This window comes from Equus asinus, chromosome 30 (assembly GCF_041296235.1).
Source record: "Equus asinus isolate D_3611 breed Donkey chromosome 30, EquAss-T2T_v2, whole genome shotgun sequence".
Taxonomy (NCBI): Eukaryota; Metazoa; Chordata; class Mammalia; order Perissodactyla; family Equidae; genus Equus; species Equus asinus.
The window spans coordinates 21,355,969-21,498,327 of NC_091819.1; the positions used below are offsets into that span (position 1 = coordinate 21,355,969).

At 49.5% G+C, this 142,359-nt stretch overlaps 1 protein-coding gene across 4 annotated transcripts; it reads left to right on the forward strand.

Annotated features, from left to right (window-relative positions):
• Positions 1-4,072: 4,072 nt before the first annotated feature.
• Positions 4,073-116,500, forward strand: CNIH3 (cornichon family AMPA receptor auxiliary protein 3). 4 transcript variants are annotated; one of them, XM_070501370.1, is made up of 6 exons: positions 4,073-6,262; positions 55,183-55,251; positions 60,596-60,643; positions 103,364-103,476; positions 107,634-107,777; positions 112,242-113,089. In XM_070501370.1, the coding sequence occupies exons 1-6, from the start codon at positions 6,053-6,055 to the stop codon at positions 112,267-112,269; spliced, it is 612 nt and encodes a 203-aa protein (XP_070357471.1). In that variant the 5' UTR covers positions 4,073-6,052; the 3' UTR covers positions 112,270-113,089. The 4 variants fall into 4 exon arrangements, with proteins under 4 accessions (XP_070357471.1, XP_070357472.1, XP_014717848.1 ...); XM_014862362.3 differs by lacking the exon at positions 4,073-6,262 and adding an exon at positions 6,549-7,487 and having other exon boundaries at positions 112,242-116,500; XM_070501371.1 differs by lacking the exon at positions 60,596-60,643.
• The last annotated feature ends 25,859 nt before the right edge of the window (positions 116,501-142,359 follow it).

The following is a 142,359-nucleotide window of genomic DNA, read 5'->3' on the forward strand; positions in this document are numbered from 1 at the left end:
GATTCTTGCACACGTAAAAGATGTTCAGGTTGTCTGGATTTCTGTGTGGTAACAGAAGGTGCTCTAGGCTGCTCATCATTATTAATATCACTGCTTGTTCTCTGCAGACTCCAAAGATTGAGGCGGATGATATTTAAATGGGACATTAATAAGTGGATCCACACTTGGTGGTCTCTATTCTGCGAGCTCGTTTTTAACATTTCATTTATAAATTCTTACGTTTATCAATATTGAAACACTACCTTTACCACTTACACAAGAATTACAATGCACAAATACAACTAAAGCAACAACTATTTAGGATCAGTGGCAGCCACATGATTTCAGTATGGTGATAAACCGGGGTGTAAATTGCACAGTATGCTTTGTGGGAGAGGCTCGTTTATCGATGGTCCTTGTGACATCCAATGACGATCAGCCTGAATGAATGAGTTTAATTTAGAATTTTAAATTATTTATTAATTTTACTGTTTGCTGCAATAACTATTGTAGTATTTGCCAATCAGAAATCTTTCGATATTATTATCACGATCACTGCAGTTATACTCATGAATATTGGCTAAATAAATGGAGAGGTGGAAAGTAGATCTTTGAAGTTAAAGCTTCTTTCTGGTTTTGGAGAGATTCTGGGAGATGCCCCTGAGACTGAGAGAGGAGAGAAAATGGCTTTGCCAACAGCAGGAGGGAAGCAGGGAGCAATTTCCTGCAGACTGGAAAGAGGCTGAAGTTGGGGTTCTGGAGGGAGGGGACCCCTACACTGCTTCGTGCCAGCGACTCGTGGGGGAGGCAAGACCTCAGAGACATGGCCCTGTGGTGCCCAGGGAGGCTGCAGGCAGACAGAGGGGTTCCCAGGCAGTCCAGCTAGAGAGGGCAGAAGACCGGAGTTGGACGGACCCAGGACCATCCAGCACGTCTCAGCAGGAACCAGTATGGACCGATGACCAACGGCAGAGCGGGGAGCTGCAGGGTGCTTCAGCGCTCTGTAAGCCCCCCAGAAGCTCTGCCTGATCTCACGGGGAGCCCCCTTAAAGGCTGATACTGAATTTCTTGCTAGTCCTACAAGCACGAAGAGGGCACAAGTCAGATTTAAGTGATTTTAAAGCAAATGAAGAGGTGATTTATCCAGCACTTGTGAGTCTACAGTTCACGGCGAGCTTCTCCACACACGTGAATGTGTGGCGGGCAAGCAAACATATTCCCAAGGCAGACGACACCAGCTTAGACATAGGAGGGCACACAGAGCGACAAACACTGGCCACCAGTGAAAGAAGTCGCTGTGCTCAGCACAGAGCCGTCAATGGCAGGCATTCAACTTAAAAAAAAAAAATTATTGAATAAATTATATGCAAGAAAAAGGTTACAATGTCTTGAGGCATGAGGACTGAAGGGAGAATCTGCAGATCCCGGTTTGAACAAACCAGCTGTAAAATACCATTTGGGGACACAGGAAGCATGCATGGCGAAATGGAAACAGTGGCTGAATCTGGGTGATTCTTCGATGAATGTGCACGATACTCTTTCCTCTACTGTTCTATCTGCTTGAAAATTTTATAATACACAGTCATTTAAAAACCCCCACTTCTCAGGACATTCTAATTTCCAAATCCACCAAAGAGAGAGAGAAACAGAGAGTCTCCGGGGAGGTGGACTGGCTGGACATAGTCTCTTTCTGGCAGGATTTGCGGGAGCGTTTGGATGGTGGTGAGGGCAGACTCGGTGGACTGGCTTTACCCTGGAGGACGGGGAAAGCCTGCCAGGATTCCGACACACTTGGCTGGGAAGCAAGGGAGGGACTGGACCCACCATGTGGCACTGAAAAGCTCACGGAGTTCGTTTATGGGGGAGAGTGCCAGTGACGAGCTGCTCCTGAATTCTGTGCTAAATAAACGAAGCGTCTGGTCAGATTCTGCCGTGGGTGGGACGGGGCTGGGGGTGGGCTGGAAGGAGCGCACGGCCCGCTTCACCACCCTTCCCAAGGTTCATGGGTGCCGTTCCATGGGCACCATGCCAGGTGCCTGCGGGCCAGGTGGGGACGGGGTGGAAGGAGAGGGCGGAAGCAGGACAGCGGGGAAGAAGCTTCCTGAGGATCCAAGTCTTGAGTTGGGTGGGACCCCTTATTTGCCTTCATCTTTGATAAACTGTGGTGTTACTATACGTAAGATAGGAGAGGGCAGAACGTCAACACTCACCTGTGCAGGTGTGTCAACTTGGGAGGAGGCGAATGTGGCAGGAGAACATGGAACCATCAGATTTGCTTAAGAGCAGAGAGAGAACTTGATGGAATTTGCCTAAAGTTGTCACCTTGTCTATGACCCCCACCCCTGCACCCCAATCACACCACCCCCAAAGCTGTCCCTTGTCTTATACAGCGCTGTCAGCACCACTGTGACACCCGGAAACTGTCTCAGGCTGCTGGGAACAGGAAACCCCACTACAGCTGTATGGAAGAAACGTGGATATTCAAAGCCACTCAAAACCCTTTTCTCTTTGCCTTCCTATTTTATAAAGGCCAGGATGAGAAAAGATTCATCTCCTCAGACTCACTTTCAATGAGGTAGAGGTGACCAAGTGTCAGAGTTCAGGCCAGTGAGATGCACAACATCCATGGTGAGGGCTTCCTTTACTCTCCCCAAAAGACATGCTGAAACCTTTTGGCTCTTTTCTTTCTTCCTGCCTGCAACATGGACATGATGCCTGGAGGTGCAGCAGCCTTCTTGTGACCGTGAGAACTAAATCCACATGGAAAGGATAGCAAGCCAGGAAGGTAAAGAGCTGGGGACAGTCATGGTGACATGGAGCTGCTACACCAGCCTGAATATCCCCATTTCATGTCATATCAGGAAAACAGCCCCCACCCCCCCCCATTAAACCATATTATCAGTTAAGAATTGTGTTCACCTGTAAGTAACAGAATTCCTTACTTTCATGGCTTAAAAAAGTGGGAAGTTTTTTGGTCTCATTCAATAAGAAGTCAGGGAATAGGAAGTTCAGGGCCAGTGGGGTGGCTCAATTATGTTGTCAATGGTTCTTGCTCTCTCTTTTTAGTTTTTTCATTCTTAATGTTTGATTTCCTTCTCATTGTCACAAAATGGCTGCTGTACCTCCAGGTATCAGGTCTGCATTTCAGGCAAAAAGAAGTATATATCTCATGGGTTCAAACTGTGTCACATGGCCACTCCTAGCTGCATGGTGGCTAGGAAAAATCAAGTAATTGGCTTTTCAATGTCTATAGTAGGTGAAACAATGTAGGTTGGTCTCTCAACATGCATTCTTTTTTTTCTTTTGGTGAGGAAGATTGGCTCTAAGCTAACATCTGTTGCCAATCTTCCTCTTTTTTGCTTGAGGAAGATTGTCGCTGAGCTAACATCTGTGTCAATATTCCTCTTATTTTTTTAAATTTTATTTTTTTAATTATTTATTTTTTACAAAGATTAACCCTGAACTAACATCTGCCACCAATTCTCCTCTTTTTGCTGAGGAAGACTGGGCCTGAGCTTACATCCATGTGCATCTTCTTCTCTTTTATGTGGGATGTTGCCACAGCATGGCTTGATGAGTGGTGTGTAGGTCTGTACCTGGGATCTAAACCCATAAACCCTGGGCTGCCGAAGCAGAGCACATGAACTCAATCACTATGCCACCAGGCTGGCCCCTCAACATCCATTCTTAATCACTTTCTCCCTTGCCTTCCTCTACTGTGTCACAGGCTCTTTTTTTTTTTAAACACTGCCTTGTGAAGATCTTTGTTACCTCCCTAATTAGACCCGGAACCTTGTGGATCTCTGACAGTGTACACCACATATAGGTACTAAGTAATGTTTGTTAAAGGAATAAACAATGACTGTTTGGGGTCCTTATTTTCTGAAACTCTATTATTGCAGTCACCTTTACTGAGATACCATTCTGTACCTGATAAAACAAGATAAGGCGGGGTGGGGCAAGGGAAGCCATTTTTCTGTGATATGGGTAGAGACTTGAAAGTCAGAGTGGCGGATGATGGATTCGTTTTTTTCCTATGAAATTTTCTTCTGATGTAGAGACTCCTGATTCTGGTAACACTGGGCTAGATAATTCAGATCAATTCTCCCACTGAAAACAATTTAAAAAGCTGAATGAAATATACAAACATCTTCCTAAAGGCATCAAAGACTTAAGAGAGTAAGCAATTATTGGGGCCAACTTCTGATGGTGTTTGGGAACCCAGAGAGGTCAGCCTAGCTTGGGGCCGATTGTACTCTAGGGCCATGTGCTAGTCTGGAGGAGGTGGCTGAGAGGCTCAGTTGAGGTTTTCCTGTGTTGTAGGGCTGGGAGCAAAAGTCAGAGTCCAGGGACCACCAGGGCGTGGGACTTCATGACCTGCCTGCTTTGGCCTGGGATCCACAAGGATTGTTCCATGTGAATGAGGGGGAACCTGAAACAAACCAGCCTTCTTACAGACCAGAGTCATCTGGTTAGCCCAGAAAATCTCACCCTGAATACGGATCAAGGTAATTCTTGAGTGCTGGTTTCCCCCAGACAACTGGCAAAAGAAGTAGAAAATCCTCCTTGGAGAAACATAACATCATCTTAGACGTCAAATTCCTGCAAAGAACTTTTCAAAACAATGTTTGACATACACTAAAAAATTACTAGACACACGAGGAGCTAGGACTCCATGAACAAAACCCAGCAGAAACAAAAGACAGCAGATCAGCCCTAAAGGGCCTTGAAATATTTGAATTATCAAATTTTCCTTGATATTATCTCATTGTTTTGGTGTCACAAAAATTTATACAGTATAATTAACAACTATTACAAGAAATGATTGACGTGAAATAAAAAGCAAAAAACAGAGATAGAAGGAAATATTACCACTATTGTGCTGGCTGGCAGTGTCTGAGAATGGCACACTATGGTGTTTGTTTCATCTTATTCATTTCTGCATTTTCCAAATTTTCTTCAATGAGAATTTAAATTAGAAGGCATACTTAAGTAAAAGAGAAAGTGATAAAGAAAATAACAGAGCACAGCTGGATTCACAGGTGTGCAACCTCTGCAGTTGCCCAGGGTCCTGTGGTCAGGAGGCCCTCATGCTTGGTTTAATGCTCTGCTGTTGCTATTTTGAAATTCTTAATAATTTTTTAACAAGAAGCCCCACATTTTCATTTTACACTTGGCCCTGCAAAGTATGCAGCCAGTCCTGACCCAGAGGCAGCTAAATGCTGATCTGTTGACCACTCCGTCAACAGCCACTGGACTTGCTCTAGTTTCCCCACTTCCCATCAAAAGGCTTCCAGATTGGAGGTGCAGCCAAACCTCTGCAAGAATGTTGGGGTGTAGTGGAAAAAGCGCCGGATTAGAGTCTGCAGACCTGATTCTAGTTCCATCACTGGCTAGTTGTATGACTAGCTCTCTGTAACTCCTTTCTTCCAGCTCTAAAGCCTTTGCAATCACATTTGTTTACAGGGCAGCTAGCCCACCAGGGTTAGAATACCCCGACAGTTATTTATTCAGCACCCACTCTGTGCAAGATACCAGGTGCTCTGAGACTCACTCCAAACCATGATGTGGATCTGCCAATCATTTTTCAGGATATTTCACCTTGCTTTCTGGACTCACTGCCTTATCCGAAACCCAAGTTCTATCTGGAATGATTGGCGCCTCCTTCACAGCTGTATCAGAAATCCCTTACGAAGGAAGGCATTGTGCTTCCAAGACGCTGGGCCACTGGGGCCAAGTGTGCACATAACATTCCCTACCCTTTACTGAATGTGCACCAAGTGCCAGGCTTTCGGCTACGTTCTTTATTTATGTTCCCACTTAATCCCCTAAAATGGATCGGTAGTACTCTTATTCCTATTTTTCAGATAAAGAAACCAAGGTTTAAAGAGGTTAAGAAACTTGCAGCTTCTAAGGGGTCTGACTCCAAAAGCACACGCTCTCGACAGTTCCATTAGACCCACACCAATTGCACAGGGCCATTGCGGCCGCCTCTTCAGCCCAGAACAGACCACAAAGTCTAGTTCCCAGTCCCAAGGTCAGACGGTGGGGGAGGGTGCAGGAGGCGAGGGAAATGGAGAATTTCGCAGGGGCTGGGAGCAGCGCCGCAAACACAGCTCGGAGCCTTCAGGGCACTACAAGTTGGGAAGCGCCCCCCGCCAAGCAATCCCGGGGGCCAAGGGCTTGTCTGTATCCGCAACCATCACAGCACTCAGCCCCCACGGCTCCCACTCAGCTGGAGAAACTGCCAGAACCGGAGGGGCGGCTGCCGCCCTCGCGCGAGGTACACGCCATACCCTTCCGCGGCGTCCCACCTCCTCCCGACGCACGTGTTTAAAGAGTCCCCGCTCCGCCCCGCGCGCCCCGCTCCGCTCCGCGCGCCCCGCTCGCCGCGGCCGCAAGTTTCCTGCGAGCGGCCGGCGCGCCCACGGCCGCCGCGGCGCCTCGCCGCCCGCCCGTCCCCGGCCCCCGCCGCCGCAGCTCCGCCCGCCCGCCCGCCGGAGCCGGGGGCGCCGGGAGGGAGGGGGCGGCGGGAGGGAGGGGACCCCGGGCGCGCCGCTCCCGTGCTCGCAGCGCCAGACGCGGCGGCAGCAGCAGCAGCAGCAGCAGGTGGAGCGCGCTTGGCAGCGAGCAGCTCTTGGCCTGAAACCCGCCGCTCCTGCCGCCCGGGCGGGAGCGGGCCCGCGGGGCTGGAGGCCGGGCCCACCCCGCGCCCATCCCTAGGCTCCGGGGAACTTGGATTACCGAGGCCGGGGCCCGGCGCGCACAGGAGCGCACAGCAGCCCTGGAAGCCGCGTCCGGGGCGCAGGACCACGGGGACCTGGTCCTTCCCGGCCACCTAAAGATCTGTTCCCCCGGGAAGGCGCCGGCGGCGGCTCTGGGATTCGGGAGGAGCTCGCCGTCCGCCCGGGCCCCGCGCTGGGCGCTCTCCGTTTGCGCCCCGGCGGCGCATGGGGTCCTGAGCGGCGCGCTCGCCTCTGCTCTTGGGCTGGGGCGCGGAGAGCGGAGGGCTCTTCCCTGGGGTTCCGGGGGCCCGGAGCTGCTCACGCGGTCCTCCCTGGAGTCCTCGCGCCCCTCGCCGTGCTGGTCTCGAGAGGCTCGCTGGCGTGCAGTCATCTGAGGAGTTCTCCACTGCTTTGGTTTCTTCTCCGATTTGGGGACAGTTCCCGCCAACGACGCTTGACGCGCTTTTTCCTTTTTTCGCGGGCGGGCTGTCATCCCGGGTCGCCGGAGCCTGCGGGAATCCTGTCTCTGTTCGCTGACCCTTAAGGCTCTCTCCGCTTGGCGTGCCTCCTCCTAGCCACTCGCCTCGAGGGCAGGGTGCAGGCGTGGCTCCTTTTTGCCCCTCTTTTGAGGGAGTGCGGTCGCCGAGGGGGACACCAGCCTCCTAGGGGCTCTTTGTGCGTGGCGGGATCGGACCACCGGCCATGGCCTTCACTTTCGCTGCTTTCTGCTACATGCTGTCCCTGGTGCTGTGCGCTGCGCTCATCTTCTTCGCTATCTGGCACGTGAGTAACTGGCCCAGCCGCTTCTAACTCTTTTCTTTGCCCCAAAAGCGCCCCTGTCCACCTCCTTCCCCAGTTCCACTAAAATGCCACCTCACTTTCTCCGCATTGCGAGCGTGGGCGCACCGGGAGGCCAGCCGCGGCGCCTCCTGGGGTTGGCCCCCCTGGGCTTGCCCCCCGGCCGCTCCCGTGTCCCGGGCAGGAGACGGTGCGCGGCATCCAGAGGCCCGGCGTGCCTTCCGTGCCCAGGCTGCAGGCTGGAGGCGGAGGGACCGCCGGTTCCCAGGCAAGGCACCCTTGCCAGGGCCTAGCCTTGAGTCCCGGGCCCCGAGGAGTGGCGGCTACAGCCCCGTACCCCCCACCTCCCCTGCCCCCTTCTCTCATGCTCGCCGGAGGCGAGGGAGAAGCGCCGCTGTCGGGCCCGGCAATTAGTCAAGTAACTATAACAACTAAACATTTAAAATGTCAAAATCTGTGGTGGGTTGCGGTTAGACATATTGGAGACAAAGTGGAAACACGACAGGAGCGCCTTGTAAGAGGAAGTGGGGAGAGGCCCGGGGAGGGGAGCGGAGGGGACCCAGGTGATGGGGGTTGACTTGGGAGATGCGGAACGGCAAGGGAGAGAGAGAAGCGAGAAGACGAGGGGGCCGGGGCAAAGCCGGGGATGAATGGGGCCTTGGAGGAAAGTCGAGGAGAGCGAGTTTCGTCCTTTGCTCTCCTGGGGCCCCAGCTGTCCCACTCCTGAAAGACTCCGGGGCGGCAGGTGGCAGACCTCCCTTCCCAGGCCCTCAGCATCCCCAGCGGGCACAAGCTTTCCTGCCCCCTTCCCAGGGCGACGCCAGGTGGAGGGCAGCGTGGTGGGTCCCAGTTCTGCAGGTGTGGTGTGGGAATGGGGGAGCGAATGCTTCTGAATAGAAGTAGGAAGAAAGGGAGGGAGCCGGCCGCGGGAAGGCTCGTCTTCTCGTAGAGAGCGTGCCCGATGTGGGAGTCGATTGTACTGGAATTCCTCCTCTGAGGTTGTTTAGGTTCACTCCCCTCACCGTCAGAGGGCTGGCAGGGAGAATGTGTAAGGTCAAGCCTTTGAGAAGGAGCTCGGTAGTGCGTAGTCTCCCCCCATTAACAGCCTTGCCCTGCCGGGCAAGTCCGGGTGACTGGCAACTGCCCTGAGATGCATTCCTGGAGGCGTGGTCCGGGCGCCCCTTCGAGAGCGGAGCGCCCTGGGAGAGGACCCCGAATAAAGCCCGAAGGAAACTGCAGGGCGGGTGAGATGCAGGTGTTTTGTATAAGTGGTTACTGGAGTGAGAGGGTTTATCTTAAAATAGAACTAAGCAGCTAGAGCTGCTCCTGTGACAAGGCTCTCTGGCAGGGAGGACAGGGAGCCCCCCACCCCCACCCCAGGAGCGCTTTTAATTATGTCACCTTAGGAAAGTCGCTAGCTGGGCTTCCTTCCACATCTCCCAAGTGAGGAGGTGGACCCGGATGATCTCCAAGCTTCCCCTTCTGTCTAACATGGTGTGAAGTCCGGGAATCAGTTGATTTCGGCATCTGGGGGTGAGACAGAAGGAATTCAGACACAGGGCTCTTGGAACTGTTCAGAAATCCTGTGGGTGAGAAGCGGTGGGATTTCACAGCCTCTCCTCCTCTGCCCTGGAAGGCTGGGTCTCATCTGTGGTAGGGAGTTGAGCCTTGAAGTTGTCGACAGTTGTTAAGGGAAAAGGAAACTTTACCTAATTTAGAACAAAAAAGGATGCAGAACACATCACGCCCAGACAGTGCCGCTGACCCCTGCTAATGTGTTTTAGAGGAGTTTTTCTCTGCTTTTTTGGATTTGGGGAGTTGTTTGCATTCTAGAAGGCTGACTACTCCCTTTTTCCAGAAATACTTCATTTGCTGTTTCCGTATGTTTTTGCCTTGACCAGAGGGTGGCAGGGACCAGAGCTCCCTCAAACTGTCAGCCTTGGAGTTCTCTGAACCAGCCCCTTAAGCAGAGCAGGTAACCAGAAAGAGTGATTTTTCTCTCCCTCAGGGGTAGATGATAAATAATTCAGGAGCAGTTAATTAAATGGACAGTTGGTGCCGCTGGATGACTAATAGATGTTTGCATCACAACCAGGCATTGCTCTGATCCCGTATTGGCCTCCACTCTCCGGGGTCCCAGTGCTTACCCCCTTGTGCAGGGGAGCTAAATGCCATCAGATTCCTAGTCTGGCTCAGGTCCTGACCTGAATCCCAGTGGCAATGGCAAGATTCCAGTTTCTAGTAATAAAAGGATTTGTACTCTTTGAATTCAAGTTACGATAACAGTTCCCCAGTCTCAGCCCTCTTCCTTTCCATGTCTTTTCCTCCTCCCATTTTCCAGAAAAAAACCACCCAAAACCCCACCACGTTGATTAGGTTCCGAAGCATCGAAAGGGGAAATCTGAGACCGTGGATTGCAGCGCACACATTGTATGTGTGGGGGTTGAGTATATGGTGGTAATTATTTCAACCAAAACTTAGGACAGTTAGTTTTATATTAGATTCTGTGTTTGCTTGCTTTCCAGCTTTGTATATTCCTCATCTGTTTCTTGATATGACGAGCCATATTGATTGCGTAGATATAATGACGCCCCAAATAATGAATTGGGCACTTAACACACAGCGGTTAGAAAGCCAGCCCCATCGCCATCCCCAGGCTGAGAGATGCGAAGAGGGCGTGTTTTCCTTATTTAATTGTGCATTCCTACTCAGGGGTAAGGATAGGAGCTACTGCTCGGTGAGTGTCTACGGTAGGCCAGTTGTTGCCACTATGGACGCCCTCTCAGGTGTTCCTCCAATTGTTTACCTCTTTCTTCCCACTGGAGGCCTGGGAGCGGGGATGCATGTGGCCAGCCATAGGCACATTTCTTGCAAGTCTTGTTTTTTACTTTGAATGTGTATCTCCATTTGTTTTCAAATGAAAATGTTTCGAATTACCAATTTGTTTTATATCAGCCCCTGTCTTTGAGTACATTTGTCACCTTTGGAGGATGCAGAATAAAACTGAGGGGTTTTTGTGGCTTTGCATACCTTCGGCCACGGGGCTTCTTACTGCCCAGGAAGCCATTTAGTCCTCGCAACTGACACTTTACAGATGACGAAACTGTGGATCAGAGAGGTTATGAAATTTGCCTGGGGTTACACAGCTGGTATGTATTGGAGCTGGGATTTGAGCCGAGTCTGAGACTCTTATGCCCATGACTTTTTTCTAACCCTAGTTACTGTGTTTGGCTTAACTTTGATGAGAGTGGATAACGTTTCTATCCAAGGAATTACGTTCCTCTGTTATAAATAAAATACTCAGGGTTGGAATTTCTGATGGAACAAGAAGACACCAAACACACTATTGTATCCTTTTTAAAAAGAGGAAATTCTACTTCATTTTTTTAAAAATTAGTTTTTCTGTTTATAAAATGATGCAGGTTCATTGCCAAAAATTTTGAAAATACAGGGACATGTAATGGAACAAAATCACCACTAATCTTATCATCCAGAGCAGATTTGGGTGTGTCTTCTTCCAATCATTGTGTATGTGTGTATTTTTAAAAGTTGCGTATGGATGTTTAGAAGGAAAAAAAAATGCTCTGTGGGGTTTCACATGGGAAGTGATATCTCTTTGCAGCCTGTATAAAATGAACCATGTTTTCTCACAAGAGCCCTCTCGGCTCCAGCTTGGTTGAGCCTGTTTGCAGACGGTCTCATTTATATAAACACAGACAAAACCACTCTTTGAAAAGATTAAACATTCGTTACTAGTTATTTCAGGTTTTTAGCTTTTAAAATTTCTTCTATCTAGGGTTATTTTTAAAAACTGTGAGTTTTGACAACATACAAATGAAGTTAATTCTTAATAATATTTTTTTGGATTCGTAGCAGCAGTTGCTATTGGAGAGTTTTAATGGGCCCTAACAGATGATAACAAATACAAATTTACGGCGAGGCAGTTTTACTAGGCGAAATGTCTTGATGGCTGAACGTTTTAGCCAGTTCCACCGGCACAGACTCAGCCACTGGGAACCGAGTAAACTTTGCAGTTTCTCAAATTATCCATCTGGAAACAAGAAGTGGGTTTATGTAAAGTGGTCGGATGCTTGGGGTTGACAGTGGCCTGCCCTTTGAAGACCCTCCTTGCGCTACCCAGGTGGGTCTGACGAGCTCTTAGCCGTGCCTAACCTGTCTCCACTTTTGATTCTGTCTGGGACGTCTCCGTCCCCTCTGGTCTCTCCCTTTTGGATGTGATGTCTGCACCTCCAGCCCCCCTGCTCCCTCCTCTCTCGTCCCCACCTCGTTCTCCGTTGCCTCCTGGCTAGCCTAGAAGGAAGCTGCCTGAGAGCATGTTCCCTTTGTTTCTCGAGGCTAGAACAGTGCCTGGCATGTAGGAGGGGCTCGGTCATAGAATAATTTCTTGTTCCCTTCTGGCTGATGCGGTAACTCACTTCTGGTCTGGCTTCTGGCTGCTTCTCAGTGACTGCTCCCCAGGCAGTATGGACATGTGCATTTTCTGCTGAACCCCGTCACTTGAAACCTTGGAAGCTGTAGTTGTTACAAAAGAAGACTGGCCGTCACTGGGGTGCCGTCTTGAGGACAGTGGAGCTAGTTACCCCACAGCGGATGGCGTGGGAGCGGTGCCAGCCGTGCCTGGAGAGCGCGCCTCCCTTAGGTGTGATGTCTGTGCTAACTCGTGCCGCTCACCCTTGCTGGCCTTGAGGCGGTGGCTGGCGATTTTCGGTAACTACCCCTGGAAGAGAAGGCTTACGCATCATTGTATTTCTGCCACAGTCAGCTGGAGAGAGAGGAGAGGAGGATGCTGAATTCAGAGACCAGCTAAAAGGAGCGGCCACTGGCCCGTCACCCCTCCTGGGGAGGTTCAGGGTGGGGCTGGGGTCAGCTGTTGCAGGGGCACTGGAACCTTTGACTTTGACGTTACAGTTGCTGAACAAGCCTTAAAGGCAGTGGCTGTTGCCAGGTCTCTGCCAGGTGCTTGGGGTGTGCGCCTCTGTTGGCCCTGAGGCCATGCCTGGGCGGAGTTCCCTCCTGAATCGTGAGGTCTGATGACTTCACTTGGCTCATCCAGGCCCTTTGCCCTTTGGCCAGCTGGCCCGTTCTCTCCTTGCATACACGTGGCTCTGTGCTGTCTCCTCTGGGCTTGTGCTCTGTTGCCGCTCTCCCAGCCGCAGAAAGTCTGCAAACACATTCCTCTCCTGTAGACGGCTGTCTGGGGAGAGCCCTCGCCAGGCTTCCTGGTCGCCATCATGTGTCTCCTGTCGGCCGTTCCTCCAGGGATCCAACAAAGAACTGGCATCTGGTCACAGTCATGTCCGCATCCTGCGTCACCCGTTGGGTGCTGTCAGTGATCTGACCTCACCTCCAATCGCCGCTGGTCACTTCCAGTGACCACTTCCATCCCTTCAGCCGCACACCCTGGCTCTGCCTGTCCAGGGCGAGCCCTGGGCTCTCTCGCTCCCAGCCGTTTCCTCTCGCCCTCTCCGCGGTCCCCCCGTCGTTGAGGAGGAGAGGGTTCAGTTCCTGCTCTGTGCCATCCGACCTCATCATCCTCCACCTGGCTCTTACGCTGCTCTCAGCTGCTGTGTCCTGTGTCCCATCGCTCCCACCTGGAAGCCCTTGGTCTCCGAGGAATCCACTCATTTCCCCCTCTGCTCTCACCCGGGTGCCTGGGGGCTGCTGGGGCTGACATCACTATTGCCTCAGAAGTCATCAGCGTCATCCCGGTGCGTTCTCTCAGCTCCGACAATACTGTTCTAGATCTTTGGCATTTTCTCAGAGCCCCATGAAGCTCCCCAAAGCCCCCCTACCATCTCCTCTCAGCAGATGACGTCACCTCCAACTCACAGAGAAGATGGAGGTCATCAGACAGGGACACCTCCATTCCTGCCTGGCCCCCGAGCTGCTCTGATTCTGCCCCTGCGATTTCTCCTTCCTTCCCAGACTCCGAAGGAGCAGAGTCTTTCCTTCTGTCTGAGGCCGATGCCCCCCTGCCTGCTCCCCAGGGACGTTGCTCCATCCCTTATCCCCGCTTCCTGTGTCCTCGGCCACTGCCCCTTGCTGGTCCTCACCCCTGGCAGATGTGGCGTCTCTGAGCTTGCAGACAAGCCTCTTTGTCCCCTCGTCAGGCCACCCAGCCTCTCTTCCCTCGCAGACAGCTTTTGTCTCCCCACGTCCTGCCTCCCGTTCCCTCTTTTTATTCTTACATCAAACATACAGAAAAGTAGAGACTCATGAAACCTTCTTCTGCATCCTCCACCAAGAATTAGCAGATGTTAGCATTTTGCCACTTTTGCTTCCTTTCTGTCTTTTTAAGGCATTCGTTTCCTCCTTGGCCACTGCCTTGTGTCCCCACCTCTTCTCAGCCCTGCTCTTGGCAGTGGCAGCACTGGTCTCCCACTGGCCAGTCTCTGAGTACCATTTAGTGCTTATTGGAACCTCTCTGGTTCTGACACGGTCCACGACCTCCTTGTGGCTCTCTCTGCACGCTGCATCTGTGTTCTTCCCCTTCGCCTGACCATTTCTCCCCGTCTCCTCTCTGGGCTCCTTCTCCTCTGCCTTCATTTACCTGTTGGTGGTTCTCCGCCCCAAGATACCGATGCTTCCCGGACCTGTCCTCCGACGCAGACTGTCTCTCGGGCTGCCTACCCGGTGTCCCCCAGTCGGTTCCAAACTGAATGCATCCACGTGCCCTCCTGAGCCCTCACGGCCTCAGTGGACCCAGTACTCACCACTGCCTCGCCACTCCTGTCCATTCTTTCTTCGCTTCCTGGTCATATCCATCCCTGTTCTCCCTGCATGTGGCTCTGCCTTGGTTCAGGCTCTCGTCTGCTGCTTCTCAGAGCGTTGTGGTCCCTTCCAAAATGGCCTCCTTGGTTAAACTCTCACCTGAATGAACTCACCCCACCGCTGCCGAGAGTGGTCTTTCTTGGCAGGATCTCTTCCATACTAACCACTTCTCTGGCTTCTTTCGCCTGCTAGATCTGGCTGTTTGACTGTCGCCAACCCAAGCTTGACAAACTCTTGCTCAGGGAATGGTTTCCCAGATGCACCTGGTTATAGCAGTCATTGGGTGCCTGTTAAAAACACACGTTCCTGGGCTCTGCTGGAGGCCCGGAGTCCCAGGTGCGGTGGGAGGATGCCGGAGCCCAGTCCAGCATTGCTGGGTTGAGGGGAGACCCCAGATGACACAGGTCAGGCTGGTTGAAGGTGCGGAGGGCTCTGCTGGGCTGAGGTGCTGAACAGTAGGCGTCAGAGAGGAAGTGCTGTCCTTGAAATGGGCTGTCAGACAGTGACCACAGCCCACGTGGTTGTCCCAGGGCAGAGATTGATGTCCGGGCTGGCTCAGGCTGTGTTGATTTTCTGCTTCAAGGTAATGGCCCCACGGTATCTTGTGGCTCCCATTTTTGATTGAGGATGATTATGAAATACACCATTCTCCCATCCTTTGATGACCAGGTGTAGATAGTCCCCTCGTAGCTTAGATAAGGCAGATATTAAATTCCAGGCTGATGTGTTTGCCCGTCGTCTTGTTTCCTCTTCTTGTAGATAGAGAGTCCTAAGAAACAAAATGCCCTGTTAGTTTAGAGAAGAGGCGTTAAGTGAGTCCTGTACAAACACTGAGGTCGTGCACGTGACGACAGACTCCACGCTGAGGGGTGGATGAAGGAGTGCTCCAGGAGTGACTGGGACTTCCCCGCCCTGCTTCTGATGGCACTCGGAATCTGACTAATTCCCACAAAGGTCACCGAAAGCTCCAAGTGCACGATTAAATCCTGAATTGGTCTCTGAATACCAGTCTAGAACTTAATGATGAGTCTGGCAAATATTTTTCGTTTGGCATGGAAAGTGAGGCAAACATGAGACAGTCTTATGCTAAAATAAAGCCAAAATATAAAACACTAAGAAAGATACCTAAATCAAGATCAAGCTGGTAGGCCATAACGGAGCCACCCACATCTCTGTGTGCACAGGCATTAAGGCTGCAGAATCTTGGTTGGGACAGTCCCTGCTACAGGACATGGGGACTGAAGACAGGGATCTCATAGGATAAAGTCTACATATGTTTGGCGTTGGAGGCCTATTACAATGAGTGTCTCCCTGCCTTTGCAGGCAATCTCCCACTCGCCCACTTCTCACTCCCCCAACTCCACAGGTAGACTTTTTTTTTTTTGCTGAGGAAGATTCACCCTGAGCCAAGATGCCCTGCCAATCTTCCCCCTTTTTTTTTGTATGTGAGCCACCACCACAGCAGGGCTACCAACAGACAAGGGGTGTAGGTCTGTGGCTGGGAACCGAACCCAGGCTTCCGAAGCAGAGTGTGCCGAACTTAACCACTAGGCCACCAGGGCTGGCCCACACAGGTAGACGTTACTGCCTGCTAGATATGTGTATTTATTCTTCTTCCCACGAGGAAAGACTTTCTCCCTCTTGCATCTAAATTCTGCACATTGTTTCACTGTCTGGCTCAAGTGCTGCCATTATCAACTCTGCTCCCTCCCGCCTACCACAGATTCCTAAAAGCTCGTGTGGCTCGTTTGCTCCTGTGCACATATGGCCTTGTGGCAGTACACACTTTCTCTTGTGTCTGCCAGCTCTCTAAGTGAAGTAGAAGCTGATGGCAGGCAGGGCCCGTGCTGTCCACGTCTTGCATTCATAGAACTTAGGAGGACACACGAACCCGTGTGGAGCCCATGGCTGGTGGTTGTGACTCTCAGACTGGTGGCGAGAGGAATGCGAGTCACCTCTTAGGCAGTCTTGTGTGACTCGTGAACCCAGAAGCTTGCAAGTCTCATCTCTTAAAAGAAAAGCAGGAGCCTGTGGCTTTGGGGACAGTGGTGGCCGGCTGGGGGGCAGCGCCCAGGTTTCAGCCCTGCCATGGTGGGCTGTCTGGCAGTGTGCCGGGGCTGCTGTCCACCTGGGCAGAACTCCCAGGTACGAGAGCTGCTCCTGCCGTCTGCCCTGGGCCTGGGCTCCGCAGGGAGAGTCAGCGCAGTGCGGTCTCCAGGACCCACCCGTCAGTGCGGGTTGGGCACCGTTGTTAGAGGGGACCGCCTCACCCTCCAGGGGTGCCCTGCGCCACCGGCCTTGGTACTGCTGTCTGTGACGGGGCTCCGAGAACAGAACCTTCCATCACCACCTGACTCTGAGGCCATTGTCGTAAGTGAACAGTTACTCAATTACTCCAGCTGAAGGATTGATAAGGGCCTCAGTTATGCACAGGCATGTGGAGGGCCGGGGCTCGCTCTTAACCTCTGTCTCAGCAGGGCTGTGTAGACACTAATTATGTGTGTGTTCAATTGGACCGGGAGAGAGAGAGAGAGAGAGAGAGAGAGAGAGAGAGAGAGAGAGAGAAGGGGATCTCACGTAGCCCTGCAGTTTCTACTTTGGGCTCTGTCTGGCTCCTGTAACTTTTTGATTTTATCTTTTTGTTGTGGAAAAATATACATAACAAAATTTACTATTTTTAACCATTTTTAAGTGTGTAGTTCAGTGGCATTAAGTACGTTCACATTGTTGTGCAACCATCACCACCATCCATCTCCAGAACTTTCTTGTCTTCCCAAACTGAAGCTCCATACCCATTAAATACTGACTCCGGTTCCCCCTCCCCCAGCCTCTGGCAACCACCACTCTGCTTACTGTCTCTGTGAGTTGGTCTCTTCTGTGTACCTTATATGAGTGGAATCATACAATATTTGTCCTTCTGTTTCTGGCTTATTTCAGTAGCGTAATGTCCTCAGTGTTCATCCATGTTGTAGCATGTGTCAGAATTCATTATTTTTTAAGGATGAAGAATATTCTAGTGTATGTCTAGCCCACGTTTTGTTTATCCATTCTTCTGCTGGGTCCACCTTTTGGCTATCATTGTCAATAGTGCTGACACAAATGTGGGTGTACAAATATCTCTTCGATACCCTGTTGTGCATTCTTTGGTGTATATACCCAAACGTGGAAATGCAGGGTCACACGGTATTTCTACATTTAATTTTTTGTGGCTCCTCTAATGTTACAAGCAGAAACTCTCTTGCTCCTTAGTCCTTGGTGCACCAACCCTCTGACTTTTCGTGACCCTCTGGCTCCTGTTGGTTGCCTCCCTCTTGGATGGACCAATGGCAATGCCCCACACATCCCAGGTCTACTTGTTCGCCCAAATATCTGGTCCGTTTTATTACATTACTCTGGAATGCTCAAGTCTTTTAGGTGAATAAAATAGTGATAGCATCTTTCTTCAAGTCTTAGCATTGCCTCCTATTTGTCAGGAGTTATAAATGCTCCTTAAACAGATTTTACTGGAGGCAACGCTTGGGCTCTGCCAGGCAGATGGCCCCATGACCACAGTGGTTCCTTCCAGGGGTTTTCATCAGGAAGAGACATCAGTGTTTCCGGAGATTTTAGGCCTGAGAAGGTTTTGTGTGTGTGAGAGAACTGAGAAACGCACCTGATGTTAAGAACAAAGGGATCTTGTGAAAAATTTTGTTGTTGTCGTTCATTAAAACTTTATTTGCATTTTTGTAAGTGCAGATATTCATGGTGGCTGCATGGGGTGGATGGGCAGCCTCACGCGGGCTGCAGAGGAGCCGAACACCCTCTGTTTGTTCCTGCCCCTCTGCTGGGGACTGCTGGGGCCCGGAAGTGAAGCAGGCTGTCAGCGCGCTGGGAAATGCCTGGAGCATGACTTCATTTTCTCGTTTCTTTAAGCTGCTTTCAGTCACAAAAGTGGTTTAAAAAAACAAACTAGATTTGTCAAAATGTAATTTTACACACACGTACACATGCAGTTACCACCACAACAAAAAATATTTCTCAGCATTGCAGATCCCAGCCTTTCCTGGCCATAAGTTTTGGGAGGGTGGGATTTGCTTTTCTCCGTCCTCCTGGGTAAGAGTGGGTGGTGGGCTGGTGCAGGAGCTAGGGAATGGCTACCTGTATGGTCCAGCCTTGAGTGCCACGGACACCTGGAACTGCGCGTGGGGGGTTGGGTTTCTGTGATGCTGTCTGACCAGAACGTCGCTATAACTTCTGGTCCTTTGCAGTGTCTGTAAAAGCTGCAGATGTGTGCCCAGGACACGTTTCTGAGTGAATGACACACTGATTTCGTTTCTCTGGACACCCTTCCTCCTAGCGAGGGAGGAGCCGCAGGGCAGGCCACGGGGAATCCATGGTACGTCTGCTCTCCATTCCTCAGCTTTTCCATTCACGTTCTTTGGTTTCCCACTTTTATTGTTTCCTCTCTCTGGCCAGTGCTGTACCCAGAGCTCAGCTCCCCAGCCCTGCCCAGCAGGTAGACCTGCTGCCTGGCTGGTTCAGGAGAAGTCTGTGGTTGTTGAGTCTCTGACATTGCAGACTCCCAGGCCTTGACTGCTCTCTCTCTCTCCTTTCTTCTCGTCTGTCTCTATTACCTCCTTTTATTCCTTCTCCTGTGCATCTATCTTAGATCTGCCAGAGGCTGCACAATGTTACTTAGCCCAGCTGGAAGGCCCAGGGGCTGGGAAGTTAGTTGACACCCCTCCCTTCCCCAAGGCATCTAGAACCATGGGCTGACATTTCCAGATACCATCCTCCTTAGGTGTCTTTTCTGCTTTTGTGTTCCCATGGTCCGTTTTGACTACGGGATACGGTTCTCCTGCTGGGAAAAAATGCAGGGGAGGAAAGCAGAGTCTTGGAGCTGACTTCCTTTTTTTTTTCTTATGGCAGCTGATTCATGAACCCTAAAAAAAGAGTTGAGAGCACATAGCCAGCTAGCTGTAGCAGCCCAGATGGCCCCCTATATAATAGAGACATTTGTACCTTCGATAAAAAATATTTAGGTGTGTGCTGTGAACCTTATTGAGAGAAGGAGTTAGCACCTGCATTCGAGGGGTGTGGGTATGGAACTAGCCAGATGATTCTAGTCACCCAGAGCACAAAGATTAGGAAACAGGAGTTGGGAGGTCTGAGGCCCAGATATGGGGGAATCCTGTGAGGGGAGGTGGATTCTGAGGGCACTGACCTGCTCTGTCCACAGGCCTGAGGTGTCCCATTCTCGGGTGTGTCACAGGCAGAGGCAGAGGGGTCCGGCCTGGATGTGTGTACCTGTGGAGATGGACTGCGTGTCCGGCTTGTGTGTCCACCGGAGGTCCTGCTGGCTGGGGAGGCGTCACGGCAGCTGTAGGCAGACCAGGGCCAAAGAGAACAAATTTGTGCCAACTATTTCTAAATTCCACACTGAATAGATGCCCAGATCATCCTGTTTCCCTTCTCCTTCCTTTTTCTGTTCATTGGGAAAGGGTACCGGCCCAGCGAATCCCATGGGCCTGCCTGAAGTCTTTATAGGACTTGTTCTCATTGTCGTATATCCTAAGTGGGCCATTGGGTGGGGCTTGGAAGTCTGTCTGAGAGGGATTCTGAATTGAGGTGGCATCAAGCTGACGCTGGCCACTTTGCGAGGATGGAGGGGGAGGTGACGCTGGGAAAAGAGGAGTGACAGCCCCCCCGAGCTGGAGCAGTTTGGGGGAGAGATGGCCCCTGAGGGCATGTGGAGTCATCTGGAGTTGGGAATCGGAACCAGATGCAGCAGAACTTGAAGTCACTTCATCATTACTGGACCGTGACTTATCCTGGAATCATTTTTCTTGGAGGTTCTGGAGAGTGATGAGGGACCTGGGCCGAGGCCAGCAAAGCATATGTGCTGACTGTAGAAAAATGACTGGAGGAAAATGTGTTCGGTCTTGACATCCTTTTCTCTCATTGGTTGGCAGTTTTAGAACTCAAAGTGATGCCCTGGAAAGGGGCTGGCAGCTAATGGGGCTGCTGCTGCTGCTGAGTGGTGCTCTCAGCAGGCTGCTCTGTGGCTTTAGACACATCCCGGCATCTCCCTGGGCGTTTTGTTTTTTGTGGGTATAAAATGAAGGAGCGGGGGCCGGCCCTGTGGCCGAGTGGTTAAGTTAGCGCCTCTGCTGCGGCGGCCCAGGGTTTCACTGTTTCAGATCCTGGGCGCGGACATGGCACCACTCATCAGGCCACGGTGAGGTGGTCTCCCACATGCCACAGCTAGAAGGACCCACAACTGAAAATACACAACTGTGTGCTGGGGGATTTGGGGAGAAAAAAGCAGAAAAAAACAAAGGAGCGGAACAAAGCCACCTCTGAGCTCCTGTCCAGCTCCAGGATTCTGTGGTTCTGCTGCTCGCTACATGCCTCTCGTTCTTTTTCCTGTCTCCTGTCGTGGTTTTTCTTTTCTGATGGTCTTCCCAGCATTCAGTGTCAGCTTTCTGTGAAGGGAATGTATTAGTTAAGGTTCTTAGAAATCAGTTCTGGCCGCCTTAATCAAAAAAGGAATTGATGGAAGTGGAATTGGAGTGTGCATAGAATGGATGGAAAGTCCAGAAATCAAGACTTGAAGCAACAGAATAACCTAGACTTAAAGGGCACTCCCTCTGCTGTCCTTGGTGTGCCTTCTAAGGATGGAGTCTTGTAGGCTGAGCTTGCGTTGGTGCCCCCTGCTGGCCGTACTGAGTGGTGTGTAGAAGGATGACAGTGATCCCCAGGGGACCCTTTGGTCTCCCCAGTGGAAGGGCGGGCACGTGGATTTACCCTCCCACCGGGAATACACTCAAAGGGAGAGAGGCAATTCCTCAGAGGAAATCAGACCCGTGTAGGAAGTGGGCAGAGGTGGTGGGTGACCCCAAAATGGCAGGTGTTCTCTATCTGAGCTCCTCAGTTTAGCTGTCACCTCACCTGTATTCAGAGAAGGCAAAATTTTTCCTAAAGGTTGACTTCTTGCTGTCACAGCCCCTGTGATGTGTTAGCCCGTGTGAGCTACAGAAAAAGATCTTATTTCTCTTCATCCTCAGCTTGATGAGGAGCAGCTGTGCTCTGGCCAGGAGGATGGTCTGACTGGGCTGGTGGCCCTGAACCTGTTTCTCTGAGTGATGACTGCCCACTTAGTCAAGTCTCCATCGTCTCGTTGTTAAAACGTTCCGTGGAGCAGTGTGACGTGCTTCCGTGGACAGGTCTTTCTTTCCGAGCCTGCAGCTTTTACAGAGTCCACGCGGATGCCAGCTTTGCAGGAATTTAGCAAAGCACATGCTCACCAGTTGTGTGAATAAGAAAAACAATGTCTTGCCTGTTTGGTGTCTCCCAGCCTGTTTAGCCCCAAATTCTAGAGGAAAGAGGTAAAAATGAAACCCAGCTCTTCCTTTTCCTGTTGCAAAATCTACCCCTCACCCCCAGATTCCCTCCCCTTCCTGAGAAATTCCCCATTGCCCCACATCCAGACTCTTCTGAGCAGATGTGCCCAATTTCAGTTCCAGGAGCCTCCCCCCAAAGCCCTGTCTGTACCACTTAATATGCCCCCCGCTGGCTTCCCACCAGGAGCCACTCTCTTCTAATGAGCAAAGTTGGCAACTTCTGCCACTGTACAGAGTAAGTTATCTTGCTCTGTAAATGGGAGGCAGCATCAGTGGTGCCCCGAGGAGAGGGACGATGTTAAGGCTCAGAGCTGTGCTGTGTGCTGGCACCTCCATTAAAATTAGTCCCTCCACCATTCTAGGATGGTCCTCAAGGAGCCAAGTAAGGTTTGCTGTGGCAAGATTACTAAAGCCATAGGCAGCAGTGGCTCTAAGAACAGGGTGGCATCTTCAGGAAGTCAGTCCCACCCAGGCAGGAGGAGGCAAGCCCAGTGCGGGGCCTGGGACAGGGACACTGACCGCAGAGGGGGAGGTGGCTGCAGCACCACGCAGAGAATTTGGTTGCTGGGAGCTACTTCTTAGTCCACGGACTCTCTCTTCACTTTTTCCTTTCTTATCTCAAATTACCAAGGGCAACACTTTATTCAAGAAAAAAACCCAATGAAACAGACCAAAACCCAACCAGGAAAGGGTTTGGGGTCAAGAGCTCCCCCAGTGATGTCAGAGAGGGTGTGGTTGCTCCACATCGGCACACGGGGACTTCTGCACTTAGCTGACAGTGCCCTCCTCCTGGAAACGGGGCAGAGTGGGTGGGTTTGGTTTTCTGTTTGTTGATTTTTCTTTTTCTTTTTTCCCAAAGCCCCCCAGTACGTAGTTGTATATTTTAGCTGTAGGTTCCTCTAGTTGTGCTACGTGGGACGCCGCCTCAACACGGCCTCATGAGCAGTGCAGGGTCCGGACCCGGGATTCGAACCAGTGAAACCCTGGGCTGCCGAAGCAGAGTGCGCAAACTTAACCACTTGGCCCCCGGGCCAGTCCCTGATTTGTTTTCTTTTAATTTTGACTTACATTGATGAAAGGGGATAGATAGTCTCATATAAACATCCAGTCCTTGAATCCCGCCACCTAAAGGGACCGCGATCATCTAGTTTGTCTTCTCCTTTGGAAATGAGGATACTTCAAACCCTGAGTTTTCATCAGGCAACCTACTGTGTTTTGTAGCAGCTGAAATAAAGAATAAAGAGTGTCTCCTTGATCTTTACAGTTGTGCAGACTGCGTATTCATACTTCTTCCACAAGTCATAATCGGATTTTGTGACGTTTTGCTGTTTTCTAAATAGGGCGAAAGAGATTATTGATTGAATTAAGAAAAGAGGGATAGATGTAATATTCCTCCAATCTCCATATTTAAGATATTGTGTAGCCCTGAGGAAGATGTAAAAAAATTAGAGGGTGGTTTTACCATTTTTATTTATTTACTTCGCTGTCTCTGAGAGGTGCATTCTCTCCTTGTGAACAGAGATTTCCGTCCAAGAGGCCTGGCACACACATGCGCTCCTAATTCAGAGGACTGAGCCAGAATGGGCGTTGCCCCGGGGCCAGCCCCAAACCACCCCTCATAGGTCCATTCACCTGTCTCTGGGTTACACTCTGTTTAATTGTCAAACAAGGGGTCTTCTGTTTCTCCTGGTGTTCTGAATTGGGGGTCACCCTCTCTGCTGCATCAGCACAGCTTTCATAACGTTCAAAACCTTATGGTCCTGCATTCTCAGGAGTGGTTTGGTTTAGCACTGGCCCCCTCCTTGCCTTTAGAAGGTCTCTAAACCATCAGCGAAGCCACATCCTTTCTCCCTTTGTCATGGTGTCTGTCCTCTGAGTCAGTACAGTCTTAAAGGACACGAGGTCATGAGCAAGGTAATGGCTGTCATGTCACCAAGTGGCCAGTTGAGGTCTAGTTGCTGTCAATGAATATGAGGCATAAACTGCAAGGGAAGCGAAAAGTTTATGTGGAGTCTCAAGAATTGCAATTCTGGGAGCACAGATCCAGGTAGAAACCTAAGTAGTGTCCTGTAGGGAATAAAAGTCAGGGGCTTTTAAAGGCAAAGAAGGGAGGTTGCATTACAAAGAATTTTCATTGGAGTTGGAGGCAGAAGCTCGTCTTGGCTAACTGTTGATTGGCTATTGATTCCATCTTCAGAAAGTCCACAGTCCTCAGTCTTTGTGATCAGGATGTCTATTCTCCAGCTGACTTCTCAAACAATTGCTTGTAAAACAGTTGCTGTTTGGGCCCAGTCCAAAGGTTTCGCCCCGTCCAAGGTTCAAGACAGCAAGGCAGGTTCTCTGGAAAGGCAGCTCTGACTCCATTTTAAAATGGCTTCACTAAAGCCACTTGTGACATTGCTCACACTGTGGTGGTCTTGCTCACCACCAACCTCTCCACTGGGGGGAGACAGCACTGTGGTGGTGCATGCTTGGGGGCCCCCCTCCCAGGCCCTTCGCTGTAGCTTTTCAGTCGATCCCTTTGGCCAGTTGACACCTTCCACCTGCACCCCCACCCCTTGTCCCTCCCTTGGGCTGCCCTCCCTGCCACTGGCTGTGAGACTCTTGCCTTGCAGAGGTCAGTCAGGTTTCCATGTGGCTTCAGTGCTTTTCAGATGGATGAATAAGAAAGAAACAAAAACAAAGCAAGTGCATTTCCTGTTTATGATGTTTCCAACACAGAAACTCTGCTTTTGAGTATAACCTAAGTATTGCCTGCCTGAACCATAAAGGAAATAGAAGCTTATGTAGTGAGATGGGAAGAATGCTTTGCAGCTGTGCCTGTGAACGTGCCAACACACTGGTAGACTCAGCCGGGCCGACCTGCACCTTAGACTCCAGACAAATGTCGGCCCCACCTCTGTGAGGCTTTACATCTGTCCCCGTGATGCTGAACTGCCTGGGAGAGGGCAGGTAGTGTCTGCAGAGGATGCAGGCGAAGAGATGAAAGCCACGGGGAGATTCTCTAGGGGCAGGGTATGGGGACAAGGCTTCAGCACAGCCCCTGCCTCCAGGCTGGTCAGGCTCAGCCTTTTTTGGAATCTCCAGGAGGCTTTGCAGCCCCCCTCTGAGCCCCACCCACCAGGATGCTCATCCTAACAGCCAGGCGGATTCTCTTCCGCCCCTTGTGGACCATTTTTCCCTTGTCGTGTCAGCCTGACCTTCCGAAGTTGGGCTCTAGAACTCTCCTTCTGTCTGCCTTTCCTGGTTTTACCAACCTCGTTCCACTGCTCTGGGCCTCAGTTTCCTGCTCTGTAAAGGAGGGGGGTGGCAGAGTTAGTGGTTCCCTTAGCTGCCTCACTCCTAGATGTTATTTTAACTCAAGAGATCTCTGTGACGTTCTAGACTCTTGACTCTTATTCCCTCATGATTCCTTCCCAGGACCCCACATTAAGTAAAGTTCATCACCTTGTCCTTTCTTTACACTCAGTTTGGTCCCACATGTGTACCTCCAGCATGTAATTCTTTCCTTTATTTGCAGCCCTTTTTTCCTACCAATCCATATTTCCAATTTCCTTCCTTTGGAAGGTTTCCCATGGGTTGCTTCCTACCTGCTGGTTTCTCTTTTGACCGAGGGCTCCCTTCCATCCTCAAGGTGATGTGTATACCGCACAACAGGGAGCAGTCCTTACTGTTTTGCTCAGGAAATGTATTTCTTGGTGGTTTAGTCTGTGAATTTTCTTTCCCCCATGAGAAGGAAAACTGACCGTCCTCCCCTCCTAGCAAGGAGCCGGTAGTCGAAGGCTCAGTGACCACTGTTGATCTTTGACCTTTGTCTTCATTGAGAAATTCGCAACCGCTGCCTAGCACTCTCCTTGAAGCAGACTTTCATATACAGGAAGCCCCATTATCTGATACTTTGTGTTTCAGACATTGATGGGGTCCCCTTGTCTCCCCTCCTCCCCAAGGCCTACTGGCTGTCTTGTACCCTGTGGCTTCCTCTGGTGCTTCATCGTTGTGTGAGAGCAGGCTGGAACCCCCCTCTGCTCTGTGACACACGTGTGTGTGTGTGTGTGTGTGTGCTGGCTCACATCAACTTGCCTTCCCTACCTCACTGGCCTCAGCCCCGCTCTCTGGGCCGTCGTTTTCCCATCTGCAAATCGAGGGGGTAGACACGGTGACAGCTGAAGCTCCTTTCAGCTCTTTGCTGAAGAGAGGCCCCGGCTCCCCCGTATGCCTCACTGTGCTGCGCCCTGAAGCAACAGGTGCCCTGAGAGGCGAGTGCTGCTTAGAAAAGCTCTTTCTTTGCAAAGGATGTTGGTGTCCGGTTTGTCTGGGGAAGCCACGTCTGTCCTCTGGTGATTCAGACTCTTGGAGCCTTTGTGACTCCCAGTTCCTGTGGTCCTCTGAATAATTTATTTACCCCTCAGCATCCCCACTGCATTTTGCAGTAATTCTCTGCTCATTAGTGCCTGTGCCCTGAGTGGGCAGGGGCTGGAGGAACAAGGGAAGTGATCCCTTCACACCCCGCCCACTGTGGTGTGATTGGTGGTTCACAGCCCCGTCCACTGTGGTGTGATTGGTGGTTCACGCCCCACCCACTGCAGTGTGATTGGTGGTTCATGGCCCCACCCACTGTGCTGTGATTGGTGGTTCACAGCCCCGCCCACTGTATTGTGATTGATGGGGTGGGAGCAGCGTGAGCCGGGGGACCAGAGGTTTGGGTGATGGTGGAGGACCTCAGCCACCATCTGCCAAGATGCTGTTTGTGTGTGTCATCACCTAAGGGATGGCTGAGTGGTTGTTAAGGGGTAGGGGCTGTTTGGGATGGGCTGAAGGCCACTGCTTGTCATTTCCTAAGCAGCAGATCCAAAGGTGAAGGAAGAGGATCCTTGGATTGTGAGGAAATGTGGCGGTGACACGTTTCTCGTGAAATAAGTGACATTTGGCAAGGATTATTTTACTTTGTGCTCTGTTTGCTTCCTTGATCAGGCAAGTGCGATTCCCCAGGCCCTCTGAGGCTCGTTTTCAGTGTAATTGGGACACGAAGACACTGCTGATAAGAGTCTTCGAGGCGCAGCATGAGCTGAGCCTCCCGGGCAGACCCTGGCACCACCCCACAGCTGCCCTGAACTGCGGCCCCTGCTCATGGCAGGATAGGCCTGCAGGAGGAAGGAGGAGAGGGGACTAGAAGGTTCCCTGCCGGGGGAATGTGCCTCCTTGCCCACCAGTCATTTCCTGGAATAGTGCCCAAGCACGACCATGTGCGACCCAGCTGGGCACTCTCCGTTCCGTCCTTCCCTGGCTGGCCTCTCTAGAGTCCCCACGTTTATACAACGGTGCTCTTTCCAAGCACCCAGCCCTGGAGGCACCCCCGGAGGACTCTTCCTTGCCTCTCCCTCCCCCAATCCCATCTGTGGAGAGGCATGGCTTTATCTATAGCTACTGGCCTTTGCTTCCTCTTCCAGCCCATTAGGACCCTGATTTTTCAGGCCCCGAAGGAAGCCAGGAACCACCAGCCCTGTGACTAATCAATATCATGACGTCTGAGTGGAAAACGTTGCTAAGAGCACAGTTTGCACAGGCGTGGCCTCTGCTCAGGCAACTCTAGCTGGATTCCAGGGTCTATTTTGAGCACTGGTGTATTTCTCACTGAAGGACAGCCAACTCTCAGAGGCTACGGGCCTCTCCCCACAACACACTTCCTTTGTCCTCTGTCATGTTGTCTTCATCATGTGCTAGCATCTCTCTCATGGGATGGGGATCTTGGCCTGTCCCCACCTCCAAGAGTTCTTGAGGCTGCCAGGCCCCCACTTCCTTTCCTCAGTAGTTAATGGAAAATAAATGGGTTGTTGGTGTGAGAGTCCCAGGGCAATACTTTCTGATTTGTCTAGAAAGTTGAAGAAGCGGGCACACGGAATCACCTGTCCGTCACCTGAGGTTAGGACGGTGAGCCATCCCGTCTGCTGTCTCTCTTCTCCCTGCTCTGCCTCCTTCTCTGATGACGGATAACTGATGAGAGATGGAAAGTGGAGTTGTCTTTGTAAAACCAGCGACAGCTCCAGGTTTCATTCCTCCTGCATCTTGCTGTAGTTTCATTTGGGGTGTTCCTTACCAGTGTTCTGGACCAGCGGTTCTCAAACTTCAGTGGGCACGTGAATCGCTAGGAAACATTCACAAAATTCAGATTAATTCCTGCCCTTGGGGATTCTGGTTTGGGCGGGGGGGCTGCTGTGCTCAGTTTGCACATAGGGATTTGTTAGATAATGATATTCTACCTACATCGCTATTTTGTGGAAGGGAGTGAAGTGTAGGAATCACTATAATAATAGCTAATATTGATTGAATACTTACTCTGCCAGACACTGTTCTAACTGTAGCAACTCATTCAATCCTCACAGGGTCCTATTATCCGGATCCTATCACTATCTCTATTTTTCAGATGGAGAAGTGGAGGCACAGAATGTTTGCCTATGGTCACATGGGTAGTACATGGCCAAGCCCGGATTGATGCCAGGCAGGCTGACCCAGAGCAGGCTCTGTACGCTGTGCTGGCCCACCTCTGCTCTGCTATACCTTTTGGGTAACTGTTTCAAGCTCTCTGTGCTTGGTGGGTAGAGGTTTTTTTTTTTAAAAAATGAGAATGATTGGTATTTCTGATTTTTCCTCATCCTAGAATTGCACATAGCTATGTGTAGCTGTGGTGAAAGAAAACTCGAAGATGGTTGGGTCCTCCATCTCATGAGAGAAAGCCTGACCCTAGGAGGTAAGAGGCTGCGGGTTAGGCAGGAGGAGAGGTTGGGACGCTGAACGGATGCTGCTCTGAGCAGCCAGCTCTCCTAAGAGAGCTCTGAAGGGAGACTTGTCAATGCAGGTGAACATACAAGTCAAGACGCAGCCCTCCTCCGAGGCTCCGGAAGGGTTCCTGATTCCTATCAGTGTCAGCCAGCCATGACCTGGCAGCTTGGATGCATCTGCAGGCCTTCTGTGGTCTTGGGGTGGTGTCTGTAGGTATGCACTTGGAGAGCGTGCATTTTGATTTTAGCTCTTATATTGCTGTCCTCAAATGCGTTTACTCATTCCACAATTATCAAATACCTATCAAGGATCCTGGGCCTTGAGAATATAGGGAGGACCAAAGCAAGGGCTGCTCTGAAGACGGCAGTCCACTGGCGGAAATGCATGTAAGACAAGCAGTTGCACCCTAGTGTGGTGGCTGCTACATCCACAGAGCATCTTATTTGCAGTGTCTTTTGGAGATTGGTTGCAGCCACGTCTGCGTGGAGTCTCATCCATGCTTAGGGAAACTAGAGAAAACACAGTCGATGTTAAATGTAACCACAGTGGTCCTGCTCTGGCTCCTGCAGGCCAGTCAGCTTGATGGCAGTGACCCAGGCAGGATAGTGAGTCATGGAAGCAAGACCAAGTGAGGCAGGTTGGTGAATGAGGGGGAGCCCTGCCTTACTGAAGGCCAGGCAGCCCCCTCACTGTGGCCCAGATGCTTGAGCACCTAGGGAGAAAACTCAGCCCGGCTAGGGCAACTCCGGTGTCTCCAAAGCTGGGAAGTGGGTGTTGGCACAACTCTGGTGAATCCAGTGGGATGTTTGAATTGTGGTACAGGCTGAGTCACCCCGGGGACCTCTTAGACTGACAGCTCCATGAAGGTAGGGCCGAGGTCTGCCTCGTTTTTAGCCATTGCCTAGCACCTAGCCTGGGGCCTGCACACAGCAGGCAGTCAACATGTCCTTGGCCACTGAATATGTGGAAGAGATTGTAAATATCTCTGCTGGATAATTTCACATCCAAGGTGGTAGCTCTGGAGATAGATGACAGAATATCAGAGAGGGTAGGGTTGCACTAGATGAAGTCTGGGGGACCTTTCGGCTCTAACATTCTGCCTGGCATAAGGGCAAGATGTCTTTGCTGAATTGCAAAAAATTCTGCAATTCTAGGGAGGGAAAAAGCATCTCTATAACCCTTACCCATATCTTTGATCTCATCTGTTCTTAGTTAAGTTTCTCCTGGCTGCTGCAAGTGGACGACCGTCCGTTATCCCATAGACACTTGAGTGTTCTAAACAGCCTTGTCGTCAATTTGAGACCCATTTTTTTTCTCTACCAAGCTGTAATGCTCATCCAGTGTCACTAGAGGGCTGAGATTTTGCACAACAACTAGGAGCCTTCCAGTTGAAGGGGCTGAGAAATCTGGAGAACAGGCAGATGCTAGTCCTGAAACCTTGCTGAAGCAATAGATGCGTGAGCAGCCAGGTGCTTGCACATCTGAGCTGGGGGTGCAGGAGAATGACGGTTACACCTGTGCTAACAGACCTGGTGTGGGCAGTGGCTGAGGTCTCTGACTGGCTGACCGAGGGAAATGGGACGGTGGTAGATCCTGTGTGAGGAGTGCTTATGACAGGTGGCAGTGGCTGTCTCACCACTTTGACCAGTGAACAGTGAAACTGCCCTCTATTTCTGTGTGTCCTTGCCTTCTTTTATTTTAAGGGAGCAGAATACTCAGAGGGCGTGGTCTTTACCAAGGAAAACTGTTTTCTCTCTAGGTCTCTCTACCATGTTTGAGCCCTTTCTCTTTCTCCTGTCTCCCCACCTCGCCCTCTGCCCCGCTTCTCCTTTGCTGCTTTTGTCCCCTCCCCCATCCTCTCTCCTGTGTTACTTTCTGGGGTTTTGCCTTGTTTGGTGTCTGGTCATGGCTGGGTGCTGCTATGGGTACTCAGGTCCCAAAAGGTGGTGGCTGACCCAGCTGTGGAAGGAAAATCCGAAAAGAAGTGACAAAGAGACTGGGTGTGGCCTCATTGCCCTTGCTCCTTTTCTCAGCACTGTGCTGGATTACATGCCTGTTCCGGAATTTGCCATGGAGGATGCAAAGCCAGCAGTCTCCAGCGTTTTCAAGCTGCTCTGAAGTCAGGGCTGTGCAGCTCACCCATAAACATGTGTGTGACACGGTCTCTGGGCTCCAAAGTATACATTTCCAAAGTCTAGGGGCTAGTGAGGTTTAGGCCCCGGTCCAGTTGAGGTTGTTGACATGTGAAACAGCCCCTGTCTGGAAGACTCTATTATGGCAGCGTGTGGCCACTGTGGCCAGTGGATATTTACATCTGTTGTAGCCTAAAAATCTAAAGAAAAGCGCATCTCGAGTCCGGTTTATCTGCACCATTTCCTACCACCCTCCCCCCAAATGGAGGAATTTGTGTTGTGGTATATTCTGTTTCCGGCCATCTTTCCCTGAAGGAGTTAATAAGGACCAAAATGGCCAACGGGCAGGAAACAATGGGGAGATGCAAAAGAGAAGCATGGACCATGTTTAATTCATAAATCAGATAATCTCTTGCTCCTGGCAATGTACAGGATATTTTTAGCCCTGTGCTGGGTGGCCCTTTTGGGAAACCAGTTGTGTTTCATTCTGTTCATATTTATTGAGCACTCGTTCGTCAGTCACTGTGTTTGAACTTAGAGGAGATAGGAAGAGGAAGATAAAGGCCCGGTCCTCAGGGATCTGACAGTCTAAGATAATAACTGTAGCATAAGGCAGCTGAGGTCCACGTGGACGTTCAAATCAAGGTCACGTCTGATCAGGGGCATCACAGCGAGGTGGCGTCTGCATGGGCCTGAGCATTTTGACAGATGGAGATGAGGAGAAAGATAGAGAGATGAGTCCACATGGTCGGGATTTATTTGGGAGAACTCTGAAGTAGTCTGGTTTGGCTTGTCCATGGAGTGTGAACTTTGAGTAGGGAATGTTGACGTGAAAGAGGAAGTGTCTGACACCCCCCTGCCTGGACGAGGGGTGGGCTGAGTTGACTAAGCTGTCCCTGGCGGGGGCTGGGTTCTGTGTGCCCAAGGCTGCGGCAGGAAGTTCTCAACCGAGACTGAGGGTTGTGACGAGAACCAAAGCAGCGAGCTGGGTCAGAACCACAAGGAGAAAGTGAAGCTCAAAACCTGGGAGAACTTACAAGAAATGAGCTATCAAGCCATGGAAAGACATGGAGGAAGCTTAGATGCATATTACTAAGTGAAGGAAGCCAATCTGAAAAGGCTACAGTGTACTGTGTGATTGTCACTATGTGACATTCTGGAAAAGGTAAACTATGGAGAGATAAAAACATCAGTGGTTGCCAAGGCTGAGTGGGGAGGGAGGGTGAACAGGTGGAGCACAGAGGATTTTTATCTTTTTAATTTTTTTCAGCAAAATAGCTTTATTTTTTCAGCGGTTTTTAATTTATTTTTTCAGCAAAATTATTTTTTAGCAAAATAATTTTTGTTTTTCAGAAAAATTATTTTATTTTCACAAAAATAAGTTTATTTTTCAGCCAAATAATTTTATTGAAAAAAACTTTTTTTTCAGCAAAATAATTTTATTTTATTTTATTTTTTATTGTTTTTTTTTTTTTTTCTACAGAAGATTTTTAGGAGAGAGAAACTATTCTGTATGAGACTATAATGGTGGGTACATGTCATTAAACATTTATCTGAACCCAGAGAACAAAAAAAGTGAACCCTAATGTAAACTTTGGACTTTGCGTGATTATGATGTATAGATGTATCAGCTGTAACCAATGTGCCACTGTGGTGGGGGATGTTGATAGTGGGGGAGGCTGTGCATGTGGGGGACAGGGGTACGTGGGAAATCTCTGTACCTTCCACTCAATTTAACTGTGAACCTAGAACTGCTCTAAAAATTAGTCTGTTAAAAATAACAACTTGGGATAATATGTGTTACCCCCAATTCTGGAGAAGACAGAGGCTGGGATGGAGGCTGAAGCCCCCAGAGCCAAGAATTTGTGCCTGGGTGGCAGAGAGGTCAAAGAGAAGGCAGGATGGAAGCAAGCAGTGTGGTGGCGAGAGGAAGGAAATATCCTCTAGAGTAGAGATGTCAGAGCACCGTCTGGTGTTCCCAGATCGGTGTAATGAGCCTGCAGGTACAGGGTCTGGGTGCATCAGGCTGGCTTAGGGATCAGTAGCAGGTGGATGAGAAAAGAGTTAAGAGTTAAGAAAAAGAGTTTTGAAGCTCGCTATCAGAGGGGTGCCAGTTACAGAAATGGGCAGGAGCTTTTGGGGAGGTATGTTGGTAAGTTCTTCTCTGGGCACGTTGAGTTTGAAGTTTTAGAGGAGCTTGGGGCAGAAGCTTTGGGTCTGGAGCTGGCGAGAGAGTGCAGCTGTTCAGCCAGAAGTTGTCAGTCTAGAAAGGATAACAGAACCTGTGGGAGGGATAAGTTCACCAAAGGCAAGAGCATAGGGAGGATATTTTCCTGTTAGTTTCCTCATCCATCAAATGTCCGTTTAATACCGCTACTGTCATGGGCAGGGCTCATTCTCGAGAGTCCTTTAGGAGCAAAAGCACTGTTTGGACTTGGGGAGAAGTTTCCTTTAAGATGATGTTAGACCAGCGATGCAGGAATATCTGAATTTTCCATCACTTGTCCTGGGGATGTTTCTGGAGGAGATACAGATATAAGGAACACTAGCACAGTGGGAAACGAGGACAGACTCCATGCTGGCTTAGGCCAGCGCTCAAGACTCCCCAGTGCAGAGGGCTCCAGCTCAGCTGCTCTGAGCCCGAGGCTTATGTTTAATGCCCAAGTGGGAGTCGCTACCTCCTCTAAGCTCAAATTCCAACTTTATCACCGGCTGGCCTCCACGCCCAAAGGGTGGAAGGGAGAGCCGAGTAAGATGGCAGGGTCTGGCCTGGGAGAGAGGACCAACACGGGAGGACTTTCTGAGCTTTCAGTGCCCGGTGCCCCTGCCCACCAGTAAGCAGGGCCTAGTCAGGTTCTGCAGTCAGATTAGTAATGGTTCCTTCCCGGGGAGGAGCAGGGCGGGTCTCAGCCCCTCTCCAAGGGCGAGCTCCCACACCCACCCCAAATGCCCTTTACTGGAGAGGGGAGGGGGAGGCCGGAGAGGCCTGGGGTCCTGAGCTACGATTTATCCTGAGCTGTGAATGACCCATGTCCCTTGTTCCCAGAGTTTTTTCCTTTGCGAATCCCTGGCCTTAGCAGCCAGCCCGTAAGTGCTGGGGCTCCCCTCATTTATTGTGCTCACCAATTGTGAGCAGACTAATGCCCCAAAGATGTCTGCGCCCTAGTCCCTGGAAGCTGTGACTATGTCACCTTACAAAGCAGCGGGGACTTTGCAGGTATGATGAAATTAAGGATAGTGAGTTGGGGGGATTATGTGGGTGGGGTGAATATAATCAAAGATTTTTAAGAGGGAAGAAGCATCATCACCGTCAGAGAAGGGGATGTGATAACAGAGCAGGTCAGGGTGGTATGGCGGCTGCAGGCTGAGGGCCACAGCGGGGCTGCAGGCCGCTTCTAGCAGCTGAGATGGACAAGGAAGGGGATTCTCGCCTGGAGCCTCCGGAAGGAGCACGGCCCTCTTGACGCTTGATCTTAGCCCCGTGCGACCCATTTCAGAATTCTGACCTCCAGGACTGTGAAATAATAAACGTGTTGTTTTAAGTCACTAAATTTGTGGTAATTTGATGTACCCGCTAAAGGAAACGAATACACTAATAAATACCTAGACTCCTTGTACATAATAGCTGCTCAGTTTAATTTGTGGGATGAATAATGAATTCCTTATTAACTCACACCCCCAGGGTGGGGTGCTTTATGGTGCTTTTTGAAATCCACTTGGCTTCCTTTGGGTGGGTAGAAACGTGGGGGAGACTTTGCCCAAGGAAGGGAGTCCCCAGCGGCTTCTCCTCTGTTAATTGCAGGATGATCCGTCCTCCAGCCCTGGCCGCCAGATGCAGCGTCTGCCTGGGCAGTGTTTGCACTGGGAGGGCGGAATTGATCGCCTCCACTCTAGCTTGCCCTTCACCGCTTTTAAACTCCCGCCATTGCAAATCGAAACCGAGGAGATTCCTCCAAGCTGAGAGAGCCAGGTGGAATGATGACCGCACATCAACTTTGTCTTTAATGGAAGCTTTGAGGTCTTTGAATCAGCAGAAATTTTGAGTAAGCAGGGTGTGGTTCCTGCTCTCACGGTGCTCACACACACAGAGCGGGAGGTGTTCTGTGTAATTCATTATCTACAAAGGCGCTCTGCTATGGGCATGAAGTGTTGAGGGGCAACAGCTGATGCTCTGCTTTGCATGCAACCTCAGTGTCCTGAAAGAGACAGTTCCCCGACACCGCACTGGCCACGCGCTCAGCCGGCTTCTGAGGCTGGATAAGCTATCCCATCCGATGGGGAACCTCCCGGTAAAGACCCTCAGGAGCGTGGGCCAGCACACTCCCTGCCTAAATAGCACTTTTCAGAGGGACAGAGGTGTTCGTGGATGCTGACCAAGCTGGAGGCTAATTGGATACATACTTCCAAGAAGTTGCACAAACTAACCAATTTGATTTTAAATACTTGGAATTAGGCCTCTGGAGACCAACATGTAAATTTATGTAAAATCATATGTGAATAAGCCCCAGAGCCGAGCGGCCTGGCCCTGCTCTGTTCTCGGCTGCTCCGACTCTGCTGCCCCTGTGCTCAGTTCTGCTTTTGGCTCTGGGACTCTGGGGCTGTTGTGTTGGCAAAACGTGCGTGGGGGTGGGCCGTGGAAGGAAGGACTGTTCCAGTTTAAACAGCCACAACAACAAAAATTCTTTTAGCAAACTGGCACACTGTTCATAAACAGCTTTCCATTCACATGGGGTTTTAGAACCTTATAAACTCTTCTCGGGAGTAAGAGGTTAGGAAAAGATTTGTCAGAAGCCAACTCCTGAGATGGTAATGGAGGAGGAGAGTCCTTGGCTCTCTAGTGGAGCCCCGGTTATTCCCGCCGGCACTCAGGCAGGGCCCCCCCACAAGCCCGGTTTAAGAGCTGGGCTCTTTGGGCAAAGATGAGGGGATAGGTATGGAGCCTGTGTTTTCAGTATAGACGTTGGCTCGATGGGTCTTCTGGCACGAGTCCTCAATATTCCATTTGCTTGTTCAGATGGCAGTGGGCTGGAGGAAGAGAGGGAGAGAGAGAGAGAGAGACCACACACACACACACACACACACACACACACACATATCAGAACTAATGAACACTGAGCTCAGTGCAGGGGGCAGCTGCCTCTATGATGTGGTTTATTTGGTTGGAAGTAGTGACTTTGGCATGACAATAGAGGTAGAAAATCAGGTGAATAAAAATTAACAGTAAAATAGCTTTGGGGGGTGTGTTTTCCTAATTATAAGAATAATTCATACTTATTGTAAAAATGCAGACAATACAGGAATGCTGTAAGGAAGTCGCCTAGTGCTTACCTCTCTAGGCATTCTGGTGACTATACTTTCATGTATCTTTTATGGACACACATTTGCATAATTTTACATAAATGGAATTACATCATACTTTTTTTTTTTACCACCACTTTAAAAAGTTGTGGTTTTTGTTGCTGTTCTTGCGTAACTGTTCCCTCCACCCACAGGGACCCGCCTTCCCTCCCAACCAGTGTCACCTCCCAACCAGTGTCACCTCCCACACTCAGAGTCACCAGTGTTAACAGCCTGGTGTACGGCCTTCATATATTTCTTCATGGTCATGAAATCATATGCAGACACAAATACTTCTTTAACATGTGTCTTGGTTTTAAATTTGTCTGCATCTTGCTTTTCTCACTAAGTAACAGCTCGAGGAAGCCCCTCTGAGTTCACTGGTATGGATCATATGCCGTGGATGGGGTGCATCGCCACTTACTCCGTCCTTCTCTTATTGATGGACATTTACTGTGTTTCCGGTTTTTTGCCATCTCCAACAGTGCTTCCACATCCTTTCTTACCTAGTGGTGCATTTATTTCAACGAGCTACATCCCCAGGAGGGGCATTGCTGGGTGAAGGGTGCGTATGTTTTCATTGGCAATAGGATCCTCGGATCACTTTCCCAAGGCTGTACCAGTTCACATTTTCAACGGCAGTGAGTGAGGGTTCCTTTTTCTCTGATTCCCCCACAGCAATTTACTTATCACAATTAAATTTCTTTTTCCGTCTGAAAGGTGTAAAATAATATCTCAGTGTTACCTTCATCTGCATTCCTTAGCCTATGAGTGAGTTTGAGAAACTTTTATAACTTTATTGACCCGTTGGCTCTTCTTGTAAAGCAGGAAGATTGGCCTGGAAGTTTGACCTGTAATTTCTGGGTAACTGGCCTGTCACTTCACCTAGGTCTTTCTTCTCTGTGTGCTGCCTAAGGCCAGAGGCTGGACCAGATGCGAGTGAGCAGATGGTGCCTGTATTGGAGCAGATCAATGGGGAGGATCGGGGTAACTTTAACATGCCTGGACTGGGACTGGACATAGGGTGGGGGGAAAGAATCTGGCTCCAGTCCCTGGTTGGTCTGTGCACAAGAGCCAGCAGGTTTGATGCGTTATCATGCAGGACCCAGCAGTAGGGAGATGCTACTGAAGGTGAAGCTGGTACAGGTATCCGTTCCAGGTAATCAATCAGCTTGCAGTCGACTGGACTCCAGCCAGTTGCTTGGTGCAGGAGGAAAGGGGATGGGGTAAGGGGAATGGACTCAGGGCCCCAGGAGAGGAGTAGACATGCGCTAAGCAGGTATGTTCTCGTTACGGCAAGCAAGTCCCTTACAGGGCAGGGTGGCTGAGGAAGGAGCCTGGTCGCCTGGTCGCATAAACCACGTCAACAAGGAAGGAGCAGGAAAGACAGCAGAGATGCCCCATGGGGGTTCTGTCTGGATTTCCAGAAATCAAACCCAGGGAAGCTAAATAAATCCAGCTTGCACCAACTGGGGGGCCTGGGCTGCTAATGTGCTTCCTGTCCATGGTGAGGATGGCACAGGCCCTTGGGCTTCTGTTCTCTGCTTGAGCCCCCCTGGGCAGGGGCTTATAGCTCTAGCTGTGCCAGAGTTGAGAGGACAAAGGTGATGGAGACGAGGCAGACGCACGACTCACCAGAAACCTCCTTATGCACTAATGGTGAAGGCCAGCTCGAGGAAAGAGAACATGTCGTGCCAGCCCGGTTGAGTGACTAGCCATGTTTTGATAGCTAAAGTGAATTATCGACTAGCTTACATTTTCCTTCTAAATCATTTTTTTGGGCAATCCCATTTCAGACTGGAAGGATGTCCTCATTAAAAGCAACTGTAGCGTATGAGACATTTCGTCTACATTTCCTGTTTTTCTTCCTTAAATTGTGGGTCTGCATTTCTCAACCAGTATTTGACATGAGGAGCAACTGGATTTTAGGCATTTCTACGTTTTTCTCGATCACTTTTATGTGCTTCTCTCATGAAGGCATCTATTAAAGAAAACAGAAGACCGTTTGCCATCTCCATTCACTTTCACCTTGAACTCAGTATAAACTCCCCGTTACTGTTGCTTTTAACCCCGGTGCACGTCAGTGTGGACTCCACGGCCCCCTGGTAGGTCAGATTACCTGTTTTGAACAAAGTGAGGCAGCTGCCTTTCCGTCCCTTTTCTTTTTTTAACCTAAGCTAAAGATTTGGAGTTGCTTTTGGATAATCTCTACGCGTGCCTCCTTGCTATAGAGTCTTTTTTGTTGTGGTTGTTAATAGAGAGGATCTTCTATCTGCTGACGATACAGTTTTCTTCTTTGGCCATAACCTAGGAATGGCCTCAATAGACACTTATTTTAGTCATTGTCCGAAACCTAGTTCTAAAACTGGCATCGGCGGATGGGCTGCAAAATTTAATTGGTTAAATTCAATAACTGCATAGAGCTGGTCGCTTCCTTTAGTTACTCAGGGATGCACTTTGCAGAGTTCATCCTGGGGAATTCATTAGGAACCTGTATTGTTCAAAGCCAGTTGTCCCGCAGGAGCACGACTGAGATTGAAAAAACAAACAAACAAAACCCCCTGCTGTGCGACTAGAGAAACTACTAACTGGTAGTGCTTGCTTTGACGTTTTTCCAGGCCACTGTATTCCGTTCTGTACGGTGTAGAATGTTGAGGACTTGATCGCTCGTCTGCTCCTGTCCTGGAATGTATTTATTTAATTTTTAGGAACAGCAGCGTGGCGTAACCCTGAGGTCTCTTGTTGGCTCCCGTGTGAGTTAGGGTCCCAGTAGAAGACAGAGGGCACATTTAAGGAGGGTGATCGAGGAGAGTTTGTGAAAGGACTCTCTGCAGAGGAGGGGCAGGGTCAGAAGCCGCCAGGGAGGGTGGAGTACCTGGCTCTCACAGAGGGGGAAGCTCTATGGTCCTAGGTCTGAAGGGGCCAGGGAGGGAGCACTCACCGGAACTTCATGAGGGTTATGGGGTGGGGGTGTCTCCTGATGGCTGCTGTGGCCTCCTGTGGAGGAGCAGAGACACTGCCAAGCCAGAGTCCAGCAGGAAGGGAGCCGGAGAACGAGTACCCTCCTAGGATCCTGCGGTCTTCTGCTGGTGCCTTCTATTGGCCTAACATGGTGGGAAGCCGGAGGCAGAGAAGGCCAGCGGGTGCCTTCTTTAGAAGAGGCCAGCCTCCCAGGGCCCAGAGCAGGGTGGAGAAGGCTGGAGAGGGTTCTGCAGGGCTAAATGGAGACTTTCCAGCACAGCTCACCTTTGGGTGGAAGGAAAACGGACATCGAGGCAGGAGACAGAAGCCTGGTTGGACTCCTCCATTTTCACAAGTCACTGTCCATGTCACTGGTGGTGCACCGACCTCCAAGCTGTAGGGAACCCTCCTAATGAGCAACACAGACCACCTGCGGTCTAGGTCTTTAAGGCAGAACCTAACCTCTTCTTGCTTGTTCTCCAGCTGTTCAGATGCCTAGTTGGGAGGTAGATTAGTGGGAGATTTTTTGAAGCACATTCAAAATCTGGACCATATTGTCTTGCCCTCCCCTATAAAATGTTTTTACTGGGTCACATTTTTGTGTTGAGTTCTCGGCCACTATTGAGGTATGCTACAATAAAAAGTCTAATCCTATTGCTCTGCTCTGTGTGTGTGTGTGTGCGTCCTCTACTGTGGTTAAAATATATGCAGTAAATGATTTTCAGATGTGAGTGTTGGGGATCGTTTGTTTCCTTCCTCTGAGGAGCTAGTACACTGTGTCTCTGTGGCCATGAAATCTATGTAACTGATCTCTCTTCCCGCTGTAGCGTCTGGGAAGCTTAGATCCAAATTTTCAAGCCAACTAATTTGGCTCTTTGGGGTCCTAGGGTCTTTGTGTGTGTGTGTGTATTTCCTTCTCTCAACTTTTACATTTTATTCTAGCTTGAATTTTTTTCTGCATCCGATTTTTTATTCTCAGTTATTTTCCACTATTTTATAGTGAATATTTTATTCATTATTATAATTAATATTTTATAGTCACTATTTTTATTTTGTAGTGAATAATATTATTTTGTCATTCTGATAAGCCACCTGAAATAATTTTTTATAAGGTAGAGTATTCTTACATGCTCCTGAATATGGGTAAGTTCAGTTAGTTAATTACTGATCTGGAGGAAAGTGTTCTGGATGGAGGTTCTGAATCCTGGGACCTGCTGCACGATGGATGGACATGTGACTGCCCCTCAGGGAACTGCCATCCTGTACACTGGATTCCCTTAGGGCTCCAGCTTCAGCACAGAGGTAATGGTCCTTAAGCACACACACACCCTCCTAGGAAGATAGCGTGGGGTAGAAGGACGTCCTGCACTTTGTCTGCAAGAAGAACTGGGTGGGTGGTTGTGATCAGCTAATGAAGTATTTAGAAAAGTATTTTGAGGAGTTTACAATGTTTCATGTTTGTTCCTGCACTCATTTAACATTTACTGCAAGCACCGGGCCAAGGATACAAAGAGGGGTAAACGTTCATTCATTCTTTCATTAGGTATTTATTAACCAACTGCTGTGTGCCTGGCCCTGATCCAGGTGCTGGGGATGCAGCTGAATGAGGAAAAACCTCATTTTTGCCCTCCTTGTTGGGTCTCCTTTACTACCCTCACAAAGCACTTCACTTCTGGGCTCCAAATGTATGGGGTTTTTCCCCCATACCAGGCAGTTCTCTGCCACACCAGCTGAGTGTCCTACAATTGAACTCAATTCTGACACTATCTACCTGGAGTTAGCGTCAGATCCCACAGGTTAAGGGCTCAGTCCCACAAGACTGCCCCCCACCACAGATGCCAATCGAGAGTAGTAAGTCCCCAGGTTACCAGCAACTTCTCTCCCACTCGGCTACAAATCGGAGGTTCCCACGACGCCCTCTTCAGGTGGGGTTAATGTGCTAAGCGGCTTGCAGAGCTCAGGGAAATGCTTACTTACGTTTACCAGTTTATTAAAGCATATAATAAAGGAGACAGCTGAACAGCCAGATGGAGAGAGAGATGGGGCGAGGTCTGAGAGGGTCCCGAGCACAGGGGCTTCTGTCCCCGTGGAGCTGGGAGGCGTCACCCTCCCACTGGGGATGTGTTCACCACCCTGGGAGCTGTCTGAACCCTGTACTATTGGGGTTTTATAGAGGCTTCCTCACGGGGCAGGATCAATTACTAACTCATTTCCAGCCCCTCTCTCTTCTCTGGAGAATGGGGGCGGGCGGGGCTGAAAATTCCCAGCTTCTAATCTTGATTTGGTTTTTCTGGAGACCAGCCGCCGTCCAGGAGCCCACCCAGAGTCGCCCCATTACAACAGAAGATGCTGCTAGTGCTCTTAGCACTTAGGAATTTAGAAGGGTTTTAGGAGCCCTGTGTCAGGGATGGGGTCAAAGTCCAAATATTGGAACAAGAGATGCTCCAAGTATTCTTATCACTTAGGAGATGACATGGGTTCCTGTGCTAGAACGGAGGCAGAGACCAATATATGCATTTTCTATCGTCTCACAGCAGTGATGAACAGCACAGTGCCTCCTCTCCTACAGTGTTACGTCCTGTCTTCCCGGGGCACTCACAAGCTAATGGGTATGTGCCAGGACTCACTTTTGAGATCAAAGCTAGGTTTTAAAATTAGGGTTTATAGATCTAAGTTGCTATGTTAAAGATGTTTGTATTTGCAAAGAGATATACAGCTTTTTTCCCCATTCTCCCAACACTGTAGAATGGTATCTACAGGTCAGAGTCAAAGACTTGGTGATAATCCTGAGGATTGTGTCTGTACTTCCTGAAGAAGCTAGTGTGGGGCCAGCCTGGTGGCTTAGTGGTTAAGTTTGTGTGCTCCACTTCAGCGGCATGGGGTTTGCACGTTTGGATCCCAGGCGTGGACCTAGACACCACTCATCAAGCCATGCTGTGATTGTGTCCCACATACAAAATAGAGGAAGATTGGCACAGATGTTAGCTTGTGCCCAATCTTCCTCTTTTTGCTTGAGGAAGATTGGCCACAGATGTTAGCTCAAGGCCAATTTTCCTCACCAAAAAAAGGGAAAAAGAAGCTGGTATGCTGGACTTTTATTGTCTGAAGGATGCTGCAGGTGACGTGTCATGATAACATTCTTCAAGTCACGTAGAGCACATTAGAGCTGGAGAGAGAGTCAAGTAATTCTCAGCTGGCCGCAGCAGTACCAGCCTCCAGTTGATTTAGCAGATCCAGAGTGGGGGCTGTGTCCCCTTGTATTTTGACAACTTCCCTAAGAAATCTGAAATGCTTACCATCCCTGTACCATGTTCAGAAACGCTGATCCAACTGAATGCACTAATTTCGCACATGAGGAAACTGAGGCGCAAGGGGGCAAAGAGATTGCCCAGCATCACACAGTCAAGAGCAAAGTCAGGACCCAAACTCAAGTTCCTAACTCCCGTGCAATGCCCTTTCCACGAGCTCCGGCTGTTCACCTTTCGTGAACGTGCAGATGGTGGGGGTGGGGAGGTGGGGTGGTGACGTGCACTTGCTGAGAAGTGCTCCATCCTGCTTTGTGCCCTGCTCTGGAAAGCGTGCCAGCAGGGGCACAGCCTGTGCATTTTGGTTTTATTCTCACTGGCTGCTGTGGTTGCTGTTCTTCCGTTGAAGTATTTTAATTATTAAATCTTTAGTGCTTGGTTCTTAAGACTTCTCAAAGCAGATGGTGCTATTTAAAAAATCTTAATAAACAAAGTGTGTAAGTGTTCCCCTGGTGGGGGAGTCTCCCTGCAGGAGACCGTGACGGGGCTTTTGCTACCAGAAGAGTCTTAGCAGCTCATGGAGGTCTCCACAGAGGCTCAGCCTCCCCTTGCCCAGCTCACTGATGGGTTTGTGCAGGTTTGGAGGAGATCGCTTTACAAGGAGGGGTCTGCCCGTGGGGTGCGCCCTGGAGGCTGAGCTGAGTGCATTTGATCAGTTTCTTCTTAGTGGTGGATTCCGCTTTTGGTTTTGAGGACTTGAATGCTATCTAACACTAAAGTCCTGGTACAACTCCTTCTAGACTGAGAAAGGAAATCTAAAGCCGGAATGATGGTCCTCTCCAGGCTGTTGTTGGACCCCCGCAAATATTTGCATAGTCATTTTCATCTGACTTGCATATGATTTACATATACCTCCTGAGACCAGTCTCTTCTAGGCAGTTTGCGAGTTGAAATTTCGTTCCTTCTCTTTAGAGTTGCCCTTTCCTGAATCCTCTCATCTGCTGTCATGTGGAGTTCTTACTCCACTCCTGTCATTGAGTCCGGGGACCGTGTCCTGTCTTCTATCTGTAGCTCCAAGCACGGTGCCTGACATAGTAGGTGCTCATTAATATTTGGTGAACTCTGATGCCCTGAGTTGACTCCGCACAGCCCCAGATACTGGTGTTGGAGGATGGGAAAGGACCAGTTAGAGTTCTAGAATTTCATAAAGGAAATAGAAAATAACGTAAGAGTCTATCTGTGTGTCTGAGGGGCAAGAAAGGACTTCTTAAACAAAACTTGAAAAAGTACATCATGTAAGGCAGAAATGGATTGATTTCCATTCAATGAAGGATGCCTCAGAGAGAGTGAATTGACAGGTGACAGAGGAGAGAAGGGATTCAATATGCCTAACACGGAAAGAGGAGTCACATCTACGACAGACCAGCAACAAGTAAAATCAAAAAGAAGAAAGGCGGCAATCCCATAGGAAAATGGGTGGAGCATCTAAGCAGGCGATTTACAGCAAAGGAAACCCAAAAGGCTAACCCTTATATGAAGAGAGGCTCTAACTGGAGAAATGCAAGTTAAAGCAACAAAAAGAGCACTTCAAACATGTTAGACTGCAAACCCTCGAAAGCTGGATGCTGCCACGTGTTGGCGGGGATGTGGCGTGCACAGCCTCGGCCGTCGGATGCTGCCACGTGTTGGTGGGGATATGGGATGCAGAGCCTTGGCTGTCGGATGCTGCCATGTGTTGGCAGGGATGTGGCGTGCACAGCCTCGGCCGTCAGATGCTGCCACGTGTTGGTGGGGATGTGAGATGCACAGCCTTGGCTGTGCTGGCGGAATGGAGCCACTTTGGAGGACAGCTGGGGAGGACTTAGTTCAATCAAAGAAACCGTAAGTGCATGGCCCAGCAGTTCCACTCCTAGTTATAAATCCCCCCAAATTGCTACACTAGTCCCTAAAGGGACATGTGTGGGTTTTGTGGCATTATTTGAGGTGCAGAGGTGGGACCAGTCTGGGTCTCACTGGGAGTGTGGATAGGCAAGCTGTAGTGGCTACACCCACGGAGCCCCGTACTACGCTGCTGAGTGCAGAAGGCAAGGAAGAGTGAGATACGAACCAGGTAAATTAAAAATAAGTGCGCACAAACATACATGTTTTGTAAGAACCCAACAAAGAGAAAGATACATGTTAAACATAATCACCAAAAATCCACCTTGGATGGAGGGAAAGGACTAATGGGATAAAAGGAAATGAATGAATGAATAAATGCAACAGGAGAGGGCCTTGCTCAGATCAGTGATGATCATGTGTCCTGAACCAAGGCGTATGGTTAATTCACCCTCTGCCCTGAGGATCTCAAAACAAACAAAACGCAGCCAGCCACCACCAGCTTTTAAAAACTTCGTTCTGGCTCAGAGCTGGGAGTCCTGCCTCCCTTTATACACATTCTACCTTCAATTTGGTTAAATAATTTACATTCGTGTTCAGAACCATCCATGCCTTGCTTAATAGGCTGCTACTCCCAGAGGCTGTTGCTTTTTCAGAGTTAACACAAGAGAATGAATAAAGGTTGGTGTTAAAGAAAAAGTGATTCTGACACTTGTTCAAGTGGTAAGGAAGATTTTATTCAAGACTATTGCAAAAGGGGAGAGAGCTCCGGCTCGATTCCGAATACAGCAAGGACAAGTGGGGATTTAGAGCCAAGAGCAGGGTGAAGGGGTGGCAGGTGGAAAATACTAAGAGGAGACACCAAGTGGGGGGGATTCTTACTAAACTGACTTAACAGGGTTCTTACTGAAGGCAGACTAGGGGGATCAGGTATCAAGGTGGGGATTCTCTCTAAGCTGACTTAGCAAGATTCTCGCTAAAACTAGACTCTGCAAGGATGGACATAGGAGCCCGGGGGGAAGCCTAGTTGAGAAGAGGGCTCAGAAGAGCCTGGTTGGTGGCGGAGAGAGTCTCTGTCACTGGTAGATGCCTGCGCCTCGTCTGCCTTGCTTTCGGTAGTAGCTCCAGTGCCCACCACAGTGCTGGCAAACCCTCGATGCTCAGTAAGAATTTTTAGGAATGAATAATGATAGGTCTTCCTGGAAGATAGTTTGGGATGTGGGCGCCCCCTGATGCACATCGCACTGACTCATGGGCGTGCATTCCCTCGGAGCGTGGGCCCTGCAGGCTCGGCAGTTGGAGCAGGCACTTGTTTACTAAGGAGCAGAGGACATTGGAACCATGAGGAGCAATTCCACGAGCCATGTGGGAGGCTGAAGGCCAAGGCCCCAAAGGTGTCTGGAGGGTCACCAGACTGAGCTAGAAATTGCTCCTGAAGTCTCCTGTTTGAGAACCAAGGCTGCTGGAGCAAGCCCAAGCTGCGGGGGAGGGGGGGAACCCTGCGGCTGGGAACAGTAACTTAGACCGAGCAGGCTCTGTGGTTCCCGGCTGCTTGACGTGGTAGGCCGTGTGCTGGGCAGGCTGGCTGCCTTGGGGCAGGGTGGAGCAGGGGTCTGTGGCCTGACTGAGTGGGAAGGTCCCCCAGTGCTGCAGGCTGCCACCCTCTTCCCACCCCTCCCTTTCTGTATGCTTTCTTCGCAGTTGCTGCCTCACCTACCCCAAGTCAGCAGAACCAGAATGTGAGCCCTTCCGTTGGCCTCTCCTCTCTGGATTGTACCCTGATGGGGATGGCTGCTGGCTGGAGCTGGGGACTATCCTGCTGAGTGTCAACGGGAGCAAGTCAGCTGGGTCTGTCCTGTCTCCTGCGCTCTTGGCTTCCGTCCCAGAAGTGCATGGCTCTGGGACGTCTTTGTTTTCTGTTAACTAGATGAGGATCAGGGAAGCAATGTCAGAACCAGCTGTGTCTGCAAATTCTGGTGCAGACAATGGCAACTAAGCTGTGTGCTGTGTTTCCCAATTTGTACTCATCATTCAGGTCTAGGGACCGGTCTGGGGACAGCGGATGCCTCCTTTCTCATCTCCGCTGCTGACCCCAGCCTCCTTCCCCACATCCGGGGCTCTGCCTCCCACCTGGGACAGGATGGGCTCCGCTGCTTTCTCACCCACCTGTGTCCTCAGAATGGCATTGCCCTTGGCTCCTACCCACATCCTGCTGCCCCACTTTTTCCCTGAAGTGCCTGGATCTCCTGGACTCAGACTCTGATGCTAATGATCGTGCTCAAGACCAGGGAGGGAGGAGAGTCATAAGACCAGAGAGGTGGGCCCGACATCTGCATGATATGGTAATAACTACAGTCATTAAGTAACAATTAATATTTATTGTTATTATGTGCTAGGCACTGGCCCAGTGTTTTATGTACGTTGTTTCATTTAATCCTCACAGCAACAAGATGAGGTAGGAACCACTACTGTCCCCTCTTTATTTTGGAGGACGCTGAGCCTTAGGTTAAAGAATTTGCCTGCAGCCACACAAATAAATGTGGTGGAATTTGGATTTGAACTGAGACATTCTGACTCACAGGCATATGCTTAACCATTAGGGGATGTTGCAACTTTTATATAATGGTGGTTTCCGCCTCCTCATGCAGCGTCCTCTTTATTTCTCTCTCCTCTAACGCTTTTGTTGATATCACCTCATTTCACACTGCAGCAGCCAGTTGAGGTCAGCTGGTGGTTGATATCCCCATTGTATAGCTAAGGAAATCACAGCCTGGAGGAGTGGAGCGACATGCTCCCCTCCTGCAGGGGCCAAGGGGCTCTTGACCCTTAAGTCTCTGCTTTGGAATTGGCCCAGCCCCACCCTCTTGTGAGGCTGGATCACACACTTTTCCCAAGTTATTCTAAGGCAGCTTCCTTCCTAAGAGAGGCTCAGTGACAGATGCCAAGATTCGCCATGGTTTCTCACATGAGAATAGGACCCATGGGGACCATCACTCTGTCATGCTCCTCTAACCAAGCCCCACTGGCCAGGACCCAGCACTGCCCAGAGCCTGTGATAGTCCCTGGTATTAGGGGGTTGTGATGGTTAATATTATGCGTCAACTTGGCTGGGCCATGGTGCCCAGATATGTGGTCAAACGTTATTCTGGATGTTTTTCTGAAGGTGTTTTTGGATGAGATGAACATTTAAATCAGTGGACTTGAGGAAAGCAGATTGCTCTCCATAATGTGGGTGGGCCTCATCTAGTCAGTTGACGGTCTGGATAGATCAAAAGATTGACCTCTCCATGGGCCGGCCCCGTGGCCGAGTGGTTAAGTTCGTGCACTCTGCTTTGGCGGCCCAGGGCTTTGCCAGTTCGAATCCTGGGCACAGACACGGCACCGCTCATCAGGCCCTGCTGAGGCAGCATCCCACATGCCACAACTAGGAGGACTCACAACTAAAAATACACAACTGTGTACCCCGGGACTTTGGGAGAAAAACAAAAAATAAAATATTAAAAAAAAAAAAAAAAAAGATTGACCTCTCTAGAGCGAGAGGGAATTCTGCAGCAGACGGCCTTTGGACTTGTATGGCAACTTCAGCTCTTCCTGTGTCTCCAGCCTGCCAGCCGCCTTCAGATTTTGGACTTCTTAGCCTCCATAATTGCATGAACCAATTCCTTAAAATAAATCTCTTTCTACTTGTACACATCCTATTGGTTTGGTTTCTCTGGAGAACCCTGACTAATACAGAGGTGGAATGGGGTGAGTTTAGGGCTTGGAGTCCCTTTCCTGGTTCAGAGTTTATTCTCCTTTTCTAAGCTCTTGGCCATCTAGGGCTAAGCAGACAATTTATTTGATTGGCAGCCTGTTGAAGGCAGGGCTCTGGGTGCTGAGCCTGCTGTGTCATGCTCGGTGTGGCACCCCATGCTGATGGGTGCTTTAATAACACTCCTTACACCCCCTCCCCCCGGAAAGGTGAGCCTGCGTGGCCTGCTGGAGAAGCACAAGGAGGAGAAGCAGAGAATGCCAGTGCTGGTTTCAGCTCTGCCTTCTGCTGGGCGCCCCTGGACATCCCAGTGACCTCTCATTCTCCTTGAAGCTTCATTCGGAAAGTGGGTGTCACGCCTACTTGGGATGTTACCTAAAATGAACGTAAAAAAATAAGACGTGAAAATACTTTGGAAAGTTTAAACCACGCTGTGACGCTGGGCATTGCACTTGTTAGAGAAAGGGGTGAGTGGTGGGGTGAGTGTCAGACACTGAATGGTTTCACAAACCACGTGGCGCCAGGGGCTGAGCAAGGGCCGGAAGGAGGAGTTGGTCCTGTGAATGTGGAGCCGATGCTGCTTTCTTCTTGGGGGCTCAGAAGTGGCTTTGCAAACGCTTGCCTGGAGCAGTTTAGAATCGGTGAACAGAGAGGTGGAACTCACGGATGCACCAGTGTCAGGTGAAACCAGGACTAAGCTTGAGCCGGATGTGTGTTACAGTCAATAAAATCTTTCCCATCCGTCGTCTTTCTCCTGTCTGGCGGAGCTCCTGCCCCTCAGAAAGGGCCCCAAGGCTTGGGCTGCGGTTTGAAGGAGGTGCTCTTGTTGGGACAAGACATGGAGAAGTAAAACACCGACTTCTTTCTAAATTATTAGCGCATTCTGAGCATGGCTTTGGGGGAGTTACAGGAAGAGTCGGGGTGAGTATAAAAGCCTACTTCCCTGGCGAGGTGTGTATTTTGCATCAGAAATGCTTCTGTTTCTTCTTTCACACTAGCATTTGTTGGTGGCATCAAAAGCCATTGTTTCCTGATAACATCTCAGGTCACACAGGGAACAGTTCGGCTATTTTGCAAATCGAGTGTTTCAGTTTCCCTGGGCTGCCTTAGAAATTACCACACACAGTAGGAATTTATTCCCTCACGGTTCTGGAGGCCAGAAGTCTGGAGTCAAGGTGACAGCAGGGCCCTGCTCCCTCGGAAAGTTCTGGGGAGGATCCTTCCTTGCATCTTCCCAGCTTCTGGTGACTCCCGACATTCCTTGGTGCTCCTTGGTTTGTAGCTGCATCACTTCCATCTCTGTGTGTCCTTTTCTGTTTCTTATAAGGGCACTGTCCCTGGATTTAGGGCCTGTAATCTAGTATGACCTCATTTCAGCTGATTACATCTGCAGAGACCCTGTTTCTAAATAAGGTCATGTTCTCAGGTTCCAGGTGGACGTGACTCTTGGGGGAACATTATTCAACTCACAGTGTGGAGAAATCGAGAAAGGTCGGCCCAGGTGGCCCTGCTGCAGATAGGAGTCTGGACGAAGCCCTGGTGGGGGTAGGGGGAGTTGTCCCTGGTGATAGATGGGTCGGTAGGCAGAAATTCTTGGGGGCTCAGTCCATGTGCCCTCTTGTTAGAAAACTGGACAGTCTTTCTCAGTGCCCAGTTGCTCTCTGGGGTGGGTTACCCCAAATTCGTCCTCTGGCTTCCTGGAACTGACTTGCCAGCGTACATGATCTCTTTCCATATTGCCTTGAGCACTGACTTCTCATTTGGTGAATTAGCGGCCTCGCAGACAGGACCTGAGAATTGTCAGCCCACCACCTATTCCTCAGTATGCGCACACGATGCTGGCTCCACACTTACTGGCCTGTCTCATCACTGTCCCCTTGGTCCTGTACACCAGAAGCAGCAGACACGCTCACTTCTTGAGTCGCCTAAAGGCCACGTCATCAGTGGAATACGTGGGCTAAACGATGTCTCGCCCACAGGTCTACTGTGCAGAGCTGCACTTGGGAGAGTCCCACATGGGGGCTGGTCGTTGCTCTCCACCTCGTCTCCTCCCACTATCTCTCTCCATCCCTGGGCTTCAGCTGCTGTGGCCTTTTGGTGCCTCACCCCTGCTGAGCACATTCCCCTCTTAGGGGCTCTGCAGCATAACTTCCTTCTGGAACTTTCCATGTCCGGCTCCTGGACATTCAGCTCTCTCAGCTGAAACGGCACCTGCTCAGAGAAGCCTGCCTTGACCGCCATTGTGTGTCTCCGTATCACTCTGTTGTGTTTTCTTCACGCAGCCCGCCATTTCCGATATTGGTCTTGTTCATTTGTTGATTCTCTACCCCGCCCCTGTCCCGATGATCACCTCTGTGAGGACAGGGACCTTCTCTTTTTGCTCGCTGCTGCGTTCCAGGGCCCAGAACAGGGCCAGGTACGTTGCGGGTGCCTTGTCGATTTTTGGGCATCTTTAGTAACTCAACTCTTTCTTTTTACCCTTTCATATCACTGGAGGCACCACACCGTGCTGGATGGAGCACTGGCTGGTTCAGGATTCAGCACCGGGTCCCGTGCGGCTGTCACTCACTCATCGTGCCCCGTAGAGTATGTCACTTGACGCTCTGCCCGGGGCTCAGTTTCCCAGACTGTGCACCAGGGGACACTGCTATGCACTGCACAGAGTTCTTGTGCAGGTCAGATACTGCAATAAGAGAATGCAACACACGTGCAAGATCATGAGGGCTCCACCAGCTCGGATCTTTCAGAGACCAGAGGACCCTGTGGAGCGAACACAGGAGAGAATGTTCCAGAGAAAAGAGGCTTCTCCTAATGCTGAACTCTCTGACGGGGCAGCCCAGGGGACTCGTTAGCTAATGGAGGTTGGGATCTCAATCATTTCTTACTCTTCCTGAAAGCTGTTTGCCATAGAACAGCACAATTATTTTTAGCAAAATCACTGTTTCAGACAATCAAGGTAACTTTTAATCTCTTGACTATACATGCTGTGGGCCTAAAGAAGGAAGGCTTCTTGAGAGGTTTTTTTTGGAGGATTTTTGTAATTCCTTGCTTCTTGAGGGGGGTCCAGGTGTTCCCCGACCCTGGTGTTGAGGCCTGATGGGGTCAAGGTTGTCCAGACTTAGGGCAGCCTCAGCATGGGAGGCCGCTAGGCTCTGGTGAGTCCTCTCAGAGGGGGCTTCATTTGGACAATGAATCTTCCGCACCAAGGAAAAAAAAAAAAGAAAAAATCAATAAGAAAACAAACAGCTAAGTTAAAAAAAAAAAAAGATGGGTAAATGATTTGAACACACGCTTCCCCAAAGAAGATATTCGGATGACAATTAAGCCCATGAGAAGATGTTCCACATCGTTAGTCACTGGAGAAATACAAGTTAAAACAGGAAATTTTACCGTATGTAAATTTAAAGATAAATTTTTAAAAACATGTGTGGGACTTGAAGGGATTTTAAAGTTCACCTTGTACTATCAGGCTGGGCTCCACAGCTGGAGGCTCAGAGAAGCTGGTCTGTGCATACGGCTGAGTTAAACTGGCCGTCCTTTGATCGTGGCATTGTCGTTATGCTTGCCACCCTCCCGGTCCATCCCTGATGCTCATGGCTCGGCTCCAGGTAGCAGCCTGCGGCCCCCAAAGGGGTGTGCCCTGCTGTGCTGCCTGTGTCTTCTGTTCTCAGACGCGGGTCAGGGGGCTGTGACTGGGAAACTAGGAATTGGTGCTCAGAAGAGGGTAACCTAAACCTCACCCCTTCCGGGAAGCTTTGCTTTCCTTCCACAGGGGCAGTTGCTCGTCCTATATGTCCTTGAAATCCTTCCTTCCTTCTCTCCGCCTGGGAGGCAGGATAACGTAACGGTAACTGCACAGGTTTTAGCATCAGAGAGCCCTCGGTCCGAATCCTGGCACCGGAGCAGTGATCTTGGGCACGCACTGCAGCTGCTTTTGGTCTCAGTTCCTTCATCTCTACAGTGGGGACAATAACAGTACCTACCTCATGGGGTGGCCGAAGGATTCAACAGTAAAAAGCGTGTACAGCATGCGGCCCAGTGCCTGACGGAGCGAAGCACGCAGTAACTGGTGGCTCTTATTATAATCATCTTGGCCACAGCATTTACCACGTTGTAATGCAGCGATCATTACATGCTTGTCTCTCCTCTCGGCCAGAACCTGATGAGGACTGGAGCTGTGTCTTGTGGATTTTTGTATGTCCAGGCGCTAGCCCTGTGCCTGTGTGTAAGAGATGCTCACTGAACATCAAGTCCGTGGATGGGTTAACTAGTGGGTAGTTATCGGGATGGGATGCTGAAAGCTTTTATCCCCGTCGTGTCCATTGCCGTCGCCATCATCAGAAAGCCCTGGGAAGTAGCTGTTATCATGGAGCTGAAAGGGAAGCCACGCCTCGGAGCCTTCCTTCCTTCACTGCTTCCTCCCAGTCAGGAGGCTGCCTGCCCTCTGACTCGCTCGGCAGCTTGGAATCCCCAGGGGCTCCTGTCTTCTTCCTTCCAGCACCAGCTGCCTTTGTTCCCTTCAGTCCAGACTCGCCTCCCAGCACTTATCCAGGGCCGTGGGCACAGGTCAGGGCTGGGGATGGGCCTGTATCGGTGTGTCTCCAGTCACAGCCATAATGTGGGGGCTTGACTGGGTCAAAAGATGGTGAATTGTCTTCACAACTGGATAAATAATAGGCCCAAAGATTGCTGACGCCGGCCTTGTGGGAGCTAGGAATAGCGAGCTTCGGGCTCTGCTGTTGGTCCAGCTCAGTTTACATTTATATCAGGGTGAATGTGGATGTGGATATTGAGGACCTTATGTGCGTTAGGATTTGTAGTTGGGAGATAGATTATGTCTCAATAGATTGGCCTGATGGACCAAACTGAATAGGGAGGAAGTGAAAGGAACAAAGGTCAGTTCCTGCTCTCTGGTCCGCCAAATCCAACAATGTGTATGCAGAATGAGGTGGACTGAGTTTAACTGAAGCACATGAAACAGACACAGGGCTTTTAGGCAACGCAAGGTCAGTATGAGGCCAGGGATGTGATGTGGCCACAGAAAAGCTAATGAAATCAGGTTGCGTTAACAGAGGCACAGGCTACAGAAGAGAGGAGGTGAGTGTACTTTTGTCTGTGTGCCAGCTGACCTGACCTTGAATATGGTGTTTAGCTCTGACAGTCACATTTTAGTACAGACATTTACAACCTGTAAGGTCAATGGAGGGCAATCGGGATAACGAAGCACCTTAGCGCCGGTTTATGTAAATAACAGTCGGAGAGATTAGCTTGAGGAAGAAAGATTTGCTGGGGTCATGATAGCAGAAAGTACTTAAAGGGGTTCCTTGTGCTTCGAAGAGTGATTTGCTCCATCTTAAGTGCCTCTGAAGCAGTGCTGTACAATAGGACTGTCTGCGAGGATGAGAATGTTTTGTATCTGAGCTATTTACTAGCTACTAGACAGGTGTGGTTTTCTGAGCAATTCATATGTGGCTACGAACTGAATTTTTAATTTAATTTTAACTAATTAAAATTGAAATAGCCAAATGTGGCCCCTGTATTAGTCAGTGCAGCTCTAGAGGGCAAATAAAAAAAATAGACCAGAGGTTGGCAGCTTTTTTGTGTAAAGTGTAAGAAAGTAGCTGTTTTGGGCTTTGCAGACCATGTGGGGTCTGTTGCAACTACTCCACTCTGCGGCAGGGTGAAAGTATACATAACATATAAACGAATTAATGTGTGTGTTCCAATAAAGGTTTATTTATGGAAACAAATTTGATTATAATTTTTACAGGTCACACAATATTATTTTTCTTTTGATTTTTTCAACTATTTTAAAAGTGTGAAACCATTCTTAGTTCCCAGGTTGTACAAAAATGGGCGTCCGGCTGTGTCTGGCCTGCGGGCTGGAGGCGCTGACCCTGGCTTCTACTGTGGGTAGAAGCCAGGGGAGTCATGTGTAGGGTCAGCAAAGGAAGGCAGTGATCAATGAGAGGTAGCCGGAAATGGAATGAGCATCCTCAGTTAAGTGACGAGTTTCTTGTTACTAAAAGGTTCAAGTACAGGCTGGATAATTACCTCTCTGGCAAGGGATGATATAGAAATGTGTCTGTTTAATCCAAGTTATACTAGAATTTTCTCCTAATTCTGTAGGAGTATTGAAAGCAGGGTGACGTGACTGCTTTACAATTATACTGCTTCGTAGAGGGAAGTAAGCCGTTTTTCCTCTCTTGCTGCTTGCTCTCAGCCCCATGTTGCTGGAACAAGGACGCTCGGGGGTGGTGTGCTGGCTTCATGGCCGTAGCAAGTCCCCAAGTGTTCAGGGGCCCATTTACGTGCAGCCTAGGAGGGATGCTGCTGACAGTCCACACCCTAAGAGAGGACACTGCACTGGCCAAATACCACCTCGTCCTGTCATTGAGTCCCCTTCTGGGGATGAGGTGTCTGGGATTAGGAAGTTAGCTCTTTCTGTGGATGTGCTGTGTCTCCTGCTGTGGCTGCAGAAGGTTGCCTCCAACATTCTCCCCTCTGGACAAATGGGGAAACTTGTGGCTCTCTGGGGAGCTTGGAGTCTCTGTCCAGAATGAACTGGAGGCCCCGAGTCCAATGGATCAAGCTGTGAAGCCTGGACCCGACTGTCCAGCCTGTGGACAGCTCGAGATCCGGTTATTGTTGTTGACTCTGCTTTCTTGTTTTTCTCTTCTCCCTTTTGCGTGACTTTTGTCTATTTTACTTCCAATCAGCTTCTGCGCCAAAATAAACAAAAAACCCCCAGCCCTTCCTGTAAGCAGAGAATCTGAAAGTGCTGGTTTGAAGTTTCAGTTTTTTGTGCCTTTATCCAAACTCCAGCCTGCCCTCGCCACAGTAGAGTTTTCTCGACATCTTTGTGAAGCACAGAAGGCTTAAAACGTTTGTTTGGGGGATTTTTAAATTGAGATATATTTGACACAAAGCACTGTGTAAGTTTAAGGTCTACACCATATTGACTGGATATGTTTCAATTGCAGTGTGGTTGCCATTGTAGCGTGGGCTAACACCTCTATCCTGTCACAGAATCATCATTTCTTCTAGTGTTGGGAACAATTAAGATCTAGTCTCTTAGCAAGTTTAATATTTATAATATAGTTTTGTTGTCTATAATCACTGTGGTGTGTATTAGGTCTCCAGGACTTATTTATCTACTAGTTGGAAGTATGTACCTTTAAGCAACTTCTCTCCCTTTCGCTGTTTTGGGGGTTTTTAAGCATACACAGAAGCAGACAGAGAGTACAGTCAACCCCAAGTGTCCGTCACCAGCTTCGACAGAAACCAGCTCCTGGGCAGTCTGGGGTCATCTATTGCCCTCTTCCCACCTCCTGCGTTGTTCTGGAGCAAATCTACAGAAAGCTTTGACTTGCTGTACGGACTCACCTTGGTGCTAATATCTTGATTCTGTGTATTCTGTTTCAGATAATTGCCTTTGACGAGTTAAGAACCGATTTTAAGAGCCCCATAGACCAGTGCAACCCTGTGCATGCGGTAAGTAGTGGGTGCTGGTGACGGGCAGGGTGGCATCACCACAGGCCACCCAGGGCCTGTGAAGGAGGGCGAGGATTCGATGAGTTGGAGGAGTAGAGCACGTGCTCGGCACTGGCTGGACCTCCAGGCTTGGCTTAAGGTTGTCTAGGAGACTTCTCATTCTGGAGGCCTGCTGAGGTCTCGATTTATCTTGCAAGTCAAGTGTGACAGTCCTAGGAACCCAGGTGGGAAGGGTCTGCTGTGCTGTGGCCATGAGTCCTCAAGGCCTTGTCTTGGTGTTTTTTGGTTACGCATCCTGAACAAAGAGACAGGCTCCGTGTTGGCCAACATGTTGGTAAGGGTCTGGGAGCATCCTTAGTGGTCGACCCCACTCTGTGCTGTGCCAGTTTCTCCGAGGGAGACTTGCCGGGTGGGTGGAGGTACAAAGCTCCCAGCCCCATATCTCCTACCTGTGAGGCAGTCATCTAAAGGGCCTCTGTAGACCCGAGGTCAGCTCACCTCCCACTGGGGAATCTGAGGCCGTCTGGTGGTTTGCTCCAGGTTTAGCATGTGAAGGACCCTCTGCCCCAGCGTGCGCTCCTCCAGGGTCTTAGTGCTCCATCTTGCTTGCCAGCCCGTGCATGCTGCCCTCCCTTCTGTCCTGGAAGGGATGTAGAAAGAGGCCCTGATGCAGGGAGAGGAGGACCTCACTTCTGTGCGGGGTGGGTGTTGCTGTCCAGTGCAGCCCATGTCCCAGAGCCCGGGACCAACCCTGCGTGTGGACAGAGGCTTTTCCCAATCATTCTGGACCAGCCCTGCTGGGCTCGCAGGATGGAGCACACGCAGTTCGTTTGAGTGTATCTCTCAGTCTAAACTCACGGCCTGGGGTTGGTTGAATTCCTTCCAGCCCCTGGTTTCCAGGGCTAAGGCGAGTTTTGTTTGAATAGCTCTGTTGATATTTTCAGTCCAAAGTCGTGGAGAGAACACCAGCCTCTGCTGGTATGATACCATCACAGCCTGGAAGGCTATGGCGTCATTCTTTAGCGACAAGGACAAAGAGCTCTAGTCGCCGTAGCTGCAGGCTCCATAAAGAAGGCTGTGCTCTGAGGGAGGCACCCAAAGACCGTTTGGTGGGTCAGTCCTCAGCAGCCCCCTCTGTAAAGTAGAGGCTTATTACTGGACTTGTAGTTCTTTTGTTTTTACTGTGTGCTAGGAACTTTGTATGTGTGGTCTATAATTCTCTCAACTGCCACACAGGCGTCATTGACCCAAAGTATAGAGTCTTATCCAAGGACTCTTGGCTCATGGGTGGTGAAGTCAAGATTGGAACCCAGCTCTGCATGTCTTCCAACCCTGTGTTCTTCCCACCGACTCAACATTGTCTCTTTAAGACACTTGATTTTATCATACCCGAGGCCCGTTTTGGCATCAGATTCTTTGATTCTATGAAATAGAGCCAAACTCTTTCAAAATCAACTATGTAAAGCAGAATTTTGTTGCAAGTTGAAAGAATCCCTAAGATCCACTTGGAAACTTACTGTATCTCGTGAAACTTATCATTGTTAAAATCTGTTTTGTTTCCCTGTGCCGGCCTCCCCACCCACCTGTGATAACCAGGCTCCACCAGGCCTGAAAGGGTTGCATCCTGGGCCTCGTTTCTTTCCGGATGTTTTTGTGTTTGGCACCTACATCACACACCTGGCTCGTCTATATTGACCAGGTGCACGGTGCTGCCTTAGTCCGAGGGAGCACTTCCCTTTTGGAATGCCAGGAAAGTCAAGAGCCTGCTTTCCGTCCCTCCCAGTTGTTTGGGCTCAAATTAGAAAGCAGCTCATGGGGCCTGTCTGGTGGCACAGCGGTTAAGTTCGTGCACTCTGCTTTGGTGGCCTGGAGTTTGCTGGTTCAGATCCCGGGTATGGACCTACGCACCGTTTGACAAGCCATGCTGTGGCAGGCGTCCCACATATAAAGTAGAGGAAGATGGGCATGGATGTTAGCTCAGGGCCAGTCCCTCCCAGCAAAAAGAGGGGGATTGGCAGGGTATGTTAGGGCTAATCTTCCTCAAAAAGAAAGAAAGAAAGCAGCTCACTTAGGACACCTAGAGCTTTCTTGTATGATCCCAGGGTAAATGCCAGTGAAGACATTACATGGGTATTGCAGGTGACTGCTGAAACCATGAGACGTTTTCATGGAGCCCGTTTCCATCTTACCCTGGCAAGTTCCTTAGTTCCGACAGAACAGAGAAAATTAGGCCTAGCGTGAGTTCCCGGGAGCTTCTGTGAAAGGTTGCAGCCAGGACAGAGCTGCACACAGCTGGTGATCGGTAACTGTTGATGAGAGAATGAATGGATATTGGAGGGGGGAGCTGTGTAGCATGGAAGCTGGAGCACAACTGTTTACTCCCGTTATTAAAGCCACACTTCTAATTAGTTGATGAATTAATTAAGTAGCCTGGGCCCTGAAGGCCAGACATCTCCTGGGCAGACGGAAGCTGCGAGGGAAAGGATTCTTGCCTGAGATTAAAATACAGTCCGTAAAAACCCTAAATGGAAGAGTATTCGACGCATTTCCCCAGTTCTTACGATGTTACTCCCTGGCAGGAGGTGAAACGCTTTGACGCCTCATTGAACTCATATTGGAGCCCTTTGGGCCTCTGAGGAGCCCCTGCAGTAGCATTTCAGGATCAGGTGGCTTGAAAAAGCTACTTCGCTGGTGGGTGACTCCAGCCCTGGAAGGACTCGTGCTACAAAGAATCGCTGATCGATGTGATGCATTTCGAAATGAGCGTGCCTGAGGCCCGCTGGTTCTTTGGGTTTAAGGTCCCCTAAAGCTCCAAATATGGCTGCACCCTTTGGGTGGACCCCGTCCAGGAGGAGGAATGCTCTGTTTTACTTCTAGTTTCTCATGTGAGTGCTTTCCCTCCCTCTTGCTCCTGGGCATTCGGTGTCCCTGTGACGTAAGGAGAAAGGATGTCCTGCAGAGAGGCTCTGACTTGCGGGGGAAGGAGCTAGTGTGTGTCCTGTACCATTTTGGTGTATGCCTGGTATCTCACGCCTTTTCCCATTGTTCTCCATTTAGGCAGCCTCGATGCCCAGCTGCGGGTGTGTGTTTGTGTGTGTGCAAGTGTGTGTATGTTGAGGAGGACGTGGTCTGTCTTGCTAGCCACATGGACACTCTTTCCTCTGGGCTTAAAGGACGCACAGGAATCACTGTATTTATGATTCCGTTAGGCAAATTGAAGCGTCCCAGCCACCTGTCTTCTCCAGATCTCTGAGGAATCTCATTAGCTTCACAGCTACGCCAACCAAATTGCCTCAGTAATGAAGCACCGGGAGACGCCACAGCTGTGTTCCGAGTGGCTCCAGAAATCGAGACAGTCACTGCGAGGAAAAGAGAGCCAGCATTTGTGTGCGATGTGAGCACTATCACCTGCCCAGCCACGGGGCTTCTTCCCTCGGCAGGGGGCCAGACTCCGGAGGTGGACTTCAACATCTTAAAAAGTCCTAGCCCGGGGGTGCTGCTGGTGTCTAATTTAGGGGGGAGAATTCTTCCTCTAAATTCAGTCACTTTATAAAAATAAAAGCGGGGCCGACCCGGTGGCGCTGTGGTTAAGTTCGCATGTTCTGCTTCTTGGCGGTCTGGGGTTCGCTGGTTCGGATCCCCGGTACGGACATGGCACCGCTTGGCAAGCCATGCTGTGGTAGGCGTCCCATGTATAAAGTAGAGGAAGATGGGCACGGATGCTAGCTCAGGGCCAGTCTTCCTCAGCAAAAAAGAGGGGGATTGGCAGATGTTTGCTCAGGGCTAATCTTCCTCAAAAAAAATACAAAATAAAATGTTTAAAAAAAAAAAGAAAAAGAAAAGCAACGGGCAGAGAACTTCCCTCCTTTAGCCGCTAATTAGGGCACACATGCCCTTCGAGACCCGAGTGGGAGGGCTGGCTGCGAGCTTTAGGGCATTCGGTGAACACATGTGCCCCGTCTGCACTTTGGCCATCTTCCGGGTCCATGGAGGCTGAGCGAGACTTTGCCTGTAGGAAAACATACAGAAACCTCCCCTGGGCTGAGAGAGAAGCTGAGCCCCTCCTGTTTGCTGGGAGAGTTTGGTTAAGAGCAAATGACTGTGACAAGGTAGATGGAAAAAAAGCCAGAAGCTCTTTTTTTTTTCTTTCCGTTTTATTGAGATGTAATTGATGTACCTTGCTGTGTAAGTCTCAGGTGTACAGCATAATGACCCGACTTACATATATTGCAAAATGATTACCACAAGTTTAGCTGGCATCCATCACCTCCTATAGATACAAAAAGAGAAAAAAGAAAAAAGTTTCATTCCTCGTGGTGAGAACTTTTAGGATTTACTCTCTTAACAACTTTCAAGTACACCACACTGTGCCTCACCTCCCCAGGACTGATTTACCTTCTAACTGGAAGTTTGCACTTTTGACCCCCTCCCACAGGTCCCCTCCCCACCCTCTGCCTCTGATAACCACAAATCTGATCTCTTTTCCTATGAGTTTGGTTTTTTCAGATTCCACATATCAGTGAGATCATACAATATTTGTCTTTCTCTATCTGACTTATTTCACTTAGCATAATGCCCTCTGTGTTGTGGCAAATGGCAAGATTTCATTCTTTTTATGGCTGTTTATGGCTGAATAATATTCCATTCTGTGTGTGTGTGTGTGGGTGTACACCACATTTTCTTTATCCATTCATCCATCGATGGGCACTTAGGTTGTTTCAATGTCTTGGCCATTGTAAATAATGCTGCAATGAACATAGGGGTGCATACATCTCTTCGACATAGCGATTTCATTTCCTGTGGATGTGTACCCAGAAGCGGAGTTGCTGAGTCACATGGTAGTTCTGTTGTTAATTTTTTGAGGACCCTTCATACTGTTTTCCATAGTGGCTGCACCAGTTTACATTCCCACCAACTGTGCACGAGGGTTCCCCTTTCTCCACATCCTCACCAACACTTGTTATCTCTTGCCTTTTTGATGACAGCCATCCTAACGTGTGTGAGCTGATATCTCATTGTGGTTTTGGTTTGCATTTCCCTCATGATTAGTGATGTTGAGCATCTTTTCATGTACCTGTTGCCCACCTGTATTTCTTCTTTGGAAAAGTGTCTTTTCAGATCCTCTGCCCGTTTCTTAATTGTTTGGTTTTTCTGCTGTTGAGTTGTATGAGCAGAAACTCTTGTTGGGAAAAGCCACTGGGCGCGAACATGCAAGCCAGCTGGCTGGGAGGGGTCTCTGGCGGTTCCTGCCTCCTCTACTGGGGGCTGGATGTGGGGGCTTCTCTTGGTCTTTCAGCAGAATCTCTAACCTCCCCTCTCCCTTCTTTCTTGTGCATTCTGATAGAGGGAACGGCTGAGGAACATCGAGCGCATCTGCTTCCTTCTGCGAAAGGTCAGTGCAAGAGCTGCAGGCCAGCGGGTGGACGGTCACATGGTCACGGGTGGGCACAGAGTGGAATCGGCCAGCGAGGCTCAGTGCCTGCTCCAGTCCTGTCTCCCAGGAAGGCGCATGGCGGTGGGGGCGGGGGAGGTGGGAGCAAGTGATGATCCGTTCTTTGAAAAGCTCCAGAGGCAAGAGGAGCTAATTAAAAGGGGCGGCCATCAATCAAAGTGTCAGGGCAGCACTGGATGTTTGCAGTGCCCTCTGGTTGCATTTAGAGGCTCTTTCTCTTTGCTGGATGATGGATGGCGATTACAGCTGGCGCTGCCTCACAGCCTTTGTTTCTGTCTGGTGCTGGGCTCGGAAGTGCCCCCGCCCTACTCAGGGAAGTCTATCTCTGGATGCTGGGTTTCCTTTGAGGTTTCAGCCTGCCCCTCAGCTTTGCAATCTGATTGACAGCATCACTGGGAGTGTCAGAGGGGCGGGAGGGGAGGTGTTATTATAAGGGGAGCCGAGCATTCAGAGTTGCTCTGAATGGATGGGTAGTAATTTGCAGCTGCCCTACATGCGTTCAGGAATAGTCGTCTGTGCACGTGCAGCTCCAGCTTAGTATTTAGCACAACTCTGTGACATAGCTGGGGAACCCCTGTGCCAGAAAGACCGATCTGTCACTCTCCAGTCAGGAAAGTGCGTGCTTTTCAGCAAAGTGTAGAGAACAGCCGCTTGCGAGTAAAAAAAGCAGTGTCCATAGCCTTGAGCCAAAGGAGAACTCTGACCCCTGTCCAGAGTGGATGGGCTACAGGCCACGGGAAAGCCACCTGCGGACCTAGAAGGAGTTTTTGAGGCTTATGTGAATAGGAGAGAAACCAAATGCCATGCCAACATTGATAGGAGGGAAGCAATTATGCAAGCTTTTGAAATTTTTTCTATATTTCAATAATGATACCTTTTGTTGGGAGAGAGAGCTTAATCAAGAAGTTAATTTTTCTAGCTAATTACTTGTACTTTAATATTTTCCAAGAAACTCATTATGTTAGAATGCTGCATCTTGTATGTCAGAGCAGCAAAGTATTCTCAGGTAATGAAAATACTAGTGACCTGAGGAATAAAGAATGATTAAGAAAAACCATATGACATTTGGTATTAAGGGTAATTCATGAATTTGTCTGTTATTTTCCCAGATAGTATCTTGCATACCAGTAACCTGCTCCAGCTGTCACTTCCATGGTCTCTGGTTTGTTCTTTAAGCCTGACACCTAAGTGGCCTAGAGTGGCTGAAGACTAAATCAGAGCTTTGTCTTTCAAACTCCACATTGCCCTTTTTTCCCCATCCTGGATGTAGCATCCCGATTTCTCTGCAGAGCGGTAATCCATATCCATCACACTGTAGCCTAGCTCATCCTTCTGTATTCCCTGACCCTTGACTGCGGCCAGACAGTAGGCGATGGCCTGTGATGGCCTCTGCCACGGTCCTGCTGCCCACAGCCCTGGACCTTTCAAAGATCAAAGCCAAGGATATGAAAAAGTACACAGGCTGTGCAAGAATTAGCATTACTATTTGCAAATTTGCATATAGTTTGCATAAGTTTCTATAAACAGTAGACTGAGGTGTTTTCCTTCAGGAAACATGGTACCCCACGTACCTTTTTCTGTTTTTTGCACTTTTCATTTATTTCTTCTTCCCATGCTGCTGCCACTGCTGCTTCAGTGAATGCAATTGCTATTCATTGTTAGCGGGAAAGACCAGGGAGGAAAGTTCGAGAGAGACTCATGAAACACTGCCTTCAAGACTTTAGGTGTTGTCACTGTACCTGACCGTGCGTTCTGCAGCCTGACAGTTTTCTCTCTCCCACGGGAACCACACTGGCCAGTGCCCCTTGATGACCTTGAGGCTGACATAAGCCACTTTCCTTGTGGCATCTTCTTCCTGCTCCAGTGCTCTTGTGGTTAGCACACCTTTCCTTTCAACACCTGGCTCTGTTGGCTCTTCAGCTCTGTGTCTGTGTGTCCTGGATACCCGAGGTCGTTGTCGTTGATGTCCACATGATTTCTTTGTGGACGTAATTTCAAGTTTTCAGAGTTTTGGATGGTCCGTCCATTGAGGTCTTGCCATCCCTCACATGTTTTTTAGCTTAATTGGGTATCTGCATTCTCACAGACACATTCAGTACTGGGCATGCGGGTCTGAGTCCTCCCACTAGAATGTAAGTTCTGAAAGGACAGTGACTTTGTTCCGTTCACTGTCACATGTCCGGTGACACAGAAGGAAGAACAGTGTGTCGCCTGCTGAAGGTGCTCAAAAAATATTTATTCAATAAGTTAATGAAGGAGCGCTAAACTCCTGGCACTTCTAGAATCTGAGTCCTTCTTGCTGGGCCCACTGGGATAACAATCAGTAAGCTTTTCATTTCTTCATCTCCATAGTGTCCGTGATGCGCACAAAGCATATATGTTACTACATGTATGAGATTTGTGTTTTAAAATCAAATTGAACTCCGTATTGTATTCGTTATGACGCAGAAGGTTACCCTATGGTTTCTCCCATCCCATCGCTTTTCTTCCTGTTTGTGCCCTCTGCCCTCTTTGCAGTCTGTTTTGTACTAATATCTTTTCTCAGCCAATTCTGGTTCCTTCCACCGGAAAGGTCATGTAGGGGGTGGTGAAGTGCGCAGCTTTCTGCTGCGTCCCGATCTGGCCTCTGCCCTGCTTATCTGTGTCGCCCTCAGCGGGACTCTGAAGTGGGGGAATAAGAACAGAAACCTCCGTGTAGAGCTGTTGTGAGAATTAGATGAGAGATACATTTGCCTCTAGCCCATAAATGCCCCGTATGCATTACATGGTATTATTCTGATTTCTGTGACCCTCAGCTGCTGCCTGAAGCCCCTTATACCGTCCCCAGGCACACACTTGGTTCTGAGGCAGGCCGCACCCCCCTAGCAGCTCCTCCTGTTTTCTTAGGTCAGTGCCATTTGATGTTGGGCGCATCACGAGGTGGGGCCCCTGGGCCTCCGCCCTCTCGTCTCTCATTCTGTATGGGCTTCTGTGCTCAGATTCCCGAGCCGTGAGCACACGTTGGGGATGATGGGGAGGGTTAATGGGTCTAGTTGGCACTACCTTCCGAGAACTGTACCTTCCAAGAAATTTCTTGGAACTCATCTCCTAAACACCCCAGAATGTGCTGCATCTCAGCAGCTGATTGTTGTTAAACCACCTCCTCAGCTTTCTCGGGAGAAAGGAAGGGATTTTCAAAGCGGATCCGTTTTTAGCTCTGTAATTATCAGAAAATGTGTTCTTTGGGTAATTGTCTGAACCGCAGGATTCTTGTGTCGACTTGTGCTTGTGACTCATTTTTTCATGGCAAGAGCCGCTTGCTTCTTGCCTGTTCTCGCGCCCGGGGCACGTTACCGGCTCTGTGGGTCGCTGTGAAGTACAGGTTTGGGGCAGGAAGCACCCTGGAAGGCAGAGGTGGCTCCAACGGCTGCTTTCAGGCACATAAAGGGTCCTCGTTGGGGAGGAGACTGACTTGGGGCCTCCTGTTGCATCCCTAGAGATGCAGGGAATGGTTAGAGGAAATGAATTTGAGAGCCCGAGGTTGGAATGAGAATAAAGAGAAACTTTCTCGGAAACGGAGGTCGTCAAACCTTGGATCGGTTGTCCCCGGGCTGTGTGACATGCTCGCCTCCCTCAGGCTGAGTTAGACAACCTAAGGTCTGAGGTGGTTTCCAGTTGGCCTGCCTGAGAGGGGTACTTAGTTGCATAGTTTGGGATGTCCCTTCTGGCATGACAATTCTGTGATTGTCCAGCTCACCCCCGATTTCCCCAAGAGTGTGTGTCCTGTCTTACCGCAGGTTTTCTGACATTCGTGGCTGTGAAAAGCTCTAGCGGATGGGTAACTTTTACTCTCTCCCTTGGGCAGTCACGCTGGGATGTGGAAGAGGAGGGTGAGTGGGCAGAGGTCGGGGTGGGTGGAGCGTTGAGTTTATTGGGGAGGTATAACCAGGCTGGATGGGGAGCAGGTGCTCCATGCTTAGTTCTGGAAAGAACATGGCAGGGATAAGGCCACAAGCGTTATGGCTAATGGCCACCTATGTCCCTCCCCCTTTCATGCTTCTCAAGGTCACACCTCTGTCTTAGGGGAGGTGTCGTGGTGTGAAGTGAAGCTGAATGGTCGAAGCCTGACTCCACTGCAGGAATTCCATGCTGTGGTTCTGAAAGCAGGAGTTGGAGGCCGTGGGAAAGGGATATGACACTTCTATAGTGCAGGGTCAGTTTGTTAAATGAGAAGATTGCGTCATCGTGCCCACTTCTTCACCCTCCCCTGTTTCCGGGACTGGCTGTATAATTTGCAGGGCCCGGTGAAAAACGAAAGCGTGGGGCTCCATGTCAAAACATTATTAAGAATTTTATGAAGCTGGCAGCAGAGCACTCAACCAAAGGCGGGGCCCGTCCGAGTGTGGAGCCTTGTGCAAGTGCACAGGTCACATGCCCTTGAAGCCGGCCCTGCCTGCATCTATGACCTTTGCCATAGGATTCACAGTCCTTGCTTAATGCAGAGTATGTTTCTCCTCCCCACTGGCGTTGGGCTCTGCAATGTGATGAAATTTGTCCACTGGAATGTGAGCGGGCCCATGAGTGTGTACTGAGGCTTCAAGAGTCCCTGGGTGTTTCTGCTCTCCCTCTCGCACTTCTGACATTGCCGAGGCCAACCCACTGGTTCGAGGAGCCTGAGGGGCCCCTGTAACTCAGACAAGCCTGCCAGCTCAGGTGACCCCCAGTCAACCTTTAGATACGTGAGCAAGTGTAAATGATTGTCATTTAAGGTCCTGAATTTTGGAGTGATTTGTCATGCAGCATTCTATGGCAATAGCTAGCCGAGACTGTGCCACTCTGACAAGGGGGAAAATCTTTTCTTTTAAAGTGGTTTTGTTCTGTGCCACAGATCAGCCATTTGCTGACTCTACAAACTTATAAATAGACAGTTTTAGACTCTGTCCCAATTTCTTTGACCTGAGAGGAGGCTACTAAATGCATTTCTATACCAGAACTCAGAGAAGGACCTGTGTCGCTTCGGAGCACAATACTTGTCATGCATTAACTACTTGGGAAAATGGTGAAGACGGTGCCTTTTCTCTAATTACGAGCACTCCCTGTCACAAGGGATTGACTTGACTTCCAGTCTTTGGGGCGTTAAGGCAGCTCTTCCTGCTGGGCTCTGGGGGGAATGGTGGGTTTTAACTGAGAGACATAATACAGTGACAGGGATGCAAACTCACGGGCTGCTGTGCAGAATGCCTTAGAGAGAGCATCCTTGTCTCAGCTCCAGATCAGGATTCTCTGCTGCTTGGGGGATTTCTAAAGCATGACACTGGGGATGGCTGCTTACATTCTTGAGTGACTACTGTGTGCCTCTTTTAATCCCCACAACCACCCTATGAAGTGGTCACTATTAATAGCCCCACTTAACCGATGAGGCAATCAAGGCTTAGAGAGGTGAAGTGTATATCCTGGGGTCTCATACTTCATCAGTTGGTAGAGCTGGACTTTGAAGGCAAATCTGTCTAATCAGAGTCCACTTTTTTTTTTTTGGTGAGGAAGATTGGCCCTGAGCTAACATCTGTTGCCAATCTTCCTCTTTTTGCTTGAGGAAAATTGTTGCTGAGCTAACATCTGTCCAGTCTTCCTCCACTTTGCATGTGGGACGCCACTGCAGCATGGCTTGACAAGTGGTATGTAGGTTCGTGTCTGGGATCCAAACCTGTGAATCCTGGGCCACCAAAGCGGAGCATGTGAACTCAACCACTACACCACTGGGCCAGCCCCAGAGTCCACGTTTTTAATCACCACATTATAGGGGAAATTGTTGATTCTCACTGAAACACCCTCCTTAAGGACCAGCACTACAGTCCTATTCCTGAGCTGTTTTAAAGGGAAGATACGAACACCAGAAGTCACAGAGGGCCTCAGAGACCCTGTGATATGCTTGGCTCACCCTTGATGGGGCCACGTGCATCCTTTTAAGGCTCTTTTCTAATTCCGTTTAACTTCTTGGGAGGATGGTTCACCCTGGAGGGAATGTTTGCAGAACAACAAAAATATCCTGGAACAAAACTTGCCACTAGTTCAGAAACTGTGTCTCATGTATAATTTATTCTCAGATGCCTTCTGTGGCAAAGTCCTTGTTAGTCAGAGGGAAAGGTGGGACGCTCTACTCGCTCTCTAAATAATGGTGCTGTCACGCTGTTGCTGAACCCGAAGCTGGAGGGGCTGGGGCGGCGTCCTGGCTTCGCTTCACTCTCCTCCATGGCTGCAGCCCGGGCAGCAGAGGATTCACGGCAGCTCCCAACCACGTGGGCTCAGCTTCTTACTCCACTCTGGGCAGCTGGCCGACCCTGTTCTCTTTAGCTCTCTATTGCCTCCATAACAGAATATCAAACAAGTTTACAACAACCACAGTTTATATTTCTCATGAATCCCTGGGTCATCTGGTTGGTTCCACTGATCTTGGCTGGGCTTGTGGGGAGAAGGGGTGTTCTTCTGGTCTTGGCTGGGGCTCCTTCATCTGTCTGGCTGTCGGCAGATATATTTGCTAATCTAGGATGGCCTCAGCTGGGACAGTTGGTTCTGCTCCACATAGCATCCTCCAGCGACTAAGCCCGGGCTTGTTCTCATGGTGTCATAAGACGCAGGAGAAGTCGTGGAAATGCATAAGCACTCTTTCAAACTTTGGTTTGCATCAAATCTACTGGTGTCCTATGGGCTGAAGCAAGTCACATGGCCAAGCCCGGGGTCATTGTGGGAGGGGCTACAGTTATAGGGCAAAGAGCGTGGATAGAGGGAGGCCATTAATTGGCACCGTAACTGCCATCAATCTGCCACATAGCCATAGGAAGGGGATTCCGGTTCAGCGGTGGGGAATTTTGCAGACTTTCTCTAGGATGGTAACGTGGACTCTTAGATGTAGGGGGCCGCATCTCTGTTACACTTGCTGCACTGTATTATTGTCTCTGCGGATGCCTTCTTCTCCCCTTAGTTTGTGAGTTCCCTGAAGGAGGAACACAATGTCTTCCTCATCTTTGAACCCCCGGAGTTTAACACAGTGTGGGACACGAGGTTGATGGCCAGCGCACGATCAGGAGGTGAAATACTAGAACTGCAGTGGCCCTTAGAGGACATCTAGCCGGATCCCTCATTTTCAGGCGGGGAGATTGAGACCCAGCAGATCAAGTGGTGAGATGACATCAGAACCGGTGTGTATGGGCTCTTGGCCAGCTCGTCCACAGTGCCCTTTTCAGTGTCTGAGGTCCCTGAAACTGGACAGAACCCCTCTCCACTGTAAGCTCTCCGGGGGCAGGAACCAAACCTTCCTTGCTCACGATTGTTTAATAGGGCCAAGCACAGTGTTTTTGCGTGAGTAAATGCCACTTCCCTCATCCCTGCCCCATCAATGGCCATTTCACTGGGAGTGGCATTTACTGTGTCTTCCCCGCAGGGTACAAGCCCTCACCAGTTTGGTATCTGATGGGCCTGGGAATAAGGCCTCACACCTTTATATTCTGGAATTCCAGACAAAGTTGTGGACAAGAGCCTTGGTTATTTCCAAAGGAGCAGGTCCCAGCGAAGTGGTCTGTTCTAGCTGGAGTCTTGGGAGGCAGGCCCTGCTCGGGTGCGTTATCATCTGCCACAGGATCACGAGTATGAGGGAAGGACCGTGAGCCGTGCTCCGATGAATCTGCTGCGTCTTCTTCCCATCATGACGGCTGTGTGGGAAGCTCGGTCCTACTGTCGTAAGCGGTGGCCTCATTAGCACTGTGGCTGTTTCAAGACTTGGCTTTCACACTTCTGACTGTGTGTGAGCACCCCTGAAGGTCAGCCATACGTGGTAATCTGCAGTATGTCTGTACCGTGAATTTGATCCTGCACGTTCTCAGGCTAGTGGCATGAATGTGTTACTTAGCTGCTGAGTGAGTCTAGCCAGATGCCCTGCACCCTTGTTTCAACATGGCTTTGATGTTCTCCACTCATTATTCTGCACCCAGCAATTCTCGTGAAATGCCTACAGAGCACTTGCCATTTCCGGGGAGACTTTGTCTTTGTTGTGAAAAATCATATGCCAGCGTAGTATCAGGAAGTGGCAGATGTCAGAGTCCCTGTGCTTTTGTGTTGTCATTAGTGAAACTCGTGGTTTCTAATCATTTTGCGTATCAGAATCCCCTGTGGAGATTTTCCAAGTCACATCTGCTTAAGAACCACTTCCAGAAATTTGCTCCAGTGGCTTTGGGGAGGGTCCAGTCATCTGTATTTTGAAAATGCACCCAGTGTGCTTCTCAGGGGTGGCGGAGGCGGAGAAACACTCTGTGAAATGTTGGGTGACGTGGATGGTTGGTGGATGTGCTGGTGATTTCTAAGCAGCTCCCACGATGGCTCCCTGGGGTCTGGAGAATGAGATCTGTGGAGGGAGAGGGAAAAGGGAGGAGAGCTCCACCCAGAGAGGTTGGCAGTTAGCAGACAGATGGGGCCAGCTGCCTACCCCTCTGCGGACCGCCCCGGATGAGCTGAGCCCTGGGCTCCCGGTGCATCTCCCCAGCCTGCTCTGTCCTGGCTGTGTGTGGAGCGAACATCTTCCTGACCCAAGACATGATGGAAGGTTGGTTCTGATGGAAGGCACAACCAGCTTCACAAAGGGAGGAAGGCCAGTGGCCCTCGCGTTGGTCGGGGGAGGAATCCTGAAACTGTCAATGACCTTAGGGTGCATCATCGAGAATGGCCCCCAAACTTGGCTGTGCCTCACATCGTGTCTGGAGAGGTTATTAAAAATACAGATTCCTGAATGCCCCCCCCAACCCCTGTGATGGTTAACTTTATGTGTCAACTTGGTTGGGCCATGGTGCCCAGATATGTGGTCAGACATTATTCTAGATGTTTCTGTGAGGGTGTTTTTTGAATAAGATTAACATTTAAATTGGTGGACTCTAAATAAAGCAGATTGCTCTTCATAATGTGGGTGGGCCTCGTCTAATCAGTTGAAGGCCTCGATAACACAAAGACTGACTTCCCCTGAGCAAGAAGGAATTCTGCGGTAAATGTCATTAAGACTTCAAATACAGCATTGGCTCTTCCTGGATCTCCAGCCTGTCAGCCTTCCCTGCAGAATTTGGGCTTCACAAACCACTGCAATCTTGTGAGCCAATTCCTTCAAATAAATTTCTTTCTATATATATGTGTTTGAGGGTGTTATGTGTGTGTATACACATCCTGTTGGTACTGTGTGTCTGGAGGACCCTGACTAATATACCCTCCTCGATCCTGGGAAGTTCAGGTTCAGTAGGTTTGTGGAGGGGCCCTGGGATTGCTGTGTAACTGAATCTTCACACCGACCCTCTGAGTTGGGTGAAGTTATCTACCTTCCCCAGATGGTCAACACCTTCCTCAAGGTCACCCAGTTCATGGGTCTGGTTCCAGAACCCACGCTCACCCCTTTTCTCCCTTGCTGCTTCTGTCTGCTTCCATCCATAGGAGCCGGTAACTTTCCAGGCCTTTCACAGAGCTTCTTGCCCCTACATGAGGGACCAGCCTCTGCAGGCTGCTAACCAAGAATGATGATCACTCAGTTTCCCCTGTAGTCTCCACAGACTGTGTGGACCAGAAAAAGGAGGCCAGTCAACTGATGGCATTCATTGGCAAAGCAGATTCTCGCAGCCTGACCTTCTAAGCAATAAAGATTTATGGACTCTCGGCAGTTTTGTTATGAGAAGTCACCAAATCATTGCCCCTTCTGACAGAAATAATTTGGTTTTCTGTAATACCTTTCTCCTCTCATTAATACAAAAAGGGACTCCAGGTATTGTAGGATGTGTGGGAGGCAGGAAGGCGTACTGGGATTGGGTTCCGATATGAGTAAAGGATGCATGATGACTGTGGTGGAAACGTGAGGGAGCTCGGTCTGTCTGGGGGACCGGTCCAGGCTGGCGGGGGGCAGGGATGGTGGGGACCCTGCCTCACAAGGTCGTCGGGACCCGGGCTCCTCCTGCCTTTGGAGCTCTGCCATCATTAGGGCATTTTCTTGTGCACGTGGTCCATGAGGGCATCACACCATGATGTCCTTTCCTCAGCGGGATGGAGGAGGGAAGAGGAGAAAGGGCCATTTCGGTGAAGGACGTGACCCAGAAGTTGCACACATCACTTCCATTTGACTCATTGGCTAGATCTTAGGCAAATGGCTGCATCTGGTCTTATTTTGGGAGGCTATGTGCTCAGCCAAAAATCAAGGATTTTGTTCCCGAGAGAAGGGAGAGTGGGCACCGGGGGATGACTGTAGATCTTGGTCTCGGGGGATTCTGGTCAGCAGGGCACATAGCCAGTGAAGCGGCTTCAAGGGCAGAACTCCAAGGTCAGTGGGAGGTGGAGGTGGGGAAGGAAGGACAGGACTAGGCTTTAAAGGTTGAGGTGATGTTAGTCGGTCCCTGGAGGAGCAGGGACATGGTGGGGGTTGGAGAAGAAAGCGGAGTCCTGGCTGTTGGCCTTGGCGTGTTCCAACGGGTGCCCACTTGAATTCGCTCATTCATTCAGCTGGAATTCATTTAGCGCCTGCTCTGCGCATAGTCCTGTGTTATGTGCTGAGGGGGATCAAAGTGCATCGTGTGATGTGTCAGTTGTGAAGACCAGCTCAGTCCAGCTAATAGGCATCTTGTTTTTTCTCTGAGTCACACAATACCTTATATTACAGTCGCTGAATATAAAGCATGTCTTACACAGTTGTATTCTTGAAGGTAGGGCTGGTGCCCTCCTAACTTTTGTATCTGCTGCATTGCCTAGCGTGGTGTCAGATTCACGTTAATTAGCTAAACGGATTAGTGGACGTGAGCCCGGCACCCACATAATGGCTTGGACTGTTACTTTCATAATGCCTGAGGCAGAATTCTCACTGCTGAGCCTGGGCTTAAGGCAGGTGGAGGAGACCAGAGAGAGGCCAGGGGCCGATGTGACAAGCTTTGCCTTATCAGAGCATCCTCACTGCCCAGTGGGTGGCGTGGTAATGGATGCAGTTAGAGGGCTGGTTCTCAACCTTAGCTGCACATTGGAATCACCCAGGGAGCTTAGAAAATATTGTTCCTGGCTCCCACCCCCAGAGTTTCTGTTTCATTGGCCTGGAATGCAGCCTGGGCATGGAGGGTGGTGGGGGGGGGAGTGGTGGGTAAGCCCCCCAGGTGATCCTAAGGTGCAGCGAGGCTGCAAATCACTGAATTGGCGGGTCCGCCAGGCGTCGGAAATGCAGCCGGGGAGGCGTTTGCACTTTCTCAGGCCCATCGGGGATGATTTAGAAAGCCATCATTTTCTAGATGGTACCAGAGTGAAAGCAGTAATTTGCCCAGGGGCTGCCCAGGTGGACTGAAGGAGCGGGGGCCTGGCTTCCTGCTTCCGAGGAGAGGGTCGCCCCCGAGGGACGACTCATTGTGAGCAATCCGCAGACAACTTGTTCTTCTTGGTGGAGCTTTGCTTCCAAATGCTCCCTTTTCCAAAATGTGAGGAGGAGTAAAAATTCAGTTTTTCAACCCCCCCACGTGCTCACCCTCCCAGATCCTCATTCTTGTCCTTTTCCAAATTGCTGAAAAAGCAAGAAACGTTTCTGGGTCGTGTTTGTAGGCCGCAAAATGTGCCCATATCGCCAAACCCTAATAGGCTCATAGTCCCTGTAGGGTTACCCAGTCTGCACCCAGGCAGGGCCCCGAGAGCCCTGAGACCCGGATGAGAATTCGCATGGGCTCCCAGCGTGTGCTGAACTGACTTGTGTGCTCCAGGTGTCTTTTCCCTCGGAATAGCTGCATTGCCGCATTATCACGCTGCCTCCGTTTGCAACTTATATGGGCTTTGTTATTCTTTAAGCAATTTGGGGCATTGGGCCTCCTCCAGCCCACAGTTTCACTGCCTCTGATTCCTGAGCCGTCTCTATGGCACAGACAATTACAACACACATGGAGTTTTGTTTCGTTAGGATAAGACACGGCAATAGACAAGGAAATGCACTGAATAAGTTCAATGTGCTATACAAATGCAAAGTGCCATTCTTAGAAAGGGATAGGAGAAACCATACTGTTCCCTTTCTGCGTCTGCCAAATGGTCAGAGCAACGATGAAATGCTGGGGGACAATGATGGCCGATTATAGCACAGGAAGGTGGGCGGGAAATATGCAGCAGGAAGAGCTCTGCTATTGTGGCCTTTTAGTGGTGACATCACTGCTGTTACCGCTCAACACATCAGCATAAAGTGGTGCCAGTGCCACTCGTGTCCTGGTAGGAAGCAGACAAAGGGGCCACTTACGCAAGGCTCCTGCCCTCGCGGAACATAAGCCTTGTTCAGATTACATCAGCAGGATGTACGGATGAAACAGCAAACAATACATCTTCTGTGAGGGTCTGTATAATCCTCTTTGTATAAGCTAGACTTTAATACACATCACTGTGGTACTTCTGATATCTTTTTTTTTTTTGGTAAGGAAGATTCACTCTGAGCTGACATCTGTTGCCAGTCTGCCTCTTTGGTTGCTTGAGGAAGACCAGCCCTGAGCTAACATCCGTGCCAATCTTCCTCTATTTTGTATGTGGCTTGCTGCCTCAGCATGGCTGGTGACTGGCGTAGGTCTGCACCCAGGATCCAAACCTGTGAACCCAGGCCGCTGTAGCAGAGTGCGCCGGACTTCACCACCACGCCACTGGTCCGGCCCCTTCTAATGTCTTTTGATGGTGGATGTCAATTGTTAGTAGAGACCAAGAGTGGTGGACATTGGGTTCTTTCAAGTTATTGATAATTTCAAGCACAAGTGTTCTGGACTTTAAAAGGAAGGCAGTGTGGGAGGGTAAAGTCAGAGGTGTAACACTGTGTAAGATGTTTTCCTCAGAGACCGAGAGTTGGTGAGGGCGGGTCCGTGTATCTTGTTCACTGCTTAGCATGTTACCTAGAAAACAGCACATATTCCTCATGCTTTGCTGACAGAAGGAATGGATGAGTGGAGCCCCCTCCCTGGTGGCTGTGTAGGCCCTTTGCCCACAGTATGTTGCTTATTCTCACAGCTCTGTGTCGGGGAGATGGCACACTGAGGCTTGACTTGTAATTCCTTACCTCAGAACAGGACCGAAAGCAGAAACAGCCTGTTGGCAAAGGACTTTCCCCTCTTGTAAAACATTAGGCCACAGAAGGAGGAACTTGCCCAGGTCGCTCAGGTGGTAACTGCTGGGTCTGGATTCAGATCGTGCTCTGACTCCCAAATGCCTGCCCTTCCTAGGAATCCTTATGTTTCCACACAGTAGGGATTAAAAACATGTTTCCCTCCATTTCCCTGGACAGTTCCACACCATTGAGTTTCATAGTGACTTAGACACCGCCTCTGACGCACCAGCATTTATCCATTCCCGTGACTATCATCAGCCATATGCACGAGTGCGCCGTGCTGTTCTCTAGTCTGACTACCGTCCCTTCTCAACTGACTCTCAGCCTCCAAGTCAAAAGCAGGCTAAGAGGTTTTGACCAAAGGCATCTTCTCAATTTCAGGAGACTGTTGGGCCACGGAAGGCTTGGGAGAACGAGGCTTCAGAAGGTGCCGCCCCCTCTAATGCTGGTCCCCTTGGGATCTGTGCTCCTCTGCTGGGGCTGCTACAACCAAGTACCACAGACGGGGTGGCTCCAACAACACAAATTTATTTCCTCAGTTCTGGAGGCTGGAAGTCCAAGATCAAGGTGTCGGCAGAGTTGGTTTCTTCTGAGGCCTCTCTCCTTGGCTTGCAGATGGCCACTGTCTTGCTGTGTCCTCACATGGCCATGCTTCTGTGTGTCTGTTTCCTCATCTCCTCTGCTTATAAGGACACCCGTCAGGTTGGATCAGGGCCCATCCTCATGACGTCATTTAACCTTAATTACTGCTTTAAAGACCCCCATCTTCAAATACAGTCGCGTTCTGGAGCACTAGGCGTTAGGACTTCAATATATGAATTTGGGGGGTGGGCACAATTCAAGCCATAACGGGATCCATGCTCCAGAAAAGAGTTTTTACGGAAATAGCATGCCTTGATTAGGAGAAATGATTGGCCTTAACTTGAATTTCACTGGTTGGCAAACAGCAAACAGAGTGAGTAGTGAGCCCCTGAGTTTAGATTTTACTAGCATTTTCCCATCGTCCACAGGTGTAATCCAGTGAAAGAGAGTGTAAGACTTTTATCCTTTCCATTGGACTTTATTGCATGTTTATCAGAATAAAAAGCAAACTGATTCTGAGCAGAGCCAGTGAAGAATTGCCCCTGTCATTCCCTGCGGGGGATGATCCAGACAAAAGGACAGGACCCCGCCTGTTCCTGCTGCCACATCCCCAGCAGGGAGCCGCATGCAAGGCCAGTGGCCCGAGCCTGGACAGTTGGCTCAGCACACAGCGGACAAGGCACGGGTCATTCGTCATTCTAATTAGCTGTGGTTCCTGTCTCCCCAGCAGACATGGGGTCAGGACCAAATCCATGTCTGCGATGTGAGCTCTTGCACAAGTGCCAACTGCTGAGGTGGGCTGAAGTTAGATAATTATTGTAACTATTTTTGTTTATAGGACATCCCTTCCCAGGAGATCCCAGACACTTCCCTGCCCAGAAGTTGTCACTTGCAGGACAGCATGACCCATTCTGGGGCTGGAGGCAGTAACAAAGAACTCTGCCCACCCAGAGTGCCACGCAGACTGCACGAGAGAGGCATTACATGCACGGCTCTGGGGAAGGCGGAAGAGGCATGTCCCTGTGCTGTGCAGAGAGTGGAAAGGGAGCCTGGGTTCTTTGCTAGAGAAAGTCAGCTGACCTAGACTTAGAAGATTGATCCTGGAGCTGGCCCCATGGGGTAGCGGTTAAGTTTGCACCCGCTGCTTGGGCAGCCTGGGGTTCGCCAGTGTGGATCCCGGGTGCAGACCTACACACCACCCATCAAGCCATGCTGTGGCAGCGTCCCACGTAGAAGAACTAGAAGGACTTACAACTAGATATACAATTATGTACTGGGGCTTAGGAGAGAAAACAACAAAAGAAAGAGGAAGATTGGCAACAGATGTTAGCTCGGGGCCAATCTTCCTCAAAAAAAAAAAAAGAAGATTGGCCCTTAGTGGTTTAGGAAAAGTTTTTTGTGCAAGAACAACTTTTATTAAGTTACTGTATGTGGCATAAAATATGCCAGACATTGTGGACAGTGCTTGATTGCGTCGTCTCACTCGGTACTCACCCTCTGATGTGACATCACTGTGGTCCCCTTCGCTGATGAGGAGGATGATGGTGGAGGGACTGAGGAACTGAAGCCAGGACATGCAAAGCCAGGAGTTGAGTCTAGGTAGTCTTAACCCAGAGCTCGCTCTTTGTTTTTTCTTTATTAATTGTTTTAATTATAAAACTAATATGTCCTCATTTTGACTAGAAAATGATGGTAAGTTAATATGAAGGGAATATTAATAAGCACCCCAACCCCTCTCTGTTGCTAACTCTCTGACATAACTAATGTTAAAAGCTTGGGTCTCTGTCCTCATGCTCGTATCTCCATGCGCACTCATGCACACACAAATACACACACACACACACACACACATATGTGTTCATACCCACACTCAGGATTGGCTTTTGTTTGTTTCTTTTTCCCAATAATGGATAAATTGTTTTTCTGTAATGTGTTTCTTCCCAACATACTGTTACATCATGGACACCCGTCTAGGTCAATGCTATAGATCTGACTCCCTTAAAAGTAATTGCACAAACTGTCTTAACATTCCACAGTACACACAGTTTATTCAGTAATTTACATATTGATGGACATTCTGTTTTCAGTTTTGTTTTTTTGGCTCCTACTAATAACTCTGCAATATACACTTTGTGTGTTTATATCCCAGGAGGAAGATCATTGGGTGAAAGAGTATATGAATTTGTACTTTTCTAAAAATTACAAGATTACTTTCCCAAAAAGGGTGAAGCCATTTGTAGTCCCACCGGCGGTGTCAGAGGGCATGTTTCCCCACATGGCCGTCACGAGGACTGGATGCTCTTGGGAGCCCGCGGGCTGGCCTGTCCTCAGCCGTGGGTGCAGCCCTGGGCAGAGGCACATTCGAGTGGTCCGGAAGTTGTTCTAGACCAGACTTTCTCAGTCCTGGTAACGCATTCGAATCTCCTGGGGAGCTTTCCGAGTCCAGGGCCCTACCTGGAGGGGGTCTCACTGAATTGGTCGGGGCATGGGCAGAGGTGTGCTCGAAGCTCTCCAGGGGATTCTAATGGGCTGACAGGGTGCGGAGCTTCTGAGACAGACCCTGCAGACACCGAGATCCAAACTTCCCCCTCCCTTCCCCTCCCTTCCCCTCCCTTCCCCCGTTCCTTCCTCCCTCCTCGGAGTGCTCTCCTTACAGCTCAGTGGAGACTTTACTGGAAGCTGGAGGCCTTTTCCTTCAGCCAGCAGCCTCTCACTCACGGTCCTGGTCCTGTGGGAACACACCAGCTGTAAGGACTGACTTCAGCCCTCGCTCTAGGGCCGTGCGGGACCACATTGCCAGTGTGGAGCACTGCTTCCAGGAGAGAAGGGGGAGGGGTGCATCCACTGCTCTCTCATGACCAGAGAGGCATGGACGTCCCAGGGGTGTCCTTGGCTGCATAGGTGACGTGACTTACGTCATGTTCTTCCACGTGGCACCCCACCCCTTGTTACCTGCAGTGTGCACTGGCCTGACACACATGGCTGCCTCAAGAACAGGAGCCCACACCCTCACTCCACTGAAGGTGCACCCCCGAGAGGTGTACAGACCACATGCAGAGGCCAGGACACTGAATCACTGGCCTCTTTCACGGTGTGATTGCTACACTGCTGTTCACTTCCATCCGACGCTCACCCTGAGTCGGCGCAGCTCGAGGGCTGATGTGGGAAGCCTGCAGACCAGCAGCGATTCAGGTGTTTCCTGCACAGTGTGGGTGTGTGCCTCAGTGGGACGAGAGCCTGCCGGTGCTTACCTCCGTCTGCCTAAATGGCGTGTTGACCCAGCGTGCTGGTATTGGGGCCAGCAGAGTCCTGCAGAGCTAGGAGAGGGCTAACATGTATAAAAACACTAGGAATGGCTTTGCTTCGTGAAAAAAGATGAGCCTCCGTCTTTCAGGAAACAAATTGCTACAGAAACGCTATTCTTAGCTCAAGAACTACTTAGGATGCTTGAAAGAAGCAACTGGGCAGGTAACGACCTGAGGTACTAGAATATCAGTGGATGGCCATTGTCGTTGTCATCGCCAGGCCCTCATAATTACTAACTGTGATGTTGAACATTTGCAAAGTGCCCTTCAGGGCACTGTTTTTCAAACTTGGCTGCACATTGGACTCATGTGGGAAGTTTTAAGAAATACTGATGCCTGGGTACTGTCCCCAGAGAGTCTGACTTAATTGGTTGGGAATAAATCCTGGATGTCAGGATTTTAAAGCTTCCCCTGGGTGATCCTACTGTGCAGGCAAGTTTGAAGCCCTCTGCTAAGCAGGTTTCATCACTCACGTCCATTCATGCATTCAACCTGCCCTTTGTGGCCTGGCTGCTGTGGCTCAGCTGGTCTGGTGGCCAGCGTCCACCTTGGCCCACCCCCGACCCCAGTGCAGGGCCGTATAGGGTGCACAGACACCTGTCCTTAGCTCCCCTAAATCTCTTGGCACCTCCACTGGTTAGAAAAAGCCTTGGAGCAGCTGGGATGAGTGGGCCTTTAGAGGTCAGAAGTGTTTCCAGATCCAAAAAGAAATAGGGCCGTGGTTCTCCCTCCTGCCTGCGCGTTGGAGCCGTCTTGGCAGCGCTCATAAAATGCTGAGGCCCTGGCCCAGCCCCCTGAGTTCCCAATGCCATGGTGAGGATTAGACATCAAATTAAAAAAATTTTTTTTTTTTATTTTGAAAAATGTCGAATGTAAGGGAATGTTGAAAGAGTCATCTAATGCATACCTATGTAGCCTTCCCCACAAGTCATCACTGGATGATTTGTTGCTCACATTATGATTATTCACCCCAAAATACACTCTCTGACATAACCACAATACCATTGTCACACCCAAAGACATTGTGATAATAATGTCATCTGATTATAGCTCATAGTCATTTTCCCCCTAATTTCCGATAATGTTCTTTATAGCTTTTTAAATCCAGGATCCAATCAAGTATTACATGTTGCATTGAGTTGTCGTGTTTCCCACAGTCTCCTCTAATCTAGAACAGTCTGTTCACTTTTTTTCATGACAATGACCTTCTGAAGAGTTCCTGAATGGGGGCAGTTTTTTGAAAGTTCCGGAGGAATTTTCCATGAGCTGCAGCAGGATTTGAGAAGCGCCGTAGTCGAGGATGGCGTAATTTGTTTTCCCTGTATAAATATGTATGTGGGAAAACAAACAAGCGGATCGGATGCTGGCCTGGGGGCCGCCCCCTTCCGGCTTCTCAGTTCTCTGAGCCTGTGGCAGCCGTGCTCCTGTCTGTGCCGTTTGCTCTTTGAAGGGGGTGTGCCCTCCATGTCCAGCTCTGGCCCTCGTCGTGTTTATTCGTCATTGCTCCGGCGTCCCAGGCCACTCTGATCAATTCCTTTTCTGGTTGCTCAGCATCTTCACCTCCTTCCCTCTCCCTCCCAGGGTCTCCTCTGCCCATTCTGTGGCGGCTGTTCAAGCTTTGAGCCCTTTGCACTGATTGCTTGAGGCGGGTGGGTAAGTGGCGGCCTCTGCTCTCTCCCTTAGCAGCAGCGGTGGGTTGTTGAGGATGCTCTGTGGAGGGTGGCCCTTCCTGGGGCTGCCACAGTACCCTGCTCGAGCCACACCCAGTTAAGCCTCGTTCACCCTCTCCTTTCTTGTTCATTCCTCCTCGACTTTTGTTTTTGACTGAACCTACCCATTCTTTAAAATTCAGCTCACGTCACCACTTTTGGGAAGCCTTTTGCCTCCTTCCATAGTTGAGGTGTGTGCCCTTCTGTGGGCTCCCCCAGCACCCTGGGCTGAAGTCTGCCCTCACGCTTACCCGGCAGCCCTGCATTTTTCTCTCCCCAACCAGACCCTGAGCTGATGAAGGACAGGGGCTGAGCCTGTGGTTAGGAGCTCCCCGGCCCTTAGCATGGCGCCCGCACGTCGTGGGTGTGCAGTCAGTGTGCCGTGAGCGAATGGAAGGAAGCGGAAGGAGAGCCGGATCCAGTTCTGAGAATCCTCCGGACGCGGCTCTCGGGGGTAGGATCATGGCTTGTTACAGCTAGAAAGGACCTTAGTGAATTCCGGTCCAACTCCTTCACTGAAGATAAATAAAAAGTACAGGGAGACAGAGACCCACTCAGCGCCCCAAATGGCAGAGTTAGGTCTCACTCCATCTCCTCTCTACGCTGAGTCCTTTTCCCCATATCTCGCCCTGATTTCACTGGGCTATTTATTCCTTTCAGATGTCCAAATCCCCTTGACTTTCCATCATTGACATGTGGATAATCCTTCATATTGTTATCTACTGCAAATATCCAGCCTCTGCTTGGCCACCTCTCCTTTCTGACCACAGGAAAGAGAAGTCCATTTTAACACCAGCGTAAGCAAGATGCAACCAAGAGACCAGGTCTGTTGGATGAAAACAAACAATCTCAAAACACCATTCCACCCCCCTCTAACCTTGAGTAAGGGCTTCTGTGCTGCTCTGGGACATCACAGGGACCCCCTCTATCAGTGTGGATGACTGAGCGTTAACCGTGAAGCTCACAGAAGCAGATTTTCTTGTCTCTCTCCTCCGTGTGGAATTGGGCAGCTAGTAATGAGAGTCCTGGGAGGACAGCTCCCAGAATGTTGCTATTCGCTTGGCCCACAGACTAGCGGCGCTGGCATCATCTGGGGACTTGTGATAAATGCAGAATCTTAGGCCCCGACAGACCTATGGGATCGTGGTCTGCATTTTAACAAGACCTCCAGGGGATTTGTATGTGTGTTATTTTGAGCAGCATGGCTGAAACTGTCAAAAACAGTCTGGCTGTCAAAAACAGAGCCGACTGGTTACACTGCTCTTCAGCACTGTCTGAGCGCCCACTGTGTGCAGCCTTGTAGGAAGGTATAGTAGGAGTGGACGTCTTGCCTTATTGACCTGTCTTTCCCACCACATCCATTACACACTCGTGAGTGAACCCCAGGCGCTGCCAGAGACCATCTCTGTCCCCTGCTTTCCTGCCCCCTCCCTGCAGCTGGGTCCTCACTGCTGTGCAGCTGGCCTCTGATTCATTCCTGCACCGCTCCTCTCATGCTGCCCCATCGGCTGCTCCTGACTTGTTCTGCTTCCCTGAAGTGTCCCAACTATTCTGCCGTTTCTCAACAGCGACCACTTGTGCTCAGGAGTAAGTGGGGCTACTGATGATGGGTTCCCCATCTCTTTCCTCTCTGCTTTACGTCTCGTCTCTCCTGTCCTTCTCTCTTATCTCGGGGCCCTCTCTGCCCCATTTGAAGCCCACCCCTTCCATGGGTTCCCTTGATTGAGTTTCCTTCTAACTCATTCTGGAGCATATCCAAACTAACTCCCTCTTTCCAGAGTACCTTCTAGCTCTCATTGCTGTCCAGCTCTTTTTTCCAAATCTTCAAACACATCTAGTCTTCCTTGTTCTAAAAAATTTCGTTGACCTTGGTAACTGTTCACACTACCAACCCACACATTTCTTCTTTCATGTATTGCCAGATTCTGGAGTCATCAACACTCTTTGCCTGCACTTCCTCACTCCTACTCATCTCAGAATCCTTTGCAATGTGGCAGATGCTCCTTTCATTCTATCGAAACCGATATCTTGAAGGTCACTGATGACATTTCAATTACCAAATCCAATAGATTGATTTCTTCTTCCTTATACCCCTTGAGCTTTCTGTAGTGTGACACTACGAATCACCTTCTTTGTGGCTTCCTGGCACAGGACCATCTTAGTTTTCCTTCTGTCTTGTGCATATGCATCTCCATCTCCTTTTTGACTCTTCTTCCCTCACACCGTGAATACAAGTGTTCCTTCATATTCTGCCCTTGACCTTGTTTATTCTTGTTCTATACTAAGAGTGGCAGTCAGCAGCCTGTGGGTCATATAGGACCTGCAAATTTATTTTGTTTGATCCATTTAATATTTTAAGAATCTGAAAATTTCACACAAAAATCTGGATTTTTAGCTTCTTTTGAAAAATTGCACAGGATCTGGCAATATTGGAACCCGATTCCTGAAGGCAGCCATCAGCTGGTGTTGGGTAGTGGAGGTGTGTCCCTTACATCATTTTCACTCCCACCACACCCCCATCTGTCTACCACTTGTACGCACTGGAGTGTAAGATTCTGCTTTCTCCTGAGCTCGTCTGCTCCGGTGCCAGAGCTTCTATCATCATTCATCTTAGCGGCCCCCAAATCTATGCCTTCTCTCCTGTTTCCTCTCTCTCTTGAATTCCAGGCAAGCATTTTTAACCATCTATTGAGCATCCTTACCTGGTTCTGCTCCTTGTACCTCAAACTCACTATTGGGGTTAAGAGTGCTGATGAGTGACACTTCTCCACCTCTTTGGGTTTGAACCAGCTGAGAACAGACACAAGAGTCTCGATGAGGATTAAAATACAGTGTCGTACCCAACCAGCTGCATGGACAGTCATGACAGGACTCGGCACCATAAGGTACAGGAGAGAGAGAGAATGAGAGTGCCAAAGAGGGGTAGGCTCCAGCCTTGTGTTGCCAAGGAGGCAGGCTTTGGACCCTGACCGCATGAACCTACCACGTGGTTGCAGGAGTGAGGAAAGAAAATGCAGTTTAGGGACAGGCAGGTCGCACAGCAAGAGAAGCCAGGCCACGGCTTCCTCCCCATACTTCCCCAAGATGTAGAAATGGTTGGTGGGAATTCCTGTTGTATGGGTTGAAGCGAGAATGCAGAGGGAGGAGTTGAAGGGTTCCATGCTTTTTGAGACACTGTCTTCCGTGTCACTCAGGTTTAATACCCCATCTGTCGTTCATCTGTAGATTCTGTTTCTGAAGTGCTTCATGAATGACAACCCTCCGCCCCCAAGCCGCTCCTTCATGAGCTCAGACTCTCATTGCTTTTGCCTGGACTATTGCAGTAGCTTCCTAGGTGGCTTTTCCCCCTGGGCCTTTGGTCTGTTCCCTAGACCCCCTCCCTTGTTCACCTGCATGTTATTGTGGAGTGGTGTAGGCAAACCTTCATCACATATGACCTTATCCAGAAGCCTCCTCTGGATCCCAGTTTTGGAGAATGAATGACCAGTACTTAGTACTGCTCCTAAGGCTCTGTGATTTCCTAGCCTATCTTTTAACTTACTGAAATCTACTTTCTTTCAAACACCCGTTTGCTCACCCAGCATTCATTGAGTACCTGCTGTGTACCAGGGATTATGTCAAGTCCTTTGAATAGAGATATATAAGACTCTGCTCTGGGATTTCCTTTCTTTGTGTTTTTTTTTTACACTACTTTATCACCTGGCGTGTTCTTCTCTGTTGGCTAAAGTATAATCTTTCAGTTTCAGCTCAAATGTTGCCTCTTTCATGAAGCCTTCTCTAATCCACTAAGCAAGAAATAATCTCTGCCTCCTCTGTTTTACTGGATTTTTTACAATCTTCCTGCAGAACGATGTCTTGTCTAAATGTTTGGTTGTATTTTGTGGCTCCCATCTTCCCGAGGGCCAAATCTAAGTCGTCTTCATCCTGAGTTCCCTGAGGTTCTCACACGTTCCTAGCTCATAAGAGGCACTCTGTCAATGAGTGTTCATAAAATTGCATTTTCTCCAAAGTAGGAAATGGAATGAACCCTGAGAAAAGTGCTTAAAAACACAAATAAATTAAGCATGATCCCAGGTATTACTAAATATAGCTGTACAGAGACAAAAATGTCATGGTTAATTAACAACACACTTGTGGGCCACCTACAATCTGTTTTGAAATAAAGCAGCATATAAAAATGTGAAATAATATTTCTTCATCTCTTCCTCTTCATTCCTCCTGCAACCAACTTAGGTTTGTATCTCTTTGCCCTCAAGAACCAGAGGTTTCCTGATTGGTTTTTCTAAAACCAGATGCCAACCTTTGCCGATCTGTCCATCACAAATCTGCTAAATTGTTTCTGCTGACGCCACTGTGTGTGTCACTCCGGTGCTTAGGTCTTGGATGGTTCCTCATTGATGTTGCATCAAGTCCCAACTCTTTCTCCTGACCTTCAGGGGGTCCTGGGCTGTTGTCGCCTTCTCCCTAGCTTGAACCCAGGCCATCTAGTAACACGCCCTCCATTTGGGTGCCGTGTCTTCCCTAGACTCTAAAGGCTCGCCTAGAGCCCACCCACTTCCCTGGGATCTTTAACTGTCATTTCAGCCGTGGGTAAGTCCTTCCTGTCACCTAGAGCAGCTGTTTTCAAACCTGGATGCGCTCATTAGAGTTAGATGCACAGCATTTAAAATACAGATCCCCGGGCGCCACCCTCTGGAAATTCTGTAGTGGCGCTTAGAAATCTGCATTTCTATAAAGATTTACCAAAAGATTCTGATGTGCAACGGTTTTGGGAACCAGTGACTTTTGGGACCCTCCCATCGTGTAATGGGATCTCATGCTGCTGGCGTTGTATTTATGTATCTGCCTGACCTCTCCTTCTGGATTGTACTCTTCCTAAAGGCAGGACCGTGTCATTAAGTTGTCTCGCCTTGCATCACCTGGCAGATGTTGGTCACAGTAACATGATAAATTACTATGATGAAGTGTTTGGAGAATGAATGAATGTATGAATGCAGGAATGAATGCATGCGTGGGAGACTTCTCTGAAGAGGTGTGACTTGAAGGGCAAAAGGAGTTTGTAATGTAGCCAGAAGTTGAGGGGAAATTCAATTGGAAAGAGGAGCTTTTAATTTCGATATTTTGTGCAAAATGCAGGTGATAATCAGACCTCTGGGGAGTCACTTTGAAATCTGTTTGCTTCCAGGGTCAAAATATTCCTCATACACTGAATTATTTCCAGTTTTGAGAAAATGCTCATCTTTATAAGAATTTCTGATGTGTACCTTATTAGTTGGTTGTTTCATTTCTGGCTTTCTGATGATCAACTGAGTGTTTTTAAAATAGAATGCTTCAGCTCTTCCAGAATCTGGTTCCTGAGGTTGCTCTGGCAACCACCTTGAAAACTCCGGAGAGCTTTATCTCAAGTTTCCAAACTTCTCAGATTTTCCAGCTGCTGTATGGCTTTTGAGCAGAAAGATTAACATTAAATAATCTTAATTAATTAGCTAAATCTCCTAAAACTCCTTCAAAAACCCCCAGCATTCTGAGCATCATTGTTGTCACATACTCCTTTCTTGACTAGACCCGTATTGAATACCGGATCTTCACAGAAATATCGTCTTCAGCAGTGTGTTAACCAGGCGGCAAACACACTGCCCGCGAGACCTTCCTCCGCAGCCCGATAGTTTATTTAACCGTGATCACTGCACCTCTGGCTGCCAGCACATGTCTCCGGTTTTATTGAAAAGCCGAAAAGAGGAACAAACATGTAACTGTGAGAAGTAGGTGTGGTTTTGATGTCACAGCTGAGTCTTTGCACAGTTCCAAGCAGTATCCTGGACCTCACAGCTCTCCTTGGCTCTGTTCAGTGTGCCGTGCCCACGTGTACGTGACGTGTGCACATCCAGGGTTTTGTTTCTGTAAGTCCACACTCAACAGCCCTGGTTGAGTCACTAACAGGCTACATGACCTTGGGCAAGTTACTTTGACTTCTCTGAGCTTCTTTCCTACTCTGTAAAAAGAGCATTAGAAAAGCACCTACTTCAGAGGTGGGTGCAAGGAATAAATGAGATAATGCAGCTGAAGCACTTAAGGTAGTGGTTGGGGCTGCATAGATATTAGCTATTATTATTATTATCAACCTACATATATGCACATAGCCTGGCTTTATTAGAAGGAACGAGGAAAGCATACACTATTTTCTACTCAGTAGGAAATCTGTTTCAGTACTTTGATTCCTCCTGTTTCAATGTAATTTGTAATTGCTCTGCAACACACAGTGTTAATGTTATCTATCTTCTAAGCAGCCTCTCCAGGGCCTAGGCTCCCTGAATTAAAGCCGGCTCCAGAAGCCAGCTTGGGAGTCCCAGACAGGATGGCACCAGTACGCCCTGTCTTTCAGTCTTAACTTAACTTGCAGAGTTCTCTGTCAGGACAGTTGCACAAAAATGTGTACTTTTCTATGAACCACTCCTTAAACTCACTGAGAATCACCTTGTTGAGACCAACTTCTTGCGTGGCCCCAGGGACAGTGTGAAAGATACTGGGGAGTGGAGAGCAGACGTGCACGGGGCTGTCTCCTGTGCTCTCTGTGAGGGGGGTGAACACACACCCGGGACCCTCACTTTGCAGGCAGTGAGGAGAGCTGCTTGTTCTGCACTTCCCAGGAGGAAGGACGTGTTCTGACGTGTTCCGTCGTGCTCTGTTGCCTGCACCTCTCACGCACTCCGTGTGCCGGGGTCGCCCAGGTCTGTGGCACATGTGAGGCCCTGATGCCGTCTGTTGAGTGAGTGGATGGAGCGAATGAGCTGGCCACCATTGAAATTCCAGGGACAAGTGATTAATCAGACCTCAGGGTCATTCCATTCATCCACTCATTGATTAAGTTGTCATTAAATGCCTACTCTAGGGCACCTGACAGCACTGTCCCAGGGAGCTGCAGGGCTACAGAAGCACAGACTGTCCCCAACTTATAAGTGGATCGTTTGCATTCCGAAAATTCACCTGAAAGTTTATTGAAATACAAACTGATTTTCCACCTGGTGTTGTCTTTAGGCAATCCAGAGATTCATGTCCCCTTGTGTGCTGAGAGATGGGGTCATGATTACTGTGGGACCCTCCTCCTTCCGTGTAAAGTTGTGTTTATCTCATGGGCCTTCTTGAAAACAAACAGAAGAAGTCCATGTTCCCATGTGCCTCTCTAGCTGTTTCCCCTCACCAGCCTCCTCTTCATGGTCAGTCTTCTCTAAACAGGGTATGAAGTGGCAGTGACTTCTGTGCCCCTGAAGCCAATGGGCATTTTTTCCTTCCTGTGGTGTTCGTCTTCCTCAGCAGCATTTGGCTGCCCATTTCTCCATCCATCTTTAACAACAGAGTTCCTCTGGCTTTCCCGACACCGTGCCCTCTGGTGGCTCTTTCTTAGCCTTCTTGGTCTGCTCTTCTTCCTCTGCTCATTCCTTGCATGTTGGTGAACCCAAGGACTTAATCCTGGACTTTGTTCTTGATTTCGTCTCACTCTGCTCTCTCCCACCAGGCAATTTGAATATCGTTTACCATCAATGTTCCCACCACCTCTAAATCTTTCTTCTGTGGACCGGTCCTCTACACCCAACTGCCTTGGGGGTCCTACAGACACCTTAAACACTAGCCAACATTAGGCTAATATCTCTCCCCTTCCCAGAATGTTTCCTCTTCCAATGCTACTTATCTCAATAAATCCATCACCCAGCTGTTCAAGATTTCTGAGAGTGATCCTTGACTCCTCTCCCTCACACTCATCTTTCATCTGATCAGTCACTAAGTTCTACAGATAGAGCCGTCTAAGTATTTTTCAAATCCACCAATGTGGCTCCATCCCTCTGCCCCTGTCCTATCCCAGCCACCATGGTCTCTTGCCTGGACCACAGTAAAGAAAGGGTGAAGCCAGAGGATTACTCTTCTCCTTCAGCTTTGACTCTTCTTCTTCAGGGCAGCCTTCCCAGACCCCCAGACCTCTGACCATCAGCTTTCCCTCCCATAGTGTCACCTTCTTCTCCTTCATAGTAATGTGTGTTTTCCACACTAGGACATAAGCTTCGTGCAGACAGGGAATGGTGTCTTAGTCCCAATTGTATACCCCTCACAGCACATAGACCTGGTATATGGTGAATGGTGAATGAATACGATGGATACATGTCCTGAATTTTGTTTGGGAGTCACAGAAGCCATCTGTCCCCACTGTAGCCTTAGCTTCTCCAGGGACGCGTCTGTGTCAGTAGCTCCAGGAGTGGGGTGGTTGGGGGCTGGGAGAAATGCGTAGAGGACACAACTCCTGGGATTAGCAGAAGGGATGGAGATTTGGGGAAAGAATGGGGTATATTGTGAGAACTCTGGAGGTTTGAAAAGCAGGCTGAGAACTGAGGAATGAAGTTTTGAGCAGCCTAGAAGGGAATGGGGAGGGAGTCACAAGGTGAGAAGTAAGGACCCCAAGTAGGATCTGTCTTCCCATCCTCTCCTGCCTGTCTCTGCTATTTCTTGGTTCCCCAGAAGTGGAGATGAGAAAGGAGAGGAAGTGTTTTGTTCTTGCAGTGACCCACTGCAGCTCCTAGATGGGCTCCCTTGGGGCTCCTACTTCTGCCACAGGAGTGATGGGAGCCCCTGCTAGGGGCCTGGATTGGGGACCTTATAAGCAGGAGAGGGTTCTGGGCAATAGCTGGGGACAGGTGGCCTTTCATCCCTTTCTCGTGATGTTGGCCAGCCCATTGTGGTCCTTCAGACCTGTGCCCTCACAGTAGGGAGAAGCAAGACGAGGCTCCCCGAGGCACTGTGTGTGTGTGTATGTGTGTATCTTAGTCTACTCAGGCTGCTCCAGGGAAAGTACCATAGACGGAGTGGCTTATAAGCAACAGACATTTATTTCTCACTGTTCTGGAGGCTGGGAAGCCTGAGGTCGGGGTGGCAGAGTTCTAGAGAGGGGTCTCTTCCTGGTTTGCAGATGGCCACCTTCTTCTGTATCCTCACACGGTGGGGAGACATCATCTCTCTCATGTCTCTTCTCCTGCGGGCACTAATCCCATCATGAGGGCTCCACTCTCATGACCTACTCACCTCCCAAAGGCCCCTCCAAACACCATCACACAGGGGATTAGGTTTCAACATGTGAATATGGGGGGACATCAACGTTCAGTCCATAGCACTGCATATGCTAGCGAGGGCCAGTGTTGGCTAATGTTCTCTCTTCCTCCTTTGAACCTCCTGGCTTCGATTTCTATCTTGTTTCTCCCCATATTCTGCCTGGGATTTATAGTCACTTAGGTGTTCAGCTTCTGTCTCTGGCCTATTGTAAGGTCTTTGCATCCTCCTCCTTGCTGGGCTCCCTGCCGTATTGAACCCTGTGCCTTGGGTGCTCGGAGCTCGGAGAGCTGAGCTGAGTTTGAATTCGCACTGATTCTTCTCTCCTCAAACTCCTCATGACCAGTTGCGCACATCTGTAAAGGGCCAGCCATGGCTGGGGCTAAAGTCTAGGGATGTGGGACAAGCGGATACTGACACCAGATCCACTGAACCTGAGGCTTGCTAAATTAGTGTTTGGTGCACCGTTTTTTAGTCTACTGATGTGGCTGTTGTGGTTTTTCGTACTCAGAAATTATCTCGATGATGGTGATAGCTATGCTTGTATGGAGGAGTGAACAAAGGACCAGGTTATTTATTCACTCAACAAAGAATTGAACTGTGTGCCAGCCACTAATCTAGGCACTGAGGATAAAATTGTGAACAAGACAGGCTGCCCTCATGGAACATTCTAGTGTGGGAAACAGCCAATAAACAAATGCATAATTGATATATTTCCAGATAATGATAAGTGCCATGAAAAAATTAAAGGAATAAAGAGGGAGACAATATTGCATGGAGAGGGAAGGCTGATCCAAGGAGGTGGTCTTGAATGGAGTGGATTCTTGAATGATGAGGAGGAGCCAGCCATGAGAAAGTGGGGAAGGACTCTCCAGTTAGTGGCAGCAGCACATGCTAAGGCCCTGGGGTGGGAACACACAGGCTGAGTTTGCAGAACAACAAAGGGATGAGTAATGGCTGGAATGGAATGAGCAAGGGAGCAATGGTGGGGTGTGGGGTCAGAAGGGCACAGAGTCCAGATCACATAGGGCCTTAGGGGTCATTGTAAGGAGTTTGGGTTTTATTTTAGGAGCAATGGGAAGACATTGGAAGGTTGAGCAGAGAAGTGACATAATCTAATTTATATTTCAAAACGATCTCTTTGGCTACTGAGTGAAAACTAGATTGGGAGTGGGGTGGGGGAGGGGAGTCTGGCTAGAGGAGGCTGCCGTGGTTCCCATGAGAGGTGATGGAGGCTGGGCCTGGCCCAGGCTGTTTCTGTGTTTCTGCAGCAGGAGCCTTTTCCCCATGGCTGCCTGTAGGCTGCGTGCTTGCCTCTGGTTTTCCTGCTGGCTGCAGTCTAGGCTGTTCTCTTGGCCCTTTGCTTACCATTACACAAGTGCCTTCTGCAGCACATTCTGTTGTCCAGCTATTGGTCCAGCTATTGGTCTGCTGCCAGCCTGGGGATGCCTGGAGCATCGTGACGGTGCTCATCCAGTTCGTCCTGGCCCCTCCAGTGCCTCTCACAGCATTTGACACCTCATAGTAGACTCTCAGCTCATGTTCGTTGAATGAATAAATGGTGGGTTTGCTGAGCACTCACTATGTACCCAGCACTGTGCTGATAGAACAATTGTATGGAGAGAGATCCACGAAGACACACAGGCAAACCGATGGCGTAAACACACACCATGCACAGCAGTGGCTCACGAGCATGGGGAGCTTTATTACTTAGGCATAGTTATTGTTGACACACAAAATGATCAGCTTCTCCAGAACACGTGGCGTTTCTGGGGATAGAGATAAGTGGAGGAAGAGAATTAAAAAAATCTGCAAGCACTGGACGTAGATTGGAGAGGGAAAGGGAAGATATGTTCATTCGGTTTTCAAGAGAGGTTAATTGCTGCTTTGTACGAAGCACATGGAATATTTGAGCTGAAAAGAACCATAGGGGGTGTGTGGGTCGTGTGCCTCCCGTTACAGATAATGGTGGTATTTATGGGGTGTTACTGTGAGCCAGATGCTATGTGAAGAGCTTCGTACATATTAACTCATTTAATACTCATGGCTGTCCTATGAAGTAGATACTATTATTATTCCCATTTTATAGATGAAGAAACTGAGCCCACTGAAATTAAATGGCTGGGGTTCTGTAGCTTCTTCCTGGGCAAGTCTAGAGCCCAAGTCTCTTGTTCCTTCATCTAACACCATTTTCACTAAGACACTGACGCTTAAGCCCTTACTGGGTGCAAAAGTTACAGTATTATTTTGTCTTTTCTTTAAAATGTTAATTTGCTCAACCAAACTCCTGGCAGAGCTCGGCACGGTCCAGCAGACTTTGGACGGACACATTTGCATGCGCGCCTGTTCAGACTGCCTATCTGGGCGGTCCGGGGGTGGGGCCTGCTCGTTTGTCTCATCTTTGTTCCTCGGGCTCCGCATCGTGCTGTTTAGCAGACCGTCCACTTCCCTGTACGTGCGCCAGTGGACAGTCAGCAAATATTAATTGATGTGATGATGACAGTTTGCCATGAAGTCCCCAGTGCCAATATTTGCTCCCTCATTCAGTTCACCCTCTTTTGCTTGTTTTGAGAAATATTTCTCCAACCTGCTGAAGGTAATAGGTAATTAACACTGCTTAATAGCTGTTAAGTAGGATAATCATCTGTTTTTATCCTGGAAAAGGCTGTCCTTTGGATTCCAACGGTGCTGCTCAAGACCCCGGCTGCTCCTAGGCTCGCTCTATTAAGGAGCAATCTGTGGTGCAAGGAGATAAACTCCGTCCCCTGGAAACAGCAGGTTCCTGTTACATAAAAGATGTGTCAACAGAAGCTTCGCTGGGAAAACAGCGCTCTAGGAGGGCAGTGAATTAGGAAGGGCGGACCTGGGGCTTGGAACCCTCTTCCCGCAATGAGAGTTGGGGTTCCTTCCCTTCCCTCTGGGCTGGGAGGGCAGTATGGGTGGGACAGACCCGAGAGGGGAGAGCAGCGCTGGCAGCTGTGTGGAAATTCACTGGTGAACTTGACGAAGGTGAGTCCAGCGTTGAAACTAATTGTCATCCACCATGTGCAAAGCTTTCTGCTCAGGCCGTGGACAAAAATGAAGGCAGAAGATGACTCGTATTGTCACTGTGGTCTTCCCTGGTCAGGTGAAATGGTGACTGTTCCCTGGAAGTCGGGCAGGTTGGAAGGGAGGCTGGAGTGAAGGATTTCAGGTCTCAATGTCATTTCTGTGGCAGATTTGGAAGTGACGGCTTTCTAGGACATAAAGAAAAACATGGCCGTCTCAAGCACATCAATGAAGAATGATGCTGAGCATCCTTTGAGGATGCCCTTTGCCTTAATATTCTGCCTTCCCCAATACAGCTCATTGTCTAAGCCTCAACTCAGAGGCAGTTCTCCTCCTCCGAGGAGCCCTCCTTCCTTTCCTCATGCAGAATGAATGGTTTCTTCTCTCCTTTCTTCCTGTGCCAAATGCTGGCTCTGTCGGTACCTTGTGTCCCATTTTTGTTGTGCTGTCGAATCTGCGGTACAAGTGACCACTTCCATGGGAGTCTGCCTTAGCTACACTGCTTTGCATTCACTCTCTAGTAAGTGTTTATAATAAATATTTGCTGAATGAGTGCATAAGTGGGGCTCTTCAGCACTAGAAGTCTTGTTAAACCCTTACCCCTCTGCCTTCCTCATTCTAGAACATTTCTTTCTACTAGTGTCTCTCCTCTCAAACAGTCTGAACTTGGGCTTAATCACTCCCTATATTCTGAACACGATTCCTACTCCCACCATCCCCGGATTGAAGAAGGAAGAAAAGGAGTGGGTAGCTACAAGTGTTAAGTTAAGATGTCTCTGAATTGCCAGCAAGGTGTAGGAGAATTCTGTCCCTTTGAAAATATGGCATTACTTGAGAGAGCGCTCTCATCCCCACATCCTCCCTGAGTGGGTTCTGAGGCAGTTCAGTAATTTAACAAGTGTTTGAGGAAACAAGTGAGAGAGGCTTTTGAGATTCAAGTGTGTCTTGAAGCTGCATGAAAACAATTATAAAAGGCAGGCGGGGAGGTGTGGGCAGGGCAGGGCCGGAACCCAAAGGTTTGGTTCTAAAAGGAACCGGTCACCTCCCAGGGATAGAAAGTGTCACCAGGAGGGCCAGAGACAGCTGGAGGTGCAGGGGTGGCCTGCCGGGCACAGGCAGAAGATGGCGGGACCTGGAGACTATGGACTTGTGTGGTGGAAGGATGCTGGAGAGCTGAGCTCCATCCCTGAAAGATGCCAAGGCCAGCCCTCCAAGATGAGAGACTGGCCATGGGGACAAGGGAGCCTCAGGGGTGTTCTCCCACGTGGCGGTGGCTGGGAGAGCCGGGAGCCGGACACTGCTGCTCTTATCTACAGGCGCTGCCTGCCCAGACGAGTCCGTGAGCCGTAGTTGGCAAGCGATGCTCTGTGAGTGCAGGACGGTCACGGCCCTGCTGGGGGATGGGGGTGAGGACTGGGATCCAGGGTCTTCAAAAACGAAGCCTCTGCCCCATGTGTTCAAACCCCTGTGAATCTCAGTTCAAATGTTTGACACAGTCCTCTGGGATGCTTCAAGAAAATGCAGGTTCCTGGCCCAGCGACTGGGGTGGAACCCAGAAGTCTGCATTTTTACAGCTGCCCCAGGCAATTCTGATGAGGTGGCTGGAGAAGCCTATTGGGAATCCTTGCTCCGAAGCCACTCCTCCAACTTTAATGTGCATGTGAATCACCTGAGGGTCTTGTTAAAATGCGAGTTCTCATTCAGAAGGTCTGGGGTGGAGCCAAAATTCTGCATTTCTAAGAACCTCCCAGGCGCTGCTGCTGCTGCTGCTGGGGATGCTGGTCCTGGGACCACACTTTGAGGAGAAGGTTCTCAGTGGTTCACCTGGGAAGTGGTTAGAAAAGCAGAATCTTGGGCCCCACCCAGACCTACAGAATGTGAAACTCTGGGGGTGGGGCCCAGCCATCTGTGTTTTAGCAAAACCTCCAGGTGATTCAGAAGTACCATACAGGGGCCGGCCCGGTGGCACAGCAGTTAAGTTCGCACGTTCTGCTTTGGCAGCCCGGGATTCGCTGGTTCAGATCCCGGGTGTGGACATGGCACCGCTGGCATGCCATGCTGTTGTGGGGACCTGGAAATGGCCACCCTAAGATATGTCTCTTTGGCATCAGGATTATTTGAGGCTGATTGCTTTTGATAAACTGGGACAGGGAAGGAGGCTCTGAGGAATGGAACTTGCCCTTCCTTAGGACACATTTACATTTGTAAGGTAAATCTCTGTCTATAAAAGGTGCCTCCCTCTCTGTACCAGGAAGAAGAAAGGAGATGACCTTCTCTCTAAAAACTCTTAATCAATACCAAAGGCAAGGACTTAAAATCTGCATTTTATTGTGCTAGTCTGGTAACCTCCTGTAATTAACTTCCCTCCCCCTCCCAACGCTGACATTTCTTAAGGATTAAGCATCTTTCCTTAGGCTAGGAACTGATTGCTGCGCTCACCTGTGGCCGCCCAGCTCCAGACTTGCCTCCTGCTACGCCCACCGAGATAGCAGACCACTATCTGCTGTGTCCATCAAGCGCTGTGCGACAGGGCAATCTTGTGACTATTGTGGGAGGGACATTTCAATCACATGTGAAACACCCTGTTTGGGGGTATATAACCACTATGTGTACCCCACTTCTTCGGTGCCCTTTCTTCCTTCAGGAAGAAATGCCCCGGGCCATAAAGCTTTGTTTAATTTTCTCTTGCTATTCTGTCTCATGTGAATTTAATTCGTTCTCCGGCCAGATGAACCCCCATTTGGGGAGAGGAAATGTCCTCCTCCCCTACAGTTTTGGCATAGTCGGCAGGATCAATTTCCCTGGCTGCACACTGCTTGCTCCTGGACTGCTGCGGCCGAGAGATCCCAGACCCCTGACGAGAGCCGGCAAGAGGTAAGAGTTCTTACCACGTCAGTCTCCCGGATCTCTGCCTGCAGGCTCCAGTGGAAGCAAGAGTGGTGAGTTTTTTGCTCTTCTAAATTTAGATTAGCAGGAGAAAATGTTGGTGAGGCTAGCTTCTTGGATTCAGCAACTCTAGGATTTGAGTACTCACTGGTTGTAGATCCTTTTCCTCCCAGAGATAGACTTTTCCTTGTCTCTGTCTTTTTGTTTGTCATAAGACACAGGCATCTCTATAAGCCTGTTGTCTGGGCTTTTTGTTTTGTTGTATGTCTTGAGAGCTTGGCTTTGTGACCTTTCTGGTCTCCGCCATTGGAGGATGCATGTACCGGCACGCATCTTGGCGGCCAGTCACATAGACTGGGGCTCTGGGAAAGTTTGTCTTGAGAGCTTGGCTCTCTTTGTTCGGCTGTTTAAGCTCTCAGGGAGTTTGTCATAAGAGGTCCCAACTGCTTTCATAAGGGGCCTTTGTCGTCTCAACCTTTGTTGCTTGCCTTTACTTTCTTAGGCTATTTTTGGGAGTGAATTTTCTGGATCTCTTTTGGGGACGCCTCTTTGTCCTTGGTTAAGCTTTGGTTAAGTCGCTGTTAAGATCCTACTCGTCAAATCGGCCAGACGATGGATCATTTAAATTCGGAAAACTTCTAAATTGGGGAAAAAAAATTGTGAGAGCTCTCATCATAATTTTTATTGGTATCTATGAAAAAAAGCCAAATTAAAAAAGAAACACAAGAAAATGGTAACTAAGTTTAAACCCTGACTCAGGTTATAATTGAATTGGTGAAATATAAAGGTCTATGTGTTAAGATTGTAAAGGTTGGAATGCTTGAGCTGATTTTCTTTTTATAAAGAAGTTATATCTACTTTGCTTGAGTATGCTTTAAAATGTCTTCCTGGGAATGCTTCCTTATGCAATATTATAAGACTAAGACCTGTTAAGTCCTGGCCATGGGTCCTGTCGCCATGCTGCAGCTCTTCACTGCCCATAGGCCCTGTCCCCACGCTATTTGAATAGAGGAGCGCTACTTCCAGACCTTGAGTCCAGGAAGTCTTTCTTTTGACTCCTTGGCTTGCTGAGCCCACTTGCTTCACCAGCTTGTGAGCTGAAGTTCTAGTCTTCCTTGTGCCTTTCTCTTTTTCAAGGATGGATCTAAATTCACTGCTCCATCGGGAACCTTCTCGGACAGCTGTATGAATCCATGTTTGCTGCCCATGGCTACTCTCTGGGGCAAATTGTGCATTCAGCCTGAAGAGAATCAGTACCTTAAGCCTGAGGGTGATGGAAAATGAATTAATCCATTCCTTCCTGACTCCATCTCTAATAGACAAATTTTACGTGGGCACGGGTCGGCCACTTAAGTCATTAGGACGGCTGCCAATCTCCAAGACTCCCGTGAGAGGTTTCTTTTCCTAAGGCTGGATTAGGATCCCTTCCTCTGGCACCTGACCACTCTCTGAACTGCGGGAAAAGTCCCAATTGGGACTCCAGTTCAAGGAAAATACCAAACTCTAACCTTTGGTTGAGTATGGGAACCCCTTCTTGGGAGAATGGCTCCAGGATGCAATTGGGTAGAATGTCCCCACACTGTGGTAGGCGTCCTACATATAAAGTAGAGGAAGATGGGCACAGATGTTAGCTCAGGGCCAGTCTTCCTCAGCAAAAAGAGGAGGATTGGCAGTCGTTAGCTCAGGGCTAATCTTCCTCAAAAAGAAAAAAAAAGAAGTACCATACAGTTGAGAACCACTGCCTAGATGATGGGGAAACAAAGAAATGGGCTGGAGGAGGAGGCAGAGTGGAAGTGTCAGGACAGTAGAGTGGTGAGCTAAGCGCATCTGTCACCTCTTTTCCCGGTTCCCTTCTCCAGAAACGAAGCTGAGACCCCTGTGAATTCTGATGGGGGGAATCTTCTTCCTCGTGGTGTTGTGCATGCACACGTTTCCTCCTGGATCACAGTGGAAGGATTTCCCCTATTGGCCGGCATCCCCGGTACATGGCACAGCTGGTGGTGGGGGCCCACAGGAGACAGCAGTGGGACTAGGGGTGCCGGAGCTGATGGGCATCAGTCAGCTGGAAGCTGGTCCCCGAGGAGCAGTCAGGACAGGGAGGATCAGGTGGCTCAGAGGGCTCAGAGCAGGGATGAGGGTAGCCAGAGCGGTCCACGGTGGCGGGGCGAGTGTCTGGAGCCCGTGGGATCAGGCAGTCCAGGTTTGTCAGGGCACAGTCAGGTCCCAGCACGGGCCTCTCGGCTGAGCTGTGAACTGGGCCATTCACTTGCTGGGTAGCCAGGAGCCAAGGGCAGCAGGGGGTGAGTTTTGCCCCCCATCTTCCCTCCCTGGGTGTTTTCCTCTCTGAGCTTCCTTCTCCCACGCAGAGGTAGAACTGAGTCCATGTGGGTGCCACAAAAGCAGCAGAAACTTCCCCAGTGTGGATTAAACGTGCTCCGGGAGGGTGGGCGAAGGAGAGAGTGGGAGGAAGCCAGAGGGCCCTGGGTTGGAAGGTGGGAAGCCTGGAGAGGAAGCCCCTGTGGAAACAGCGCTCTGTGGTCCCCCGCCACCCACCTCTGCGCCCTTGCTGCCGAGATGCCCTCCCCAGGCCGGAAGGAAAGTTCTGTGTCTTCAGGTCCTGGGCCACCCGGGGAGGGCACCACTTCTCTTGCCATGTCCCCCTATTTTCCCCATGTTCTTGGTGCACAGGAAGAGGCCCATGGAGAAAATGATCTGTGACTGGTTGCCCTTGAGGCCTGGCCCCGTACCCTGGGACCAGCCGCGGGGGTCTGATCCTGATCACGACAAGGGCAGCAAAGCAGTACTTGGCCCAGGTGTTGATGAGAGTTGCTGGCAACGGGGGGCTCAGGGCCATGTCCACGGTTCCTGGTGTACGTTCAACAGGCATGCGTCAGATTAATTTTATGGTGACATTTTAAATTACAATTCTAGACTAGGTGATTCTGTGAGAAGTTCCTTGTGTACCAGAGCCATCTGCTCACCCCTTCAAAGTGTTTGATATAAACATTAGCGCAAGATCCAGGAGGTCAAATGGTTTAACACGCCAGCACTGCTGTGAAATAGGCAATGCTCAGGCAGCCCAACCCCAGGTCCTAGGGTTTGGGGTGTTCCTGCTTAATCGTGCCATCTGAGATGGGGTGCCAGTCCCCGGCAGGAGGGGATCCGAGCATGCAGGGAAAGCACGCCCCTGGGGGAGACAGGCCTGAGCTCGGCTGCCTTTGCCCAGAGCAAAGAGAAAATGGCCTCCTTCCAGCAAAGGACAGAGAATAAGCTTTCCTGATGATGCTTGGGATGCTTTTCTCATCATCTTCTAGTTCAGCAAAATCCCCAGTCCCCAAGCATGCCATCCTTTCCTTCCTTTCCACTGCCCCTCCCCCCACTGTGAATCATGTGCACGATTGTTCATTTGGGGACAAATGGAGAACGGATCTCCACGTCGGACATTTATGAGAAAATTCCCTCCACCTTGCTCAGCCCGGAGAGGGTCCTCTGTTTGAGGGCCAGTTTAGTATGGGCTGGGGAGTCAGATGAAAGAGACATCATCCTTTCCTCCTTCTTCACACTTGTCAGCTACCGGGACAGATAAACCTTAGGACAGACACACAGGGAACAGGATTACTGTTGTTGAAAACAGGCAAGGACTGGGGTTTTATGGTTTGAGAGGCAGGCTGTTAAACAGGCTTCGTTTTCTCCTCCCACTCGGGGAAGCTGGAAGCTCAGTTTAATCAGACCGGGGTCAGAAAAGACTGGGTGGAGAATTGGGAAACCAAATTTGGTTCTGGGCCATTTCACTGACTTTCAGAGGAAGAGCAACAAGTTACCCACCTGAGAATGGCGATGCGCCGGAACGCGATGGTTAGCAATAATAATGATCCTGTTCATCCCCATGGCGCCGTCTTCCTTTGCTTGGTGCTTCGCCACCTTTGAGGGCACTGTCATTCATAGGACATCCTGTATCCCTTATAGCATCCTTGCTGGTAGTTTGTAAATGTTGGCATTTACAGTTGAGGAAAAGAAGGCTCAGCGTGGTTAGCATAGATTGATCATTATGTACCTGGTATGAATTTATATAACACTTTGAGATATTAGGCTAATATTTTTAGCCCAAGGTGATCACAGTAGAAAAGCTTGTTGCCTGAGTTGACGGTCCATTCAGAGATGGGTGAAGACTGGGTCTCAAGCTGCCTCTCCCTTCAAGCTACCCTCAGCCCTGGGACCTACCCCATGGCTTCCGGGGCTTGACTCTTAGTGTTTGGTCCCTGGCAGGCTTATACCAGCCCTTCAGAAATCCTGTCCCTCTGGGATGGATGGTGGGAGCTGCGAGCAGATCTCCAGCACTAGGGACATTTGCCATCACCTCTCCATCTTTGCCACCTTCCCTCTTCCCAGTCTTAGAGGATCCCCTTTCTTCCCCAGGGAGCTTCATTCCTTCGCTCCAACTCCAAGTGTCCTCTCCCTATTTCCTGTTCCTGCCCTCCGATGCCCCTCTCCACTGCAGCTGTGAAGTAAGGTAGAAGTTGTTCCATCACCACGTTATTCCCCCATAATAGGGAAAGGTTAGCGGTCAGCTGCAAATCATTTGTGAGCTAAAGCAGCAAATGAATGGATACATGAATGAATGAATGAAAAGATGCATAATAATAGAAATAAGATCTTTTGAACACAAAATAAAATAAAATTCCTGGAATGGCAAAGTTGTGGATGAAGGCTTAGAGCTGGACTGAGTGTGGCATATATACAAGGGAGAGGAGGCAGCTGCTCTGTTGGATGGAAGGAGCATGTGTGCAGGGACAGAAACCTGCCAGAAAGTTCTTGCACCAGCCTTGGGAGGAGGTGCAGGGGCCCAGACCAGTAGGCGGCAGTAGAAATAAAAAGGAAAGAACAGATGCAAGTGGCTGTGAAGAAGAAATGGCAAGGTTTGGAAACACACCGAAGTGGAAATGGATGAGACAGAGGAGTCAGAGATGGCTCTTGTCAGCAGAAATTGGAAATTTAGGAGATAAAGTTTGCAGGTACTGGAAGGAACGCGAGTTTTCAGCATGCAGTGGTTGTGGAATATCTGGATGGAAATGTCTGCCAGGAAATGGAAATTGACGACTAGAATCTGGGCAGGAAGTCAGGACAGGTGGTCCTCACCAGAGGCCAAATGCATCCTCTAGGAAGTGATGGAAGAAGCTGGGGAGTGTGTGACATTTTTGAGGTCTTTACTGATAAGCGTATGAGCCTACCTAGTGTTCTCCAAGAACTGCACCTGACGTTTCACCTCTGGCACGCATCAGAGAAAGGGGATAGGGGAGGGGAGGGGCTGTTGTCATCATACTGTTATGACAGGTCTCAGCCCTTCAGTTTATGGTGGTGACACCCAAATGCTCCAGCACCAGGAGATGAGAAAGTGGGTTCTTGCAGGAGGGGAATAAAACTGACATTTACCCAGCCCTCAGTTCATGTCAGGCCTGGCTTTAATGCCATTAAGTGGTGAATAAGTGGCCCTGTCAGGTGGGGACGTGCAGAACCCACATCAGGCAGTGCCTGCCATCTCTCTGCTTTAGTCTCATGGTTCTTCTCCCTGTAATGCTGACCCCTGGCTTCCTTTCATGATTAAGTTTTACTCAACCTTTCCAACCTTCCTTGGTTCGCTGGATCACAAAACCTTCCGTGAGCTCCCCTGGTTGGAATGAATTCCAGTCTCTCAGCAATCCCACAGTCCCTAAGCTGAGGCCACTTATTTAGTATTTACAACTCTATAAAGCAGGGCATAATAAGACATGAGAATTCAACAGACTGTGGCCTGCGTGAAACAGTTCCTCTGTTTGTTGTATGAAAGATTGAGATTGGCATCATTTGACGGCCTTTCTTATGAAAAAACAGTCTCCCAGTGCTGACGGATGACTCAGGCTGCTGGGGGTATGGTCAGAGCTTTGCTCAGCGTGTCTGTAGTTTGCCTGGCAGATGCAGGGGCGTCTTTAACACTTAGATAAGCTCAGGGTTGGGAGGGGACATCCAGTCCAGCTGCCCACACACATGAATAAGCGTCATGCCCGCCTGGCGGTCATTTGGTCCTAAATAAGCTTGTTCAGTGCTGGTGAAAGAAAACACTAGATGGATGGTCGGGGGAGGATGAAGAGGGATGAACACGATTTTGCCTTTCCCATTGATTACTCATTCTGCATCCGAGAAGATCGGTCAAATTATGCTGTCATAAGAAACAACTCCCAAATCTCAGTAGCTTAAAACAACACAAGCGTCTTTCTTACTCACACTGAGTCCATCGCCGGTTGCTGGGGGGGCCTCTCTCTTCACTTATAGTTTCAGGATGATGGAGTAGCCCCCACCGTAAATGCGTTTTCTTACATCAGAGCGGAGAGAGAGACTCTGGAGCACTTTGCCTTGGCGAGTAACAACTCCAGCATTCTCTCTGCATCATTTCTGCTCAGAGCCCGTGGGCCCCACCCAGCAATGGGTTTCTGAGCAGTGCAGTCTTCCTGGGTTCCCCAAGGCAGGGTGTGGAAGTGTGTGGAGGGCAGCAGCAATGCCCACGGCGCAGCCCCGTGCAGAGGGCTGGCTGATTTTCATTCGGTCTGGGAGGGATAAGTTCCCTACATCTTCCACAGCGTCGCGACGGGGACAGGCTGGGGAAGGAGGAGGGAACCCGTGTGTGTCCGCACAGGGCACCATCGCTCCTGAACGTCTCCCTGGATGAAGTGGAGAAGCGTCTCCCACTTGTAAGGATCCTGTTCCATGATAGGAAGAGGCAACTGGGAGAAGCCACTCAGAAGAGCAGGATGAATACTGTAGCTTTTTTCCCACCCCCCAACAGGCTAGGGACCTCTGGAACCAGCTGGCCTCTATTAAGCAGTTTTCCTCAGCACGGTGACAGTGACGAATCCTCCCGGCTCAGAAGGTTGCAGCCACCACGATAAATCAAGCCCCGAAGAGGGAAGAGGCCATGGTGATTAATGGTGGGACCTGAAATCCAAGCTGTAATCAGTCAGATTTGTCACTGGAGTCGGAGACAGGGATGGTGTTATCGTGGATGATTCAGGCCCAGAGTGGCTGTCTCTAAACATGTTAATTACCTTGGCATAAGTTGCCGAAACTGCTGATTAAAAAATGTAGAGATGTGCATAGCAGAAGTCACAGCCACCGCCTCCAGGACTGGCACGCCCAGCTCTGAGGACGGGGCTTTCTCTTTAGTGGGAGGAGGTGTGGTGGTGCCTTGACCAGGTGTGGGTGGGCTTCTAAGGATGGCTCTGAGATCCTGGGAGGAGAAATGATAGGGACACATCCCCTTCCTTGCCAGGTGGTTGAGGCTCACAGGGGCTGGCTGTTCCCAGTTCACCCACGGAGGTCTCTGGAATGACGGCGCTTGTATGCAGGGTGACTGTCTGAGAATTCTGAGGCAGGGGTCAAGGCAATTCATTCTTCATCAGACTTTAAAGAAGATGTCACTTACTTACAAAATGCATTTCTTACATGTATTTATCTTTAATGTGTGTCTCCCTCTGTATCTGTCATCTGGGGCAGACAACTCATCTGACTAAAGTGGGAGATGAATGGTGTTCTGTACCCAGATGCGACAGCGTGAGGCAGTGTTTCCCACCCAGAGAAATCTCAGTTTGTGACCACAGGCTGCATCCCTAACGCCAGCCAGCCAGGCTGCAATCTGCACTTGGTCAGTTCGATTCATTTCATCGCATATTTGTTACCACTCTTAAGTGCCAGGTACTGTGCAAAGCACTTTCTAAATGGACATGAGAAAACAATAGAGCTTGGCCGAGATGGCTTATGGAAGAGTGGAGTAGATCCACGTGTGCTGGGAGGGGGCGGTGGATAATGACTCCACGATGGATAGGTTATGGAAGGTACCCTAGACGAGGGTAGGAAGTGTGCTGTGGGGCTCAGAGTTGCAGGGTGGGGTGGGCTGGGGTGAGGCGCGATAGGGTGAGCAGAGCCTTCATTAGGAAGTGGCATTTGAGATGGGCCTTGAAGGATGGTTAGGAAGATTTTGCTCGGAGGACCAAAGCATTCATGGTGGTCTAAGCAATACACAGAGGCTATACCCCCCATCACATACATATATATATATTCCTATATAACTTGGAAAGATGGGACATTTGCGTCTGAGTCTTCAGATTTTCTTACTACTGGCCTAGGGACCAAATTTTTCCTTTACAATCATTTTGATTTCTATGACAGCTTTGATTTCTGTTAAGATGTAAACAGCCTTGGGAGGGCATCACAGTCATTTTAAGCTCTTTTTACCCACGTATGCCTGTGTGGGTAGATGGCATGGGGAGCTTAGCCTTCCTGCTGGTCACCTTCCACCATCTGACCCTTCTTGGTCTGGGCTGGTTTCTTTCCCATTCCTCCAGATGCCACACTTTCCCTCTTTTATTATGACTACGTGTTCTTTCTCTGGGGTTCCTCTTGATCCACTCACCATCATGCAAACAAAATGCTGTTTCTCAATTTTTTCCCGACCCTCCTGTATTTGAAATAAACGCACATACTCACTTAGGTTGGTGAGTTTCTGCAGGAAGATACAGAGGGACTAGAAAAACAAGAATGACAGAATCACTGGAAACCCCACCAGTATTTCTTCTCGTGGGTCCTGAGTCAGGTCAGACATCTCAGGGGCTGGACAGCCTCCTCTAGTTTTCCCGGTGGTCATCCATGGGTGACCCCCAGAAGCAAGTGCCGTATTCTGGTAAGTAGGGTGCCAGAGCCTGTGTCCGTTTGAGCTTGAGTATAAAGCATGACTCCCAGACCACAGAGAGGAGAACTGGGCAGAAATGGATCGGTTGGGGGCAGTGAGTCTGTGCTGCTGCAGGGAGCGCCTTTGTGTCACCAGCGTGATGGAGGCAGTATCTGGGGAGAAGTCAGCTGTTGTAGAGGCAGGAGTGGCTTTTACTCCCTTTAACTCTGGCCTGTGTCTCTGCTCCCTCTTCAGCTGGTGCTGCCAGAATACTCCATCCACAGCCTCTTCTGCATCATGTTCCTGTGCGCTCAGGAGTGGCTCACCCTGGGCCTGAATGTCCCTCTGCTTTTCTATCACTTCTGGAGGTAAGTCTGCCTGGGGCCGGTCTGTCCTTCCTCTTTTCTGCCTGGGCAGTCTGCCCTCCAGAGATGACGTCCCCCAAACAGACCAGCCACCCAGGGCCTTCCTCGCATCCCTTCCTTTTGGGGACTTTCTCCCTAGAGCCTTCTTTCCAAGCTGCTCTCGGACAGCAGTCCAATAAGGCCAGGCCTTTCTTATAGGCTCCAATAACCGCAGCCTCGACCCTCATGGGTCAGTGTTAAAAGCAGCTGCAGCATTATTCGCAATAGCCAAATGGTGGAGACAACTCAAATGTTCATCAGCAGATGAGTGGATGAACAAAATGCGGTCCATCCATATAATGGAATGTTATTTGTAAAAAACACAATGAAGTTCTGATACATGCTACAATGTGGATGAACCTTGAAAAAATTATGAGTAAAAGAGGCCGGTCACCAAAGGCTATTTACATGAAACATCCAGAATAGGCAAATCTATAGAGATGGAAAATAGATTGATGGTTGCCAAGGGCCAGAAGGGAGGGGGAGTGGGGAGTGACTGCTAATGGGTACAAGGTTTTCTTTTTAGGGTGATGAAAATGTTCTGAAATTAGATACTGGTGGTGGTTGTACAACTCTATGAATATGCTAAAAACTACTGAATGTATACTTTAAAAAGGTGAATTTTTTTCTTATGTGAATTATATGTTAATTAAAAAGAAGAAACCTACCAGATGGGCTGGATTTTCTGGGCCAGTTCTGATTTTATATAGTCTGTTCCCTGCTAAGACTGTGCCTCAGATCATGTGATTTGGGCTTTTTGTAAAATATAGTCACCATATGGATGTAGGAGGCAGGGAGCGGGAAATACAAGGGTAGTAAAGAATGCAGTTATGCAAATAAACTAACCACCCTTTACCCCTGCTCCCAGTGCTTTGGTCCCCAAACATTCCATCATTGTCATTTTACCATAGAATATAGCCTGTATTTTATCACGTCTAGAACATCCACTCCTTCGTTTAGGAAACATATGGAGCACACACTACATGCCAGATATGGTGAGGGATTCCAAGGTGAATGTAAGATATAATCATTACCCTCCAGGAATATACACCCTAGTGGCAGAGGGAAAGATATTCTTAACAGAAATATGAGCAATGTATGTAGGAGTGTGGAGAAATGAGCATTGAAATTAGGTGGGAAGAGTGACATTGGAAAATCTGGACAAGCACACTCCAGGTTGAAGGACTAGCATATGCAAAGGCTCAGAGGTACGAGAGCACATGGTGTGTCTGGAGAACAGCAGCTGTGCAGTGTGGCTGGAGGTAGCGGTCTTGGAGGGATATGAGCAGAGATGGGGTTGACAGACAGCTGGGGATCCGTACGGAGGGTCTGAAATGATTTGATGGGGAATTAATTTATTCTCTAGGGAATGGACGGCTCTCAGAAGCTTTTGAGGAGGAGAATGGCATTACCAGATCTGGTTTTTAGGAAGGTGATGCTGGCAGCCGTGGGAAGGATGGATTGGAGGGTGAAATTTTGAGGAGGAAATCCGATTAGGAGGTTATGATGAAATTCCCGGTGAAGAGATGATGGAGGTTTGAACTGGGTGGTGGAAGTTGGAATGGAGAGAGAAGGGGACAATCCGCGGAGGTAAACTGGGGGGGGGGCCTTGGCCAATAATTGGGTGCAGGAGGTGAGGGAGAAAGAGCCTGTAAGCTGAGCGGCTGGGAGAGTGAAGGTGCCATTGGCCAAGAGCAGGAGGAGAGGAGAATTCACAGGTTTAGGGATGAAGGAAAATGAGTCAGTTGCATAAGAAAGTCCCGCGTATGTTAAAGGTAACCCACTAAAGTCTGGACTTAGAGAGAAGTCAGATAGAAGCATCGTGGTGTTGAAATGTATTGCATACCCACTCAAGACTTTCCGTGCCTTACCTCATCCAGTATCCACAACATCTGGGTGAGTCGGGGTTCCTTTTCCGTTTTACACATGGGGACACAGTGACTCACAAAGGTTAGGTCACTGCCCCGGAGTCATTCAGCTAGGACATGGCAAGGCCAGGCTTTGGTCCCACGCCTGTATGGATCACAGTCCACATCCTTGTCCCCTGGCATGCCACCCTGGGGGCTGGCCCTTCTCCCTATAAAAGGAATTTATCCCCAGGTCCCTCAAATAGTGTGCTGTCAAGCCAGGGTATCAAAAACGTGGTGAATTTCCAGAACTTTGGTTGATGCACTGCTTCTTAGGGCTGTCGCTCTTCCAGAGGGAGGAAAGGGAGAGCCAGCCCGGGTCCTTACGTTTGGCAAGTTTACGTTTGTTTAGGAAGAGAGTGATTGCAGTCTCCTTGCCAGTAGGGACTTCGTCTTACTTTTTTTGAATCCCTGACAGGGTCTAGCCTAGTTCCTGGCAATTTGTAAGTGCTCAGAAGATGAAAGAGAAAGGAATGAGGAGGGAGGGGTCCTTTACATACCGGAGTCCCTGAACACCTTCTTTCTTCCCTTCTCCTTCCCCACCACAGCAGGTCCAGTCCAGGGACGCTTGTCACGCACGTGAAGCTGCCTTCTGCTCTAGCTCTCAGTTTGCTTAAATAAAACTGGAATTGCCTGCCATTTATCTGGTGCCTGTTCTTTGCAGATTATTTGCATCCATCAGCTCCCATAATCGTCACAACAGCCCTTTGGCGTAGGCAATTTCATCCCATTTTATAGATGAGAAAGTTGAGGCTCAGAGAGGTTAGTGACTGACCCGAGGAAAGTCAGTCTGGTGACCCGTGTGCGGCAGATCCCTGGCTCTTTCCACCGAGCCACGTGGTCCCCTGCCCCATCCCCTGCCTCCACTTAATAGGTCACCTGGGAACAAGGCCACAGCCAAGGCAAATAGGTTTTGAAATCTGCCCCTGGGAAGAGGAGAGGTGAGAGGCCTGGAGGGCTCTGAGCTGGCAGGTGTCATTGAATCTGGCTTGTGCCTTCCTCTCGGCAGTGTCGGTGACAGATCCTGTCAGGGTGCTCCTAAGAAGAGGAAGCAAGAGGGAACTGAAACCCCAGCTCGGGGAGTTGCTCCGTCCCAGGGATGTTCTTCAAAGCAGTGTGATTAATCAGGGCCTTGCTCATCATCCAGAACCACAGCCTGTTCCAGAGGCTCACAGGGCCGTTAATTTGCACGCTGGCTCCTGATTCCTCTACCAGGATGACAAAAAAGCAGCCCACTGAGCGATTTCAGCCCGGCTTTGTTCTTTAGCTTCGAATGAGGCTGTGGCCCAGGGCCCGGGGCCAGTGTCCTGTTGAGGGCCAGAGGATGGTCCGAGGACAGCACTCGCCTCCTGCCAGACCACTTTCAAAGGGCCTCCGCCCCAGGTCTCCCCCAGCCTGAGAGCTGCTGTCGGCTTGTGAACATGGAGCCCACGTGATGTCTGAAGCAGGCAGTTTGCTTCAGCCTCCCTCCTAACCTCCCCCTCCCCCCTAACCTCCCCCTCCCCCTTCCTCTCTCCCCCCTCCTCCTCCTCCCTCCTCCCTTCTTCCCTTCTCCCTGCTCCCTCCTCTCTTCCACCTGCTGTCTTTGGCTTACCCAGTTTCCCCCCAGGGCTGCTCTTGCCCTGCAATGGCCGCTGCTGTTCTTTCTGCTGTTCTGGGTCCTTCTATGAAGAAGAAAAGTACCTGTGAACTACTCCACACTCCAGTGAGAATATGATGTCCCTTCCAGAATACTCAGAATTTTAAAAGAAGGTCTGGGAGGGGACAATATTTATCCAAAGTAATTAATGTTTAGGGCAGAATTGTGGTCCAGTGGCATCTGGCAGTGGAGATGCAGCTCTCTGTCTCCCCACACCTGTGCCTACACTGGAGCCGCTATGGACACACATGGTGGACTCCCATTCCCCCGGAGAAAGGAGGCTCTTCCTGTTGTCTCCCAGGTGCCACCAGGTGCCACCTCTTCCTTCTGTCGGAGTAGCTGTGGATGTGGTGATCTGAGTATTTGGGGAGTTGCTATCTGCTGGAAGATGGCAGCTGGGCTGCTCTGTGGCAGTGTCCGGGCCATGTGCAGGCAGGGATGCGGGCAGAAGGCAGACAGCGGCACAGGAGAGATTCCTCAGGGGGAGTCCGGCATCAGGAGGCCTTGGCCCCGACAACTTCAGGTGTCCCTTCCAAAGCTCAGAGCTGATGACGCTGTGTGCTCTTTCCCTGCAGGTATTTCCACTGTCCGGCAGATAGTTCTGAACTAGCTTACGACCCGCCGGTGGTCATGAACGCGGACACCTTGAGTTACTGTCAGAAGGAGGCCTGGTGTAAGCTGGCCTTCTATCTCCTCTCGTTCTTCTACTACCTTTACTGGTGAGTTGCTGCCCCTCCTGGTGGATTTGACTCCTGCAAGCAATGGAGGGAACTTCAGGCCGGCCTCCTGGTCTTTGGGAGATGGCTCATCTGTCGGGGATGAGCCCAGCTGCCTGACTCTGGTTTGGGAGCAAGGGCTTCTGTGTGAGGGACTAGGAGGCCTCACCTGATGACAGCTGCACCCTTAGGGCCACACGGTGAAAACGCATTCTGCCCACACCTCTCAGGACGTTACTGGTGCATGTGGTCCTGTGTCCCCATGGGCCTCCGGCCTCTAGCAACTCAGCCAATCAGGTGGCCTGTGGCCTCATTGCCCCCTGCCCCCTCGCCTGTGTGTAAGCATTCTTGGGGACCGTAACAGAAACCTCCGGTGGCAGTCATGATTCACAAAGGGGGCATGTTGGGTCATTAAATGCTTACGCTTACGATTCTCCTACTGTTTCATAACACCACCCTAATTAAGTAAAACGTGCTGACTTTGCAATTCCATTTCAGGAATCTCCTGTCTTTTCACCTCTCTACTCAGGACATCCTAGCTAAGCAGATAGTTGTAAACAGCGTGTCTTGTGGTTTGATACCCCAGAGAGTGCTTTTTCCAGAAACGTCTCCTCCTCCTTTCTCTTCTTCTTTGGGCTTCTCTCTGGGGCATCTCACCTGTCGCCTTGCTCTCCTGTCGCTACCTGTGGCAGGGCATGGAGATCTCCCAGTATCCCGGTGTGGTCTCCAAAGGGCCTGGTCGACAGCAGCGAGTGAGGCAGAGGGAGGTGGGGGGCGTGAGGAAGGCCACCTCAGGGTTCGGTTGGGCTGGGGCGGGCTGAGCGGTGGCTGCCTTTGTCCAGCATTTAAAAAGGAGCCAGGCTTTGGGCTAAGAGCTTGACGTGTGTTTCTCAGTTTACGAGCGAAACGCTATCACTACCCACGTATTAACGATGAGGACACGGAATTTGAGATAATTAGGTAATTCTCCCACGGTCACAGCTTATAGTGTCACAGCTGTAAGTTCATCTCAAATCTGACCCAAAAGACTGAGCTTTTAACTGCTGGCTATCTTAGGAAACCTCTAGGAAATTCTTCATCCAAATGTGGTTTTTGGACTTCTTGCATCAGACCCATCTTAAAAATACAGATTTCTAGGCTGGGCCGGTGGTATAGTGGTTAAGTTTGTGCATTCCACTTTGGTGGCCCCGGTTTTGTGGGTTCAGATCCCTGGTGTGGAGCTGCACACCGCTCACCAAGCCATGCTGTGGCGGCGTCCCACATACAAAGTGGAGGAAGACTGGCACAGATGTTAGCTCAGCGACAGTCTTCCTCACTAAACAAACGAAAAAAACGCAGATTGCTGGGCTTCCATCTGCTGATTCGGAATTTCGGGGCTGGGTGTCAGCCAATTCTGATGCTCGCCTGAGGGTGGGTCCTGCTGCCCAGGTGCTGCTTGGTTCTGCCTCGTCTCCCCTCCACATCCCCAGCATCCAGAAGGCTCAGAGACCCTGGAGGTACAGCTTCCCTTGGAGCGACTCAGCCTTCGAGGGGATTCAGAGTTATTCTGCCACGTTCGTCTTGGACTCAATGGTTGATCCAGGCTCAGGGTGACCTCCTCCCTCCTCCTCCTTGATAGAGTGTCCTGGAACATCCCCTCCTTCAACTTCAAGTTGCTTGAAGCCTCTCTGGAGATTTCCGAGGTGCCCCGCAGGTTCACCCAAGTCTTTCTGACTCCACGTCTGAACTCTATCAACTAGAGCTGGCTCCAGCTGGTTCCTGTCGGGAAACCTCTAGAGGGTGGCCCAGGCCCTCATGGCTTAGCGACTCGGCCCCTGGGTTGACATGGAGGTTAGATTTCTTTGCTGGAGTGTACTCAACTCCTTTCTTTGTGGGGCTGCAACAGCCTCTGCTGCAGAGTTGTAGGCTGAGTGGCCTGTCCCCAGAGGCAGCACTGTCCCTTCTCAAAGCCAGCAGAACAAGGGTAGTGCTCCTTCCCCGTTAGCCTGGGATCCCCCTTGCTCTGCATGGGAACCGAGGCACGTCAAGCTCCATCATTTTAGTTTTGTTGTGGTAACTGCTGGAGCCCGTTGTGGGAAAGAACACAGAACATCGCAGACAGGAGCCTGCCTGGTGGCGCAGCAGTTGAGTTTGCACATTTTGCCTCTCAGCAGCCCGGGGTTCGCTGGTTTGGATCCTGGGTGCGGACATGGCACCGCTTGGCAAAAGCCATGCTGTGGTAGGCGTCCCACGTATAAAGCAGAGGAAGATGGGCATGGGTGAGTTAGCTCAGGGCTAATCTTCCTCAAAAAAAAAAGAAATTTTCAGACAGAGAGCAAAGCAGCTCTCAGTCTGCTGGGCTGCAGGGACAGGAGGGAGTGGGGTGGGGTGGGGTGGCGTTGGCGGCTCCTGCCCCTTAGATGGGCGTGATCGTTCTGTAACGGATGATGTTCCAGACATTCTGTTTGACTGTCTGTCCCGGAGATCCTTGGTTCAGTTTGGCCCTGCTTCATGTTACATTTGGTAATTACTTTGTTTCCAGAACAAAATTGGAAGCAACTTCTCCTCCTGCCCCGCTGGGACCCTGGGTGGCTGCCTGCGTTCCAAATTCTTTGTTGAACCTGACCTCTTGCGACTCTTCAGGGCCCCTGAAAGACCCTGCTTCTCCCGCCACAGGAGCTCCCAGTCCCTCAGGTCCAGAGCAGGTGGAGGGCGCAGGACCGTCAGCCCAGGCCCCTCCTAGGGAGGGGAGGGGGCGCTCGTGTATGGAGAGCTGCGTCTGGTCTGAGCACAGTGATAGAGACTCAAGTGACAGAAGCTGGGAACCTGTAAAGGGGGGGTTGGCGTTTCACGGTTCGAGCTTCCTGAAGGATTAAGAGATATGTCCCAGGTCCTAGCTGGTAGTTAGCAGTTTATCTGGCCCCAGAGCCTGGGCTCTTCCCATGGTGCTGTGCTAACCATCCCACCCTGGGGCACCCCCCTTCTCGGGTTGCCTTGTGCACCAGATGTTTGCGGGTTACACGGGATGGGGACTAGCTGACATTAATACTGACACTGACGCCAGTGGGTCAGTCCAGTGTGAGCTCCCTCTGCCTGCTCTGTATAAAGATCTTTTCACATCAAGGGTGTGAAGCAGCTGGTCTTACCTACCAACAGGAGCACCACCCTCCTGCCCATTACTTTGGGTCGTGCCTGCCTCCCCTCCCACATATTTCTCTCACTCTATATGATGTTATTCATGGCGGATTTGATGGCAAAGACCTTCTCTGTTTCATGCTTTCCATGTGTGCACCACCCTGGCTGATGCCTGGCACACAGTAGGTACTCACTAAATCCTTGTTTGTTGTTCAGCCTGGCCATACGCACCCTCAAGGCAGGGATGGGGGCTGCGTGCTCACCCTCGTTTCCTGGCACTGAGAATGGTGCCTGACATGCAGGAGGTGCTCAATAAATAATGAATGAATGAATGAGTGAATGAATGAAGTGAGTAAACAGGCATCCACGCTGAAGCTCAGTGTTATAATGGAAAGAGCATAGCTTTGGCCTTGGGATGTGGCTGTGTGACCTCAAGCAATCCCCTTCTCTCCTGACCCCTGACTTCCCCGTGTTGAATAAGACCCCTCCAGCTCCAGGCCTGACCAGCAATGCTCTGTGAACATGAGGTCCAGCAGGTTCTCAAAGACGGAACTCCGGCTGCTCGGAAGAGCTCATCAGCTTCACAGCTGGATAGGGTTAGAAGTCAAACACTTGAGTTGTCTTCCTTTGGTTTTGTTTCTTAGATTATCCGTTTTCCCCTCTATAACGTGAAAAGGTGACTGTTTTCCTTTCTGCCAAATAGGCAAAGTGGTCCATTTTGGTGTTGAACGTTCCTCGGCCTTGCAGAATTAGCCTGCTGTTTCTGAGAGCCCAGGGACGCGTGGCCCCCTCCTTGGGAGTGTCAAGGCCCTGCCGTAGGATACTTCATTCGTGTTTAATGCCTGGATTCTGTGCGAAACGGGAGGGCCAGGGAGGTACCCAATTAAGAATTCATATAGTTCATGTGTTCGCACATCGGTCCTCGCAATAGCGATGACGATTGTTTCCCCAGTGCTCACACATTATCCAGGATAATCTGGGAGCCTCTGGACACGGCCATCACATAAGCATGTGGCAGCTGGTGGGGTAAAGAATCCACTGCACCCCACCCCCCGCCCAAACCTGCCCTGCAATTGCAGAAAAGAGGAAAAGCAACCATGATAATCATCCTGATGAGAAGAACGATAGGCGCTTAGAGCAATCACGTCTTAATATGCTCTCGTCCCAAACGTTTAGGCCAACGTTGTGGGAAGCAGGAGGGGGCCAGAAGGAGGAGCAGATGAATTGCTCTCGTGGCAGGAATGAGAAAGAAGCCAAGGGTCTGGCTTTTGGAAGGTCCCTCTTTTGGGGGCCGGTCTGAGTCCTTCGTGGGCTCCCACTCATGCCTTCTTTTTCCTCTTCTTTTGCCTTCAGCATGATCTACACTTTAGTGAGCTCTTAACTCAAAGACCACGCACGTCATCCGAGACTGGGATGGGAGAGGCACGAGACTGCGAGTCCACTTCTGCCGGTGACTGGAGAAGGGACCAGAGCGGGATGTGTGAGGAAGACCCGGCAGACACCCCGAGGGACTCAGGACTGGAATCACGCAGCAGCCGGCTGGCCGAGTTAACCGTGCGCGTGTTGTGACCCTGTGTGTCACAGTCTTTGGCCTTCGTGTCCCACAGCCAGGTTGTTGATCCCTTCTGAGCGATAAGGGCCCGGAGGAGTGGGTGACGAAACACTAAACTCCTGAGCGAGAGTGGCTGCTTCCTGAATCCACGTCATCGAACAGCTCCCTGCAAGTTCACGCTGAGTTCCTGGACTGTGGAGGGGAGGCTGGAAGGTGTCTGCTGAGGAACAGACTGACCCAGGGTCAAGGCTGAGTCTGTGGGACCCGTTGAAGGCCTCGAGGATGCTGTGGGCTCTTGTGTCTCTTCCAAGCCCTGGCCAGGCCCTTCAGCCCGGCGGGAGGGGCTGGAAGGTGTGTGGTGGGCTTTCTGCTGTCCTGGCCCTGAGCCCGCAGCCCTGTCTGTTTTCACGCTGTGCTGTGTGGAGCCCCGCTTAGCCCCGGAGCTGCGTTTGGGGCAGTGTGTTGGGAGAGAGTTCTGTTCAGAGTCACGTGAATGGGGGTGTCCTGGGGAGGGGGGAGTCATAGGAAAAATGATTTTTTTAAAATGTTTCCTACATGTTCGAAGTGTTAGTTCTTTACCACAACCAAGTGTGTTCTTCTCTTGCCGCTCAAAGCCATCGCGGAGTCATTGAAAGCAAATCAATTGGTCATCTCTAGTCTGTGAAGCTACCTTCTTTTAAGGATCCTAAAGCAGTTCCCAGGCTGGAAAGTGCTGGCGTGTCTGCTCCCAACTGTGGGCATCCGACAGCCAAGAAGCGAGACAGCATAATCGAGCTTCATTCTATGATGCTGCATCAGCCGTACTGTTTAGTTTAATGCCAGGACATTAGCTTATTGAGAATGTTCCATTTGACGTTCTCTCCTTTTTTGGGTAGGAGTCGTGCTGGGGGGTTGTAAATAATGACAAGGCTGAGATTTTTATCGTGTTTAAATTGGGCACAGTGATTTTGACCTGATTCTCCAAACCTCCCTTCCTTTCTTCCGTGTGACAGCCACAGGCTATTTATACATGTACCCCGCTTCCGTCCGAACCCTGTGACTCAGGTTTATGAATGGTGTTTGTGTAACAGTCGTGTGCTATGTTTAAAACGCCACAACATCTGCAGAGTTTCACCTACCTGGCTGTCTCATTTAAACCCCGTTACGGGCTGGTTTCATCTCCGTATGGGTGGTAAACTGGTAGGTAGAAAAAGCAAAGTTTCAAAAAGGCATTTTGCTTCTAAAAATTCTACAGAAAACAAAATGCAGACTTCGGCTGTGAGGGGGAAGATGGAAAGTGGAGGATTTGAGGCGAGGTATTCGGGAGCAGGCGACCCCTTCCCCATGGTCCCGCTGGCTGACTGGGGTGGGAGGGGACAGTTCCTAGCAGGGCTGGGTGGCCTCGTCTGTGACTCCGTTCCTGAGAGCACCAGTTACCTTCCTCCAGGGAAGCCAGCCCTGGGGTCCAGGCTGCAGACAGCAAATCTAACCTCACCACTGTCTTGGAAATGCAACCGAATGGAGAGGGTAAATGGGCTGCGTTACTTCTCACCATGAAGCTGCTTTGTTTGTTGTTTTAGATTTTGCTTCCTTTCTAAAAGATTTGAAGTGGCTTATAATAGCAGACACAAGTACAGAAAGACTGTTAACATGGAGATAGGAAATTCAAGCTTATTAAGGAGGAGGCCACAGAGATACCGATGTCCTGAACGACTCTATTTCCTGTGATGGAGCTTTAAATTTGGCATCCTTTCTCCAGCAGGAAATATCAGGAATTCATGTTTACATAGTCCTTGACATTTTACACCTTTCACCTGTTCTCATTTGACCCTCCTCACAACCCTATGAAGTTGATACTTCTCTTTTTCCCAAGTGAGGAAGCTGAGGCTCCGAGAGGGTAAGTGACTTGGCTATAGTCACACAGCAGTCACAGACCTATCTTTGAACACAGCTCATCTGACTTTAAAAATGCCACGTCCTCTGCATCACACCTACAAGCTGGCAGAGTAGCAGGGTCCTGGTAAGGTTTGGTCAGTAGCATTAACTTTTTGAGAAAAGGAGATTTTGAAAATAGGAGCTGCAGAGGAAGTACCTCGTTTCCTTGCCCTGTGTGCGCCAGCCTCAGACTTGCTTTAGTGTGGAAGGTGGGCCTCTGAAAGCTTTACAAGCTGCAGGTGCCTCTTAGGTGGTTCTTATGTTTATGAAAGAGAAACGTCAAACATTTCCCTCCCACAAGTTGTGCTGGGAGATCATTCCAGGGGTCTGTTGGGAGTCTGAGCCGATTTTTAATTCCTGGGAGAAGTTGATCGTGATAAGAATGAGAGTCATGGGCACACTTTGGGGAGCCTGTGTTGTGTGCCAGGCTTTATGCCGCGACCTCTCAGCCCTCACGTGGCTCCTATGAAGCAGGCTGCATGTGTCTGTTCCCCCTTTACAGATGAGGAAGTCAGGGGCGCTCGTGAAAGGTGAGCCCTCCCTGGGTGAACTAGCCAGAGCAGGAGATCAGTGCTGCGAATAAGTAACCAGATAATAACAGGAGCTGTAAGTTGAGGTGTCCAGCATTATTCTAAATTCTTCAAGTGCTTCTGTGTGATCCTCATAAGGACACCGTGAGGTCGATATTATCTCTGTTTTATAGATGCAGAAACTGCGAGAAGATGAGTCACTATCCAGGACCCACAGCTCGTAAGGGGGATGCATAGCCATGGCTGGAATTTAAGCCCAGGTCTGCCTCTTCTCACAGCATCCGCCTGCTGCAAAATCTTTGTCTCTCCTTGTTTCTCGTGCAGAAATGATCAGAGAGAGGAGGGGGAGTGAAGCAGGAGAAACGGCACCCTGGAGAAATCACAAAGTGAATGTCTCCCGTGGTGATGGGGAGCGCTCCCTATGAAGCACGAGGTTGGGCACATGGAGAGTTTCTCAGGGGGCACAGACACCACGTGGAGGTGGTGGTGGTGGTGGCCTGGGTCCTAGTTCCTTAGAGAGGCAGAGCCGTAGGCCTGGCGTGGCTGTGCCCCGGGGGTCAGATCTGGGGGGAGTCACCTGAGCTTCCTTTTCTCTTTACTAAGTGAAGCGAATAATGGTGCCCACTGTACTGGCTTGTTGTCAAGACTAAAGGAGCTCATATTTGCCAAGAGCCTGGGAGGGTGCCCCGGACGTGGGGAGTACCACCTAACGCTTCGGAGGGGCAAGTCTCCCTGGGCGCCCTGACTCTGTCCTGTGCGCATCCAGGGCAAGGTCCTCCAAAGACAGGGGAGTCAACCGGCCATGCGGGAAGGGAGTGAAGATTCCTGGCCCCAGCTGCCCTCCTGAGGCCCGTTCCTGTCTGTAGTCCTGGGACTGGAGGTCAGGCTGTGACCTGATGCGGCCGCCTTTCGATGCGATGCCGTGATCTCTAGTCAGTGCTGATAACAACTGCTGTCGAATGCTTGCCGCGTGCCAGGCTCTGTGCAGAGCACTTGACAAGCAGGGTCTCGTTTAATCCCCACAACACTGTTATGAAGTTGGAACTATTACCATCCCCAATTTATAGCTGAAATACTAAAGCTTATAGCAGTTAAACAAGTGAGCCAAGGTCACAATCGCTAGTGCATCATGGAAGCTGGACTGCCACCCAAGTCTATTTTTGCTCTGGGGCCTGGACCACTTTTGCCTTCCTGGGAGGTGATGCAGCATAGGAAGGGCAGCGGGATGTGAGAAGGAAGAGAAAAGAGGATGAAGGAGCGGGAGTGGGGGAGCCGTCCCAGACGTGTGGCTCTGCCCACCTTGCGGGTTTCACAGCAAGCGACTCAGTGTAAATGAGTTTGTAATCGGAAGGATTTGAGCTGCGGGATGTTATGCAAGCTTCTTAACCTTTCTGAGACTCAGCTTTCTCATCTGCAAAATGGGGATAGTAATACCTCCCTTTCAGCGTGGTTGTGATAATCGAGGTAAACTATGTACAGAGAGCCTGTCTCGTAATGGGCGCCCAGCAAATCTCGGTCCTCAGTGCCCCACTCCACTGCCCCTCCCTTCACAGAGTTGAAGGGAGGATTGTGTAAAATAAAATGCTAAAAGGCTGCTCATAGTAGCACGTGGCAGCATTCAATGAATCTTCGCTTCCTTCCTCTCCTCCCTTGATCCTGGGGGCGGACTGTCCCAGGCATGTGACATGGGTAACAGAGCTCAGCCCTCTCAAGAAAATCTCCCTTTAGCTTCCTAATTTTAGGGCTTGGTGATTGCATCAATGTTGAATAAAGTTGTCACCGTTATGAAAGTTTTGTTCCCCTACATAAGAGACGAATGCAGCCAGCAAAATGCTTTGACAACAACTAATTGCGCTCACGCTGTGTCATCGCACAGATCCATTTCACAACCCTTCCTTTTCTTGGGCTTGGGCTGCTCTATTCCAGACTGTGCTCTGGGAAGTGAGGTCCAGACCTCAGAGCTGCCTCTCCTCGCCAGATATCTTGGGGCTACTCATCTCCCGAGGCTTAGGCAGAGGCTATCATCCCTGTGGGTGTTTGGGGGCATCCTGGAAAGTGGCCTGTGACTTGCCTCCTCCCAGGCAGAGGGAAGAATGAGCTGAGCAGAGGAGTGATTCTCCAGGACACTACCCCGCATTTCTAAGGAACGATGGAGGCCTGTCTTAGCTTTGTCCTGGTCAGGAGCTGGAAGCAGGTCCCCTTGTTGCCGGGACCTCTGCGTGCTAATGGAAGTATTTTGTGCAGCTGCGGTTGTGGAGGCAGAAGACCTTAGTACTGACGCCTTGGGTTGGGTTTCAGTTGTGGCCCGTGATCCAGAAATAGAAGCAGGGTCAATACAGCCACAAAAGAGTATCTTCCAGTCTTTGCCTCACCCTCTCTGTGATCGTTTCTGTTCCTGTTGGCTCTGCCCGGGTTCTCAGATCATTCTGCCCAGGTCGCTCTGGATGCCCCGGGAGCATCTTCCTGTGGTGGGAACTTGACCTCCAGGACACCACGTGATGGCCACATTTTCTTCCTTCCCAGCTGGTGGTGTGCCAGAGCTGGCTCGTACAGGCTTTTGAGAACCAACCGTTAAATTTCTTAGGGATTTTGCTAAACAGTTGTTAAACATAGCCATTATTAAAACTGATCATGTAAGCTTACAATTTAATGAATTATGTTAAAACAATGGTAATAACGTCAGATCTCGTCACCTCCTAATTATTTTACTACATTTTACTCTTACCTATGCTCTAGAGGTTGTGTCTGTTGTAGCGTAGTGGAAATACTGTATGACAGCATGCCACTGTGCATCTCTTCCCCTCTGTGTTCAGTGCTGTCCCATTAGTAGCTTGAAATTGGCCATGGTGGTAGTATTTACACGACAGGAATTGGCAAACGCTACAGTTTAGCTGCCTCCTTCTCCCTCCCCCCTCCCCCCGTGCTAGTTGTTAAAGATTTACTAGTCCTCAGTGTTCACGTTTACTAGAACACACTGTTCCTAGCTGGGCCACCCTGCATGGCACAGCAGTGACACTAATGGTGCTCCCAATTATGTTCTTTTTGTGCCCCAGAGATGACAGGAAAGTAGCTTGTTAAGTTTCACCCACTTAAGTCACAAGGTCTTGGGCCTGGAGATAATGTCTGTGAAACCTACTGAGCATGGACATGCTTTTACGCTTCACTCTAGCCCCACTGCCCTTGAATTACTTGGGGACCGTCATTCTTCCTGAAGGATGGGTCCCTTCCCAGGAGGCTTCCCTGGCCTTCATGCACTGGGCCCACGCTCTTGTCTGAGTGCTGGGGTGGGCTGCACTCTGCTGCTTACCTGCCTCCTTGGATGGTCTTGGTGATGAGTCAGGCAATGTCTGCGAAGGGCCTAGTGCTGTGCTTTGCACACAGTGTAAGCTCAGTCGCCACTGCTCCTTTCTGTGTTCATCCTTTCTCTGCTGGGCTTGGCAGGCTGTTCGCTACATGGGTGTCCCCCTCCCTCGCCAGCCTTACGGGCGCCATCCCTCTACATGCGCTCTCTCCCCCAGGCAAACAGTCTTCTCTCTGGGCCCCAGGTACCGCAGGGGGCAGACACACACCTTTTGGTTTAGAGACGCCACCATCCGAGGAGGTTGTTTTGTTTCCTGGAGTATGACGACCTGGCAGCCAGCGGAGAGAGCCCTAAATGCCTTGGCAGAGTTTTTGTTCAAACGTCATCGGGGTCTGAGCAGTAAACCCTGTCCTTTTCGGAAATGCTTGGCCCGTCAGAAAAACAACACCTGTCTGGTCGGAATAGGTTTCTGAGATTTTCCAGCAGGGGAAGTAGGGAAAATGAGAAGCCAGTTAAATGCCAGTCCCCACATTAAATTATAGTGAGATGCGTCAGTCCGGCCCCCATGCCTGGGACAGTCCGTTGGGATTAGAACGGAAACAGCAGGGCAGCCCTCTCAGCCTGGGGGGAAACGTTGTCTGTTGTGGCGTCAGAAAACAGGTCTTGTGACGCTGTTCTTGGTTTCCCGTCGCTAAATTGAGAGTAAGTTTGATATTGAGGGAACTTTCTAGACTCTGCAAGGTACAGAGAGCCCTGTCAGTGAGACAGAGACCAAGCAGATGGGCCAGATCCCCAAGGGGTGGCTCGGAACCCTACACCCTTGGCAACCGGTCTGTAAAATCAGCACTTCTTGTGTTTACCTAATATCTCATGATTGGCTTCAAACAGCTATGCCCAGACATCTAGCACTTACCTAACGCTGTGCAGTGGAAAAATGAGCAGGAAGGACCTGGCTGCAGCTCCGGCAGTAACCACTTCTAGGTAAAAACAAGAAAATGAGGCCAGATCATGTTCTTCCTTTGAGGCACATGACGCCCAGGTCTGGGTTCCTGGAAAGCCCCCCATCATAGGTTTTCAGCCTCACAGTTTGGGGAAGCCCAGCCCACACCAGACCCAAATGTTCAGTGCCAGTTGGATGACGATACTTTCTAGGGAGGTAAATAGAGGGAGCTCAGGAGCTGGTTCATGGATCAGCATCGACCTGGAAGGTGGAAGGTCATCCCTGAATGGGACGCCATGGGGCTTTGCACTTAACCATGTCCTGTTCAATGTTTATTATCAGTGACTTTCACCCGAAGGCGACTGATAACTCTGGGATGATACAAAGCTAGAAAGGATCAAATTAGGACAGGAAGAAGAGATTTAAAAAAACGAACACCATCCTCACTAGAGCAAATACAATAGGCGTAAGTGGAAGGTCTTGAGATTGGGCTCAAAAAGGCAGCAGGAAGATCTAGAAGGTGAAAGAGGGGTGGAGTGGTGACCAGTGATGGGCAGTGGGTTTTAACTGATGCTGAGCTGGTATTGAGCCAAGAGTGTGATCTGTCTGCCAAAAAGCTACAGCAGCTGTTGGGCCTCATTATAAAAAGTCTAAAATGACGTGGTAGAAGATGGCCCTAGTGTCCTCGGCCCCTATCAGCTCTATTTCCTATGTGGGACACTGCCACAGCATGGCTTGATGAGTGGTGTGTACGTCCACGCCTAGGATCTGAACCTGCGAACCCCAGGCCGCCAGGGCAGAGCACATGAACTTAACACTATGCCACCGGGCTGGCCCCTGCACCCGTGTAATTTAAGAGGGACACTGAGAAATTGAGTGTGCCCAGAAAGGGCATCTGGAGTCCATTTCATAGGACTGGGCAGAGGAGCTTCAAGAAGGCTGTCTTCAAAAGGTCAAAGGCTCCAAGAGCGCAGTGGGCAGGAATTGGGTGACAGTGGCCCTTCCCAGCCCCTTCTTTTCATAGGGTGTTGGAGCAGTCATTTCCCAGTGAGGGGTCTGGAGAGGTGTCAGGTGAAAGGAGTGTTCCGTGGTCAAACACCTGCGGGACTTGCCGGGCTCAACATGTCAGCAGGCTTTCCCAGCCCACCTCGGCAGGAATCTGTCAGTCACGAGCCTCAGCAGGAGTGACGGGTGGCAGGGCACTTTCTGTGAAATGCAGCAGGAGAGACTCAGAGGAGTGGGACAGAGCTCTCGGGGGGCGATGGTAGACTGAGACGAGTGCGTATTCTGAGATGGAATGGGTTCCACATATGAAGCTAAGTATCGGAAGTAATGCGAAAAAGTTGGGCTTGCTCCAAATTGGACAACAGCTCTAATGAGAATTAATCCACGTAATTCGACTGCAGAACAAAATAGGAAGGACTGGATTCAGGATCCCAGAGATTATAAACTCTTTGAGGATGGGATTTTGTTTAGATAGTTCCAGAACTGGGCTTAGTCGTTAATAGGCCACAGTAAATACATGTTGGAGTAAATTGAATTTCGGATCCCTTTTGGAATCAGCAAGAGGCAGGGGTGCCTGCTGTAGTCAGTAGGCATCGGTGTCCTGTGAGGAATGTGGGAGGGATCTTAACACAATGCGGAGGCTTTGTGCAGCCCACGTCCTGGAGCCGTCTGGTTCCGTAGCAGTAAAACAGGCCAAGGCCCGTAGGGGGTGTCTGCAGACGGTTGTTTACTGCTGCGAAAACTCTCTGGGCTCGTTCTCCTCTGAATCACTGAAACATACAACTCCTAGACTCAAAGGGGCAGAGACGACGGGCTCTGCAGAGTCGGAGTGACCAACACTAAGCTTCATCACCTTTTGTACTCATAACAGTTTAGAAAACCTTGAGAAAAAAAAAAGCCAGGCCTTTGACTGCTGTTTGCTTGCCTGGGAGAGTCTGGCTCACCGAAGCAGCTGTGGGGAGTAATGTACAGGAAACCCCGCGTAGCTCCCCAGGTGCAGCGGAGGTGACTGACGGCTGGCCATCACTGCCTCAGCTCTTGCACAGTGCTTCTGGCAGAAACAGGGACTTAGTGGCTCCCATCTTCCCACACACCCTTGGACGTTCTCCAAGCTGGGGCCGTGGAAGAGGGAGGGAGCCGGTGAGAGCAGAGTAAGTGGACAGTGAGAATGACTTTCACCTCAATCACGTCTGTAAGGTGGTCATTTGTTCGTGTCCAACTTTTTTTGAGGTTGGTCAGCCTGGTCCCAAGGGAAGCAGGGGAAAGGGCAGGACTGAGCTGGGTAATGGCATGCAGACTGGACTTGTGCATGACGCCACACGCCACCTCAACCCACACCTGCCAGGGATTCGGGGATTGAGGGCGTGTGTGGAACAATGGGTGATCTGAATGAAGGGTTTAAGTTGACTCCAGGGTCCGAGCCTGTTCAGGAGCCATGGGGACCCCTAGGCTTCGTAATCCTCTGCCTTCCTGGTTTGGTGTCCAGCTGGGCCGTGGTGTTAATCAGGCGATCAGTGAACTCCTGCGTCGTTGAGTGAGCCCTGGTCTTAGGGTGAGAATAATGTCCGTCGGAATCCTGACTCCACTCCTTGTTAGCTGCGTGATGTTGGTCAACTTTCTCAACCTTTCTGGGTTTTAGTTTCCTCAATTGTGAGATGGGGGCACTAATGCATAATTTTCAAGGATAGTGGGAACATTAAATAAGATTGTTTACATGAAATCGACTTGCAGTGTGGAAAATGCAAAGCAGGTATGAGGGGTTCTTACTATTATAGTCACAGGAGGTGCTGACTTTTCTTCTGCTTCAAAAGCATATTTAAAATATAGCTGGATCTGAGTCTGTCGCATCGAAGACCTGAAAGAATTGGCCTTTGGGACAAGAGGGGAATAAACTGCTGCCCGGCCCTGCTTTTCTCCTTAAGAGGTTATCCTTGATTACTTGGAATGTTCCAGGCCTCTGTAAAGGCTGTTGATTATTGGGGTACAGGATGTTTTTGACTCAGCAGTTTTGATTCCCAGGTCAATGTTTCACTCTATGTCTAAAAATACAAAAATTTAAGTGAGAACTTTATCAGTCTTGATGACTTTTCACTGAGAAAGAGATTTCCCTTTTTTTTTTCCTTTTTCTCCCCAAAGCCCCCAGGTACACAGTTGTATATTCTTCGTTGTGGGTCTTTCTAGTTGTGGCATGTGGGACGCTGCCTCAGCGTGGTTTGATGGGCAGTGCCTTGTCTGCACCCAGGATTCGAACCAACAAAACACTGGGCCGCCTGCAGCGGAGTGCGCGAACTTAACCACTCGGCCACGGGGCCAGCCCCAGAGAAAGAGATTTCTGAACTCTGTTAGGTCATTTTAATTTCTTGGGTAATTTTTTAATTAAAATTATGGTAGTTTACAACCTTGTGAAATATCAGTTGTACATTATTGTTAATAGTCATGTTGTAGGTAAACCACTTCACCCTTTGTGCCCTCCCTCCACCCCACTTTCCCCTGGTAACCACCGATCAGTTCTCTTTGTCTATATGTTAACTTCCACCTATGAGTGGAGTCATAAAGAGTTCATCTTTCTCTATCTGGCTTATTTCACTTCACATAATACCCTCAACGTCCATCCATGTTGTTGTGAATGGGACAATTTTGTCCTTTTTTATGGCTGAGTAGTATTCCATTGTATATGTACACCATATCTTCTTTATCCAAGCATCAGTTGCTGGGCACTTAGGTTGCTTCCACATCTTGGCTATTGTAAATAATGCTGCGATGAACATAGGGGTGCATGGGACTCTTGGAATTGCTGATTTCAAGTTCTTAGGATAGATATCTTGGGTAATTTTTAGTATAGCACCATTAAACCATTTCCAAATTTTTCCATTTTTATTTTCCTAAAATTAATTTCCCTGAAATCGTTATCTTCTGTACAGATTTTGTGACAAAGATTAAATTTATCAGTCAGTTAAAAAAACAACTATCACTTCTGCCATTGTGAGTTTCCTATGGAACCGCTAATTTTACGAAGTCCAAATTTCCCGAGACAAATTGTCTGACACCAAATTCTTTTGTCAATGTATAGACAGATTTTACCATGGGCTGTTTTAGCCAATGGAACTTTATTTGGTAATGAATGTTTTACTAATTCTCTTTTTCATTTCAAATTCTGTAGTTTCCATTGTTATCAGTCAGAAGAGTTCTTCAGTAAACTCATCTGTCTCACATTTTATCATAGGCTGCTTCAGACATTGTCAGATGTATGTTATTCTGATTAGTTCTACTGGAAATAGTATCATTGGATTCAGGAATACTAGTTTCTTTTTACTTATTAACTACTGTGTGAGAATATTCTCAGCAGTTGTCCTGGGATGTCACTGGATGTCTCCCTTGGCCAGGGTGAGCTATTTCTTTGGCTAATCCACTTCTGCGGTGCCTTTGTGGAGCAAAGAGGGCAAGGTCAATGTAAGGGAGGGTCAGAATCTCCTAATTTAATTGAGGGATTGAAAGCGGATGAGAAACATGGTCAGATTTGGGCCTTAGAAAGCCCGCCCTGTCTTCAGAGTGGACTGGAGAAAAGAAAAGTGGTTGGGAGATGGTTAGAAACTACAGCAGAAACCCAGGGAAAAGCCAGATTGCAAACACTCGTATAACACTTACTGTGTGACAAGCATTGTTCTAAGCATTTTATAAATATCACCTTATCGTATCCTCCCAACAACTGCATGGGGCAGGTACAATTATTATCCCCATTTTACAAATGTGGAGCTTCAAGTACAGAGAGATTCGATAAGCCATCCAAGATTATCAACTAGGAAGAGGTGGATGTGGATCCAGGGTTCAAACCCAGGTAGGGGGACTTCAGGGAATGGAGCCTTTAGCCCTCTGATGGTTTTCTGATGTAACGAAGAAGGGAATGGGAAGAAGGGTGGAGTTTGAGAAGATTATAAGATGAGAATGATGGGGTTTGGTGAGAAGGGTAAGAAACTGGAGGATGGTGTTCATGTTTCTGGATTTTGTGTCTGGTAGCCAGTTGGGCAAGAAAAGGAGAAAGGGAAACATGAGAAATTTTGGGGGGGAAGATATGTACCCAGTTTGATGTTGTGTAGGTTAAGGTGATTCTAGCTGTGGTGAAATAAACAGCCTGACTCCGTTTTCAGTGTTTGATTGCCGACAGCCTTCGAGCCTCATCACTCTGCCTTCCTCTTCTTCCCCTCATCTGGGAAAGATGATAAGAAATCTGCATGCTCCCTCCCTTGACTCCAGTGGGAAGTTCCAGCCATACAAACGCTGGCCTGTGTGGGGGAACCTTTGCCCTAGGCCCATCCCCTAATCACAATGAAACCCAAAGCCAGTCACCCCTCCTTGCTCTCTCAAGCCATTTTTGGACCTGCTTGGGAGCTTGTCCTGCTCTCCCCTGAAAGGTCACTATGTGAGTAATAACTTGGTGTCTGTGTGGCATCTTCAGTCTCAAGATCCAAACCAAGTTTTGGGTAGGGAATTGGTCCAGCCCCCACCCCAGGGCAACCAAAACATATGGTAACAGATAAACCTGAATCAATAATTTTATTTATGGTGGGTGTGGTAGGCCAATGCAGGAGTTCCAGGTCAGGTGGACTTCCGTGAGCTTATTCAGAGGCCCAGCCTCCTTCCATCTTGTAGCTATACCTATTCAAGGTCTTTAGAATTCTCTCCACTCAGTCAACAGATGGGAAAAGAGCAGGCAGGGTCACGTGACAGGTTTTTGAAGGGGTCAGCCTTGGAACTGGTACACATCACTTCTGCTCGTCTTCCTTTGCCTGGAACTCAGTCATAAGCCACACCCACCCACCCGGAAGGTTGGGAAACATAGTCCAGGTGGGTTTTGGTGAATGTGTGGCAGTCCCCACCACAGATATGTTGACTTTGAATATCAATTGGTCATTCAGGTGAGACGTTTATAAGGTAGTAGGATAGAGAGGTCTGAGGAGAAAGTTCTAGGTTAGAGCTATACATTTGTAAATCACCTTTGAGGTGATGAAACGAGAAAAGAGAATAATTCTAGTCATAATTTTATTTCTGTTTGATTTTCATCTTTGGGGATTGCCTTCCAGAACCTCACTAGCAGTAGTTGGGATGTTTGAGGGGGATTAGAAATTAAACAGGAAGATGAGGAATACCATTCCCTTTGAATTAGAATCAGCAGCTGTCTACACAGACACACACACACTTACATTTTTTTTTTTTTGGTGAGGAAGATTGGCCCTGAGCTAAATCTGTGCCAATCTTCCACTATTTTTTGTATGTGGGACACTGCCTAAGCATGGCTTGATGAACGATGTATAAGTCTGCGCCCAAGATCCAGGCCTGCAAACCCCAGGCTACAGAAGTGGAGCACACAAATTTAACCACTGCACCACCAGGCTGGCACCTCCCTACACTTTTTTTAACCATCTGGCTCCTCCAGTCTCCTGCCCTTCCAAACCTCCAATGAGAAGGAAAAGGAAGTAGTGGGCTAACTGGAGAAAAGAGTGAAGGAATGGCAGAGTGGATAAAGGAGAGAGGGGAATCAGCCTGCTATCTTAAGGACATGAAAGTCTTTCCATAAGCCATTATGTCCTCCTTGCCAGTTAATTTTATTTTGAATGAAGTTGAAAGGTAATCTGATAGGTTTCATTCCCTCTGCAAATAATTCATAAATTCAGATGGACTTGGAACTATGACACAGCACGTAGGAAGACTCCCAGGTCTGACAAGGTGGTGATTACCAGGACTACCCTGGAGCCGGCAGCTGGTACTGGAATGGTCTCCCTTGTATTGAAATTCCCTGTGTGATTAACAAAAAGGACAGCTAAATTGAATTAATATGCACCAGTTGGCGGACACATTGCTCCAGTGCAGACCAACAGAGCTGTGTGTGGATGTGTGTGGAAATGGCAGAGTCTTTGTGCCTGATTTACAACTTCACAGGCAGAGGACTGTCACATCTAGCCAGTGACAAGAGCAGTTCGAACATGCGGAGAAGAATGGCATGTTCAGTTCCAGAATCCTGGAGAAGCTTGAGAAAGAGAATCAGAATATATTTATCAGCACGAGCCAGCCCACTTGTGGTAGCTCCTGCTTTGCTCGGGCTGGAGAAGTATTGCTGTATTAGCTGTTTACATCCATTCTCCAGTCTCCTTTCCACTCCACTGCCCCCAGATGGATGGCAGGAAGTGAAGGCGGAACAGAAATGTTTGTCTGGTGGGCCCAAAGGAAATGTTATGTCTTTTGTAAGCAGTAAAACATTGCTTATGGTAAGTATACTTAAGCTGAGGGAATATCTTCTCCAGCCCTGAAATATAAGTAAGCTTATGAAATAAACTCATAAGTTTCAGGATAACCGTAACAGTAGATGGATAGATAGAAGGCGTGTGTTAGAAGATTAATACTTGCAAGTTAATTCATCTATTTATTCATTTGTATATAATTTGTTCACTGACTCACTCACTCATTCATTCATACCACAGAAGTTTATAAAATCTCACCATGTGCAATGTTGAAAGTTGAATAGGATGAAGCTACTTCACTCAGCCTTCAAGGAGCTCACACCTGTCTATTTCTCTACCTATCTCCATCCATGCATCTATCCATCCATCCATCCATCCATCCCTCCATCCATCCATCCATCATCCAGGGTGCCCACTGGGACCTCAGAGATTCAACGGAGCCTCAAGCCCCCAATACTACCGCTCTGTGAAACTCTGTAAGCCCTCCCCATAGATGCTCTGTGTGCCTGATGTTTCCTTCTCCTCCTTCTCTCTGCCCCTGTGCTTTTCAGCTGCCTGGAGGTCCTTATTCTATACAGTAGTATGAACGCAGAGTCTCGCCCCATCACTGCTTTCTGCCTCTCTAATTCACATGCCTCAATTATTTTGTGAGGTGAGTAATTTTACATAAGACGAACGAGGAGCAAAGGGAAAAGTCAGACCATGGAGCCTTGACCTTCAGCCCTTTCCTCTCCCTTTCTCTCATTCTTCTTGTGTTTCTTCTAAATATACACAAATAAACGTGACTTCCAACCCTTCCCCTCCAACCCCGCCTCCCCACAGTCTCATACTGAACAAATTGTGCCCTGGAAGCTTAACTTTTACCCAAAGTCAGTTGGTCAAAAACCAGTTCTCTGAAGAAACCTTCCCCAAAGAGTGCTCGAAAGAAAAAGGATTCTTCCCTCTCTGCTATGTATTATTTATCTATGTATCTTCTGTCTTAAAACCCCGGTCTTAAGGCATGGCATGGGTAGATGAATGTGTGATGGGACGTGATTGACAAACAGATAAATAGATAGCTAAGTACTATATCTTAAAACTAGGCTCAGAGTCTATATACCTCAGCAAAAGAAAATTTAAAACCATTGCAGTTCTGTTTGCATTTCTCTTTCTTTCTTGATAAGCCCTGAACTAACATCTGCTGCCAATCCTCCTCTTTTTGCTGAGGAAGATTGGCCCTGAGCTAACATCTGTGCCCATCCTCCTCTGTTTTATATGTAGGATGCCTGCTATGGCATGGCTTGTTAAGTGGTATGTAGGTCAGCGCCCAGGATCCAGACGGGCAAACCCTGGGCCCTTGAAGCCAAATGCACAAACTTAACCACTATGTCGCCCAGTTGGCCCCTGCATTTCTGTCTTAAGCTAATATTTTCAAAGTAAATATCTTGGCCAGAGATCATGACTAAAGGGTACAAAAATGCATTCAATCGAATTTAAGCAAAGAGCCATGTATTAGTTATTTATTGCTGTGTAACAAATTACCCCATTAAATTAATTTAATTAATTGCATGAAAAAACAAACATTCATTATTTCAAAGTTTCTGAGGGCCAGGAGCAGCTGAGCTGGGTTGTTCTGGCTCAGGGTGTCTCTTGAGGTTGTCGTCGACGTGTTTGCCAGGGCTATGGTCATCTGAAGACTTGACTGGGGAGGAAGATGTGCTTCCAAGATGGCTCTTCACACGAGTGTCAGCAGGAGGCTCCTCACGTGGGCTCTTCCCACAACGTGGTACACGGCTTCCACCAGAGTGATGGAGAGAAGAGGGGGCATCTCAGAGTGTTCTCTGACCTAGTCTCAGAGGTGGACGGGACTGTACGTGGGCATGGCTACTCAAGGGCTGAGGGTGAGGACTGTCGTCTTGAAGGCTGGCTGCCACAGGGCATGTACTTAAGGGCACTAGATTCAAGCCGATGGACATCTGAGGGCAGAAAGCAGCGGCAGCAGAACTGGGAAGAGGGGAACTTGTGGTCTCTTTCATCCCTGCCTTTTCTAGTTCCTTTCCTTCTACGGTGTTCACGGCCTAATACAGTGGCTTCAGGCTCCAACTGCACACACTTCTCAGTTTAGCATTAACAACAGCGTGTTTTATAATCATCTGTTTTACAATGATCATTATTGCGATGGCCAATATTTCTTGAGCAGTTCTAGTCTGTGCACGATGTTCAGTGCATTGCATAAGTGATGACATTTAATTCCAAAATTGTACGCCTATTTTGCAAATGAGGAGACCGAAAACAAGTGATGTCGAAGGTTACTCGGCTAGAGCTTCTAAGCCGTTTATTTCACGTTTCCTTCAGCAGAATCTTGCCGGTCACTTCCAGTCAGGTGTTCCTATGTGGCCGGGAAGATGGATGTTACAGACCGGGGGTTGTTCCTTCGGAGGCTGTGGGAACAACATACTGAACTAGATGGAAGAATTAAGCATGGCAGGAAAATGGATTAGCATATCTGCTAGAGTAAGCAACTGCTTTGTTAAGCTAAGACTTTGCCTTAATTGCCATCATTAGTAAATAGAAATCCACTTGTGCAGTGTGCAGACAGCGGCAAAAAGCATTAAAAGTACTCTGAAAGATTTTCTCTCAGAATATCGGCAGTTTAAATGTGCGCTACTGTTTTTTCCTATTAAATTTTGCCGTCTTCTGGCTTGCCTACAGCTACTGAAGAAGCAGGGGTTTTTTGAAAGGGACACAAGTGAAAATCCTAGAGGAAGGGCCTATGGTGGATGTGTATTTCAAATATACATCCAGCTCCTTCTGCCAATAAATAAGAGGCTAAGGAGCCAGGATTTCCCCATAAAAAGAGAAATCCTTTAAATACCAAGCACTTCATCCCACTCTTATATTTCTGTCTCATTCCATCTTTTTATATTTTTATCATTTCTGGCGAATAGAAGACTGTGGGCAAGCAGGATCCACTTCCCAGACAGGGGAGTGTTCATTTATTCATTCAACAAACACCCATTGAGCTCTGTTGTGTGAGGTGTCGCTGGGGGACGGTGTATTCAGAATGCACTCATCATCCTCTGGTTATATTTATTGAGTGCTTTTTAGCTCCCTGACAGCCTGATAGATGCTGTGAAGTTTTAAAAAGAAAAAATGGATTAAGAAAAGTAACACAAGCTTCTTGTTCCTAAAAGATCTTGAAACATCATTGAGAAAATAAAATTAACACGAAACGATCAAGAAACAAAATCAGAAAGTCATTTTTTTCTTCAGAATAATGGGACTTTATTTCTGTGGATTCTTCCGTGTTCTACACGTTCAGGAAAATCTTCTTCAATAAAACTGTAGAAATGCTCCCCTGAAGTGTAGTCTTAAGACAGTCATTAAGTGTGCTCTCTGTGGTACACTCGCTGGGAGCACCAGAAGTTTATAGAAGGGGCTGATGAGCGGGCGGGAGTGGCTGGGAGGGCTTCTTGGAGGAGGTGTTGGGGGCCAGGGGTCTGTGAACAGCAGCTGTGCAGGTGCACTGGTTCACAGGGGCTGCTTCAAAGAGCCCCTGAGAGTGGGGTGACAAGTAAGAAGGGGGTGCCCTTGGGAAAGTCCCCCAACTCTGACTTTGTCTCCCCCGAGTCAGACATTTTTCTGCCTTGTATCTCACCTTCCCAGGCCCTTGAGAAAATCCAGAGCTAAACTGGCTGCTGTGGTCACTCAGGTTCCGACAAAGCCAGGTTAGGACCTGCTGGGCCCTGACCCTGCAGCCCAGGCCCCCTGCTGGATCCTAAAGATGAGAATTCCACCAGGAGGAGGGGCCGGCTCCTGGAGCCTTCGGTCCTCTTCTGGTTCCAAATGGAAGGACCAGGGCCATCTTGGAGAGAGCTCAGAGTAGAGTGACAAGGGGATTATGGCATGAGCACACAGCCCGAAGGGACCAGTATTATTCAGTCTGGAGAAAACTGGAGGATGAAATGAAAATGATACTTCAGTGCATCACAGGTCTTGCACAGTGAGAGGCTGGCGACCAGTGCTGATTTCTCTGAAGGCTTTTGAAGAAACCCAAAGGGTTGTCACTACACGGTGGGAAGGTTTGGGGTCAGTGCTGTTGGGCTCCTGCCTACCCTGACATGACCCGATGCCCCCGCACAAGCACCCTCTATGAGGGGACCTCCAGGATTCTGCTCGGGTTCTGGTCATCCCCACTTGCCCAGGACTCTCAGTGCTAAAACTGGGATGGTCCTGGGTGGACCAGGGACCAAGAGTACCTCCTCTTGATGCTACATTTGGACTCTGCTGCTCGCCTGGTCCAGGCTCAGGTGTGCCCCCTCCAACACTGCCTATCGGGGCCATGACCCCCAAGATGACCCCCATGACCCTCAGGTTCACGGATGAGTTGGGAGGGAAGTTTACCCAAGACCACAGGGTCTGGTTGGTCAGAGAATCCTGGTCACAGCTGGAACCACTGGGCCCTGTGCCAGGCCTGGAGGGCACCACGGAACGGAAATGACAGAGCGAGCCAGACCTGAAGCCGGGAGTGTTGGGCACAAGGTGACAGTGCAACAAGTGGACCGGTCCTTCTGTCCAGTTATCGCAGTCGGGCAAAACAAGTCACGACAGAGTGGGTGGAACCGCGGACTCTGCCTTTCTCGTGCTCACACGGTGAGCTTCCTCACGGCCTCCTGGCTTCGGCCAGACTTGCCAGGCACAACTTCTGATGGTTAATAAGACTCACTTTCTATTGACAGGGCTTTTAAAAGGGCCAAATCTCTCTGGAATAAATTTAATTTTATCTCAAACAGTAAGGATTTTTAAAAAAATGGAACGGTTTTAATTACACTTAAGCATTTCTGCGTGATGGGCGCCATGCTAAGCACTTCAGTGGATCATTTTACTAAACCCTCATGAGAATCCTCTAGGCGAGGTGCGCTCACACTTCCTGTATTAGCAGGTGGGGAAACTGAGGTCAGGAAGTGAGGCCACACAGCAGTCAGCTGGGGACCCAACCGGGGAGCTTGGCTCCAGAGTCTGTGTTCTGGATATACCATGTGCCTGGGCTACAGCCGGCTGAAGTGAGTTTTAGAGATTCTGGACTTTATCTTGGTGTCCACAAGAGTCTCGCCACTCCTAGTTGGCATAAGTAATCAGATGAATTACCAATACCACTTATATTTAGCTAATTTCATCAGAAACTATCAAAATACCTAAAAATCATCTCTGTCGGTTCTCGTTTTTAAAGGTAAGGACATGGTGACGAAGAGAAGTGACTGGGATGCTATTTAAAGGATCATTACTCCAGTTTTGAATAATGTGAAACTGCTCTGGGATGAGGTTTACTAGTTTAAATGCTATTTCTCATGCATATAATTGGAAGGAACGAAGCTTGGGCTGTCAGAGGAGATGAGAGTGATTCGGGCCTGAGCTGCTCGCTTCAGGAAAGTCGTGGTTACTTGTTCCTCGCTGAGACTTCAAGTTCCCACACAGGATGGGGCAGAATGAGGGTGACCTGTTCAGGACTTTTATCTTGAAGATTTTTAAGTGGTTTGAGCCAAAGCAGGCACCCTAGGCTATATCCTGTCTTTGTTTGGGCTGCTCTCACAAAGTTCCATAGACTGGGTGGCTCAGAAACAATGAATACTCATTTCTCACAGCTCTGGAGGGTGGGAGTCTGAATCAGGGTGCCAGCATGGGTGGCTTGTGGTGAGGGCCTTTTTTGGGGTTGCAGGCTGCTGACTTCTTGCTGCATCCTCACGTGGTGGAGAGCAGAGAGCAGGAAGTTCTCCTGCAACTCTTATAAGGGCATTAATCTCATTCAAGAGGGCCCCACCCTTGTGACCTCATCTAACCCCGATTCCCTCCCGAAGGCCTCACCTCCTACACCATCACACTCGGGGACAGGGTTTCAAGATATGAATCTGAGGAGGGGGACACAAACATTCAGTCCATAACACATCCCAACTGATGAAACTTAACAACTAGATTGTCTAAAAGAAACTAGATTAGAAGCATTTGAACTGTATGATGTGGACTCCAGCTGTCCCACTGTTCATTCCCAGGTCAGAATGGCTGAGTTATCCCACAGGCACCTTGGTGAGCATCAGAAGGAGGCGTCCCTCTGGGTGGACCCAGCTCCAGGCATTCTGGGTCAAGATTCCATTTCAACGCCCGCCTGCCCGCTCAGTTGGGCACCACTCAAGACTGAACATGGCAGCCCCAGTCTCTAGGAAAGCCTAGAAGTCTTTAGATTTAGCACCACTGTGGGCCAGGTTCTGCACAGGGCACAGAATATGAAAACGAGTGAGACATAGAGCCTACTCTCAAGAACCGTACGAGATCCTCACTCTTTGGAGGGAAGCAGACCCATAATCAAATGAAACATACATCTTTGAGCAAGATGGGGCCTGGGAATTGGGGAGCTAGGGGTGCGAGGGGTGGGATCAAGGAGAGCTCTCTGGAGGAGGGGGTGCCCGAGCTGAAGGAGGCACTTGGCTCCCCTTAGATAAGGAGCATCTGGAGCTACGTGGAGTTAAAGGAGGTGGAGAGCTCAGGTCCTGCATTCAGCTGGAGCTGAGGGTGAACCTTGGCTCTGCCACTTACCAGCTATGTCACTTAGGCAAGTTGCTTGTCCTCTCCAAGTCTTGGTTTCCTTATCTGTGACATGGGAAACAATGACACTTGCTTTCCTAGAGGTGTTGTGAGGATCAAGTAAAATACTGAACAAGAAGACCTGAGCGTCACAGTGCTCAGCTGATGGTGTTATTATTATTGTCATAGGCAGTTTGTCCCAGGGCCCCACCCGATGTGTGCATTGATGTCATCAGGAGGGAAAGGGCTGCAAGGGCAGCAGAGGGGGCAGTCCCATGTGTGAGTGGCCGGGGCTGTGATTTCAGGAGGGTCAAGGTCACCAGAGCCCTCTGGAGCACCTGTGCCCCTCCCCCATTCTCTCGATGTGCGAGTACCTTCCACACAGGACAAAGGCTTCTGTTGGGCAATCAGATGAGCATTAACCAGTAAACCATTCCAGAGGAGACTTCAGAGAAGAAGATTCGCTTCAGGCTTCTTTCTTCAGAGCAGTTTCTGTGGTGGAAGGTGGAAAGAGGGTGAAAGGATGAGGAGAAAGGAAGTTGGGGACAGAGAATCCAAATCCCCCTGCGTCCTGGATTTGTCCAGGTGCAGACTTGGTGGGTAGCGCGCTGGAGAGGAGAACAGGCCAGAGCAGCTCACTGGGTGGCGTGGGTGGGCTTGTCCTTCCAGACACTGTCAGGTCTGGTCCTAAGGCCCCTAGACTCACCAAGCAACTGCTCAGGTGGGACTTGGGGGTCCGGTCCCTTATGAGGGTCCCTTGCTTGTCTCGCTCCAGCCCTCAGCTAGGCCCATTTTCTAGTTTTTCCAGAGCTGGAGCCCAGGGAGGTGGGGACATACATACTGGGTCAGCTAGTGGGCTATCCGGCCAAAGATTCTGTTGCCCACAGAGGCCTGAAGGAAATGATGCCACAGGGCTGGGCAGAGGTGTCAGTCTTCCATATTGATTTATCTAATCCCTTTGATATTTTCTTCCAGAACTTCATCCTCCTCAGGTAAAGCAATTCCCTGAATTACTGATATTTCCTTCTTGCAATGGACCTGGGGAATTGACTTAAGAATTGCAACTGAACCAAGGAGATGTCATTTCTGGGAGGCACTGTCCCAGCAAACATCCTCGTCCTGGCCACGTCACCATCTCTGTCCATTCCCAGCCCTGGCCTTCTGGTCTCCCGATCTCATACATCCTTAAGTTGCATTACAACACCTCTCTCTGTCTGGAGCTCATCGCTCTCTGTCCTTCGAGGCCAAGTGGCATTATATAACTGACCCTGTGCAGGTGAGCAGCAATATCACTTTATCGGAAGGGCTGACCCATATCAAAATAGCGATGCCTAAAACGCAGAAGTGGTGGATAAAAATACGCCATGCTCATTAGATGGCTCTCTGCCCTACATAGCTGCCCAAAAACTTAGGGCTTGTTCTGCCCAAGTGTAAATAGTCTCCCTATTTAGAAATGGCACAGTGGGAGGTAAATGAATCGGCTAGAAGAGACCAGTCATAACTCGTCACATTGAGAAGCTTAAAAACTCTTTGTGTGGAAAAATACGAACGCCTATCAGCTGTTGAGGGCTCTGCTTGGTGCTAGGGGCTTTACATACATTATCTTCTTTAATCCTCCTGCCAGCTCTGCAAGGTTCTTCTTATTCTATTTTACAGGTGAGCAAGGTAGGCCCAGCAAAATTAAGTAGCTTGTTCAGGGTCAGGCAGATAGAGGGAGAGAAACGAGGAATCTGACACTGGTCACTCTTGTTCCAAGCCCTTGTTATTTTCACTAGACCCCACTGCTAACCATTGGCCAGATGACGAGGTTATCAGGTGCACTGTAAGACCTCGGCTCCCATTACTGTCAGGAAATTCTTGACTTGATCCTTGGCTGAAAGGTGCTCCACAGGGAGCCTGCTTATGATGGATAAAGCCTGAAATTAAATTCCCTCTCGCTGTGGTTGAGGCGACTCCTGGCTTCCCTGGGCCTCGGGCTCTTACCGGGTTCTGTACTGTCACTCATGGTCCACATGGCAATGACACTCTTGGTGCCCTGCCTGTCTCTGTGCACAGGCCTTTCCTGAATATCCTAATAATGGCTGTTGGGATTTTGAAGCAGTCCAATAAATGGTGCCTCCATTCCCTGTGCAGATTCTGAGTTAGAAATAAGGCAAAGAGTAAGGTAGTGTAAGGCAAATAAGGGCTATGTTAGAGAACGTCACTTTGTGTGAGAGCAGAATGGGTTTCTGCTGCAGGACGGGGGCAGAAAGTCTGAGATGGAGACGATGTTGCAGGGAGTTCTTCTGGGATCTAGATCCGTGGGAGGGAATGGTGTGGAAGTAGGGTCCGCAGAGTGAAAGGTGAGCCCGTGATGCCGTCTTACCAAAGGCCTCAGCTGCCTCCTTGGAGCATGCTGGGTCTTTTTGCTTCTATATGGGCCAGTCGTTGGGTTCAGGCTGCCTCTGACAAGGGCTGTGACCTTGGGAGACAGCAATATTCAGTCCGGGGCAATTCCCAGAGGGGGCTCTTAGCCCAGGGCTATCACAGCAGCACTCCCAGCAGAGGGGGAAGAAGTCCTTCAGTGGATGCTGGCAGCTCGTGGATCCACTTTTTCATTCAGTTTCTGGAAGCAGCTCTCCAGGACGCCAGCAGGCCTCTTCTCCTGGTGGAGGCATACAACAAAAAGGTTAGGGGGACAAGCTACAGCCCCCATCCTGGGAGCGGGACGATGAATATCATTGTCTCCCTCATCCTCAGCAAACACTTCTGCTGGTCTAGGTATGCAGCCCCCGGACACCATGCCTTCCTCAGGCCACGGTTGCTGAACTTGTCCATTTACTGTCAAAATTGGTCAGGGGAGCACCAAGAGGTAAAAGCAGATGACCTGGGCACCAGATTCCTGTGTGTCTCATTGTGCACAGCTGCCCCGCCTCCTCCTGCTGGTCAGGTCAGTTTCCCTCGCCAAGATGGTGACTCCACTTCTTGCCAAGTCTCTTGAAACAACAAACCCCAAGTGCCCCGGCTGAGGCCATTACTAATAGTTCAATGGTTCTTTTGCTAAATCCTCTGGCGGGAATGTTCCTCCTCCTGAACCTGGACCTCCAAACCTAAAACACCTGGAATGAAAGAGATGGGAGGCGAGAAATCTCCAACAGGTCACCGGCAGTGACAATAAATGGCGTCACGCCATTACAGCTTCCTAGTACGGGACCCTGATTTGGCACAGCTGGGCCTGGGCTGAGCGAATCAGGCTGGATCAGGGTTGCACAGGCTTCCTCCTTCCTCCTCCCCTTGACCCCTGCCTCCTTCCCTGACGCCCCACTCCCATTCTACAAGGACAGAGTCAGTCCCTGGGGAAACTGGCATGATTTGTACCCTTTGGGGCCAGTTCCATTCCTAAGAAGAAAAGGAAGAAACTGAGCCCAGCATGGCCATTTTGCTTTCCTCAAATTGATCAAGGAGGTGCCACTCCACTTTCCCTGTGGTACTCCACGCCACGGTGAGTGACATGGTGGAGATATGCTGGGAGCGTAATGCTAATGGAGCTCCCTCCCCAGGGAAGGAAGCATCAAAAGTCATGAAGGAGCCTGCCCTCTTCAAAAGCTATTGTTTATTGAGCACTTACTCTATGCCTAACCCCATGCCAAGTGCTTTTCTTCAGTTATCCTCACAACGAGCCCTTGAGGTGGGGACTGTTTTTGCCTCCAGTTTGTTCATGATAAAGTGAAGTGCAAGGAAGTAAAGAAATACACAAGAATCAAACCCCATCAGTCACAAGTCCCAGGCACGGAACCACTGTTCCGGTACCTCTCGGACTTACTTGTATACGTAAGAATCATCTGGAGAGTTTGTTAAAACTCAGATCCTGGACCTGCCCTCAAAGGTTCTGAAGGGCTTGAGGCAAGACCCAGGGATATGAATTTTTAACAAGTTCCCATCCACTCCCCGCCAGGAGCATGTGGCCTAGGTGATTTAGTACCAACCTTTGAGAAACTCTGCATGATGCTATACTTCTTTCTCGTTAGTTAGCCCAGTGCACGGAAATGAACGAGTGTTACTCTTATTTGGGCATATTTTCTGTTCCCCCTGCCAGAAGGAAGGGGCAGATGGGTTGGAGTTGCACCATGGGAGGATAAGCAAGTTCATCTTGCCTTTGTGGACCATAGTGTCAACGAAAATAATCCATAACCAATCTGTAAATGAAAATTCGGGTGAGTTTATTCTGAGCTTAAACCTGAGGATTATAACCCAGGAGAGTCTTTCCACAAAGGAACAGAGCACTCCAAAGAAGTGGGGGTATACAGGGTGGTTATATACCCTCAAAGAGTGTGTTTCTCATATGTTTGAAATGTCCTTTTTACAATAGTCACGGAGGCTGCTCTGTCAGCACAGTGACTGATGGAAACAGCAGATAGGCCTGCCGTCTCAGTGAACCCCGCAGGGTGGCAGGTCCGTTGCCTCAGGCTGGGTGGTCACAGATGAGCTGGGTGGTCAAAGCAATCAGTTCCCAGGCTAAAGAAAGATGCTTAATCTTTAAGGAGTTGCCAACGTTGGGAGGGGGAGGGAAGTCGCACCTTTATCTCAAAATGTCTAAGCAGATACACAATGCATGCTCAAGGGCCACAGTCAGGCCCTTTTGGAAAAACAAAATCAGGCCAAATTAGGTTTATACCAAATGGCTTCCTCATATACTCCAATATATCCTATTGCTTGCCATTTTTATTTGTCAATAGGTAAGCAAAGATAACACAGCACACCACTGACTAAAGGGATAAACCGTGGGGCTTAGACTATAAAAGAAATAAGAATGTAGAAAATGGAGCCTCCACTGGCAGTTTGGCCTGAGTGGTTAGTGAAGGATTTAGACAAATGGGGGTGGTGGAGAGGAGGCAGCTCTGGGGGTGGGAGAGCGAGGAGCTGCCTGGAGAAAGCATCTAAGGGAAGGAGTCTAGACGTTGGGAGCTGTAGGAGATGTTATATGGGAAGCAGCGGAAGCAGGGGAGCATCAGATTGCGGCAGGGGAGCATCAGATTGCGGCAGCAGCAAGCACAGAGGATATCAGCTGCCTCCTGGTGAAAGGAACAAGCCTCCAGACCCCAAAAACATGCATGCAAACTCGAAACGACCCACAGAGAGCCTGGGGAATTGTGAACTAGACGGGGACAGCAAATCAGCAACATTAAATGGATGTTTACCAGCATTTATTACCTGTCGGCATCCTGCCAGTGCTTCAGAGGCAGAGGGGAATGAAACCCAGTCCCTACTCTCCATCAGACACCACCCAAGTGTAAAGCATTGCAAGAGAGCTTAAACTTATTCATTTCTTTTGTAGGAGAGGAAAAATAATTTTCCTTCTACCCTTCTAAGTTCCAGCTGGGGCCCCTATAACAAAAGACAGATTAACAAGAGAAAAACAAACGGAAGTTTATTAACATGTCTAACTCATGTATACATAGGAGAGACCCAGGGAAAAACAAGTACCTCTCAGAGGCATCATAAAACTCTGGCTTATATAGCATCTTTAACTGAAGATGAAAGAAGCAAAGGGGAGGCCACTTATAGGGAGGTGACTAGGAGAAGCATGGTAAACAAGAGTAGGTTTGTATGCAGATTTAAGTCCATGATAAGGGTCTAAAGTTGTGTTGGGGGTGGGTGTGGGGGGGGGTGGATTAAGCTTTGTCTTTCCTGGTGGAGAGGGGAGGAGGGGCATTTTGTAAATTTATGTCCTGCAAATAGGAATAGGGAGGGTAGAGGGTTTTTTTTGTATCTGCTTCTCAATTGCCTTCGGTGTAAAATAGTCCCTATGCCAAAGAGGCATATTTTGGGGTGGCATATTCTGTGACTCTTCGCTTTGATATATTTTACCAAGGTTTTTTTTTTCTTCTTAAAGCAGAATTTATTAGCTTTGGAAATCTGTGCTGGGTAGAGAGGTAGTAAGAAATGGATGAAAAGAGAAACAGTCTTTCCCCTAATAAATAGATGACAAGCAATAGGATATATTGGAGTATATGAAGAAGCCATTTGGGTTAAAACTAATTCAGCCTGATCTTGTTTTTTCCCGAAAGCCCTGACATGGCCACTGAGCGTGCATTGTACATCTGCTTTAAGTTTCACAATGTCCCAAAGCCAAGAATGATGCCCCTAGAGGTAGGGATGTCACTTCCCCCCATATCGGCATTTCTTTAAGGGTAAGCATCTCTTCCTGGGAACTAAGGATTAATTACCCACCTGCTGTGCTCAGCTTGTGACCACGGATCTGTTGTGCCAGCAAAGCAATCTTGTGACAGTAGTAAAAGGGGCATTCCTGTCATATGTGATGTAAGCTCTTTGTTCCAAGATGCTATATGACCACTCTGTACACCCCACTTCTTTGGTGCCTTTCCTTCTTTGGGGAAGGAAGGCCCCAGGCTAGTCCTCAGATCTGGCTCATAATAAACTCACCCCAATTTTGATTTATAGATTGATTATGGATTATTTGCATCGACATTCCCATGGAGTTCGTGCTTGAATAGGGAGAATAAGACACGATACCACACAGAAGCTATGAGTGGAGAGGAGGTGAGGGGTACAAGACTGCCAACTTGTTTAAGAGCCTAAGTTTTTCCAAAGGAGCCTAATGATGATGACGTGGCTTGTGGCTTAACTCCTTGTCTCAACCCACAGCAGAGGCAACGTTTCTGCCGCGTTACGACAATGCAGGGGGAAAGGCGTCAGCCTTGGACAGAGGGTAGGCAGAATCTGAGTGCAGGACAAATTCGGGGCTCTGGCTTGACCCTCATTGAAGGTGGGCTGTGTCTCTGGGCTTTCAGACCTGAGCAGAGGAGAAATTTCAAGTCGGGTGGCACTTGTCGGTTCTAGGGGATGCGGCTACCCTGAAGCTAACTCCTGAGGTACAGAGTTGATCCACGTACCTCGCCTGTCGCTGATCTCTGTCCACTTTCCTGTCCCCACCCCAATCCCAGGGTGTCCTCAGTGCCCTGGTTCTGGAGCCTGCCTGCTTCACCCCACATTTCCTTTCCTGTTCCTCAACAAAACGGCCTCTTCCTTTGCTAGGCCCTCAGTCTCCACTTAGTAAGGAGCCTTCTGAGCGTGAAGTCTAATCAAGGTGGTGTTGGTGTTCCGTGGAAGCTGAACGTGCTACTCCTTTCCAAGGGCAGTAAATTTTCACTCAGACCCAACGCCCCAACCAAATGAACCACCTCTGATTTGGAATTTTCAACATCGAAACTGGTGGGTTGGTGTGCACCGGGATCTCAGGAGAAGGTTTCTCCAGAAGTCTTGTAAGGTGCCCAAGAGAGGCAGTGTGGTTCCCCCAAGCAGCTGCAGTCAGAAAGCTGTGGAGTCTGAATTCCGCCCTGGGCAAGTCACTGAAATTCCCAGAGCCTCATTGCAGCTGTTTGTAAAATGGAGAAGATGCCTCCTGAGTCAAGTCACTGAGTTGTTCCCAGGTAAGAATGAGATGCGGAGTTGTTTGTGAATCAAAATGCAACCTTTTCTTACAATGTGGGGGTGCTGGCAATGGCTGTGAAGGGCAAGGCCTGAGGCAGGGGCTGGGGCAATGGTGGGAGGAGAGAAGAAGCAGGTGCGGATCAACCTGCGGAGCTAAAGCAGGCGGGTGGGAAGAAGGGGCAGTGGCTCCCCGGAACCCTCACCGCACTCGCCTAATTGCATACAGCTCGGGGGTTAATGCAGCCAGCACAGTTCCCTACCACCAACCCTCCTTCAGTCGCCCCCTGCGGCTCACAAGAAGTGGAGTTAGGCATAAAAAGCCTGGCTTTGCAGGAGCGGGAGGTTATTTCTGCTTCCATGTCTCTTATTGTTTAAAAAAGAGCAGATGAATTTTCAGAAATGTTACTGGTTCGTCTGCCGGCAAGGAGGCAGCAAGAGGAAGATGCCAGGTGAGGCAGCTCCATGTACAGGGATCTGGGTGGGTGCTGCTGCCCGGGGGCCTGTGTGACTGCCCCAGTTGGCCTGAGCTTAGCAAAGACTGTATCAGCTTGGTAATTACTCAGAGACTATGAAAAGCATATTGCTTGTGGATTAATTAGTTTAGAAGGAAGGAATTAAGTGGCCCCTTAACACAATGGGAAGCTTTAAGATATTATGAACGGCAATTAATCTAGCCTCTCTGGTAAATTCGTAAGCACACTTAGCAAAAACTGCCTTTGACTATAATGGCAATCGTGGCTGGCGGTGGCTGTGAGTGGTCTTAACCCAAGCAAGGCACAGTCCCAAGGATGTGTTATTCACATCAAATCTACATGACGTTTCTCAGACCGTGTGACGGGTGAAGGAGGAAGGGAAGGGCGGGAGGGGAATAAGGCTTCGAGAGAAAAGAGGAAAAGCCAGAGAGGGCATAGGAATTTTCTTATGGAAATTCAGTAGAGAAGCACCAAAAAAAACTGAAAACAGATTGAAACGCTGAGTAGACAATAAAGATTTTAGCCCCAAATGAAATTAGTAAGTAGATCTTCCATTACAGAGAACACAATGAACCTGTCTTGACTCTAGAGTTCATTTTCATTTCTGTGGGAAAAACCCTTGGTCCCTCCCGGGTGATCATGAGACGACCCACAGAGTGCCTTCCTCTTGGTTTTGTTGATCCAGGTTTCTGGAAAGCTCGCCCTTCTCACTTCAAAGGCTTATAGTTTCTACTCGGACACTCGAGAAGTAATCTGTGGGGCAGGAGAGGAGAAAGCCTCTAACTAGAGTCAGTTAATGCCATTAAAGGTCCTTCCGATAAGCCATCTCATTTAAGGCTACATGAAACTGGAGAAGAGGGCTGATAAAATCAGGACTGGGGTCTCTCCACTGTTTCCAGCCCAGGTAACCATGATGACATATTAATACCCTTCATTTATAAAGGGATTTCTCTTACGAAGGTTTTTGAAGCTAGTGCTTTCCCCACCATTGGAATCATCCAGGAGCCTTTTTAAAAAACGGCCAAAAGCCCCATAGCCCCATCCCTCAGAGATCTGGATTTAACTGACCTGGGCTGGGTGCTCGGGTCATTTCCTGGTATAGCTAAAGTAGAGAAATGTTGAGTTATACTTTGCCTTCCTGCAGTTCCTTATTGCCGATGCCAGGGCCCACCCTTAGTTTCGTATTCTGCAGGTCTGGCGTGGGGCCTGAGAATTTCATTTCTAACAAGTTCCCAGGTGACGCCAATGCTGCTGGACCTAAGACCCCCACTGCGAGAATGGCTGTCCTACAGTATTGTTCATGGGGCCCTGACCCCTTAGCCTTCTGATGGTTAAACAGGGCCATGCCCAGTGGCCTGGAAAGGGGAACTGTGGCGATGCCAGCACCATTTTGGACAACCTCCCAGCGTCGCCTCAATTTGCTCCTCACTGGCTTCTTGTCTGCTCTGGGCTCTCCCTGGCTTCTGACCCACAGTCTCTCTCCCTTTACCAGCAGGTTTTGGATTTGGTTTTTGGCTCTGGCTGCCCTGGCTCTGAC

What these genes read in the sequence shown, in the direction of transcription:
- CNIH3 (XM_070501370.1), top strand. Translation starts at nt 6,053, where the DNA reads ATGGAGAATTTCGCAGGGGCTGGGAGCAGCGCCGCAAACACAGCTCGG. An exon ending in GGCTGCCGCCCTCGCGCGAG is followed by an intron (nt 6,263 to 55,182) that starts GTACACGCCATA and finishes ATTCTGTTTCAG; the next exon opens with ATAATTGCCTTTGACGAGTT. An exon ending in CTTTTCTATCACTTCTGGAG is followed by an intron (nt 103,477 to 107,633) that starts GTAAGTCTGCCT and finishes CTTTCCCTGCAG; the next exon opens with GTATTTCCACTGTCCGGCAG.